Below are 144179 nucleotides of genomic sequence, written 5' to 3'. Positions count from 1 at the left end.
TTGAAAAGCCACGTATTCCCTGTGAGGTGATTGAGGCACCAGACCCAAGTAATTGGTCAAAGAATTTAGAGTTGAATATCTGTATATGTAATCTGGTGTTATTTTACCTTGGTATCTTGTCAAGGTAGTTCCTTTGCAAAATAGGATGGCTTGAACCATCTCTGTATTGGCTGTAAAGGCTAACTGTGAAGTGCCCTTCCATTTTATGGTGCCTGATATAGTTTTGCTTCTATATCTGTAATTTCTCCTTCTGCGTTATGGAAGCAGTCAGTAAGGAAGCAGGATCACGTCCCATAGCTGTCTCTTCTGAGATGCCTTTTACTCCTATGGACTTTATAGCTAACATTAATTTGAGTGGGAGCAAAACTCACAGTCAAGTTGCCAAAATTAGGACGGGGCCTAAAAGAAAAGGGAAGAGATCTTGTGATGCTTGGGTAATGCTTGTCTTCCAACTGTAATGCCTTGATAGGACAAGAGGAAATGGTTTTAAATTAAAGGAGGGGGAGATTTAGATTAGATATCAGGGGGAAGTTTTTCACAGAGAGTATGGTGAGATGCTGGCAGGGTAGATGGGACTGCAGGTATGAGTCTGTAATTGTTGGCACCAAGTAAAGCAGTCTTTGACTGTTTTTTAACAGGGATATGAGTGCGCTGAAAACATGTAATATGAACAGTCTGAGGGATTACAGCTGCTTAAGTCTATGTGTGTTTTTTTGGGATCCTGAAAAATAGAAAATAAGGTAAGATCACTGGCTGAGGTGGCTCCGTGGTTCAGGCTGGATTTGCTCAGCTTGGAAGGCAGCGAGGAGGGACTAGTTCCCCCGTCATATTTCTTCCTGAGCTGCCTGGCCTTAGCAGAAAGACGTTAATGCCAGTGATCATTTCAAGGTTTTATCCTCCACGTATCCCAGAGTATTTTAGCCTTGTAGTTGAATTGAATTGAATAAACAAATTCTCTGCATGAGCACGAACCAAACCTTCTGCTTGAGATGCGTCTGCATGTCTAGATGCATGAAGAGTTTGTAACCAGGGAGCATTATTCATTCAACACAGCCAACATACATAACATGCACAACTCTCCTTTTTCCTCTTGCCACAGGAAGCTCAGTTTTCCCAACCGCTGTTTTGAAATGCAGCTTACACGGATTAACTTAGAATTGACTTTTCTTTTGGGCTGGAGAAGTGTGAGATCAGTCCCTGTGCCAAACTGGGGATATTGTCAGTAGACTAAAAAGAAAGGCAAGTTTATAGACTAATATAAATTCAAATCATAGAAAATATAAACAGAAGAGGTTTGGAATTCCCATTCTATATTAGAACATGAAGCTGTATAATTCCTCTGAAGAAATTTTTGAAACATAGTGGAATACAGTTGATACATGGCCACCAACACTCAACACTAGTATTTCTTACTGATTTCTAAAATTTGGAGCTGTCATCTTTCATGGTTCTGTGTCACTGCCAGCATAAATCCTTCCAGCTTTGGAAGGTGGAGGGAGAGGTACGGCAAGCTGCCCTTGTATCTGATTTCAGGCTTTAATTCTGTGTCTGCCATCAGCTCAGCTGGGTGCTTTGGACAGCAGGATCAAGAAAAAGCAAGTCAGCTTGCTGGTTCAGACACAATTTCTGCAGCTTTTCAGCGTTTTGAAGAAGCATAACTGGAAGTTTATCTGTGTTTAAAAGCACAGTTCCGGGTCAAACTAAAATGTTTTCATGATTTGTTAAAGAAACCTAAAAAGTGATGTATAGAACTTTGTACCCTGCAAGTGTTTTAACATTTTATGAACTTTATATGCTTGTTTAAGCCACTGTCACTTGTCTGTAATTTGGCTCCTAGCAGTCTTATCTGCAGTAATGGCTGTATTGCTCCAGGGCTGAACATGGCAATCCACAGAGTCCAGCAAATTCCCTCTGAAAAGAAGGGGTTTAGGCTCCTAGTCACAGCAGCCGTAATATAGCTGTGTAGCCTGCTTTATTTATGGCATTATTTGGTAACACTGAAGACATGATCTGCTTTTCCTGTTTGATTTTATTCAAATACAGTTTAGGAATCCACTAAACATGGCAGTGTCTTTCATTTTGTCTTGGAACAGGTGTTAACTCTTTTCAAGTCTACATGGCCTACAAGGATCTCTACCAAATGTCTGACAGCCAGGTACTGCTCTGAATGTTTTTCATTGCTGTGATCTGTCCTTTCTTCTGTGATCTCTCTGCCAGCAGCTGAGGAGTTGTTAAGTTGAATCCTAGATCAACATTCCCACTGATCTGAGTGGCACTGGGGGGGGTTTGCACCTGAGGGCTATTTTTGTCTGAAGGATCAGTGCTGTTAACATCTGCGTGTGTTCTTCGGACTGTATGGCATTCAACTTCTGCAGGGATCATCTAATGTCCCCAATGATGCAGCTGTTCAGCACTGCTTAGGAGTTTGCCCTCCGCTTTACTTTGCTGTTGCCATTCAAGAACTCTGTGTAAGAAAAGGAGAAAATGATGAAGCACATGAGGCAGTGACAGTTTTGAGATTTGAAGAGTTCCTGTGTTGCTGCAAAAGGTTTAATAGTGTTGCTGACGGAGTAGGTGGCCTTTTCTCATTAGGGCTGGAGATAACAATGAGCTTGTTTGTCCAGTGCTCATTACAGATTCCACACTCTTCAGCTTTCCCATTCATGAGTATCAGGTCATTGTAAATGGACAATGACATCTGTGAGTAATGATAATGTGTGCTTATTCAGTTGAGAAAATGTTTTATTTGTACTTATTCCCAGAGCTGTAGCTCTCAGTCTCTTAAATAACTGTTGCTACACCTCCAGTACATGTGGTTTTAATTGCAATTTTAGACAAAATAACATGCCTTCTCTTGGAAGCAGTGCATGCCAAATTCAACTCACTGTTGAAATTATCAGAAGTAATACAGCAAAATATTAAATGTAGCTGAACTAATGCCTTTACTCTGTTTAAGGCAAAAGTAGGCAGTGAAGAAACCATATCTTCAGGATTTGATCTGTAGTTGAAAAATGGATTCCCATGCTGCTGAAGTCTGGCTTATAAAAGGATCGTATTAGCTCAATAACTGTTAGAAAGAGAACTAGAATTTCACTAGTGTGGTAATTCAGTTATCTCAGAAATCCTCACTTAAATACAGTAGGATCAACAATTTTCATTTTGTGAGGATGGGTTTATAATCTTAGCAATAAACAAAAGAATGCTCTAGAGAAAATACGGGTTCTTTTAATTGTAGTACAGAAGGTACTGGTGAAAACTTGACACCATTTGCTCTAAAGGGTGATGCAAACTGCCTGCACTTCAGAAGGTATGTGTTTTGGCTGTACTAGGGGTATCTGTAGTCTACTGATTATTCCCATTCCATCTGAGTGCATCTTATTGGATCCTTTTTTTTTTTTTTTTTTTTTGTTTAGGTAGGCAGGAGACCTTTGTTATTTATCTACTGTGTTTGATAAAACTTGGGAAAAGAGATTATTCACAATGTGGAAGGCATGGGGAATAGAAGGAGCTTGTGGAACCACCATGTCTGAGGGAGATGTGGCATCACTTGGGACTTGACCCTGTATTAGTGCAGAAAGGCACAGGCTTGTCCTGGGCAGGCATGGTGTATGAGAGGTGGGCCAGGTGATGCCTAGCAGTGTAACTCTGGGAATATGTCAAAAGTGGATTGTGGAAAAAGGAGATAATATGCCATTCACATAGAGAATTACCAACATAGAAGGAGCAGAATGGAGATGAACAGAGTTGCCTAAGTGTTAATATGTTTTCCTTATTAATCAGCATTTCCTTCTTTGTACTACCTGCAGCTTTATGAAGCCTTTACCTTTCTAAAAAGTCTTGGGGCTGTCATCCTGGTGCATGCTGAAAATGGAGACTTGATAGCTCAGGTGAGTGAACTGTGATTTTTGCTTCACTTTGTGAGATATCCCAAGAACTGTAATCAATAGCAAACCTTCCACTGATCTTTCCAAGGGAGGATTCACTTGTAGAACAGAATGGAGAGTTCTGAGTGGGTATTGTTATGATCACATATATCTGTGGCAGATGAGTATTTTAAGGCTGTTATAGGGGTATCTCAATCCTCAGATCCCTTGTCTGTGTGCAGAGCACATCAGAGGTCTGTGAGCCTCTGAGTGAGCTGATTGGTTTATTAGCTGGCTTACCTAAGGACTAAACTACAGAGCTGACAGGAAAATTACAGTAGCTAAGAACAAGCTGTCTTTGAGCTCTACATTAGGGAAGACATATTGTTGCATGCTTAAGTGAGATACAAAGATTTGAATTTTTGTGGAGTGTGTAAGCACTTTTGCCCTTAAGGGTTTATTTTGTTGTTTTTCCCTTAGTGGGATTTCTGTCCTTTCTCTAGCTGGTAAGAATTTACTGCCTTTGAGAGCCTTCTTTCCCTAGATCAAGTTTGACCAAGCAACCATTGATCTCAAAAGAGAGTAGTGAGGAGTCAGCAGGCACATGCAGCACAGTAGTGTCCTTCTCCCACTGAAACCAGGTGAAAACCATATGGAGAGATTCAGGAGAGGAAAAACTGCTGATTTTTCATGAAGATTAGAATGATTTAAAACTATCAGAATATATCATTCATAGTGTTAGCATGACACAAAACGTCCAGTAGAATGAAAATCAATACATAAGTCAATATTACTGTAGGAATGGCAAAATGAAACAAATCAAATGGCATCTGTGATGTTTTGATTTGTGTCCTATTAAAATCAGTGTACACTTGTGGAACTGCATTTTTGATAGAAATCTGTTTCAGTTACATTTTTCATTGCTCAGCTTTAATATACAACAATGGAATATGAGCATACAAGAAAGAATTATTAGAAAAAGAAGTAGTTGTAAAGAAATGTGAATTATGTTACACAGGAAAATATTTTCCCAGCATTGTCATGTTTTAGGAAATCAATCAGTTCCTTTTATTTAGAAGGATCATTTGAATGGCAAAAACAAAGCTGGATATTCAAATCCTCTTATGTTAGTAATTATATCACGTGATCTGATATTATGACTTCCTTCAGGATATAAATGTATCCTATCGTAAGTGTTGACATCCTGTGCTGTCTTGCTATTTTTTGATTTATGGATGCAACTGTTTATTTTTTTTATTGTATTTTAATTATCTGAAGTGTTTAACTTGCAGTGTTCAGAGCTGTTGCCGTAATGATTTAGAACATCCATTTCTAAGAGTACCTATGAAAAATTATGATTTTCTAACCCAAATAATCTTCATTACACAGTCAGATTAATGCATTACTATTAAATGGCTGTTCAGCCTTGACTTGCAGTGAAGGCAAAAGTATGTGTGGATGTTAACTTACTGAGATTTTGCTGGAGTAATTGGTAATGTATGAGCTTTGCACTCTGGGAGGCCTGGGATCAAATGTTTACTAGATGACATAGTAAAATGTGTTAAGTAACTCCATCCTGGTCTCTCAGGGACATTCTTCTGTATTGGAGACATTGCACTTGTTGAAGTCTGCTCCTTAGAGACCTGAGGACATGGCAGGCTGGGCTTTGAGGTGCATCAGCTGCTGTGTTCCCACTTTGGGCCCATTGGTAGACCAGTACCAAACTCGGGTTGGAAGTGGTTGAATTAGCAATTGCTATGACAAAGGAGCTTTATTCCAACACCATTGCTCGGTCTTACATTGAAAGTTCAGTGAAGCTTCTTTCCTATTTAAAAAAAATTGATCGCCTTGCTGTGAAGCTTGATAGCATAATTTTTTTGTGACAATTTTTTTGTGGTCCCTAGTAGGGCTTTTTGCTTCCATAAAAAGATAATGTTAGTTATTCACTCTAGGAAAAAAGCCATACAGAAATGTAATGCTGAAAGTTTAATGAACATAACAACACTTTGTAGGTTGTAGAAACAGAGTAAAGAAAGAATTGCAGGATGGGAATATCCATAATTACTACTTAAAATGTTGGTTGAAACCTGTTGTTCAGTCTGGTGTTTGGTCAAATAGGACTCCTAGGCCAGTGGAGACTTCAGCAGGCTTACAGAGCTACATTTGTACACGCAGGAATAGGGTGATCAGAAAACATGGCTGTTAATCTTCTGGGAAGTGGTTCGAGAATCTCATCCTGGAGTGGTTGTTGTATTTAGTTGTTGTATTTATCTGTTTTGTTCCAGGAACAAAAGCGCATCCTGGAGATGGGAATCACGGGACCGGAGGGACATGCCCTGAGCAGGCCTGAGGAGGTAAGAGGTTTTGCTCATCTTGTTCATGGAAAGACTTTGTCTAGCATGCAGTACTGCAGCTTGGCCTCTGTACATGCAGATGATAGATGGGTGCATGGAGGGAGGCAGCATCCTGTTTGTCCTATGGCCACTTCCAGAATTATTCTCTTTCTTTCTGTTTCTGAACCCTGTGCTCTGACTCCAGGATTTGATGATTGAGTAGCAGGCTGAGCACCAACAGTACTGCTTATGGGTTAGACTTTTAGGTTACCAGATTGATTAAAATGCCTTGGATTAAAACCTCCTGTTAGATACATCTGTATGTATATTCCATGCGTATATGTGTGCCAACTTATGAATCTGTATTTATGTCAGCAGAAATATTTGTAGTAGTACTGCAAACAGTAGAAATGCAAATATATGAGGATGGAAAGATGCTGCAAGGCAGCTCAATTTATGTGATTGTCCTGTAATAAAACTAGACATTGCAAGGATCATCTCAGGCATCTGGAAATGGTTTTCTTAATGAGAAGGAATGGATGGAGATGTGTCAGTGTCTCTTATTGTAGACAGTTCAGGCTGCTGATGGCATAACGGGGGTAGTGCTAAGTGACTGCTTTCCTTGAAGATTAAAGAGACAAGTCCCTGGAGATTTGAGGCTAAACTTGAAGAGATTGTTGTGGTTTGCAGATCTTTATATAACCTTTCCCCAAGACAAGAGGAGTAAACCTAATTGGTCACATTCTATTGAACTGTTTATGTATTTTTTTTTTCATTTTCCTGTTTAATTTCCACCTAAATTATTCTGAAATAATTGAGGCATTTCCTTTTAATGAGAGTAAGGGCCTAAGGAAAATCTGCATTTGCAATTCTGGAATTTCTGACTCTGCCATCTGATGGCCTCAGACTCAGTCAGTGGTGCACAGAGGTCCTGTGTTCCTTCCTTAGACTTCTGTGGGTGTCTTTGGGGATTTGAGAGCAAATGTTGCCATAAAAGTCATTTAAGAATCTGAAGTTATAGTCTGATTTTAAGAAAAAAAATATTTTACAAAACTGTGAAGAAGTAAGGAGTGTGGTTTTGGCAGGCTAAATTGTTCAGCTTTGTCTAGCACAGCTTTTGGAAAAAAATTACTGCACTGTTAAGTCAGTATGTTTAATTTCAACAGATTGTTAGGTACTAAAATGTTGATACTGTGAGTCTGTCTAGGAGATGTAAAACTGATGACTGGGTAGAGGAGCCTCAGAGTCACTGGCAAACAGTGCACCTCCACCTGGAGATGACTGCTTTGTGCCTGTGTCCCAAACAGCTCTATGGTAGGAGGTTGTGTTGATGCATACAGGGAGATGTTTCAAAGGCTTTTATGGATTATGGGCTAAATTCAGTCCATAATGCTGATGTTGCTGTTGGAGAATACTTTATTTTCACTGTCCTTTTATCCTTACAAAAAGATTGCAGAGAGTAAGCTGCCAGGGAGAGTTCTGAGCTGAGGCACTGTTCCTTGTTTTGTTCTCCTTCCAACTGCAGAGTACAGGGAGAGGTCTGAAGACTTGAGAGGGAGGTAAGGAGGAGCCCTGTTAGCCACCTGCATGTGATCTTTCCTCAGGAGCAGGGAGCTGTATTTGCACCAGACCAACCGTACCCTTTAACAAGTACAGCTAAATATAGTGGTTACTCCTAACAAGAGGTGTGTGATGCTGGGGGATCTCCTGCTTTCCTGCATATCCCGCTGTGAAAAAAACAATCAGTTCCTGAAGAGTTGTTGCTAAGCAATGAGAAATATGGCTCAGTCCTCCAGTTCATTTTTTTCTTGTCTGCTTTTTCAGTTAAATTCTTCTTCCTTTTCCCCTCAGCTTGAAGCAGAAGCAGTTTTCCGTGCCATCACCATTGCCAGTAGAATAAACTGCCCAGTGTACATCACCAAGGTGATGAGTAAGAGTGCAGCTGATATCATTGCACTGGCCAGAAAGAGAGGTAAGAGAGTTCCTTTTCTGCCCTCAGACTTGGATTTTGTGTTGTATAGAAGCTCGGTGGAAAAAAATGTTACTGGCAGACTGATCAGTACACTTTGACACCAGTCACAGACACTAAGTGTTTAGGACTGGTTAAACTGAAAAGAGATCCTTCTTAGATAATTTCTCCCCACGAACTCTTAAGCACCCCAATCCTCCTCAGGATTGCATTGTAACTCTTTGTTTTGGTTTAAAGGTGAAAGGAACTTACACCTTTAAATTTTCACCTTCTTACAAGACCTAGCACATTCCCTGTGTCTTTTATTTCAGGTTGTTACCTTGTGTGGGGTTAATTCTAGGTTGCAGTGGCTTGGGCAGTGGATGTGCTGTATGACGTGTCTGATCCTTGCTCTCATCCTTGCTGTTGGAGGCTGACCACCAGTAACATGCATTGGGGATGTCTGTGGTCAGCCTTGCTTGGTTGGCCATGTTAAAAAACACCCAAAAGGGACAGAAGAGGATGCAGCCTCTTCTGAGGCTGCCTTTGCTTGCTGGAACCTTGGCATCACAGAAACAGCACCTGAAGTGCTGCCATACTGGGACACTCAGGTCTTCTTTGAAGGCAGTGGGACAAGGTGTAGCTCAGCATGGGGACAGTGGGGAGGTTCACTCCCTTTTGTATTGAAAAGTTTTGTTCTTTCACAGTTAATCATTGTTCTGTAATCCTCATTTTCTGCTACAAATGGCACCATGTTAATGATTTCTCTTTTCTGCTGAATTGTCACTGTTTTTCCATGCTTTTCCTTCCTGTTCTTTTTGTTTTTCTTTTCTTGCTTGTTTTCCGGCTCTTCCATTTTTCAGACTATTTCTACAGTGCCTCTGTTCTTCCTCCTGCCCTTGTTTATAGAGGTGATGAGAACAAAGGTTAAACCAAGTAAGAGCAGACTCACACTTTTCCATCTTTTTCACAAAGTTACTTTTCCATTCATTTCACTTGAGAATGGAGAAGACAGGCAGGAGAATCAGCTCTGACAACGATCACAAAAAGAGAATAAGTGGAAGAGCTTACCCTTGGGTTGAGCTCACTAGAAGATACCAAAAGAGGGGATCTCCAGAAGAGATCCTTTCCCTCTGGTAGCCAGCTCTTAAATAGGTCCAGGAGGGGTGGAGCCTGGCTCCACCCCTTCCGGCAGCACAGGTGAATTGCCTTCACCTGTGCTCCTCTGGCTGACTCATGGCTCACCTCAGGTGATCAATCAGAGGTTCAGGCCGTGACTCAGCAGTTCCCATACAGGAAGCCAAAGAGCTAAACATTATCTTGATATTTATGTTCCTGGAGACTTGTAGTTTGCTGGCGGAACCATATGCTGTGATCTACTGGTGCCGTGCCTAACTTCAGAGTGATAGAAAGGCATCTGTCAGGAGCCCATCCTCCACCTACATTCACTCCAAAGCACAGCAACGGAGAGAACGTGGCTGTGATTAAAATAGTACAAATTAAAAGCAGGTCTGAACTGTCTCCTTCTGGATTAAAAAGAGAGCTTTGTAAATATCCTGATCAAAAGCATGTGTAGCTCAGAGAGCCTCCTGATTAATTTTTTATTGTGCAGACAAAGCCAAGGCTGCTTTATTTTCTGGGGGCTACACTGACCATGTAGCAATGCATAAATTATACATGGCAGCATGCAGCAAGATCTGCAATGTGCTGGAAAGAGAGTGGATTGTAATCAGTTCCTGTATATCCTTGCTTTCCCCAAGGTCCCCTTGTTTTTGGAGAGCCGATCACTGCCAGCTTGGGGACAGATGGGACACATTACTGGAGCAAAAACTGGGCCAAGGCTGCAGCTTTTGTGACCTCACCACCTCTGAGCCCTGATCCTACCACTCCAGATCACTTAAATTCACTTTTAGCATGGTAAGACCTTCATTTTTTTTAACTGACTGGTGCAAAAAATCAAATCAAATCAAGTGCAAATGCCACGTGGAATAAAGCATCCAGAGATCAACTCAGTTTCTTTAAAACCAGTGCCATGCATGACACAGCAGAGAAGGGAGGGTGGAAAACTATCTGTGAACGTGTGCTGGGGCTGTTGGACTGATAAACAGACCTGGACCCTCCAGTTTCTGGGTTGCATATTTGAGATAAGATGTCTGGTTATTCAGGAATTCTTTTTCTTTCTGCTTTTTAAGTGGTTCCTACTTGTACAGCTAAACAAACAGTATAGCATGCCTTATGTTTTTATAAATTCCAGAGTCCTGAGGCTGGAAGTTAAGTGATATGTATAGAGAATGTATGTCAGGCATGAGAAAGTGACCAGAATGGTTTACAAAGAAGACTGTTGGGGATTCAGGTGGAGACAGGCTAGTGACTGAAAGCATCACGAGACAACAGGGCTGTGGATTTGCTGTCTTCAGGTTGGCAAGGGGATAATTATCAGTAAGGAGGGGAAAGCAGTGTGGACAGTTTAGAGACAAGTGTCTTCTTCATGTAGAAGATATCAGGAACGTCTTGCCAGTAACACAGACTGTAAATCCATCCCTGAAAGTGCTGCCTGTAGCCAACTGTGGGTCTTCTTACATAAGGAAGTTCAGCTGTAGATCCCCCAGGGTGAATTGCTGGTGTTGCTGATATTAGGAGCTCAGCCACTGAAACCCTTATTTCCCATGGTGGAAGCACTTTGGTGGTGACACTTGTCTCACCTTTTGCCTCCCCTTTCTGAGAATCTCTCTGCTTTACACAGCACAGTACAATTTTAACCCTAAATGTGGCCTATTGGTCTTCAGAAAACATTTCCTCCTTAGATTAGTTTTCAACATGACTAACTGGCTGCATGGAGCAATGGCAATGGGGCCAGTGTTACAAAAGCCCTGTGGTGTGTAACTCAGGTTAAGCAGAGCTTTGCTTCGGGTGGAGGGAGGTTCCTTTCCTTGCATACATCTCTGCTTGCACATTGCAGGTCAGACTGTGTGCTCAACAAATCTAGATTTCAGCTACTATAATGGTGCTGCATTCACTGCACTGTTAATGAATGTGTATTTGAGCTCTGAGTTGCACGCATTTCTGGTAGGAATGTGCAAGCATTTGTTCTGCTCTGAAGGCCTTGTGGCCTAATTTTCCATTATTGAGTTTTCTGTTCCGTAAAATAAGGACAAGAAGGAAAAATGGCTTTTCTTGTCTGACTTGTCACTAACAGCAGTGTAAGGAATGAAGCTCATTGTGTGAGGGTAAAGCTCTTAGCAAGCATACATGTACATGTGTATCAGAATGCTTGGTCCTTTTTTCTGTCAGATGCAGCTGTACGTTTTCAGAAAAGAGAGTCCTCAAATAATATGTGGATCAAAACAGATCGGCTGAAATAGCAAGAGAATTTTTAGACCTGGAATCCAAATAATGACATTTACCCTAATATCAGAAAGACAAATGGAGGAGGGAGAGTTTTCATTATGCTCCAAGCATGCAAAATGCCTTTTTTTTTCTTACAGGCTTAGAGTCCTAGATCTTAAATGACAGCAGCTTAGCCTGCTTTTGGCTTTAATACTTTAAATCTATACTATGAAACTAAAAAAAGAGCTGTATGTATTATCCCTCTGCTCTGCATTTGTGGGGAATTTTATGCAAGGATGATGGTAATCATAACATTTCATGTTTCTATTTCACTGTTCATCAGGAGATAAATATTTTACATCCATTAAAGAATACTCAACAATATTCATATTCTGCAAGCATGCTGCTCATGCTGATTACCACAGAATCTGTTGACTTTTTACTAAAGAGTTGGAAGTACGAAAATTTAGGGTCTGTCTCATCGGGCTTGCAGATTTGGTTCTTTTTTCATATGTGGCCACATGCACCTCAGGTAGCTTTCATCTTCCATGGTGTACTACTGCATTATTGCTGCCTTGAGAGGCCCATCTCTTCTCAAGCTAGAGATGTGAGATCTCAGCACTACATTGAAGATGTCAATCTGCCCCCAAAACCTTGTTTACAGTGGAAAAAAAATGCCATGAGGTATGGTGTGGTGTTTAAAGAGGCACTGATGTTGGCTGTTAATTCCCACCACTTTTTTGAGATGTTTTCTGTGGTGATCCCTTCATCTCAGTTGTTCATCAGATGCTCGCCCCACACTTGGCAGTGGTGTACACCTAAGCAGTAGGAGTGTAACAAGAAAGAAGAAGTGGCATACAATCTTATGTCTTTATTGCTGTGTTAGAATAAATTAATGTTTTCCTGATGGATTTGGCTTAATCCTATGGATTATTACTCTTTAATACATTCCTACGGATTAGTATTCATTAATATACTCATTAATAATTCGAAATAGCTAACACATTGCTATTTCACCATGAAAAACATAGGTTTGGCTTATAACAGAAATGAATGGCTGGATCTGAGCATGGTGAAGAACCAGAACAGAGGCCAAAGAGTCTTCTCCAACTGTCAGCAATCATTAGGGTTGGCAGCCCAGAAAATTGCAGAAAGTTGCTGATGTGTGACTTTTTTCTTCTGTACTTGGTTGCATGTTAGCTTGCAGATACCTAAAGTAGTGGACCAGAATTGTTCAGATGTTTCAGAGCTGGAATTTGTCAATTAGAAAGAATGACAGGCTGCTAGGATGTCACCCTTCTGCAGTGACAGGAGAAATTGCAGTTTGTTTCAACTTGCTTGACTACTGTAAGCGTTCCTGCAGATACTGAAGAGCCTATTTTTTTTTCCTATATTTGCAAAATACTATATATTAATTACACTTTTCCTTCTTATTCCCCAAAATAGTAGTGTTCCAGTTTTGATCTTTGCAACAATTTTTTTCTAAGGTGAAAAAATATATTCAAATACAATCATTTTTTTGGTAGCTCTTTCTGTGTTTCACTCCCTGCGTTTCCCTGTGTAAGGCCTATAAGTTAGGTAAATCCAGAGTACATTTCACTTGCATTATCCCCTTTTTTGTTTAATTAAAAGACAGTGTGGTGAAAAATATTCCTCCTTTTTATTTTCATTGTCCTGTATTGGAAGGCCTGTTTGGAAGGTCAAGGAACACTTGTGTAAAAATTGCAATAGAGTGTATGTGCTGGGGAGAAATGCAGGAAACAAGCTTTTGTGCTGCAAAACATGCTGTTATTTCTGAACGTGGTTATGAATTTGAGTACGGCAGACATTTCATGGAAGCTCCTGATCATTTCCTTAATCTTAACAATAATCCTTTGTCTGGGTTTGTGTTTGTGCCTGATCTCTGTTAATAGCAGCCCTAGACCCAAGGAGGCTGGAATCTATGGGAACTCGGGGTGTTTCAGGGAGATGTGGAGATGTCAAAACTGCTGTTGGCTCTTCAGTGATCTGTAGCCAACATGGAAAGGCTGCTGATGTGACTTAGAGCCTGTACCTCCAGTGGGTCGGCTTGAAAAGTCCATTTGAGCTAGTCTGAGACAAAGGTAGCCTTGGTGACTGGTCTAAACCTTCTGTGTGTTAACTCCACAGTGGGGACCTGCAGGTGACGGGAAGTGGACATTGCCCTTACAGCACTGCCCAGAAAGCCATTGGAAAGGACAACTTCACTATGATTCCTGAAGGGGTCAATGGAATTGAGGAGAGAATGACTGTTGTCTGGGACAAGGCTGTAGTAAGTAATTACTTTTATGACAAGAAATTGACTGTTGGCTGAATTTTGCAAGGCAGGAGACTCCTCATCAGTATTTCAGTGACTTTTTAATATATTAGTGAGAATTCCCAGAGGGAGCAACTATGAGATGAATTGTTTGTTTCAGAAATCTGCTCCAGTTTTATAAACTCAGGTCTGTGTATCACTTCTGACATGCAGTGCCAGTGTTTTACTCGACCTGAGGCTTCACAGACTGCAGTGTGTAATTTCTTCAGTTGTGTCAGAGTGGATGCTTCTCATAGATGTACGATCACATGGCGTGTAGAACAGTTCAATGATTGTGAAGTAGACCTCATGTAAATGAAATGAATGGATTGTTTGAATTTGGGAAGTGTCTCATTGCTTTTCAGAAATTACAACTGGATGGCAGCAGAGCCTGAGGCTAAACCATAAAGTGCTCTGAAGGAGAACGTTGCATGTAATTCATGCTGGCATATTTTGCTGTGGAGTGCCGGTGTATGTTAGCATTTTTTTGATGGTTCCGTGGATCCTAATAAGTAATGATATTCTCCCTCCATTGTCTGTCTTCACTTCCACACCCATACACATACTTATAATACACAGTATTATACAATAATACACAGGCTTATTACTTTGCCCTGCACTGCACTCAGATGTGTATTACAGACTGTAAACTGCTGGTATTTACGATACTTTTGTGAGCATTTCACCCAGATGATATTTCATAACCACTGTCTGCAGGGACCACTTTTGTGACTGCAAGCACAGAAGCAGCTTCAGATATCTTCATATATTAAAAAAACAAGCAAAATGCAACCAGACAGTGATATTTTCATTTTGTTACTCCTACAGTAGGAAAGAGCTGCCACAGGGGTTGCGAGATGACGCTTACAGGTGGCAATATTCATTTCTGGACTACTAAGTAGCTTATACATCTCATGATTTATCAGGCAGTAAATACATGTTTATTTGTTTGTTGCCAGGGAAGACCTCAAAATACTCTACTGCAAACTCAAAAGAAACTGCAGCGTGCAGCTGCTACTAAGCCATCACTAACAGTATAAAAGGTTCAATGGGTGGTGACATGTCTCCAGGCAAGAGCTTTGTAATTGCAGTTGTATTGCTTTGATTTGCAGATTTGAGAATACATACAGGAGAATAGAGTTAATTTGCAAAAAGTATTTCTAAAGGAATCTGATCATATTTTATACTTGATCTTTTAGTTACTCTTGTAATACCTACATGTATGTATCTCAGTTCTACATTCACTAAAATGCTTAATTGGAAATTACTAGGACTTGTGAAAAAGCACACAGGCATCGGTGCTTAGGGAAAGGGATCTCAGATAGCTGAGAAACTGGATGGTATCCACGGCATCAGAATGTTGTTGGTTTTTCTTTTTTTTCCATTCAGCACTCTGAATACTCAGTCTCTATCTTATAAATGCTTTGCTGATGTCACGTTGTTTTTAGGCCACAGGTAAGATGGATGAAAGCCAATTTGTAGCTGTCACCAGCACCAATGCTGCCAAAATCTTCAACCTGTATCCAAGAAAAGGCCGGATTGCTGTTGGATCAGATGCTGATGTTGTTATTTGGGACCCTGATAAGGTGAAGACTATAACAGCCAAAAGCCATAAATCGGTAAGCTGAGAAAGACAGCAAACAACAAAAAAGAAATGTCTCTGTCACTTTTCAAATGTTGATCCCATTTCATGTGAGGAAACACGTGAAATGTAGAGGAGTGGGGCAGCTGCCTACTCCCTATCTGAAATGTGTAGTTCTGAAAATGAAGGTAATGAATCTTGCATTGGAAGCGCTGGGATCAGGAAGGATTTATTTTCTCTCTGAATATACAGTTGCACTATTTTTTCGTACTTGATCTTGTAAATCAGCGTGAAGTAGCAGGTCTGCAGCTGAGCTTAATAAAGCTGTGATTATGTTTGAAACCAGCTCACTTTTTTTTGCTTACATGAAAAGCAGCCGGTGTTGTGAAATGCACGTTTAAATCAACAATACCTTCTTGTATTATAGATGATGAAATACTAACAGTTTCATGGCTCACTTAATTGCAAAGCTTTGATATGTACTTTGCTGTCCTTAGCACAGAGTACAACAGTAACTCACCTTCACTTCACAGCAGATCTTCTGTGTTTATCTCAAATTTGTATCATCAGTGCTGTGGTCTTTTGTACTGGGAAATCCTTATATAAATTTAACTGTAAATGCAGTGAGGTGGTTTATATATAAAAAAGCATAAACCTTTGAAAACCTTTAAAAAGTAAATGCAGGTGATTCTGTTTTTATTTCTTTCTCTCTCAATATTTTTGAAAAAATAATGATCACCTGCCCTTCGGCAGTCATTCCTGTTTAGCTTCAAGCTTTCCTGGTCCTTTCTGGGCTTTTTCAGACAGAAATACACGTGCTGGCTCTGAAATCTCAGTTCTTTCTGCAAGTCTGAAGCTTTCTGTGCTGGGCATCTGAAATTGCCTTACATAGTCATAGCACGTACATGGTGGGACCACGTCTTGTGGGTATCTGACAGCTGAGCCAGAATTTTCCTTCTTAGTGAGGTTATTGCATTTCTAGAGGTTCTAGATAAACAGGGAAAGTCCTCAAAAAATAGCAGATAAAGTCCTGATGGAAAGTAAGCAACATATCCAGGAGAGGTGGATCGGATACATGCTTTTAAATTATTTAATTCAGAAATGCATTGCTTTTCCTTAAAGCAGCATTTTTATATGCCTGTTAACGGCAGTTGCTTAAAAATATGACTACAAATGTGGTTTATTAGTTACTGAGTGAAGGAGGTGTTTTACCAAACTTGCAGTGAATGTACTGTTCATCCTCAGGCTGTTGAGTACAACATCTTTGAAGGAATGGAGTGCCATGGTGCCCCGCTAGTGGTCATAAGCCAAGGGAAGATAGTGTATGAAGATGGGAACCTGCACGTAAATAAAGGAATGGGCCGTTTCATCCCTCGCAAACCCTTCCCTGAATATCTTTACCAGCGCATCAAAATCAGGAATAAGGTAATGTCGGATATTATTTAATCTTCTTCCAAGCCACATCCTCTTGGAATCACATATTATATTGTTCTAGTATGAGCCCATATTAGATGGAGTGTGTATGACTTGTTCAAAACATGACCAAAAAGCTGGCTCCTTTGCAACTGATACCACTTAACACTGTGCTCTTCACTGAGTAGAGCGTGTAAAGGCCTATTGGAGTAACTGTCTTATGCCCAGCTGTGCCATCTTCTGAAGGGAACAGTGATACAAGTTACTTCTAGATGGATGTCAGCAAAGAGATAATGATTCTTTGGGAGAAGAGTTAGCCAGAAGAAAATTAAGAATTTAAAATTGATATTAATCTTTGCATAATGTACAGCCACGTTGCAGAGAAGAAAAGTCAGACATCCTCTTTATGTTTGGCATCTGTAAACTGCTGTTGATGCATTTGCTGAACTGAGTTTTAGCAGCATTTACAGCTCAGAAAGCTTTTCTCTCGTGTTTAAATAAAAGCTTGGGAAATAACTAAGATTAAGACTAGGGCTTGGCCTGTCTTGGCAACATTTAGGGATTCTTTGGAATTTGATGCCAAATTTTGCCAGTGGGTGATAAAATTACTTTGAGAGAACAGGTAACAAGACAAAAATTACTAAAAGATTTATTTTCTTCAACTAAATGTGTGCCATTCCCTGCAAGGATAACCACTGCTGAAATTAAACCTACAAGCTGGTTGATGAATCTTCCAGCATTTTTATGCAAATTGTGTCAAGCTATGAAAGACAGAAAGTCTGCTCTTCTAAGGAGAAAACACACCGTAAAAATAAAATGTATTTACATAAGAGTTTTGCAAAATACCAAGTGGTAAATTTTCTTTTTTACATTATTGAGTTAGATGATGTGGGCCTTTTCTTCACATTTGCCTTTCAAGGGTTTAGCAGATGGGAGTGCACTGCAGAGTGACGATGTTGTTTTATTTAAATAGTGAAAACTACACTTCCAAAACAAGTATAGTGTTTCATAGCAGAGATTTGCACAAAAGTAACTGGGCGAAGTGGCTTGCATCTAGCAATGGGACTGGATTTGGGAAAGACATTTGATTATAGATACGTTGGGAAGGGTATGCGGAGGAACCAAGTGAGGCACTGACATTTTTGCACTTCCAGCTCCCTCTGCTGCCTGTGGAGAGGAAGTGAGAGCAATCCCATATCGGTGTTTCTTTTCTCACTATCAAATTTTATTAATTGAAAACATTTTGAAAAACTCAGTGATGGTCGTATCAGCCACCATTAGCTTCTGTAGCTATATCACTGCACAAGAGAAGATAGATGAACACATCACAGAAGGGCCTGCAGAGCTCTAACTGGCACAGGGAAGACCTCCTGGAATAGGGATAGCAGTACAAATCCCTGCCTTTGTGGAGCCCTGGAAAGTAGATTCACTGCTGTGAGCAGCTGCTTCCTTCTGGGCATTAATGTTGGCTCAGCTTGCAAGGTTCTTCTGAGCCTGATGCTGAATTCCCCAAAACAAGGAAAAAGCATTGCTTTCTGTAAGAGCTAGAACAGACTCCTGTGAGCAGTGTGGCTTTCCTACATGGCATTTAAATTCCACTTTTAAACCACTGGGAAAATGATTCTGAAACAATGATCATATAAGCCTTAGATTTCTAATCCTTCAGATGAACTTTGCATTCTGAAATCCAGTGGCTAGAGACTCTTCCTGAAAATTGGAGCTGTTTTCTTAAACATACATTTCCTAGATTTCTGTCTTTGTAAGGCCAGTGAAACTCTTATGATTCTCTTTTCTCATATTCCTCATAAGAACCATAGGCCAAGATGCAGAGACCCCACTGTGCCCAGTGGCCTCTGTGTGTCAGTACGGGTGTCATTAGGGAGCATTATCAGAGCATTCAGTGTCTGGTTTTATTCTGCTCCTGCTTTAGGTGGGAGGACTGCAAGGAGTCTCCAGAGGAATGTATGATGGGCCTGTGTATGAAATCCCTGCTACGCCAAAATATGCAACTCCTGCACCCTCAACTAAATCCTCCCCTGCCAAAAACCAGCCCCCACCAATCAGAAACCTCCATCAGTCTAATTTTAGCTTATCAGGTAAGTCAACCCAACTCATTAGAAATGCCTTTAAAGCCTTGAGTATGGATTATTGGTGATTAATTTCAATTACAATAATTACCTCTTTAATCCAGTATGAAAAAAAATACATATATGTAACAGGAACATATATAAAATGTTCATATGCATTCTTTCCTTAGGAATATTTAACAAATTACCAAATATTCAGAATGTTTGTAATTTAAAATACTTTTCTGCTGCAGCCTGTATTATTTACCTGACACCATGCAGAGGTCTGTGGTTGATGTGAGTGTGGCCCATTGGTGGTCAGTGGCATGTGGGCCTGGTGTGATTCACATGGCTCAGACACCTCCGATGTCCTTCTTAGAGTACTGACAGAAGCTGTTAGATGTGGGAATCTCAGTTGTCCTTGCCCACGGTCTCCAAACCATGTGCAGTATCTGTTAATATGCAGATTATACTTTTCCATGTCTCTTCACTCTTGGTGCCCAAAATATTTTCCATGGTGCATAAGAAATAGACTGGAAAATCATCCTTTGGGGTTGTTGGAAATAATTCTTGTCATTTGAAGATAATTACAGGCGTGTCAAATTGCTATCCTTCAAAAGTCTGCAGCCCAATTGGTAAATAAGTGGCTCTTTATGATGTTGTTAGGAAAGACACAGGATTTTCTCCCCCACTGGGAGAGATGGTGGCATTTTCATTCCTGACAAATCCTCTTTTTAGAAATTAAAACTTGTAGAAGAAAGCCTAAGGAGAGTAAGTATTTTAAAAGCCCTTCCAGTGAGTTGGAATGTATTTTTCCCTGTACACTTGGGCCCATGTTGAGCATACAGAAATATGTATATCTATATAAAGAAAAAAAAAAAAAAGCAAGCTTAAAAGTTTGACCTGTAACAATAAAAAGTAACGAGAGGATTTTGAAAAGCATGTGAAGCTGTGGTTTCTGAGTCTGCTGCTGGACCTGTGTATTATCATGGCACCTAGTGGAGCAAGTTTGATTCCAGTCAGGCACCTCACGTGTGACTGAGCCAGAGACTATAATAGCATTTAAAATGATCTGACAATTTTTTAGTAATCTTATTTTGCCTTTAAGAAGCTGAGTGTGTTCACACAGTATTTAGCATAGCAGAAAGCTTGCTGTCACAAACTTAATCGTCCAGCATTTTAAAATGCAGTTTGCAGTGGGAATGAGTTTACATCAGATCAGTGCTCCCTTTCATGTGCACTAACATCAGATTTACTGTGCTGTTAACCCATGGACCCTGCAGGGACAGGCATTTGAAACGAGTGAGGCAGGTTTCAAAAGGCCATTCTGCACATTCATGATTTTCTTTCCTAATAAAAGAGCAATATTTTCTGTCAGGATCTGATCTGGTGAAGGGAATCCAGGTGGTCATCACTGCCTGGATTCTTTCTCAGATCAGCAGAAGACAATTTCCAATGTAGGATGAGCATCTATGCTCAGTCTGATCCCAAACATTTATGCCTGCATTTCTTATTGAAGATGATTGAAGCTGGGCACGGGCACCTTTGAAGGTCTCTTTAGCACTTCAGGCAGGGGCCTGGCTCAGGAGAAACCAGCTGATGGTGATGTGAGGGAAGCACAGCTGGTATGTCATGTAAAACATCACTGCTGATGATTTGATTTTGCCCTTCTCATAGCCTTGTTTTCTGTGTTCCTCTTGTTGCAGGAGCTCAGATAGATGACAACAACCCCCGCCGCACTGGACATCGCATCGTGGCACCTCCTGGTGGTCGTTCTAATATTACCAGTCTTGGCTGAAAAATGGTGATGGACAAAAACACGAGGAGGAAGGATCATGTATCTGTGTTACTGAACCCACAGTTTTACTTGGTACTAATGGAAATAAAAAACGAAATGTCTTTTTTTGGGTTTTTATTTTTTGTTTTGTTTTTGTTTTGTTTTTGTTTTTTTTTTTGTTTTTTGTTTTTTTTTTGTAATTTGTATAGAAAGAGGTGATAATAGTGTGGTGTGTTTGCTTGGAACTACTTGACTCACAATTGTGCTTTCATGCCATAGTCACCTTAAAGCATGGTGCTTCCATTGCCCCTTTAGTGACCACAGGCTTTAGCTTTGTCTCGTAACTGAATGATGGTTCCTTTGCACCCTTTTGCTGTATTAGAATAGTTAATGCATGTTACTGAGTTATTTATGCAAGTTGCATTCTGTGAGTGAGTCCCTATAGAACACGTTGCCAACAATTGACTAGACGCAATGCCAAGATTAATGTCTGTATTTGATAACCACCACTAAAAACACTTATGAAGAAAACGGCCATCTTGAAAGTATGCAGTAGAGTAGTATAGGCAGCTTCTGTTTTATCTTTAATTTATTATAAACCCAAGAAGCACTTCTCTCAGACACAGAAAATCATCAGGACAAATGACAAATGGTCTCCGTAGCACCTGTCTGTACCCACTCAGTACGTTCCAAGTCTGTGTCTTCATTGTTTCCATTTTAGACCGCGCCATACTTTATACAAACCAATGCCATTGCCACCCCTGCAGGGATTTCTCCTCCTGGGCAGTAGTGCTCTCCTTCTGCATGAGTTTTTTGGTACTTACAGATAATTCAAGTTGCCGTCGGATTTTTAAAGTTTTTTGTACAAAGTTTTTCCTTTGTAATCACATGCATTTTTACTTACTCTACCGTATCAAGATCTACTAGTCGTGGTTCTATTTCTGAATTCAAAGCTTGTGAAATAAAGGAAATTAATTGATGGATAAGCGTCTTCCTCTGCTTTCTGGTACTGTTGCTCAATGATGAAAAATTTTGGGTGGAGAAACTCATGAGAAATTGTCTTTTAGGTTGGCATCATGTGAAAGAAGGAAACACCTTAGATAACAAGGGACATATAAGTATAAATTTCTGCGTATGCATACCATAGCATAGCATGATCTAATCTTTCTTAATTAAATCTGTCTTAATTAAATAAGAGTTTGCTGTAAAAAAATATACTTTACCATTTATCTTGCAGCTGTCTCAATTTTGGCCAAGGGAGACTTAAATTAGCTTTCTCCCAATATCTTTAGTAGTTGATTGCCATCATCTTTATCTGTAGTAGAAAACCAATAAGAAACGCTCCAGTTTCACCTAAGTTGCATATGGCTTGGCATTGATTTTCTTGGTATGCTCTGTGCTGATCTGAGCTTGGACAGGGCTTAGGCTTGCCACGAACAAGACGTGATCCAGAAAAGGTGAGAAAAATGGATTTACGTTTCCTCTTTCTATGAGAGCTATGGAAATGCCCTGTTTTTCTGGTTCTCTCACAGACTCTGTAGAAGAAACATTTTTTGTCACTTTTTAGTTGTCTGATTGTGTTGCAGATGTGGGAAGTGTGAGCTACAGTGGAAGATGGGTGCTATGAAAGTGAGCAGGTTGGCAAAGCACCACCCATTGGCTTTTCTGTCCACTTTGCCCTTTCCTACATTACCTAACAGCAACAGGAAAAGTACACTGGCAGCACAGTGCCACTGGAATGATTTTATCTAGTTGTGATACTTGACCACTTATTTCTGGTGTATCCTTTCCATGCAGCAACAAGCTGTTGGCACTGGGTGTGTGGTGCGTGTCAGGTGCATGTGGGACATGAAAGTTTTGGAGTATAGCCTACCTGAAGCCTGTCATTGTATCCTGAAGCCAGCATGCTGTCACCTCCAGTATTGCCAGAGAACAAATCGTTACCCTACAAAACTTTATTTCGGTCAGCTTGGTCTGAAGCCTGGCATCAGGGCTGGTCTGAATAGCCAGCTATTCTTTTTGCTTTGGCTTTAATCTGAACCTGTGAAGAAACACCACAATTCAGCCTAAGGTGATCTGAATTGATTCTGTTTCCAAAATAAAAGAAAAAAAGAAAAAGCCTTTCATCAACAGCAAATATAAATATTGTGCTTGTAACAAATACTTGACTCTCCATGCCAAGGGTTCAAATTCATGTTTCCTATTGCCTGGAGAATACTCTTTTTGCTGTGCTTGTGTGTTTGCTTGGTGGTCCATATATTTTATATAAAGTGATGTCACCAGAGAAGCCTGAGGATAAACTGCTCTCAAATAGCCTACAGCCGAGCAGGTCAGCCATCTTGTCTAGCAATCTTGAAACACAGGTCTCCACCTCCACTGTCTTCTTTCATGCAGTTTTCTCTAAGCATTGATAGTGCCAGCAGTGGGTCTGGTAGACTATTCCTGAAAACAGGAGGAAAGTCAGCTTATGAAACTATTGTCTGTTCAATTTTGGAAGCGCTGGTTACAATTTCTGTAGTGATTTTGTTCTGCGTGTGTTTGTGCCAGTAGCAATGATTGCTCAGCTTCCAGCAAAAGTATTCAGTCTACAAGGCTTTTCTTGTTAAAGGTGATAGAAGGAATCTGTGTAAGAAATGCTGTGTAACTAGTACTGACAGATTCCACTTTTCTACATGCAAAACATAGTCCTAAACCAAAGAACACTTTGTGTATAAGGGTCAAACTCCACTGTTGTTAACATGCATTTGTTTCTTCTTGTTAAAGTATCTGTGAATAAATATACCTACGGGTGTTTGAAGCACTTCATGGATCAGTGGTTCTATGTGAACAACACTGTGCTCGTCAGGCCAGTGTAATTCTGGGATTTCTCTGAGGAGAAATGTGCTAGCATGTCCATCACAGTCAGAAACTCCCACAGCCTGGCCACACTCCAGTGCTGCTGTTTGGGGACAGCCTGCACTGAGCCCGTGTGGTGCCTGGGTCTCTCCAACCTGGATAAGCACTGCTTCCTAGATGTAATTTAAAGATATCTTCTTTATTTCTGAGCACAGGGAATTTGCTGCATGGTCCCCATCCTGGTGAGGTGACGGACGCTGTAGTTACTGCAAAACACCAATCAGAGAGCTAGCTACACGTGGTGTTCTTCTGCAAGCTTTAGACAAGGTGAGTGGTGCATCTTTTACCATCCCAAGACCTATTCCACAGCAGTGCCCCATCCCGTGTGTTGCTAACCCATCCTTGAAAAAAATAAAACTGTAGCAAATAGAAATGAATTCATTTCTGATCCTAAATATGACTGCAGAACAGGAACCTATACTGGTATGTGCTCCCTTGTAGAAGCACTGAGCTGGGCGATGTTCAGTGTCTGAGCAGTTATCTCCTTGCTTTATTCTTGTAGTTTGAAGTTGCTTTCATGCTTTGTGAATTGTCAAACTGCTAAAAATTTGTAGCAGGGCTGTAACTTGTCTTAAAACTATGAATGAGGCTGAGCTGTTTTAATAGCTGTTAGCAGTGATGTTAGGAAGAAAAAAAGGCGTGCTTTTTCCTTACATTTTTGGCAGCACTTTTGTGTGTATCTAAAAGCATGATCAAAGCTCCTTATGAGCCTTTTCTAAACTAAAAGAGCTGTACTACAAGGCAGGTGTTTTGAGCTGTATTTCCATTTTCCCCTGTATGACACCATTATGCTGGAGACTGCTCTCAGCTGGCAGAACTGCTCATGTAGAGAAACTGAGATTCATGTAGCTGGAGGTCAGCTAGTCCAGCCTATTCCAAGCAGGGCTAACTTCCAAGTCAAAATTGGTTGCTTAGGACATTGTCTAGCTGAGTGCTGAATCTCTTCAAGGATGGATATAACAGAATCACAGACTTGTAGAGACCTATGGAGATCATCTATATCCAACCCCCTGCTAATGCTGTTCCTTAAGTAGGTCACATAGGAAAGCATCCAGGTGGCTTCTGACTGTCTCCAGAGAAGGAGACTCCACAAGCTCTCTGGGCAGCGTGTTTCAGTGTAGTCACCCTCAAAGTAAAGAAGTTTTTCTGCATCCTCTTTGAATAACCTGTTCGTGGCAAGGATATTTTCCTGCTGACCAGTAATAGCTTTAAGTTGCACCTGGAGAGGTTCAGGTTGGATATTAGGTAAAATTTATTCTGAAAGAGTGGTGAGGCATAGGAACAGGCTGCTAAGGAAGGTAGAGGAGTCACTTTCCTTGGAGGTGTCCAAAAAACATGTAGATATGGCACTGAGGAATATGCTTTAGTGGATATGGTAGTGATGGGTTGATGGTTGGACTAGATGATCTTAATGCTCTTTTCCAACTTCCTTGATTCTATGATTCTATGATCTTCAGCATCTAGAGACAGCTCAAGACTGTTAATAACGGTTAAGTTGAAAAATATAATATACGGAGCTTAAATGAACTGTTGTGAGCTCAACTTGGTGTTGTTACACTTGTTTCTCAGCCAAATGAAATTCTCTGTCACAAACTGTGAGACCTGCTTAGATCTGGGAGTCAGACTCGATGATCCTTATGAGTTCCTTCCAACTTAGGATATCCTATGATTCTATGATACTCTTTCTTGTTCAATACCTGCATCACTTATGGAGAACTATCGTGAATGCCATGCCATGCATGAAATCTGTACAGGACTTTTACCAAGGCAATGGATCAGGGGTGTAATGCAAAATGACTGAAGTTAGTAACACTTGATTTTTATTTGTCATGAAGCAAAGGTGATTTGGTGAGAGAGTAGGAAAAAGGGCAGTCTGCAGAAAGCCGAGGACAGAAAGCAGGCAGAGACACAGCCCTGGCTGGCTGGGTCTCACCTGCAGGGACTGAGAGGAGGTGGGGGCTCTCCTGGGCAAGCAACTGCTGCCCTCCAACAGCAAGGGAAAGAGACCCACGGGCTGCCCGCGAGAGGGCACTGCTGCCCTGCTTTTGGGATACGACAGGGATAAAGCCACACAAGCCCTGCCTAGCGGAATGGATGACACAGTGCATCCTGGTAGACTGCTGCATTCTGCCTGTGACTGGAGCCTCTGCTACACTGCATGGTTTAAATCGGTATCTTCACAACATTATCAACTCTATTATTAAAAGCTTCCTTCTTGCTATGTGTATAGAGTACACAGAAGAATTATGGTATTCAAACAGAAGGAAACAGGCTGCATCCATTTGAAGATAAATCACATCAAATAGGCAATTAAAATGTCTCCATTGGTAAGTCAGAGGGACCATGGAAAATGATTGCTGAAACAGCAGAATCTAATGCTTGAAGTAGTATAATGTAGGGAAAAAGATTTTGATAATGATTGAAGTGAAAATTAACAATTTAACAATTGTGTGTAACGTGCCCAGTAAAGTCATTTGTGTGGCGGCGCTTTCATCCGAGGTGAACTGCTTTGCTGATGTAGTATTTTACATCAAGTGCCAAAGGACAGCCCTTTAGTTAGGAAAATATATGTTAATTTTAAGAAGACAGGAAAGTTAAGAAGACACAAAAGCTGTAAGACCACTTAAGTAGGGCAATTTATTACAAGATACAGGTGCTCTGTGCAGCCAGGGAGAAAGAGCTGCTTTGCATGACAAGAAAAATTCCCATATGGGATGTAATGAGAATAACAAAGTGCACTGAAAACAAAGGAGTTTACTTAAGGAATTAGAATATAAAATGAAATATAAGAAAATGAAATAGTAGGTGAGATTTGTCTCAGTCTTTTTAAAAAATAATAATCAGAAATCTGAGATAAGCAAAGGCAAAGAGATTTACAAAAATCTTTGTACAAATTTTAAAGCATAACTTACCTTGGAAGCATTAAAATATAACAAGGGAAAAACAAATTTAATCTTTCAATTTCCAATAGAACCTGAAGTCTCTTCATGTAGTCTTTAAATTTCTGTCTATTTCTGCTAGTCCAAAGCAGTGACCACAAATACTGAGACCAAATCTGGCACATTTCAGGCTCAGAACATCAACATTACAATGAAACCTTACTGCGGTGTCCTGACCTCAGCATTCTAGGGTGGATTGGTTCTGCATTTTCCTCAGGTATATTCCTCATTTAAAACTATCTCCCCTTCATGTTTCCCACACCGTCTGGAAGAGCTTAAAGAATTCTTTGTTTCCCCTTGCCAAGGCTAAGTGAGAATGTTGGGATTGATTCTCACTCTGTAGCTAAAGAAGATTTCTCGGTTATTATTGATGTTCTTCATTGTTCCTCAGTAAACCAGCTCAGTGAGTATTTATAGCTGCTGAGAGCTCCCAGAAGAATGCTTTGGTACTCTGTGTTCAGACAGCTCACATAAATACTTTGACTACCTGTTGCCTCTTTTTTTTAGCATCTTTGTGATTTTCCTTGGTTCAGTCTCCCCTTCGTGTGGCCTCTCTGACCTCTCTCTGAAAGAAATAAATGAGAGAAATAAAACAAAATTGTAGACCAGGTTTTTCAAAGGCTACTCTCTCTTAAACTAAATTCATTTTGAGAGCACTTGCTCTATGATTATAACTGCTGCACTAGCTGGTTTCAGCTGCCTCTCTTGAGGCTGCCGAAACAAAGTTGCATAAAGATAAACGTTCCTTTGTAGTGTCCCTGTTCCCTACACGCGTATCCCTTGTTGGCTGTGGGAAAGGAGTGTGTGAAAAGAGTTGATGCCATTGGGGAAAGGAGCCATCTCCTGAACTCAATCCCAGGCTGAGGTCACTCAGGGGATAAATACTTTTCCCCAAAGGCCTGTGGCTCCTGAGAACTAAATGTTTGCTTTGCCTGTCAACAGGATTTTCTCTGCTCAATATATCAAGCCCCAGCGACCAGCTGGCTGGTTTGATCTGCCCGTAGCAATCAGCTGGCATCTTTCAGGTTTGTAGCCGTTTCTTCTCCTCTAGTTAGCACCCCAGCATAAGCCAACTGAGACATCTATCAAGAAAATCATTGTTAGAACTGCTACCCTCATCAGCCAAAGACTGGCGCTTGCCTTTGTTGAAGAAATAAAGTGGTAGTTGAAAGCTTAAATACCACAGACCATATTTTGGTTGCTACAAGTCAACTTAGTTCCATTGGGTTCAATTGTTTGTGCTGATTTATGCTGTCTGTGACTCGGGTTTTTAAAAGACTACTTAAAGGAAATTTGGAAAGAGTATTTCTCCTTTATCTGCTTAAAATCAAAGTTATTGATAAGATCTGTAACAGCACAGACAAGCAAACTCTGACGATTTTCCTAATTTAGAGAAGGATAAAAGAAAAACAATGGTCAAGTACATGTGAGAAATAAGTGTTAAAGATTTGCTAGTGTAGGTGTCATATTTTGGTTTTATTGGCATACCTGCCTACAAAGTAGATGTACTATTTTGTGTAACTAGTTTTTTCACAATGCATTTTTTTTAGCCTCTACTGTACCTGCACAAGCTGGAATTCAGTCTGAGGGGCTCCTGAATATGTTCAAAAGAATCATCTTTATCTTCAGATTCTGGAGACTTTAAAGTACCTCTTTTTGAGTTTGTGTTTCTTTTTTCCCCTGGATTACCAAAGACATCACAGATATTAGAGCTGTTTTTAGATTATTCTCAAGCAAAAAACCCCCAAACAAACAAACAAAACCAAAAAAAACAAAAAAACTAAAAGCAAAGCGAAACAAACAAACAAAAATCTGCTCCAGTAATTTCTAACATAGTAACACTTCACACAGATAAATTATTATGGCAAAACAATCGCCCCATTTTATGTGGGCCTGTTTTATTGTAAATGCTCACAGAGAGGACTTCAGCTTTCAAATTTGCTGCACACTGGTTTAAGTTTGTATGAGGGGCAATCACTGAAAGCATCTCTTGAATAACAGATGCGTCTAATCTCCTAAAAGTGCAGTAGATTCATATAAGTATTTCAAGTTTCCCAATTAAATAGGATTTTACTTTTGAGTATTTGTGTGGGAAGGCTGATTCTTCCATTCAACCAAGTGAACGAAAGCTGAGCGATTTAGCCATGCTTTCGTCCCAGAAATGTAGCAAACAAGGTGAACACAGTCCTTTTTTAAAGTACATCATAAAGATGTGAAAAAAAACTGAGTTTGTGCAAGGTAAAGCCTTACCTCATGGTACCCATTGGTTAAAGGGCAGCTTTGGAGTGGGAACGGACACATTTATTTGTAATTCAGCCACCAGCAAGCTGGAAGACTGTGGAAATTCACTGTACTTTTTTTCTATATCCCAATTACCTCATCTGATGAAAAAAAATCTTTCCCCAAAACTCTGTTGTGACCTATTGCACCATACTGAACAGAGTAAGTGCAACTATGTGTTTTTTAAGACTCCTGGATTGTACCAACCTGCTGGCTTGCTTCTTTTGGACAGCTGCTTCTTCACAGTGACAGGAACTCGAGCCAGTGCAGCCAACTCAGTAATGAAGTCCCATTCTGCTTCCTGCACAAAAGGATAAAGCAGCAGTCAGTTAACACAAAATGGTTTGATTCTGGGTAATGTTATTCTACACATAGTGTGACAAAAACATTCATGTTATTGCAGATGCATGGGAAACAATATGGTATGGCTTCCCTTTAACAGCACTTGACACAAACATGCTGAGAGCATCTGATAAGAGCAGGAGATGTGCTGTGAAGCCTGACTAGTCACATATACGTGGTATTTGGGCTTGACCTGCCTTGTCTTGGCTGTGAACTCAAGCACACTGATGTACTAGTAAGGAGATTGAATAGACTCCATTTGATTAGACAGAGATGTTCAAGTAACCAAAAAATAAGCCTGAACTTGCAGTGGACATGATGCAGAACTGCCAACAAGTAGGATAAAGAATATAACATGTCCCTCATTTCCCAGGTTTTCTTTGTAGGAAATGGTCTCAGGCTGTTAAATGCTTGCCTGTGTTACTGGTTCCTGAGCTTCAATGGTGAATCTCTGCACTAATCTCAAATGGGGCAGCAAAAAGACCTGTCAACCAATGAGTGGAACAACAGATGCTTTGTCTCTGACTGATTCAGGTTGGTGAGTCATGTTATCCTGATTTACCTTCAGCTGATTCTCCATCTCACTTTCTAGGTGATGCAATCCCAGCAGCTTCTGTTTCAGAAACTCCAGACGAATTTGTTGGTGCAATTCAAACTGAGTCAGAACCTTCTTTTGCTGCAGCACCATTCTGGTAGAGGGAAATTTGAAAGTATCCATGTTGTTCAGGATCACAAAATCATAGGGGTTGGAAAAGACCTCTGGAGATCATCTAGTCCAACCCCTGCTAAAGGAATGCAATGCTAGTGAAGTGCAATCAGAAGATTTTGTAGAAAGGCTCATTAGCAGTATCAGTTATCAATATCATCCAGTTTCTGGTGTGAGAAATAATTTTGCTGTAGATTTTTTAATTAGTTTTCCTTATTTTAACAACCTGCCTTGGGTCACCACAGTACACAAGCTCCTTTCTAAGGCTGGAACTGCAGCATTTCAGTTTGTCCATGCCTGGAGATCAGATCTAATTTTGAAGTCTTTTTTCAAAACCATTCTATGCTTTCTGCAATGAGTCAAGTTAGTTTCACTCTCTGCATGCCAAAGAGACAAGCTGTTAGAGGATCAGGTGTGAGGATAAGGGATTAAGAATTAGCTATTTCATTCAGAGCTTTTTAGTATCAGGTTGACACTGAGCCAGAAACATGATAATTAGAAACCTGGTGTTGGGAGCATTGACAGCTATGTTCTTCGCTTGTTTTATTTTGCTGGTAAAAGATTAATATTAATATAGTATAATCTGAATGGCTGCAACTTTGCTAAATCTGTAAGTCTCCTGCTCTCTTGCCTGGCCTACCTTGAAGCAAAACTGTCAATCACTCATTGCATTCCTTGGGGAAGGAGATAACACAAATTGTTTCTGACATCTCCACACAATGCAGTTTCTGCTGTAACGGTCAACACTTACAGAAGGTTAGCTTACAAAATTTGCTCTTTGAAATCACACACACAACCTTCCAAGGGCAAAAGCAAATAAAAATTTCCACTGAGTTTAAAAGGAATTAGATAATGGAAATTCTGTCATTGATTTAACATCCTGAAAGAATTTGGGATTTCCTAAAAAAAAAAATCATAATGGAAACATGAAACTGAGTTTTGACTGGTAGTTAGGAGATCAACTTAGATGCAAAATAGTTGCATCTTTAATGCCCTATTTTCTAACTGAATGCAGTCCAATTTAATTGTATTTTATTTTGAACTAGTAGAATAGATTAGGGATGAAAAAATTGAAACAGCTAAAAGGGAATTTACATATCAGAATAAACGATGGGCTTGATAATGAACATCTAAAATATTTTCTGAAGCTCTTTCCTAGATGAATTTATTTCTATATTAATTCAAACAAGAACGAAAAACAGAAAGTAGCAGAATGTTTAAAAATGAATTAACCACTTTACAATGTCAAAATTGCATATGCAGTGTTACTTTGGATAATAATGAAGAATAAATAAATTAATTACAAAATATATATTATGTGCATATCATTTTGCAAGACCTGCAAACTTATACCTTTATAATATAGATTTGTATGACAATTAATTCTTTGGATTTACAGTGCTTTTTGTCCAGTCTAAATTCCATAAAATCAATAATATATTAAAAATGACCTTTTTATCTAATTAACATCTGAGGTGTTGAAGCCTAAATTTTGTGCAAACAATGTCAATCATCAAAGGCATTCAATGAAATCCTCTAGCCACTTTGAATATTACTCATTCTTCAAAAATGTTATCTTCATTATGGTATATATTTACTCAACAGCAAATTAATATGTACTTTTTATATTTAAAGCAGAAAAGATGGAATATAATGAATTGGAGAACAGCAATTCCCATTCCAGATTTACACTGAATTTCTTTCAAAATCTGGTGTATGTTTTGGCATTGCTTTTCATTCTGTATTTCCAAACTGTCTCTATATAGTTCTTCGGTCTGTAATTAATGAGTACCAAAAGTTCTATTTAACAAGAAAGCAATTCTTTTGAGATCAATGGGTAGAAAAATTTGGCAACAGATGCTTCTTTTCCATCGAGGACAAAATATTAAACGTAAATATAAAACATTTATTCAACTAGACGTTGATATAAATATGCTAAAGTCAAAACATTTAAACAGCCAGCAGTGCTTCTGCTTGCTCTTACCTTTGGTGGACTGTGGATGATACATTCAGGATGTCTTTGGTCTGTTTTTCTTTCAGTGCTTGTTCATTCTCTTCTTTCTTCCTAAGTCTGTACCTTTCACTTCTTTCTACTGAAATAACATTTTTGTTAAATCTTCTGCTCACAATTACAGACTCTACTTTGAGGTCTGGCATCCAGACGATCCATGTTTTGCATCAGTACAAATTAATCCCTGTTCTAGGTAGTCTTTCCAAAGTCATTGCTCCTTAAAGATCTCAAGCACTTATTACACATGCTTGCTCTGCCACTGTGATCTGTTGTACCATCAGACACGAGGTTGTGCATTGTTTAGCTGAGATGGTAACATCAGTGAATTCCCATTCTTATCTGCTTCTCCTGCTACGCTAAGTGATTCACACAGAATTTGAAGGAGAAATTTTATGAAAACATTGCCAGATAAAAAAACTTTCAATTACTCCGAGGCCTGAGAGTGCTTAACACTGCACTTCCCTTCATTTGAAGGTGAAGTAATTTCAGTACTTCTGCTGATGCTCACACTCTGTAAGCAATCTCTTTATCTGTTGAGTGGGATCTTGAGCCTTGCCTTCAAAGTCCTACCTGGAAGCAATTTGCTGGATATGCTTTCCTCATACCCACTGTTGTGGACCACTGCATTTTTTCTAAAACAAGGAGAGAAATGGATGGGTATACATAACAAATTAAGCTACTTAACATTCATCTGGGGAGCATATGACTTGTTCTGAATGCTGGGAGAGGATGGCAGGCACCTCTGAGGCTGACAGTGTATTTGGTGAGGGGAACCACTCTTTCCCTGCGTAGCAATCATGCTGGGAAATCACCTCACAGAACAGGCCCTTCTAAAAGTAAAGAAACATTTATGTCCTGTCTCCTGGCTGGCTGACAAGGCTTAGCCCAGGGGCAGAGCTTCCAGCTGTTAAGAATCACAGTGGAAAATTTCAGTGCTTCTGGGGGCAATACAACAGCTGAAGAGGGTAGGTATGGGGCCTGCACCACAAATTTTGACTTAGGTAAAAAAAGGGCTTATATCTACTAGAGCATCAAAGGCTCTTATTAAACCTATTTCTCTCTCCTAATACATGAAGTACCAACAAAGCAGTAGTAGTTTACTTGCTGTTACTGAAAAACAGGGCCACGTTAGACCATGCACATGTATCACTGCAATATTTTTCACTGTATTAGTTCATTTAAGCTTTCAGTTTCAGCTTAGTTTCTCTCAGGCCACAAAATCTCAAACACTCCTGTGTTTATTACCAACATAAATACTCTCATCTTCTTTCATGCCTGCAGGCTTACACTGCAGGAGAGATAAATTTATTTTTCCTCAGTTGAAAAGAAAATGTGCTCTTTCAGTAGCTGCTTACACACGTAATTTTCTTTCTCATAGTTCACAGAATGCCAATTCATTGAAACGATATATCCACACAAACACTAGGAGAAAAAATGATACAAAGAGTGGTGATCAGAAGACTCTCTTTGTCTCTGCTGATTGGTATTCCAGGTCTTTCAGACTATTTGGGAGACTAGTTGAGAGCAATATGGAAACACCAATGAACAAAAACCAGTCGTGTATGTAATGACAGTGGCATCTCAGCTCGCTCAGATCAGAGAAGTGCTTAGCAGAGGGCTTTGGTTTTAATTCCTGCTTATCACAGAATGGCTTAGGTTGGAGGGGACCTTGAAGATCATCTAGTTCCAACCTCCCTGCCATGGGCTGGTTACCAAAGACTAGATAAGGCTGCCCAGGGCCCCATCCAACCTTGCCTTGAATGCTTCCAGAGATGGGGCATCCACAACCTCTCTGGGCAGCCTGTTCCAGCATCTTACTGCCCTCTGAATAAAAAATTTCTTCCTAACATATAACCAAACTCTATCCTTTTCAGTTTAAAGCACTTTTTCCCTTGTCCTATTGATATCAGACCGTGTAAAAAGTTGGTCCCTCTCCTGCTTGTAAGCTCCTTGAAGTACTGCAAGGCCACATAGAGGTCTCACCAAAGCCTTCTCTGGCGAGTAGAACCAAGTTAAACTAGCCCAACTCCCTTAGTCTTTCCTCATAGGAGAGGTGCAACCAACTCCAATCAAAGGAATTTTAGACTGCTTGTAGTCAGCTAAATCAAGACCAAAGAGGTCTTTAGAGAGACTTAGTGAGAACACAAATAACTGACTGCCTTGCTGGCTGCCAGTGTCTAAAACACAGGCCATCAAACATCCCTGCACAGATTTTGCCTGTTACTTCAACTTCCAATTTTAAGGCTTCAAGGTCCATGACAGGTCACTGCAGAACAGATTGAACTTCCTATAACCAGTGAGCTATTAACAGGAGCTCACAAATCCTTCCTACCAAAGTATGTGGATAGGTTTGTTCCTCTTCAGAAATCCTCTGCTTTGGTTAAATACTCAATCCTACTTAAATTGTTAACTTAGGTTTTAGAAAACAGCTTTAATTCATCCGCACCGTGTCTCAAATACTTAGAAGCTTCTGTCATTCTACTAACTGACTAACTTCATTTAATACCAACAGTCTTCATCCAGAGGAGAGAGCTTGCAGAAGAAAACAATAATCACAGCTTGCTTTCTTTCCTGTCCTGAAGGGACTGAACAATTAGAAATAATTCCAGGAAAAAGTGTCTGTATATCTGTGGAATCCAGGAGTTCATAAACCTCACCAGCAGTTGCACAGACTGTGAAAGTGTTACGGCTGATAGCAAGAAACAATGCAGTAGCTCATATTCAGGATGGGAATGATTGGCTTTTTCCTGTATCCTCCCATGAATCTTCTCTATTTCAGAGAGAATAGCATTTTATTGAGTCATAAAAGGAATGAATATAAGAACCTCCTTCTTAAAATTGAAGGCAAACATCTCAGAGAAACCAGACTGTCTGCCAGGAACTGCAAACACAGATCTCACCCCTTCTAAAAGGAAGATCTACTTTGCAGGCTCCAGTCATACACTCTTTTCACTCCCTCTATCAGTATTTGTTAAAAAAATCCAACACAACAATGTTTTATAGCTGTCAATATCATACATACCTTGTAAGGATTTCAGTTGCTGAAGTTTTTTCCCTTCATAGTCTTCCGTGATTTTTCCAACTCGCTGATAGTAGTTTTCTACCAGTCTATTGATATTATTGCTGGTCCCATATACACTTTCTACAGCAGCTTCTACCAGTTTCTCCTGTATTACACATTAGAAAATAACAATTAATTTTCTAAGTAAAAAACTAGGTGTTTTGTTCTGTCTAAATCTGAAGACCAAAATTAATATTGTATGCGCATACAAGATTGTAGATTTTGTGCTTTAAAAATGTGACAAACTGATATGTTGGAACATGAAGAATTACAGTACAATCTTTCTAATAACAGAATTTCAGGGGTTTGAAGGAACCTCAAGAGACATTAAGTCCAACCCACCTTCTAAAGCAGGTTCCCTACAACAGCTTCCACAGGCAGGTCCAGAATAAGTCACCCAGACAAGTCTGGAGTTTCTCCATAGAAGACTCCACAACCTCTCTGGGCAAAGTGTTCCAGAGGTCCATTACCCATACCATACTGAAGTTCTTCTGCATGTTTGTATGAAACTTCCTTTGTTCAAATTTTAGACCATCACTCCTTGTCCTATAACTAGACACCACTGAGAAGAGCCTGGCCTCACCCTAATGTGCGAATCAAGCTGTTAAGCTGCATGGTATTATTAACTCTAAAATCTTTGTCAATAGATTGTCATCTTAATTTCTTTCTCATTTTTGTGATTTTCTGTCATCAAAAACCTCAGTGTTTTAATGTTCTGGGGTTTGGTTTAGTAAAAACTCTTTTGACAGCTATAGTGAGTCACTAGAAAATATTGCACTTTGACATAGGTGTTAAGTCTTTAAATAGTTTGCAAGTCGTCTTCAGTTTTAAAACAGATTGTAATGCTGTCCTGTTGATCTTTTAGACATTGGTTAATGCTTATTTGGAGTTGCCCTCCAATTTATCCAAGCAGAACTCAATTTTTAAAGAAAGCTGCTACTGAGCACTTCCATACCTTGAACTCCTGTTCATCATCTGAATTCTCTTTTATAGCTTCCTGTCTGGCATGCTGCAGCAGCGTCCGCCCAATCACTTTCTCCATGTGTTGCTGAAGAAACTGAAGAGCTTCTTGGATTTCTGTTACTAACTGCTGGTGAAATTCTAAATGGTTTTGCTGGGTTTCTTCCTCAAGTTTCTCTTCCTCTTCCAGAATGTGAGACTCCTGGTAATTAGACAAGATAATAGCAAGCACTGCCATTCAAGCGTACTCACAACTTTAGTCAGCATCACTGTAAAAGAAAGTCCTACAGACATTCAGAATATCACTGTTTTAATCCTTAATCTAATTTCCAGCATAATTTTATATTCAGTTACTTAATGTATTTGTTTTGGCACCAAGGTTATTGGCTCTGTCATCATAAGTACAATAACAGCAGTATCCTGTCCCAGCAGTCATATCCAAATGATGAATTCCAGTTTTGATATTCGTACTTTTATATTTGGTCTTACTTCTATGCAAAAACAGTCAAGCTCAAATACCCTGACTGCAGGAAGGGACACTTGTGGATACCTTGATAAATAGCACAGGAGCAAGGCAAGCACACAGTTATGCTTCTCATACAATTTTGAGAAAAAGTAGGTATTCGTGCTAAGTACTTAATAGCAAGAAGAGACCATTGGCAGTCTTAGCACCTGTAGCATCCTCATGATGAATTCTGCAGCCTAGCAACATATTCTTTCATTTTGAAAAAATCAAGTGGCTTTCAAGTAGGAATCTAGTAGCTTTGCTTGGTGTTCTCTTGTTCTTTCATCAGAAAAAAAGGCATAAAAACAACTGTATGCCAGTTTTAATACCAATTACACTCACATTTCTTCTAGGCTGAAGAGTTCTAGTCTCTTAACCTCTTTCAACTATCCTTGCCACTATTTTCTATGCTACTTTTGAAATCCACTTTCCCTCCAAGCTCTGTTCAGCACACAAGAGGACGCTCACCAGCACAACCTGTTCCTTCTTTCCCATGCGTATTACTGTCTTTCACAAACTGCCTTCTATTGAGTTGCAGATTTCCCTCTTATACTAATATTCTCATTTAAAACTAAATAAAATTAAATTATTCTGAGGAATTTAAAAGTTCCTATTTGATTCCCTCTTGTAAATAAAAACTGCAAGCAGGAAAAAAACCTGCTCTGCCCACATTCATCTGTGGAAAGTAATGATGTCCCTATTGATGCTGGTTATTTTGATGTCTTTATTTAGAGCTCAGGCAAGTTTTTGACATTTCTAAGTCAGTCATAAAGTCTTTAAACAGTTTTTGTTTTTTAAAAAAGACCAAAATGTCATGTTATGAAATAAATAGACTAACATAATACTCTCACATTAATTTCAGCATAAGATTAAATTAAATTTACTTAAAATAACACAGTATGTCTATAACTCTGGTTGAGTGTCTGCAAACTAACCTCTTCCTTAACTCCTTATATATCAGTTTTAGTTTTGGAGGCTCTTCCTAACATTTGTTTTCTCTCTGACAGTTCCATATTATAGACTCTGCTCCTTCGGCAGCAAGGATATTATATGCATATATTTAAGCATTTCCTTGTGAGACTGGTCTTAGCTGGCCTTGGAAAGAGGCTGTAATGGATACAGTCCAAAAGAGCAGTAGTATCTGGGGGCATTTCATTTTTGCTAGGGAACACAGTGATTGCATCAATTCTTGTCCCTGTGGGACCTAAGTGAATTGGAACAGTGGAAAGAACATAAACACAGAAACAAGAGGAATGATGTCATATGCATTTGTATTTCACTGTATTTTACTTCTTCTAAAGGTTAATGATATTTTGAGATTTTCACACTTAGCAAGGACAGAATTTCCTTAATCCTCTCAAACCGGAGAATTATGGCTCGTGTCAAGACAATTTGAACTAGATGCATGCAGAATATTCTCTCTGTGCTGATTGCACAGTGATGACATGGAGCACAGAGACACAAAGTATTGGATGGGTTCAATCCAGACTGGCAGCAACAGTGAATTGAGTAGGGGTTAATACTGATGCCTGCTAGGAAGGCTCCTCTGATGTTGACTTCAGCAACATGGTGTTGTTCTAGTTAAGTACCCACTGTAGGTAAGTGAATAGCCAACAAGATCTAGTATTAACCAGAAAGATTAAGAATGAAAAATGACAACAGTACATAAAAACTTGCTAGGTCTGTTGAAGGAAATAGATAATTTCTTCCGACATTCAAGAAAAGAATTTTCAAGCACATATTATGATCTCTAGAAGAGTTAGTAGGAGTTTCTCTTACCATAAAGCAGTAACTTGTGTAGAGTCAATTATACACTGTGCATGAAGTATTAGAGAATTTTAAATGTCTGCCCAAACTAGAAAGGAATACTTAAGTGCCTCCTATGTCAAGAGGGGTGCATTTTTGACAGGATTTTTTCTCTCTATTTGGAACATGAATGTTTTTATATTTGAAATCTATGGCTGCTTCTAATGTCAGACAATGGCACTTAAGAACTCAGGACAAAGCCCTCCAGAATACTGTACCTACCACTGCCTTCTGTAGCTGCCACTGATCTTCATCTTGACAGGCTGAGGAGTCCTTCTGTAGCATATGTTGCTCTCTCAGCTCCTGGAGCAAGCTCTTTTTTCTGGACATCCTCATGCGGGTCAAAGCTGCCATTCCAATGCTTCGAAGAGTTGATCTTCTCCATACTGAACACAGAAAGAGCCGCTGTTTTTGAAATATGTAGTTAACAGACCTGCAAAAAAGACCATTAAAAATCACTAGGCTAGGCTGCTTGCTGATTTTGCACACCTGTGGTCAGGAAAGTCATTGCTCAAAGATGGCAGTTACTGTTCACTCCCACAAAGCATGCATTAGAATGTTTCTCAGATATAGAGAATGGATATTGCTATGATAAACCTCTAATTCTATTATGCTGAAATTAAATTATAATAAAAATAGGAAGAAAAAAGATAAATATTCAATTATAATTACTCTTTTTTTTTCATAGGAGACCTGAAGTAAGATGAAAAGAGAATGTAATCAGAACTGCAGGGAAGTTCAAACTGAAGAAAATGCAGGAGAACATGCCTTGGATTAGCAAGGAATCACACTCTGAAGAGATGCTGAAGAAGCTAGTGTTAGCTGGCAGCACAGGCAGGGCTAGAACAAGTGAATACACTTTCAAGAAGACTGAACAAAGCAAGTGGAATCTACTCTGTGTGCACTTGGGATGATACTCTTCAGAGCAGATTTGTGTCTGTATCTAACTTGTGTAATTGTCAGGCACTGTGAGATGTCCAGATACCACACTGTGGGAAATGTCAAAGTTGGAGAATATGAAAACAAGGTTGAATTGAAAAGTACAGTCAAAATAAAGGAGCGTGGTGGCAGTAATACTAATATTCCAGATAGCCAAGTGTTTAAATGCATTGATCTATGGTGATGTGGATACCATGGTGAATGAAGTCATTTGGCATCTTAATCAAAACAAGGCAGATAACACAGAATTTCTTTTGAGAAGGTGTCTCTTAAGAAGACTTTTAGCCGATAAAACTGGAAGTTTCATTAGTGAGTACAGACAGAGAATGAAAGAGAGGAGTCACTTCCACGGTGTTCTAATAGTAGAAGGCAAAGATAGAGCTGAATGGTGCCAGACTGAACATTTTATGCTGAAGGATGTTACTCCAATGTGACATACAGAGAGCAAAGTGAATCTAGTTCAAGATTAGGAATTACTCACAAACATAGCAATAGATACTCAGAATGCGTATCAATTGACTAATCAGAGAAGACTTCAGACTTATAAAGAGTCTGTGATCTTTATTCTTTTTAAAAATTTTTTTACTAATGAAGATTAAAACATACAGTAACTGTCTCTCTGTTTGAGGATGCTTAGAATCCCTCAGCACTGCTTTCTGCAACATAACATACACGGTTGTTTATCTGCATTTGCAGCACTGCAGATTTACCACACTGCTTACTGATAAAATCATACTTACTCATCACTGAGGCAGCCCAGTCTGCTCATGACACCTTGCATTATCTTTTCTTGTTTCTCAGACAGGTGCTTTTGCATCACAGAAGTGAGAGCGTATTCATTTATCCATACCTAAAAGCAGGAGAAAAAAATCGCAATCTTAAGATACTCTCATTTTCATCACTTTGATCCCCATATGATGAATCAGGGGTTTATTTTTATTTTTGTTAAAAATAGTAATCCCCTCTTTCCCTTTCTCCTACAGATTTTCCCCAATATTTTCCTCAAAGATTTTCATCAACAGAGGAACAATGAAAAAAGAACAATGTGGCACAACATTTTGCATCAGCTCTTATCAGCAAGTTGCAGTGGGCTTTCTGTTTGACTTTTTTCACTAGTACAGACGTCATTTTTACTTTAACCCAACAAAATAATCATCCTCCACCACACTTTCATGTGTATTACACAGTGAAAAAAGAAATAGAGATTTTGTGATTAGGTTTTTGACTGTACATTTACAGCTCCTTCAAGATGATATTTAATCAAAGAATCTTGAAATGTTTTGATGGACTTTTCATTGGACTAAACTTTTGGAGATATAGACTTAGATTTTGTTTATTGTATTGAGAGAATTTAATGAATAATAGGCTGTAAGATGAAATGACTGTAAGGTCCAAACTCCATTACTGTGTGATGAAGAGTGTATTTCAGGCTAAGCTGGCAGCTGAGTGTAAGCAGGTAACTTGCAGACATACACAGAGCCCTAAATTAAATACAATACTCAAGCTCTCTGATAGCTTCACTTCATGTCCCAGCCTCATACACAACATGAGGGAGTAAATTTTGTATTATCATAGACAGCAAGATTTCACCAGATCAATATGTGTAGCAAAAGACTAGGTGTGTAATTGCAGCCCCTCTTAGTGCAAGGAATTAGGAATGGGTACTGGGCCTTCATATTGGGTTAGATAGTCTTTTTCTTGGGAAGCACCAATATGTGCAGGAGAGGCTTTATGTGTGAACACAGAATTAACTCCCCAGGGGAGTGCAGAACATCAGAAACCAGATATTCTCTGACTTTAAAAGAAAAATGTATTTCTTTCCTGGATAGTGCATTTTCTGCACCATACTCAGCAGTACATATGACTGAACCCTCTCCATGTAGAAAACCTTACCAGAGCACATTGTCCTGTGCAAGATGCCTGAGAAGGATGGCTGGCAGTCTGTGTCACAGATGGAAAGACCATTAGAGACACACCACAGAAGCCTGAACAGAAGTGCAGAGTACTCCTGGTTGCTCTCACAAGCAGCTGCAAGATGTGCACGGGAAGTGAGACCTCAGCTAATTTGAGCCAGGCTCATTCTTAAAATCAAAGAGCCCAATCAAGCACAATGTCATCTCTGATTGCATACTACAAATAACACATTGAGGTCTACCATGTCTCCAGGTATCATAATCACAGACATAAAATATTTCCTCAAAATAATAGCTGTTTTAGTATTTCCCTTTAGCAGCTCTGTGGATATAGTTTCCTAGTGTTTCAACCTCTCTGCAGATGTCCATAAAAGTTTTGGCTAACCAGCCTGAATCAGCACACTATGTGTTTTATTGTCTCTTTCAGCAGTTAAAAGAGGGCTGAAAAAGACTTCTTAACTTTCTTAACTCTCCTAACTTAACTAGGAGTGTATTCAATAAGAGACTGCCTATGGCTCAGATGTGGCTTCCCATTGTTTTTAGAGACTTGTTTATTCATACAGCTGTTGTTCTTGAGGGCCTGTCCTCCCAGCTGCCCTCCAACAGTGTACAGAGGCAGGTTCCCAAGTAATGTAAGACAGGAGACATTTTCAAGATTTGTAAATGATACAATATTACAGTCAAGAAACAAAAATGTAACACCTCTGCTGCTGGTGGTATATCCTATCCAAAAAAGGCACACAGAATGATAGATAACAAAGACAGGGACTATAATAGGAATTGCAAAAGAAATAGAATAGTTCTGCAATGGAGAATGTAGACTTTCTTATAAAGGGAAAGAATGAGTCACCTTCTAACTGAGACTGCATCTAACATAGGCTGTATGCAAAAATTACCTCTTCACTCTGAGATCAATAGAAATCCTAGAATCCAAGAAAACAGTATCCCCTATGCACAATTATTGAACTTAAAAAGAGAAGTGCATTAACTACTAAGTAGTCTGAGAACAGTTATTACACATTTAAGTAGAGATAGTAAATAAGGAAGATTTGAGATCTGAACCAAATACTAAATCGGTGTTTTGCCTCTAAAGGTCACTAGGAAATTGTTCACCATGAGCCAGCAGTGTGCCCTATATCTAATGGGCAAGAGTCAAGTGAATGAGGTTGAATTTCTTTCAGTGCTGTCCAGTGACAGAACAAAGGAGTAGGGGCACAAACCAGAATGCAGGAAGTGCCATCTGAACATGAGAAAGAACTTCACTGTGCAGGTGACAGAGCACAGGTTGCTCAGAGAGGCGGGGAGTCCCATTCTCAGGAGGTATTGAAAGCCCACATGGACACCCACCTGTGTGAGCTACTCTAGGGAACCTACTTTAGCAGGGATTTGGACTAGGTGATCTCCAGAGGTCCATTCCAACCCTTACAATTTTGTGATTCTGTGACTAACCGGGAGCAGGAAGAGAACAGTATATTCTTTATTGCAAGTAACACTTCAGCTGCTCAACGGGATGGACCTAGAGGGCTAGGTATTTTCTATCCCCAAAACTGCAAAAAAAATCAGACATGCATGCACACACACTATACTGAAGATCCCCTGGGAATCTTAATTTGAGGCTGTTGGCTTCTGACTTAAAAGTAGCAAAACAGAGACAACTATTTCATCAAGCAAGAATAAAAGATGATGCCCCATCCCTAGAGGTGTTCAAGGTCAGGTTGGATGGGGCCCTGGGCAGCCTGGTCTAGTATTGAATGGGGAGGTTGGTGACCCTGCCTGTGGCAGGGGGGTTGGAGATTCATGATCCTTGAGGTCCCTTCCAACCCTGGCCATTCTGTGATTCTGTAAAAAGGTGAGCACTGCACTGCTCTTCCAACACCAGGATAAGTTGCCAGCAGCCTTTCAAAGCTTTCTTTATATGGCTGTGAGATCCAGCACTTTTAGACAGGATTCCTGTACCTCAGTTGGGTTTTTTCCTCTACATCTCTATGTCTTGGTGTTGTCAGCACTGACTGGGGAATCAAAATGGCCCCTAGAAAGTCAGCCTGGGCCTAGGCTGACTGTGGCAGAAGGCAGCTCTCAGCTCCCCCGACCTGGCATCCCCCACCACTTTCCTTCCCATCCCAGCAATTGTCCACTACAATGTGATTCTAAAATACTGTTAAAGAATAATAGATTAGTAAAGAATGGAGAAAACGATCATGCTGCACAGTCAGTGTCTGGAGAACAGCTGGGGTCTCCGATTCCTAAGCTGCAGTAAGACCGAGGCCAAAATCATGTTAAACGGGGAAGCAAAGCTCCACAGAATGTTTGGCTATTTGAAAAGATAAGCCATTCCTATCACTATGAAATAAATTAGTATCAGAAAAACAAAGAGAAAGCAATAAAAAGCACCACATGTCAAAGCTAATAAGCAGCTGCTGATTGGCCTCTATCGGTGCCAAGCAATGATGTGGGAATGGATGAAAAACTCTTCACCCCATTTTGTCTCTGTAAGTTTCTCAGTGTTTTGTCTCCTGGCAACAAGTCCATTATAAGACCTTCTGGAGCAGAGCTAACATTAAGCATTATTCTTTGGCAATAAATACGTGGAATATGCCTTTGGTAGGTAATGAAACCCATAAAATACTTTGAGTTAGATCTCAGATACAACAGTAAATTAGATCCAAGTAAGCTCACTTTCTTGTGAAGCTCTCTGACATTTTTAGCACAGATTCTTCAGGAAAGCGAAGTAAAGCAATTTCTTTCTAACAGCCTGTAGATGGTGTGTGATGCATACTGAATGCCAAGCAAGTACCTACCCTAGTGCAGCAGCCTGCTCTGAGTAACAGATGGCAGTGCTCTTCCAGGGAAATCATGAGGCAGGAGATACATGGGAAAATGTTCACGATTTATTTTCATTACTCAATTATTTCTGTTTGCCTTGCTCATATTCTGAAGCTTATAAGGTAAAAGTTAAATATGAAACCGAATTTTAATTTTCATGCATTAAAGAGATTCTTTTTCCCCAAAGGTCGTCATATTCCAGGTATGTATAAATGCAAAAAGATAATCTCAAACAAATATAGTTCAGGTAAATGGGAAAAATCTCTTTTTGGGCCACCTTGGAAAGCTTAAATAATCTGGTGAAAACCCTTCTGGTGCTAGGCTTCCTAAGTCTGTAAAGACTAAGCAATTCTTTATTGTAGTATATTTGTCAAAAGGCAAATGAGAGACATATTTCTTGCTGGAAAATGCCTGATAAATTAAAAGGCCTATTAATATAAATATTGATTTATGGACCTTTAGTCATCAGCACTGCAACATCTGTGGAATCTCCCAAATGTCATAATCACCCCTCACAAGTAATTGGTCCCTCCTTTTATAAAGGTGGAAATCAAGTGCTTTTTTCAGTAGGATATGGGTGTCAGCTCACTATTTAAATGTACATGTAGCTGTGTTAATACTAGGAAAGAGTCAAGAAATGAATTTTGCATTTAAATGTAATATAGTTAATTCTGTGACACACTGGCTTACACAGGAAAATATGCCAGCCTAGCCTTGATGGAGTAGCTGTTTCCCTACAAACTCTCTTTAGAGATAGAACAGTCTTTCTTCCAGTTTAGTTCAAACTACTTCAAAAACCACGTGTAAGTGAAAAAGAACTACCTATTTAAACGTTTATTCTTGAAGAGTCACATATTTTCCCAGTAGGAGGAACTCTCTCCTAGAAATTCATTGCACAGAATCACTTATCCTTAGGAAAGCCCTACCTGTTGATCACGCAATTTTTATGTTGAAGAATGCCCAGCTACACTGCTGGTGACCCAGAGACCAATGAAGGCTATATAGTTATTTAGATGAATTCCTTTATAGCTCAGTAATTACTGTTAATGATGTTGGTAAAGTCTCTTTTTTTTTTCTTTTTTTCTCTCTCTTTTTTTTTTTTTTTTTTGCCCAGCTAGGAAACCATTTGCTTTATATTATGAATGCTACAGTACACTTAAAATATAGAAAATCAGCCTTTAAATCTAACTATCCTATGCTTGGCCATTACTGGAACATCTGAATTCAAATATAATGCATTAATCATACAGTGCTGTCTAAGGAACCATTCTCCTCAGCCGGCTGCTGGAGCTGAACTAATCCTTTTAATCCCTTGAGAAACAATCCTAGGGTCTTAGCTCCTCCACTCAATCTTTGTACATACCGTGTCCAATGATAGTACTGAAGAAATGCATACAGAACCTTTGGAATAAGCTCTACACTTGTGATCTACATCCTCTACAGTTAAACTACATCCATCTACTAGTTAAACTACGTCCTCTCCGACCTTGAGCAATGTCTGACATTCAATGGGTTTGCAGAAGGATCAGAGCAGAGGAGCCCTAACACTGATTTATTTCTGTTGCTTTTCTCTTGTCTCATTGCCCTCTATGTGCTGGGCACAAACAGAATGAAAAATATGGACATGTGTTTCTTTACCTTATGAAGAGCATTTTATGTAGAATATTTATCATATGTTTCTAGTAATTACAGTATTAATACATAGAAATGATTAAGAAGTATGTACGTAAGAATCATGTAATGCTTCCTTTTCTGTAAAATGATGAATATATTTTTTTTGAACTGTTTCTGTAGATGTTCAAGAGTTGAGGACACTGTGGAATCAGACAGAAGACTTGCCAAAAAATGTTTATGTACTGACAAAGCTGTCAAACACTGTGGACAGATGTTCAGTAATTACTCTCTGACTCTTCTGTGAGAGTCTACACACACAGCATATATATTCACTCCTTACAGCATCTCAAACTGCCCATTCTGAGTCTGGTTCTGGTCTGTGTATTCATATACATGTTATTTCTTTCCATATCCCATTTTTAGACCCTAATGTCCCAGGTTCCTACCTTTTTTTCTTGCAGTAGCTGTTCCTGGAACAGCTTCCAGCGTTTCTGGCGGTGGCTGTCCCACTTCTCCAACTGAGGGACAACATTCTCCTGCCAGTCCTCTTTCAGAAGTTCACATTCTCTTACAGAGAGGCCGGTCACAGCAGGCAGTGTTTGAAGAAACAGCTCATTCACCAGCTCTACTAAAGCATGGGAAGCTTTAGAATACAGCTCCTACCAGGGGGACAAAAAGGGACAAAGTGAGATAGGTGAAAGCAAATCTCATGGCCCTTTGCAGCTACTTCACTGCACGCTGTGTGATACCAGTGAGGGAATGATGCTTCAGCCAATGTACAGGACTAGTGACACCTAGTGATAAAATCCAATGCCAGTAATGCTTGAGTTGGAGCAGATTCTGTAAATGGAGCCTGTAACAACACAGATGTTTTGGTTTAAAGTGCACAAGACTATTTAAAATGCCATAGTGGCATTAGCATGAGATTCTGAATCCTAACTGTTGTCCACCTGCAACTGCAAAGCAAATAATACCATGTTCTACTGGCTGTAGTAACAGGTGGTAAAATTCACTTATTTTGCCTGTTTGAGTGGAAAGAACCTTGTGTAGCATGACAAATTTTAGGCATATTTTTAAAGGTGCTGACATGAATGAAGGCAAGAAGTAAGGACAAGTTAAAAGGAACAGTACAGCATTTAGATAGACGAAGTTGACACTGATCACATTAATAGTTATTGCTCCAAAATATGACTCTCCTTAATGCCTTCTGGAAGGACAGAATTATTCAAATCCATCCTGATGCAGAACAGCTTCAAGCTTAGGAAAACAAACATCTGTTGGTGGTTCTATTAAAACTAGTCTTATGTGAGTGGTTTTCAATTGCCGAGGCTGCGTCACTCACAAGAAGAGTTTGGGCGATTTAGTCAGATGGTATTCAAGCTACTAAACCTTTACAAAACCTGCAATTTCAATGTCAAATACACAGTGACATGACACAAGCTGTGTTTGCAAACTTGCTAGAAATTTGAGGTAAGCCCTGAGGAGAATGACTGAGTGTAAGTAGCTTTCCTTAGAGGAAGAGACAAAACAAAGACATGGAAAGGTCACACAGACACTGCAGCACGCCAGCAAGATGAAGAGCTGGTTTTGTGTGACTTCAACATTGTCATAGCAATCAAAAAAGCTTTACAGTCTGTGTGGTTTTGCTTTCATTGTAAATCACTCAGCCCTCTTGAAAATACAAAGATTTATTCATTTCTTTTAAAATACAGCTAATATTTTTAAAACTCTTTGCAGCATTTCTGTTGCAAAAACAAGTACTTCAAGTCTTCTGGCTGTTGTCTTTCTTTGAATATGGTTTTAATCACAACCTCTTAAGTGATCAAAATCCAGAATCTCTCAATCACAGCACAACAGAGACACAAGCACAGACGTTTTTATCTAAATGTCAAAAACACTTGTCTGCACCTTATATACATAAAAATGTCAAGTGAACTTATCTGGTTTTGGGGGGCACACTGATATAACACGCTATTCTATAAGAACTTCCCAACTCTTAGATGTGGTATCATAAAAACAAAATTAGAAAAAAAAAAAGAAGAAGAAAAAAAAGAGATGATAAATTTGCACAGTCAAGTACTCAGAAATAAAAAATAAACACAATTTATGTTGCAAGTAAAATCTGGCTCTGTGCATATGCCCCCATTCTGATAAATTTTAGGCTCCCATACCGTTTTCACAAGATTTTTATATGTTCAGTGTTTAGGCTTATCAGTACTCATCAAGTGGGCACATTTTAACAAGAAAATATTTTGTATTTCTCATTTAACGTAAAGTTTGCAAGATGTGCACTGAATACAAAATTATTATTTTCCTCCTGTGATGTAGAATGCTAATCACCATATTAATGAGCTGTTTCACAAACAATAAATAGCTTAGCTCTACAGCTTCCTGCAGCAAACTCCTCTTATGGATAAAGTCAAGACACAACATTATCAAAAGTGCTCATAACACCTTCAAGATCTGCTGTCTTGATTTCTTCCATTCTCTTACCTGTTAAAAGCAAACACACGCAGTGTTTTCAGAATCCAGCTCCCACTAACTCTGTTTAACCTCAAAGCGTTCAGAATTCTTTCACATTGGGCTACTTGTTCCAGAAACTGGATCTTGTACAGAACTGACAATGTGAAGACACTGTAGACAACCAGTTGGATATCTCATTTCTGGTAACACTTGTCTCACTTCTGCTCACAACGTGGACGTGACCATTAGGTATCATTAGGGCAACATCTGAACAGTAATTTATTTCTTCACACAGAGCCTTTTCTTACTAGGAAACGATCTGGTTGGCAGGGCTATAGTGTGGCCAAGACTGTGCAACTTGACCTCAAGGTGTTTCTGGCAGCACAGGAACAGGGCAGCGGAGAGTCAATGTTAAGTGACCATTCTTCTATAAACTAAAAGTGGTTTTACAAGAAATTGCATTCCAAAGAATTCTGGATAGCTGCCAGCAAATGCTTACTGTGTAGGTAGCTATGTCTGCTCTGCTAAAACTTCCCAGATTAAATAACTAAACTAGGCATTGGGAAACATTGAGAAGTGCATTCTAAATTACTGGTTTAAATGTGCTTCATTAGAAGGGAAATGCCATAGGCATGTACACATCACTGCAGAGACAATCTGCTGCACAGGTAAATCCTGTCTCAAAGGAAGGATCTCTCTTCCTTAATTACTATAGTTACTAGTTCCTGTTATAATAAAAAGTAGGATTTATATTGTCTTAATGAACTGTTTTGTAGTGGACGCGGCTTATCTTGTCAACACTAATGCTAAATGGTTTGAGTTCTCACTGCTGCTATTTCTTGATTTTAGAATTCAAGCCTCTAAATCCTGGGATTTGAAGTAAACTCAGATTCCATGTTTCTAACCTCTGTATCCTATGTCACATTTAAAAAACTCTGTCACTGTAAACTGTCTCTTCTCTGAGCTTTTCTAGCCTTTCCACACAAGCTAATTCTTCTTCCTTTACTGGATGCTCTGGATAGAAGAAATTCTCCTGTGTCTTCAACAGTTCAGAGTCTAGAGGATTCCGTGGCATTTCTACTACAATCTCAAAAGATCTGAGGCAAAGTCTTAAGGAACTTTATTCTTAAGCAAACAAAGTTCTGCCTATGGCAACTAATCATTTTACAACATACTTTGCTTCAGAACGGATAGTATTTGCTTGGCATGCTGACAACCCTGTATTATTATTTACTAGGAAATCTTCTGCACAGAACCTAAAGAAGGTACTTTGTTATTTGTTGTTATGCTATTTTGTTTAACAATAAATTGAACAGCATCCTGGTTGCACTCCCCACAGATTCAAATTATTTTGTATATTTATCATTGGTGCTACTGAAGCGGGTACATAGTTACCCAGAAAAAATGTGATTATGTTTCAGTCACAGGTGCTTAATCATTTGCAAAATACTTTGCAGCCCTCTGTTGAAATTGATGTGAAAAGACAAGAAAGTAGGACTAAAAATCCAGGAATCAACAGTGCCTTTAGAAATGTTGGACGAAAATATGGAAGATGAACAGGACTGAGTGTATTATTTTTCATCTCCTAGATGCTGCAAACAGGCAAAGCGATAGGAGACCTGTTCAAGTGCTGTTAGGCCCTGAAAGAGCGACTGTCAACAGTAGAGAACACTTCAACTACTACTACAAATTCTGCTCTGTGCAGGCCAGAAATCCTGCACATTTAATGGTCTCAGCTGCAGCCCAGGATCACAACATAAACCACCATCAGTGCTAACTATCATAACACTAACTTCTTCTCATCTGGTCACTGGGTTCTTTAACCCAAACACATAATACTAAGAATATAACAGTCCATGAAGTCAGTGCAACACCAACAGTACAGTGTGCTCTGCATGGAAAACATACACATACAATGTGATGGCTATGCTGTTTAACACTGCACTTGCAGAAACAGAGTGGAATAGCCTTGTAAAGTTTGTTAGAAAAAATGAGAAGTCTACATTTAGGAAAAAATGCAAGTGTAACCAAATTCTACCATGTGACTCAAGAATCATAGAATCACAGAATGGCTTGGGTTGGAAGGGACTTAAAAGCCCATCCACCAGTTCCAATCCCTTGTTGTAGATAGGGTTGGCATCTACTAGTCAAGCTGCTCAGGAAAGAAAATAGTTCAAGCTAAGAAAATTGTACAAAATTATTTGTACTCTAAGGAAAGTACTCAATATGAAACAGCAGTAAGTCTGTCCATAATCAAGGACAGCACGATACATATTATTAAGTCTATCTTCTACAGAAAAATAATGAAACCGTTAAGAAATCCTATTGCTACCAACATCTTATTTCTACAGAATAGTTTCTGTGAACTTACTGATATGTCATCTCTTGCTTGTAGAACTTTTACTTAATGAAATTTATTCAAATTGATTCCATTAATAGAATAGCTGATTGCAACAGTGAATGAACCTGTTTGTAGTACCTGGCAGTCAATCTGAAAGCTTTTCAAAAAATCTCCAGAGAAATTCATCAAGCATAAAGAAATACCACAGAGTGTATGCAGAAATAAAATGGTCTCACATTAAAATGCTGAATGCATATGAATTTCAAACAAGGCAGTAAATATAGAATTTTGTCAAAAATCAAGGGAAATACACAGTTTATCAGATTTCACTGTAGATCCAAAGAACAATATTAACGCTTTCCCTCAAACTCAAATGATTAAGCAGTTTTTACATGCAGATGAGAATAAAGTGAATAATGACATTTTGAAGCAGGAAAATATATTTTGAAAGGCTGGTTGCACTGTATTTTAAATGCCAGCCACTCCATTACATATTATCTCCAAGAAGCAATGGCACAGTTAGTTGTTAACTTGTAACAGTTAGTTGTTAACTTTGGATACAGTAGCATTTCATTGCAAGAATTAAAACTTCTAGTCAAGCCCTAGAGCACTTCATCATCACCGGAAGCCCAAAGGCTTGCTAAGGGGGCATATTAAGGAAAGAATTTCAGAAGATCATACATTCTTCTATAATTTCAATGTTCTTAGGCACTACTGGTATCTAGAAGATACTTCACGTCATAAACTCAGGACAGATGGGGAAAAGTTGATCTACACCATATCTCATGCTAATGAAATTACATAAGGAAAGAAATGAAAGAGTTAAATCTCTAGGAACCTGAACTTAAAATTTTGACAAAGATAGTTTTCTCCCTGTTATTAACTGAGGAAAAAAAATATTTTGCTTCACCTCACATTCATGTTTACTCATTCATAAAATGTTTATTGCTTTGCCTGTTGATAGTGCTCAATACTTAATAGCTTTTAATCTAAATTCTTACGCTTTTCTATGTTCTGTCAAGTAAAATCAAATAACATTTTAGTGAACTGCTATCACCAGAAAAGAATTATAAATGACAGTAAATTGTGCTTTTTTTTTTTACGCTTTTGATGTTAAAGCTGAGGAAAAATAATTATCTTATCAGGGACTATGTAATTCTTGGCTGTTAATCGATTTCATTTTGCGTAATCTGCATGTCTGTTTTCTTAATAATAAGCTGTTAACCATTAATCTCTTTTCACTTCTTTCCCTGCTGAAATAAGCAGGTAGTTCACACACACACACAAAAATAACAACAAAACAAACAAACAACCAAAACAATAACCCAGAGAAAGGATTAAAGGTTGGTCAGTATCTGATAGGCTAAATTTGAGACAGACTTGCAAGGAGCTAGCCATTTATCTTACCAAGACATCGGAAGAAACAGAATAACACATACATGGGGTTGGGGGATCACAGAATCACAGAATCACAGAATCACCCGGGTTGGAAGGGACCCCAAGGATCATGTAGTTCCAACCCCCCTGCCTAGCAGGGCCACCAAACATACACATTCAGATCAGGTTGCCCAGGACCCCGTCCAACCTGGCCTTAAACACGTCCAAGGACGGGGCATCCACAACCTCCCTGGGCAGCCCGTTCCAGGGCCTAACCACTCTCCTAGTAAAGAACTTCCCCCTAACATCCAACCTAAATCTTCCCTCCTTCAACTTAAAACCATTTCCCCTAGTCCTGCTGTTATCAGCCCTTCTGAACAGTTTACTCCCCTCCTGGGTGTAGGTTCCCTTCAGGTATTGATAGGCTGCAATGAGGTCACCCCGCAGCCTTCTCTTCTCCAGGCTGAACAAGCCCAACTCCCTCAGCCTGTCCTCATAGGGGAGGTGCTCCAGCCCCCTGATCATCTTAGTCTCCCTCCTCTGGACCCTTTCCAAAATCTCTATGTCTTTCTTGTACTGAAGGGGGATGTGGAGGCTTTCATTGTCATGTGAAAGAAAATTCCAGTTTAAATCTTGCAATTCAATATCTATACAAACCAATACAAACTGTTACTGCAACAGAGTATCCCCTGCGTATGGGATAATTTCAAGGGCTACCTTTACCTTTCAAATATTAGGCCGAGCCTTTCAGTTAGCGTTGACACAATTCTTTCTTCAATTACAACACTGCGTGAATTAAAATCACTCATCAACAGTGCTCAGTTTGGACTGTACAATTTGTTACTGCCTACTCACTACAAGACTACTCACCCACAGTGTACTATTTTAATTAACTAGCATCGCTGAAAAGTCCTATGTAATCTTTTAAATACAACATCTTCATTCACTTCAGGCATCAATGGATTCCACTGACCTCAGTTAAATCATTTTAATTGATGTATTCATGTGTTGACAAAACAAACCTACTCAACTATTCTCTGCAAACAGAGTCAGCTTCCAGATCGCTGCTTTTTTATATATTTAATCACCAATTTGAACAATTCCTTGATGTTCTTTAACACTAAAGGCTACATTATGCTAGAAGGCCATATAAATCTCCGTGAATTCACATTTAAAAGGCAAAAAAAGCTAAAAGAAATGGCGGAGAGTTTTGAGCAGGGTTTAGAAGAACATTGTGAGAACATGATAAGGATATTCTCCCACAAAGGAATGGCAAATACAGTGAAGTGACATATTTTCTTCTATCTCTAGGATATTCAGTGGTTCTCTAGTTTGTTATATGCTGACCTTTTCCCTATATTCTAATATCACCTCTCGCATGGAGGTTATTTTTCTACTTATTCAAGCAACTAAGTCTGTCACATTTGCTTCCCTGCTCATTTAAACTAGGACAAATCAAGCTAACTGCTGAAATAAGTCATACTAGTGCACAAGTGAAGAAAAAAAGAGCCTAAGCTAAGGGCTATTTAACTTGGAGAGGCAGGAAGCAGAACAACTTTGTGCAGCTTTGCAAGGCTAAGTTTTATGTTCCACAAAATAAAAACTAGGAATAACTAAATATTTAACTACCTCCAGTTCTATGTATGAATGAATCTTTCTGAAATTGTCTTGCAGTCTTTGGATGCCCTGTGGACAATAGGCTAAGGAATATTTATATATGTAAGTGAGGAGCATGATAAGTGTGTCTCGTTGGTCTAGATATAGAGAGTACCACCCAGTTTCTCAGTAATATTACTAGGCTTCAGTTTCTACTGGAGTGATAAAAAGCAACTGAAAAGAGCTTCTGCTAGGCAAATGACTACTGGTTAAACTACAAGTCTTTTGGAACTAAAATAATAAGCTCTGCAGCGCTAGTAGGTGTGCCCAAATCAGCTGGCACTACAAACAAGCTGATTCAATCCCAACTGGGATACAGGGCTTGCAGCATAGGGCTGAATATCACCTTGGGAGAGAAGTTGGTAGCCAGTTAATCTAATAATTGTTTGCTCAGGTCTACTAGACCTGCAGTCACACCTCTACACTGGAAATTTGAGTACCTCAAATTTCTCTTGCCTTCACCACTGGAAGCAGTAACTTCTCCCTCCAGAAAGCTGGAAAAACTATGGAAAGATGTGAAGCCCTGTTGCCCAGGGAAAGGCCTGTCCAAGGAATAGTTCTGGTTTGAAAGTGCACTGAAACAGATGAAGACTGAAAAGCACTGTGATTGTGAGATGCAATTCCTTCCCTCAAAATCAAATGTTTGCTTTTTTGTCCTGACAAAATGTTTAACTACTGCAGTTCCCTCAGCTGTAGAAGTCAGAACAATTCAATTTATATACGGTAGGGTTATGCTAATTTGTACTTTCTCTTCTTTCCAGTCTATGCTGTTTATAAGATGTACTGAGAAGTCTGTAGAATCTGCATTTAGGGCTAAGGGGGTGCAGTTGTTCATTACATAAAACATGACAATAAAGAAGTTTTATTGTAAATGTTTTATTGGAAATTCAGATTTATGGACTCTCATCCAATGGATGCCAGCTGGATTACTTTACTTATTGTAGTTTTTCATGTCTGGTAGCGTTGTTTGTGTCTAAGAATGAGAGCAGCCATAATGTGGAATATAATGGCTTTGAGCTGAGTGAATTGGCAGAGTTCAAGTTCGTGCAGCTCTCCTGGCTAACTGGCAATTCCAGAAACACTTAATTCACCTAGATCAATTTTTCTTTAATGGAAAAGAAAATTTACCTAGCACGCTGTTGAAAGAAGTAGGATTTTCAGTCCGATTTCAATGTCACTGAAGCAGAATACACAACAAAAGAAAGCAACATAATTTCACAAATGAAGAGAAACTATGCAGGGGAAAAAATGTTTGGTCTCCAGAGACTTCATGTGAAATGAAAAAGGGGCTTGAGAAGAAGTCATTAACTTTGGAGAATTGAGCATGCACAGTAACTTCAGCAGACATGCTGACCTTCCTTAAGCAGTATTGTACAATTACTTTATTCTGATTTGTGGCCATAGCCCTGCAAGTAAATTTTACCTTTCTCCAAAGCAGTAGTTTTTCTCAAGCATCCTGCTGCTTGCTTGCAGAATAACATAAAACTCGAGTAAAAACTGTTTATTTATTCCTAATACAAAGACTTTGTTTTCAGCTGAATTTTAAAAAGTGCATGTGGACCAGCACTAATTAAGATTGCGTGGGTATCTTATCTTGACGTGCTGGAGAGAACAAGTTTCCAAAACACCCTGATCTGGTCATAATTAATCATGACAAGGATCCTGCAGAGCTAAAAGTGATTAGTTTCAGCCTAATTAAAGGTCACTGCCATCTACGCTTTTGGTCTTCATCAGATAGATCAAGTTATCTTATTTTTCAGTGCAGACAGAAAATAATTAAAGATGACGTAAAGGCATGATGCATCCACACTTCTCCAAATCAGTAAGATTAAGAAGTGTAAAAATATTACTTATACCACAGACCTGAACACATTTCAGAGAACTAACTATAAGATATTCTTATATATATAAGAAAAATAATTTCTTTGAGAGGAAAAGAGATGAGAAAACTAGTTTGGGACATGTAGAGAAGTTAACTAAGAATAGAATCATCATACCATGGTGTGCAGGAGATAATTATGGTACATAAATGAAGTCTCCCTCCTAGCAGTAATGCCAGATTTTGTATACTCTAAACATTATCACAACTTTGTCAGCCATCCATACACATCTTGGAAGATCATGTAGATATTTTCTGATAAACTTGAGTTTAAAAAACATACTGTGTTGAGAAGAAAACGGAAAAGGCAAGTTAATGTGGAAAACTGTCAATCTGTTTTGCCAGCCCAGCTTCCTGGGACAGCCATGATCTTTGATGCAAATCCCCACACTAAGGCCTCACATTTGTGTCATGGAGTTGGAGAATGTTCAGAATTGCTTTAGTGAATAACATATATCACTAAAAGCGGTACCTTGTAGAGCTCCACCACAGCCTCTGTGCTTTCACAGTCATCTTCCTCTTCCAGCTGCCACTGTGCCTGCCAGTGTTTCTCTAACAGATCATGGTAAGCCTGAAAGAAACATAACAGACATATTTAATAGCTGAAATGCTGTTTAGATGGCTTCTTGTGACCCTCCACCTACCCTTCCCTAGACCTCAGAGGGTAGTGAGACACTGGAACATGTTGCCCAGTGAGTATGTGAATGTCTCCTCCCTGGAAGCATACAAGGCCAGGCCGGATGGGGCTGTGAGCAATGTTGTCTAGAGGGAGATATTCCTGCCTGTAGCAGGGGGATTGGAACTACATGATCTTAAGAATCCCTTTCAACCCAAACCATTCTATGATTCGATGATTCTATATGAATTTTTCTTCCTCTCCAAAGAGCCTATGGGCTCAAGGCCCTCTGTGTTAGGACAAAAGGGTCTCTACTGAGGCAGTAGAAAGTCTTACATTTCTGTCCTTTGTTATTTGCACTGAGGTATTTCCTAGCATTAAGAACTACGTTCTCTTCTGCAGCATAAAGAACGAGTTGTCACCTCTGCCCATTTCCTCTCAGCCTGTCATAAGCAGCTCATTACTCTATATTTTATCCAAGAGTAATTGTTGGTTTTCTAAGGCATGCAAAGTAGAGCATTTTCCAGACCAAAGCACTGTGGCTGTAATTTTCTAGGGGAGAGATCTTGACACAATTTCTAAGCTTTGTTTAACAAAGTTGGGAAGCGTTGGGGAATTATGTACGCTTAGAAAATACATTCAATAGCTACAAAAATGTGTGGTAGAATTATTAGTCCCAAGTTATGAAAAGACAATGAAGTAAAATGTGCTTTAGCATTCTAGAGTGACTCAAACCTTTTGTTTGCTCAGATGTGAAAGCAGTTTTGAAGAGAGCTATGCCAGACAGGTGTGGCATACAAGAACAGTAACAGAATTATCTAATTCACACAATATAATTAAAGAAGTTGGCCTGCAGTACAAGATTGCATTGTTGAGATTAACAAAGTTTGACAGTTTGCTACAGTTGGAATCTGAGTCTTCTCCAATAGCAATTTATCTAAGTTATTAGATTGCATCGAAAGTTTAATGCTTCTGGAAATAACCACTTCAACCTTAAATAATTTCTCTTCATGAAAATTGAGAATTGATTTTTTTTTTCTTCTTAATTACTTGGCTTTGTGGTTTTCAGCAGTTATAGGAGTTTTGCAGCTGTCAGCATTTTACAACTGAGAATTCTGATTTTATGTACATTCTGAACAATAACAATTGAGGTGGAAAATGCAGCCAAGAAAACATTACATTAGCCACCACATACCATATTAAATTATCTATTGCAACCTCTTATAAGGTATCCTGCCAGTGTTCAAATCAGTTTTCCCTCTGTTTATGTGAAATTTAACAGTCTTTAGAGCCTCTGTAATTTTACTCATAGAAAGGTTCAATTAAACCAGTGCAGCCTGCTTTAATCTATAAGATAGGCCAGATACTTTTACCCAGAGATTTCCTATACTGAACCAAACACAGAGTATCTAAGTAAATGTTTTGGATGAAACATGCAGTCTAGCAGTAACCTACCTTAGCACTTACTTCCAATGTGAAAATTCCAACACTGAAAGAAAACCCAAGGCAAGCTTAGACACAAGTATGTCTGACCCTTTCTTACCTGTGCTGATGATTCATAGCAGAACCTAAAAATTCTGATTTTATGGAATTGAGAGAAATCTGAAGCATGTTTTGTCTTGAAAAATCACAGAATCATGTAATCCTTAGACTTAGAAGGGACCTCTGAAAGCTATCTAGTCCAACTCCCCTGCAATGAACAGGGACACCACAGCTAGATCAGGTTGCCCAGGGCCTTATCCAGCCTCTCCTTGAAAGTCTCCAGGGACAGGGCATCAACCACATCACTGGGCAATCTGTTCTAGTGCTTCACTACCCTCACTGTAAAAGATAAAGGAAACGTTTCTATGTACACACCTTAAGAAAATCATTTAAATCTCCAATATTAAAAGCTTTAGTAAGGAGAATCCCTTGTTCAGTTTTCTGTCTGTGTTTGAAGTCTTCTTTCTTTTTTGCACGGCACTCCAGTCGTTTCAGGATGAGGTCTTTACTTTGCTGGATGCATTCTGGAACATGAAATACAAATGATTAGATACTGTAATTCCACAGGGAGAAAGTAGCATCTGCTACTGTCACACAACATAAGCTCGCAGAAATCTGTGAAATTTAGTGAACAAAATAGGAAGAAACTACTACACAGAATTTCAAAGCCGTTTCTTCAACCTTTTCAGATGCAAACTTTTGGGCACTTAAATCTATCTGCCTGGATGACTGCGAAGATGACCTGCGGGTGTTGATGGATGCTCGTCTGAACATGAGCCAGCAGTGTGCCCAGGTGGTCAAGAGGGCCAATGGCATCTTGGCCTGCATTAGAAATAGTGTGGCCAGCAGGAGCAGGGAGGTGATCATCCCCCTCTACTCAGCTCTGGTGAGGCCGCACCTCGAGTACTGTGTTCAGTTTTGGGCCCCTCACTACAAAAAAAACATTGAGGCTCTGGAATGCCTACAGAGAAGGGCAGCTTCTCCGCTGTTGTTTAGTCTGGAGAAGAGGAGGCTCAGAGGAGACATTATTGCACTCTACATCTTCCAGAAGGTAGGTTGTGATGAGGAGGGGTTTTGGCCTCTTCTCCTAGGCAACAAACAGGACCTGAGGAAACGGCCGAAGTTGTACCACAGGAGGTTTAGATTAGACATAATGAAGAACTTTTTCTCTCAGAGTGGTCAGGCACTGGAATGGCTGCCCAAGGAGGTGGTGGAGTCACCACCCCTGGCAATGTTCAAGAGGCGCCTGGATGAAGAGCTACAAGATATGGTTTAGTGCTTGTGGTAGCAGTGGTAATGGAAGGACGGTTGAACTACATGATCCTGAAGGTCATATGCAACCTTGTGATTCTATGATTCTATGACTCTATCTTTTCTTTTTTGGATCACTACTGTCCTGCACTCTCACCTTCACTGGTACTGCTTTTGCATCGATGATGAGTTCAATACAAGAAACAGATTCCTATTGGCAGCACACCAGCCAAACCTCCCCCTCCTGCTTTAGGAAGGTCCAGAAGTGGCTCATTACCTAATTGCAGATAAGCAAATATTACTTCAAGAACAAGGGCAACAACAAATGGTGGGGAAAACAGGTCCAGAGGAACTTCAGTTCCTATTAGTTTGAACTCAGATGTCAGGTGTGACTATTTCAAGAACCTGCAAAAGTCGTCAAGGTTCATCCAGTTTTGCATGAATACTGTGAAATATTTGGGACACAGTACTTGCTTCTTTCATCCTTCCTCTTGCTCTAAGTGATTTACAAATTCATAAGTCAATCTGAACCCCATCCTACAGAGTAGAACTGATGCTTATGATGTTTTCTCAATATTTCATATCACATTGCTTGTCCACCTAAGAATCTTCATTTCCTCTATACACTCTGTCCCTGATCAGTAATTCATTCTGGACATATGTAGATAAATGGGAATTCAAAAGAAGAGTCAGATGGAGTTGATTTAACGAGGAGGAATTATTTTGAGGAGAATTACAGATTCATAGAATCGCTGAGATAGAAAAAGACCCTTAAGATCACCAAGTCTAACTACCATTCAACATCACAAGCCAACCACTAAACCATGACCCATCCACATGTCTCATAAATACCTCCAGGGATGGCAATTCCACCACCTTCCTTTGGACAGTTTGTTTCAATGCCTAACCACTCTTTCTGTGACTAAATTCTTCTTGATATCTGATCTAATCCTTTGATCTGAGGAAAGAAATGGACATCCACCTCACTAAAACCTCATTTCACATAGTTGTAAAGAGCAGCAAGGTCTCCCCTCAGCCTCCTTTTCTCAAGACTAAACATCCACAGTTCCCACACCTGCTCCTCACTGTGCATGCTACTTTCTCCATGTTCCTTTCTCATATATGATAAAGGATTGATGACTCACCGACAAAACATGTGAAAGTGCACAGAAAACACAGGAAAGCCTCCAATTAAAATTTCCCCTGAACAAACGTAGCAATCATTATCTTTAAGCACTACTTGATTCTTTCAACTTTCTTGTTTGTTTCCTAGGAGCAAAGCCTCTTGCTGGCTCTGTGCTCCACTTGTTAATTATAGGTACAGTATAACTGATGTATTAAGGAGCTCATAACCTATGTCAACTCTCCAGAGTGTTTTTTCTCAAGCATATTTAACTTGAATGCGAAATTAGGATGTTGCTATCTAATGCCCTTCTGCATATTTAAAACTATGGCTATAAACACTGACTTTACATAAAATCAAGGCCTTGACAGAGTATTCTGCTTTAGAACAAGAGAAACAATGCTAAATGGAAGGAAAAAAAGGCACAGGTTTTAGCTGATTTTTAAGGGAAATCAGTGCCTGAACATATGCAAAGACTATGAACTAGGCATGCTAGTTCTAGAAGTAAATGTCCATGAAATAATGTGTGATGATACACAGACTGAAAGATGAGGATCTTCAGCCTGGAGAAGAGAAGGCTCTGATGAGACCAAAGAGTGGCCTTTCAAGTATCTGAAGGAGGGCTATAAGAAGGACCCTTTAGCAGGGTCTGTTGTGATAGGACAAAGGGAAATGATTTCAAAGTGAAAGAGGAGAGATTTAGATTGGATGTCAGGGTGAAGTTTTTTTGCTGAGATAGTGGTGGGATGCTGGAAGAGGTTACCCAGAGAGGCTGAGAATGCCTCATCACTGGAGCTGGTCAACATGAGACTGAATGGGGCCCTGGGCAATGTGAACTAGTACTTAATCTAGTGCTTGGCGACCCTGTCTGTGACAGGAGGATTAGAACTTGATCCTTGAAGATTCATAGATTCATGGATCTATGAATCTTCAAAGATCCTTCCAACCCAAGCCATTCTATGATTCTATGATGAATTTTTTTACTAAAAGGGCTGTGAGGCACTGGAACTGGTTGCCCAGAGAGGCTGTAGATGTCCCATCCTTGTAGACATTTAAGCTAAGGCTGGACCAGGCTCTGAGCAACCTGATCTACCTGTAGATGTCTCTGTTCATTGCAGGGCACCGTTTCACATACAGGCTTAATAAAAATGATCAGCAGTTAAGTACTTCTCTCTATAATTTTTTTTCACTGAACACATACTAAAATTTCCCATGACTGGAAACTCTAAGCCCTTCATTCAGCACCTGCTAGAGAAGTTAGGGGCAGATTTCTAAAGAAGGTGGATGTTAGGTGTATGGGAATTGTTAGATCACAGCCTAAACCAGTGATTGAGCATCTGGTGAAGAGACGTGGCTACCCTGAGAGCACAGGTGCAAGCAATTCACCTGTTCAATCAGAAAGGGTGGACCCAGGATCCTCCCAAACCTCATTTAAGGTCTGGCAGTCAGAAAGGAAGGATTTCTAGTTGGAGGTTGCTTCTTGTGGGAATTCTCAGCAAGCCTTCACCTTCAGAACATGGTAAGCTATTTTTTTTCTTGTCACTGGCTTATGACTAATACCTTTCACAGGTCATCCTAAATCTGGTTAGATGCAATTCCTTGCCTATATAAATCTGTAGTGAAACAAGGGAAAAACCTTAAGTCAGTTAGCTTAGACTTCACTAATATTGTATAATTTACAGCTAGGCGGTCTGAAAAGGTGCATGGAGAAAAGACGTTCTTCTAATTTTCTAAATATCTTAAGTATGAAAAGAGAAGAATTGCTGAATGTTGTAAATGTTAATGTTACCTTTTCCCAAGAGTGCCAACACTGCTATATTTTTGGGCGCCTTTTCCCTATGCTAGTAGTTGATCATAAGACAATACTTTCCACATATACAGTTGGTATTACTCCTAATGTTAGCCAGTATCACCAACAATGTCAAGTACATAAAGAGTAACTGGTGAAATCCTAAAACTGTTAGCAGCATATTTGACTCTACTTCAAATCAATGAAATAAGGTACAGATTATATGAACTATAGAATAAGTTTGAAGTAATGCTAGGAACAAGATCTAGGAGGCTTAAAGCCAAAGTTCTCATTTTAAGTGTCCAGCTTCCACTAGGATTGTGTTTTTGGCTGATTCATCAAGACACTTTTAAAACAGAGGCATACAGGACTAAAGCCATAATTTTTGTATTAATTAATACAAATAAGAGAAATCATACTTAAACGGTGGCCTCTTGTCTAACTACTCACCATTAGTGAAATGTGCCAGTTGCTCCCAGAAGGCCTTGTGAAGGTCTGTTAAAAGTTCTTCTTTTTGTCGAACAGAGAGCTTATTCTTTACAGTTAAATGGTCCAGAATATTTGATAACATATTCAATCTACACCTGCACTCCTCTGGTATACAGGACTTCAGTGAATCAACTACTTTCACCATAAGCTCCCAGTTAAATAACCTTTCCTGAATGCCCTAAAACAAACAAAATATCCTGCTTAGAAACTAAGAATCTTTGGTCACACATGCTTTAATTGAACTATTCAATTCCAGACAATACAGAGAACTCAGGAGGCTTCTCAAGGTAATATGGATAGTAGCTTTGAGGTACTTAAGTAGTTCCAAAGCTCCTAACCTATTTAGGATTGCAGCAGGTTTTACTTCATGCTCACTTGAAAGAGCAAATAGAAAATTCGTGTTCTCACTAACTGCAGCTATCAAGATGACAATAGCAGAAAAAAATGAAACTTGTGAAACAAACTCAAATACTTGAGGGGCAATGATAGACAAAGGTGCAACATAGGAGTCCTGGATATCTCTTGAAGATACTGCATAGCACACCACTATGTGCCTTCATAAGTGGAGGGCACATCTCATTTTGATACTGCTAGGATTTCATCAAGAGTGTGGTAAGCCGGAGTTTAGTAAATACATTTAAAAAAAAAAAATAAATTACCTAATAGTTTCCATTACACTGTTAAAGAAGAAACCAGGATTACTGTAGGGAACGAGATTTCTTGAGCGAAGCTGGAATTGCTTTAGACAATGATGAAAGGTTAGAAAAAACGTGACAACTATTCTAGTTATTGGAGATGCACAGGCTGTGACTTTTGCACGTAAATGCAAGTATGATGGTAGTTATTTCAGGTATTGTTTTCTCTATCATGTATCCAAACACCTCGTTTGAAGACTGTCCATTCAAAGCAACTTTTCAATGCTATAGTAGTACAGTGTGGGTCAAATGTGATCAGTTGCCAAAACTGCCTTCAAACGTGATCAGATTGGTTTCCTTAGCAAAATAAAGCTAGTGATCCATTTATCCTTCAAATTACTAAAAAAAAAAAAAAAAAGCAGATTCTGATTGTACTGTTAATCTATAAATTCCAAGCAACTGTTTCATTCTCTTGTGTGAAGTAAACCACATCTGACAGAGATCTGTTACATTTAAAAGCACAGCACTGATGTACTTTTAAGCTTATTTTTCCTTCTTAAGACCACATCCCTATGAAATAGTAAGGGTTTTCAAGTACAGTTAAAGTCATTAGACACACAGAATCACTCCCAAATGACAATCTTCATCTAAATTAGGATTTCTTAAAGGGGAATAAGTATTTTGAAAGAAACAAGTGTTAATGTCCAGGGTAATGATTCTCCCTCATCACAGAGTTCTTGTTCTTTGCTCATTGGCTGCATTTATATCATGTACGTCACTTTTTTTCTTAACACGACTGCCTAAACTGTATTTTGAGATCAAGAACGTAAGTGAATTAGCGTTCATTCTCTAGTGTGCTGTATGGCAGGAACTGAGCTCTTAGCATGAAGCTGAAAGACATACAGTTGGAGTAAGCAGTTTTCAGCATTCTTAATATAGGATGGACAGACTTGTACACTTGCATTGTGCTTTGTGTTCAGACTTACTAAATATCTTTTGACTTTTACTTCTTTTTGTACTTTACCATTGCCTGCAAATCCTGAGATTCATTTAATAAGCCTTCCACTGCAATCATCCTCTCAGTCAGGTCCATCGTTATCTTTGCTGCTTCGGCACTTGAGCATTTTGACTGGTCCAAAAAATCCTGCTGGGCTTTATCAGTCTGCTTCCAGAAAGATTCCATCTGTTGAATATTAATCAAATAACAATCCATTTTCCCTCATTAATAATCTGGTATTACGTTACACTGAGAGAGACAGGAGTCTACTGTGAGATACAAGTCACTGAAATACAGACTGCTTTCAGTACTAATCACAGCATAAAGCTGTATTTTGAGACCACTTATTATGATTTGTGTTGATGGCACACAACCAATATATGGTATGTTTGGACAATCTTGACTTTTTGCAATAGGAGTCATTCTGTGCAATTCTCAGAAAGTTTAGTTCCTCATCTACTGAAGCCCACTATGCTGTTAATGAGAAAAGTAGCAAGGATAAACTTTTGTGAAGTTTCTTTATCTGTTGCAGTAGGCATTCCAGTCAAATATCACTTCTGCTGAAAAAGGAAAACTAAAAATATTGTTTTTCATCAAAGCCCTTCATAGCCACACACCACATAACCACTCTATTAACTATGCTGGAATTAAGCACTTCATGCAGTATTGGCACAGTGCATGTGCCCATTCTAATATATTATCCCTAAGGGTAATATCTAGCTTTAGGCTCTGATCTCACAACCACTTCTGACTGTGCACAGCTGTGGATATTCTGTGGGCTCCAATGGGATTAATAGTATGCATTAAAGATTTACATTAAAGATCTGTGAGTTCTGCAGTTATGGCCACGAAAACCTTTCTACTCCTGGGCAAAGAGTGGATTAGTTCAGAGTCCTGATCTGCATAGAGGAAATAATTTTAAAAATGGATGAAAAGCTTCTGCCAGCACAAAAGTGGCAGACCCACTGAAGGATGGCTGCCATCAGTGAATAACTGCCTCATGTTGCTTGGCACAGCTTTCATAGAGCTATCACGTGACTGACTCTCAATTCTAAACAACAAACTTCTTAAGGAATAAAATTAAATTGCACAAAAGAAACTTCACATGGGTCTACCATTGTTAAAAGGACTTCCACTATAAATCAAAACTGGGAAAAATACTAGTGAAGCGCTTAACCAACAGCACTAAAAAAATATTAACTCCTCTACAAGACTGAGATAATGAGCTGTTTAGTTCAGGGCTGATATGCTGTGGTCAGTCAGTGCAGGCAGCCTGCAGAGTCATCAGTCTGACTTGTCATTCTTTCATTTTTATGAAGAGTATATTTGTTAAGCCTCAGAAATGGGATCAGGAAATAGCCTACCTTTCAGAATATCCAATTTCTTGGAAATGAATATACTGAATGCTTTTAACCCCCAGCTTTTTTGAAAGTAAGCTAGCTTGGATGCAGTGGCACTACTGAAGATAATTAGTACCTATAATCGGGTAATATTTTCTACATAAAACATAGGTTTATCATAACATGCAAAACTACTGGAGTAAAATGCTCTGCTGTAGCAAATATGCAAAACATGCTGAAAGATTGTATTGCAGTTATTTTCTTAGCAATTATTTCTGCTGAAAAGAGTATTCTTCTTAGTCTTTTAGTTATGTGGCATTGAAGAAAAAGGGTACTATGATAAAATTCCTGAAAGTCAGGCTATACCTAGGCTTGAGATATGCCTCACCATCTGACAAGTAATAGGTGTTTCTCATATCTAAAACAGTGTGATGCAACTGTGTGTATAAAAACATTGGCTATCAAAAGTAGTTAGAAATACTCCACTGGAGCAATATAAAAATGCTTTCATGTACCTTTTAAGTACTATGACTATTCAACACAACAGTTAATTAAAAAAGCATTCCTCATCAGGAGAATAATATTTAAAGAGACAAAAATTAAAAAGTTACATTATCTATTATGTGCTCAGAATATTCCCTTTCTTTCCTTTCTAAGTCTTCTACAGTCTGGTATTCTGAATTATGGGCTCCTGACATCTCAGTATTCTGGAGTCTGGAATCCAGTTGCTTCTGTAATTCTTCAAAATCCTGGGAAGAAAAAGTGATTTGTTAATCACAAAAGTACATTATTTTTAATTTCAAGGGTGAATTGGTGTCAGTCCTTGTACATGAAACCGAAAAAGTGTTTGAAAAGCCGTTTCTCGGTAATGTGCTGTGACGAAAAAGTATCTGGCACTTAGTACAAATATTACAACCCTATTAGCACATGAGTACTGCTGTCTATCTCTGCTAAACCCAAGTTCTGGTAGATAGTAGTCCATGAGCTTTTTTACTGTGTCTAACCACAAATGTTTTTTAACATGTGCCCAACTTAAATAGCAGCTGTGAGCATACAAGGTCTGTTTTGAGTACAGATATGTATCCAGATACAGTGTTTCCTTCAGAGTGGTAACACACAGGGATGAACACACCTGTAATGTACATAAAGAACAAATTACAACCCATGCAATTATCTGGGTTTTCCAATTCTTCACTCTATGGAAACCAGGATGAATTTTTCCAATAGCTAACAATATTAACAAGTACTAATTCTCTGCCCTTACTTAGTAGCTTGATAATACAATGGACAGTCCTCCAGTTGCTTAAATATGCCTTATGTGAACAAGCTTTTTTTTTTTTTTTTTACATCACATGATTTTAGGTGTGAACGCATTACCTCAACACCTTTATGCTTTAAAGAAATCTAACCAGGTTTTGACAAGGTTCACAAACAACTTCACTAAAAAAATTACAAATTTTTCTTATGATGGAAATAGAGAAAAATCCTGTCTAAAATCAATGATAATATCCTTGATAGCCAGCCTTTTTCTTCTTGAGTTATTTCAGCCTGAAATGTGCCATATTTCCATGACCTCTTTCTCCAGAATACAGGGCACAGAAATCCCATATTGACACTTAAACAATTAGGCTACTCCAGTGATTACTGTAACTAATAAACAAAATTTAGTCACTGTCTTGTTGCAGCTCAGCTACCTACATGAAAACACCCAAGCTGTCAAGCATAATCCAAGGTTTAGCTATGCTGGGAAACGCTATCTTTTTTTTTATATTTGTTTATAATTTGAAGTCATTAATTGAAGTCCATTAGAGGTATTTACACACCAAATCTCACTTACTATTTAGTAACTGCAATTAACTAATAATATCAAACGTAAGGATTTAAGAAAGACAAGCGATTTTAAGGCAAAAGACATTCTGCTGTAATTGACATAAACATTCTGTTCATTGGGAAAAACTGTGGAGATTTCTGTCATTGATTCACAAACTATGGGACTGCGGAAACAAAATATTGACAACTAGCTGTCAGCTAGCAAGCTGACAGACTTGACTTTAATGCCTAAATGTGAAGTTTCATGAGTATATAAGAAAAAAAGAGTAACAATTACTGTAAGAACAAACGAATACTGGACTAGGCTGCCTAGAGAAGTGGTGGTCTTCCATGGGAAATATTGAAGACTTGGCTTGACAGGACATTGGAGGCCCTGCTTCCTACAGAAGATTGGACCAGATTATCTTCACAGATGCTTTCCAATACAGACTTCCTGTGATGCTGATGTGGAAAACAGAATGGGGAAGCAGTAGCTCTCCTATCTTTTTTTTTTTTTTTTTTTTGTACAGCCTTCTAGTAATAGTAAAAAAAAAAAAAGTGAATCCATCTGAAATGTACATTGACTGCAAAAGTATGTCTTTTAGTTCACAAGTGAAAATGGATTTTGATGAAGGACAAAGAGGAAAGTAATTGCATTTTCCCCTGATAGGAACACTGAGTTTTCTTCTAATACTTATTCCCTACTGCTCTATCACTCGTAATGATATATGGAACCTGACAAAGACTTGATAATTAGAAATTAGTAAATTTGAGAGAATAAGGTTCAGAATGTTCTCTTTACTTGAGTGGGTTCAACTACAAAATATTCTTAACAGATTAAGAACATCTGTTTTGATCTCTTCAGATAACAACTAAGAGGAAATCAGAACAATGTAATACAGAAAACCAAGTAGCAAGACAGTTTTACGCATTTCTTATTAAATGGATTACAAAGGTCATTGCTGTTTAAAAATATAGGGGAGATAGCCTGCCATGGAAGCCCCCATGAATTGGTGGAATTAACTCCTGAATTCCATTGTCTGAAATACCAACCAACACTTACATTTTTGAGAATTAAAAATGTCTTCTTGAACAAATCATCAGTAATCTTCTTCTTATGATTGAAGTCTGTGAGGTATATTTTGAGAATCTGAATGAATATCTATTTAAAAGGAAAGAAAATTGCAAGTATTGAATAAAACCAACAATTTATCACAAAGTCTGTATTAAAATTAATCAGTAAAAACTACATTGAAGCATAAGCAAAACAGTAGAGACATCATCAGCAATTCCCCAGAATTCCCATTATGGAAAATTTGTCTTCAGAATATCGGATGATGGATTTACATTCAAATGAGGGCAAGGACACGCTTGAAACTACCCTTTATTGGAAAGTACCTAGACCACTTAAAAACAGAAAGATCTAAGCTAAAGGATATTAGCATATTCATTATAATGATTTCAATTGTATTATGCCACATTTTTATATGAAACCTCATATATAACTCAAAATAACCATCTCAAATTCTAACTACCTTTTTTTACAAAAAATACAACTATGTTCTAGTTCTGTTTCCTAAGTTTGAAATACTACTTGCTTCAAATGGACATTTTGAACCCTGGATAATTTGAATAATCAAATGCCTTGTCTCTTTCAAAATGTTATTTTTAGAGACAATTCAAGAAGACAATTCAATCTTTGTCTTCATCTTGAAAGATGTTACATAAGTGCTAAAAAACAGATGATGAAGTTGCTTGTTTTTAAACATTTATATGCTTTATGTTTCTAAATTAAATATTATAAACAGCAAAATCTGGAAAATATTATTGCCCAGCAGAAAATAATTAAATGACCACGTTTTGGATCTCACTTGCCAATGTTTTAGACATAGTTTTGTGAAGTTTTGAACACAAAACACCAACACATCACATACTGTTTAAAAAAAACAAAACACACACACACAAAAAAAAAAAACAAAAAAACAAAACAATAAAAGGCATGGGGAAAGAAAAGATTCAAGAAAACACTTAAGAAGAGTTGTTTTCCTAGACTGACTCTAAAATCAACTTTGAGTGAGAGAAACAAGTGGAAAATGAAGGAATTATTCCCTGTAATCATAGCATTTTTTTTTTTTTTCCTCCCTGGTTCCCTGCTAGCAAAAATACAGAGCTATTAAAAGCTCCAGGTAAAAGTCAAAGTCACCACCCTCTTGAGGTCATTTCTCATGGGCCACAAAGTCAGTCAAATTTTCCCAGTGTTTCTGTAGCTACATCACCATGTTGTTAGTTTACCTTCTTTTACAAATTTATGACTAACTTTAAGATCAAGTTTAACATTTCGTGGCTAAACTAAACTTCAGTCTGGAAGCTAATCTCAAGTTCCCTTTCTCATCTGCTTACAGGGGAATCAAATCCATCCAGAGAGAAATTGCTAGGGAGGAACTTGCCCAGAAAAATCTCGCTCCTTGAAATATTCCTAGTGCATTTACCAAATTGTATCACAAATGACAAGTCTATTCAAACTTAAGAGATTGGGAAGGAAGGTGAGAAGAAAGCTATCCAATTTATGTCCAGATTTACATTACCTCTGCTAAAACTCAGTAATGGAAATGATTCCATACTTGATCTCAACCATGCACTGTTAAATAATTGTCTGAACCAGGTATTCAGTGGCTTTGTGTAAATTTCTTTTTTTTTTTTTTTTTTTTTGGCTTGTCAGCTTTGAATGCTGTGCCTTGATAGAGGTAGTCATCTTTGGTTGAAATGGGTGTCTTAATTCCTTTGTCCTACAAAATCAGGATGTTCTACTTAGCACAAAAGTACTCACTCGGCTGAACTGAATTTTCAGTTTTATTCAAATAGCTTACAGTCCCTGGAGTTGCAATGCCCAAGAATTTCCTTAAAACATTATCTTATCTATTAAACATACATTTTTTTCTCTTCTTATAAACTCCAACTGCTATGTTTTATTCCCTGGAGTAAGATTTAAAATTGTTATGTTATTCAGTATGACTTCTGTATTTCACAGCCCAATAGATTTCATTGTATTTTATTCTTTTTGTGAAGATAATATACATGCAGAACAGAGAGAAAAAAAATAAAAAGAATACTGCAAAGGTATAATTCTGCTACACTACTCATCTAGTTCATGTTGATTATTTCCTAATCTAATATTCAGTTAATGGCTTCAAATCCAGTAACTCTAAATGAGACATGAGTACCTACCACATGTTCTTCTTTTCTAAGCTCAGTATCAAGAAGCATGAGATCTTTTAAGAGAAGACTGCAAAGGCAGAGCTTAACATCGAAACTAAAAGAAAGATGAAAAGAAGTTTTAAAACCAATCTAAACAGAGGTCACACAAAAAAGCAGCATTGTACAACAGTTTCATTTAATCACTAAATTCTCCATTGCCCCTAGAAAAGGAGTAAGATCATTTCTACAGTGCCTCGTAACGCAGATAAAAAGAAGTAAGCAAATCAAAATAGTCCTTATCAAAAGGCATGGTAAATATGGGGATGAATGGCTACAAGAAAGGGGGAAAAAAGCTTCTAATTAAAACTGTTAAAATGTGTGGATATTTAGAAAATATTTTTCATTGTATCTTCCTCAAACCTCACAGTGACATACACCTAATTTTCTTTATTTTTGCAAATGAGAATACAGACATTTTTTCATTTAGGAATACCTCACTTGCATGGTGTAGCTAAAAGAAAAAGAGCTGATAGTCCATTTGGATTAGCTCTACTTGCTAATCCCTTGTGCATCTGATAAATGTACAGTTTTCCTTGAACATAACGTGAACTGTTCCCATTAAATCAAGGAGAATGACCACTGTCGTCTGCTGTTCTCAAGATACCAGCTGTATTACTTGATGATGTGCAGTGCAGAAGGCTCCATTAGCTTAGAAATAGTCTACTGCATGAGTGAAGAGTATACAAGGCAAAAGGGGTCTCCTTATATTAATGGTGATAATACCTTTCACGAGAAGAGAAGTTCTGATTCCCAGAATTTCATAAACAAGAAAGTGACTTTCAGGGTATGAAGCATTTTTCTAGTCTCTCAAACCACCATTTTTAGGGTTATAAGCCTATAACTCTGTCCTGTGGTGAATGTATGCATTCAAGCCCAGTCTTTCATTTATGCCAGACCTTTAATGGTTGTTTTGAAAATTGCCAGAGCATACCAAGAAACAATCAGACAAGGGCTGGTTTACTGCTTACCTCTCACATGTGAGCACTTCAGGGAAGCAGGTTACCTTGAAGAAGGCTCGATCCTGAAATCTGTCATCACTTGTTGTTGAATGTATTGTTGTGGAGGAACTACAGTCCTCTTTGTCTCCCTGGCTAAGGGATTCCAGGCTGCCTGACGTAGATGCTTCCGTTACCTGATTAGGCAAAACTGCCTGCTTCGGATTCTCATGCAAAGATGGATTGGATGAGCCATCTGCCAAAGGCTACAGTCAAAAAAAAATTTTACAAGGTTAATTAATACAATTCAATCTTGAGATAAACATCTCATTAATTTGCAGCATTTGCTTCCAAGCAAAAAATTAAACAACATACACAGCAAAAGTGTTTCCATGTAAATTAATGTTTATTATCCCAACAGGTTTCTGCATTGCCTGGAAAAGTACTCATCTGATGAGGTTATCTGCTCTGAGTCATTTTTTTTTTTTTTACTGAAGTGCAGATCTTTGTGTGCTTTTTTCTTACATCTCCTTGGGCAGATATAACCTCCATTAATGTTAATGGGAAGAAAAGGTTGCATGACTGCAGTGAAAATTGACTGGACACAATGTAAAAGCACTGCAAGTTTCAGAGGGAGATGAAAGCAGCTGATGCCTTACAAAACAATTCCTGAGTCAATGGCCTATAAACAAACAAAGATCCCTTTGAAACAGATTTGGCATTAAATTTTCTTACAGTACTTGACTGCAATTTACTTTGACTTAGAACTACTGCCATTAATATTTACAAGTCTAAAACCGTACCCTAAATTTCTGATTGATGGGATAGATGACTTTTGCCTTCAACGCAAATGCTGTAACGTTACTGTTCAGAGGAGACTCATTTTCCTGTGTGCAAAAGAAGATAAAACAATTAAGATTAGAGAATAACAGTGGACCTGACAGTTGTTCACTGTAAATATTCCATGCCCCCTTTTGATTATATAACTTAGACATTCCAATTGATAACTGTTTATTGACTATTTCAACTTAGGTGTGAAAATTCTTCTCCTAGTACTCATTCAGGCCAAGGTATGAAACCCAGAGAAGAAAACTGCCATCACCACTGCTCCAAAATATTTTATGCCCGTAAGGGAAAATGGGCAATAGTTGGTATTCACAAGATATTTTCATTTCCCTTCTTTGCTCTTTTAGCAGTATCTACAGATTTTGCATAACAGACTGAAATAATCTTGATAATAGAAAATACTGAGGGATAAGCTCCACACATCATGGATGTAAATTCTGTCTTCCAATTTAAATAAAGAAACAATAGATCAACAGATTAAATAAAACTAGTCTTTTTTTTTTTCAGAAAGAACTTTTGTAGTGCAATCCTTTGCCTTTAATCTAGAGGAAAATAGCAATGTTCTTCCAGGGAACTTTTTATAGAAAATGTGTTCTTTTCATAATACCTGCTATCTCATGTTGCTTGACTTTCTGCTCCTCCTCTTTCTTATCCACTGCCCAGAACAATGGGATAATCAGCTCTGTTTCGTGATATTATGCAAGTCCAATTAAAAGGTCAGATTTATGCAACAGACAAAATAGTTAGGAGATTTCCTGTTCTAGCCATTTTAGTGTTGGGGATTTTTGTTGGTTTTTATTTTTCATATGAAATTAAAGAATCTGACTTGTTAAAACAATTTTCCTTACATAGATTTTTTTAGAACATATCAAAGCATTACTAAAATCCAAAAATAGAGATAAGAAGAGAGGAGTAAACTACGCCATTTGTTAGACTCTTATCACTGCACCTTTTTATCTCCATTTCATTTATTTGCAGAAGGCATTTTTGGATTTACCGATAGAGTAAAAAGCAAGGGGCTCAGTATGTAAAACATTTTCTCATGCTGAGTAGCCCCAGTGCTATAGCATACATTCAGGAATAGAAGCTGACAGATTCATTGCTCTGAAATGGCTGGAGGCAACGCAGCTTCAGTCCACAGCCATAAAGCTGTATCACAGTGTGCTGGAGCTAATGCATTCTGCTTCTCAGCAGGCATGAGTAATATAGAATTATTATTAATACGGTAATTATGGTATTATTGCAGCGTGGAAGGTCTCAGAATGAAAATATCTGTTTTTCTGAAGGCTTTAACCTCACTAAAAACATTTCGCCATCTAAGCTTCTCCCTGAACTGTCAATTTGATAGTAGTAAAAGCCAAAGCCTCAGGGAATTGGAACAATCAAATAGAAAAAACATATATAACTTAGAAGTTTGGCAAATAAATGGCAGAAAGCCCTTTCAAATAACAAGGCTACTTCTTAACGTGTCACAGATGAGCAGCCTTGCCTGGGATATACACATAGTTATGAAGGATCACCTTTTAAAGGCTGTGATGCATTTTCAAAAAGAATGATAATATGCATAATTTTATACCACTGACAAGTTCTCTCACAGGATTTGCACTCCAAAAGAGAATCTAATCAATCCTCAATTGTTATGCTGTGCTTTAACTCACAAAAAATGACCAACAATGGTTTGCAACAGTTTTTTGATCACAAAACTGAAATGAAGAGCAATTGTCTGCCAGAATTTAAACCAAGGCTAAAATGTTTACAATAATGTTTTTTCTTTGTCCTGGAACCATTCCTCACTGAAAGCTAAGCACCAGGCTCGCTGGCTTTAACTGACACTCTCTGCATGTATTTAATTTATGTATAATAGTGTTATCTGAACTGCACATTTGTTAAATATTGCTATCCACAACTTTTAACTTAAAAAGTGCAGTCAAATCAGCATTGGGTGAAAAGCAAACAGCTACAACATCGGAATCATTCTCATGTTTACTTTGAGATTACCACAAACAAAAGTGAGTGATTAGAAGTTCTCACTGAGGGTTCATTTAATTTATACCTTCTCCCACTCTCTTTCCAAATTACTTTTCTATTTGTCCATGAATCCCAGGGTACCACAGTGCTGTTCAACTACTTGTGGTCATTTGACTTCTGCACTGTGTCTTCAACTGATGGGAGAGTTCCCTATATGAGAAAGACATTGAAGATACTGTTTTTTAATGTACTCAGTTTGGTTTATTTATTCTATTTCCTTCCACTGATCTACGCAATCCAACTCAGGTCTATATCCATACATTAAGGAGGCACTAGAAAAAATTGCTTGTTCCAGATGAGACCTGATGAGGAAACTTTATCACTGTCAAATTTTCTGTAATAAGACTTCTCAAGGAAAAAAATCCATTATGAACCATTAGGACTGATTTCAGTACTTAAGTACTTCTTCCTTTTTCAGTAGTGCGAACATTTTCCACCAGGCAAAACTAAGGAAGCCAGTGACCAAAGAGATCTCAGTATCTTGATGGAAATGTACAAGGACAGTTGCCCAAATTAAATGGAATTCACAAGGGAAATGAATGCCTGAAATGACTGCTTTCATAAGAAGCTATCACCACTCATTCTCCTTCCCACAATTTCTTTGAATGCTTTTTAAGGGCTCAATTGCAAGTCCACTACAATCAAGACCGTCTGGACATGGCCCTTAATGTGCTGATTAATATGTTCAGCAAAATGGACATACACTCCAAAGAACCCAGCTTTACCTCCAAAACCATCTCCTCCTTTGATTTATAGGGTTCTGCTTCACTTTTGGTGAGAGGATTCTCTTTTCCATTGCAGTTGAAACTTTCCAGAAGTCTCTGGGAATCATCTTTCTGAAATTCCGAGATAAAACAGATAAAATATAACTCTGAGATCACACGGAATCATCCGAGGATATTCAGGCTACTCTCAAAGACTATTCATGTCTCCATTCTGAAAATGATTCCAGTATCAGCTGGAAATTATAATTTCGGAAAAATACAAACTAAAAACAAACAATAATTTTATATACGCAGGATGCATTCTTTTAAACTACTGAACATTATGAATTTGATTTTTCATTGTAGAAGTAAAACTTTAACCCAAAAAGATAATGTAAACGTGTCAAATTAATCCATCTCAACACTATACTACTATGGTGACAAGCTCACAGTCTTTGTTCAAATTCTTAGTTAAAAAAAGTTAATTAAAATAGTTTGCAATTGCTTGCAATGAGTAGAATGTACAGTATTTTTTGCATTACCTGTCATGAGAAATACCTCCTAAATGAAGTTTTATGTCCAAGAAAGTTCCTGTTGAATGAATAACCATCATAAAGCATTCGCCATCTTCCTTCTCGAAAAGCAACACATATAATTGGTCTTCTCTTTCTTAACAAACACATCCTCTGGTCTGGATGCAGACTACAAAGGCATGAAGTGCTCTGCTGCACACATGCTTCCCTGCAAACTAGCATAGACTAAAGTAATAATGAGGTCAATCAGTGCATCCAAAAATAGCACTGCAAGGAATTTCCAGTGAAGGAGAAGATGGCAGCCACCCTACCCTGACTACTTCTTTCTTTTACTTTTCAGCTTTTTATTCCACTGATTGCTTTTTCATGTAGTCTAATGATATGGCTTTCGCCACTATGCATGTAGCTCTAATGGGAAATTTCTCCTTGAATTATTTGGTCAGTTGGTGTATAAAGTAGTCAGTTTTCTCAGTATATACAGAACTGCTTAGGGTTTGAATAGATTTAATTCCTTATGACTTGCCTCTATCACCTTTCTGGAACACAGATGCTCAGGAATACAGATCATGTTCTTGGGTTAGTCTCCAAGATATGGTGAACTGAAGACACTGTTTCCCAAGAACCTACTATATCACACAAGAACAGCTACAAGTTCACTTCAGCAATCTTAGCACTATTTGTCCCAAACCATTCATAAAACTTTGTCTAAGTGACTGGGAGCTGTGGAATTAGCCAAGCTGGATTCACTGCTGTATATCTTATCACTGCCATTCCAAACTAAGAATTTGCTTTCCTCAACTTAATTCTTTAACTACTCACTCTCACCCACTATTCATTTCCACTCCTTTATATACCCATTGTGTAACTGGAACAGTATTTGCAATTTTCCAGGATTCATTTCTTTTCTGCCAACACTTCTAATCTCATCTCCTTCCTCTTTATTTCTGCCCTCTTTTGCACATTTGCAACTCCTCCCAAACAGTATCTACAAAAACAACGGAAGTGATACTGACCTTCCCTTTTGTGTCATTAAGAAGCTGAATAAAACTAAGTTTAACTGTAATTACTGTAATACTGCATTAAACTAATCTAATATCATGAGACAAACTCCAATCCAAAGAGCCTCTAGTAATGATGTTTAGTATAATAGGAGAGTTTAATCGATAGAAATGCATACTAGAGAAGTTCACCACAGCGTCTGAAGCTATCATTGAAAAAGTTCTATAAAACTTTCCTTGTATGCACAGATCCTCAGATCAATAAGGCACTGCATACATTCAAGTATCACATAAAGAAGTGATTAACTGGGGTTGTGTGACAAACACTGGTAGCTTACTGCGGTTCTCCAGGCACTGTTCCTTCTGCAAGCTTAACTCACGTGCTTGGGATATGCTATCCCTGCTTTTATTCTGGATACAGAAGGCTGTAAAATTATAATTATACAGAAGCTCCAGTATAGTAGTTCCTTTATTATAGTAGTAACAATAACACAGGAAGAATGCTACCAAATTAAAGCAACTATATAGTAAGAATACTGCATCCAGGAGGCTGTACCACAGCATAGCTGAGGCAGACAGTGCGTGAAAGTGAATGGTATAGTCTAAGGTTGCCCTGTTTGTTTTTTGGAAATCAGACCCCAGGGCACAATCTGACTGCCCTGCAGTGTGCTCTGTATGTGGCAGCTTTCAGAAATAAACAACTTTTTTACAGCAACAGCATTGATTTTAATAGCATTTAAGCACCTCAATGCATTTGAAGACCTGGGCCAGAAAGAACTGATAGCTTCTATTCCCTATTGACGTAAGTGACAAAAAGGATAAAATTGTACAAGGCTATGTTTGAGTTGGTAGTGATGGTACAATAAAGATACCATCTATTAAGACAGGAAACATGAGAAACTGAATCAGAGAAGCTTGCACTCGCGCCGGTTGCATTGATCCACTATTTGAAGCGAACCCATTGTTAGGGTAAAGTATGGCTTCAAACAGAGCTTCAAATCTTCCACTTAAAAGCAGTCGGGAGGATTCAGTGGTGCTCAGCCCAAGCAGACAGATCCATGCAGCAGAGCAGGTACGGCTGGAAAACGTGCAGACATGAAACAAGGACAAGCAGACACCTCACACACGCACTTTGGTGCGGATTTACTGCTGTGAGGGAACATTAACACTTCTGTGCTCTACATTTTCCTTCTTTGGACTGTTCCTCCTGTTGTAGGGTGGAAATGCGTGTTTGTTTCCAAGCACCTCACAAACACAGCTCACCTCCCCGTGACAGATAAAGCCGCGGGCAGCTAAAAACAAGTCCCAGGATATAGACCAGGGTTTGGAACACATCCACACCTAAAGCAGTGTCTTTTTGGAGCCGTTTATAACGATTTCTACATTAGCAAAGCACTCAAAATGCTTTGAGCAGGCGGGTGTCACGAATAACACGGCTCTCCAGCCACCACTGAGTTCACACAGTCAATCCGGGGTCACTCCGGCCTCGCATCCGGGCAACCCCAGCGCAGCGGAGATCTGCCTTCCTCACGCCGCTCGGCGCACGGCCCGGCCCAGCAGCGCCCCAGGGCCGCTCACAAAATCGCTTTCGCTACTCTATGTCCGCGCATTCCGGGCTGAGCCCGCTCCCCGCCCGGCGGCCCCGTACCTCTCTCCGCCGGCGCGGCCGCAGCAGCGCGCAGCGGCAGAGCAGGGCGGCGGCGACGGCCCCCAGCAGCAGCCCCAGCAGCACGGCGGGGGCCAGCAAGGCGGGCAGCACCCGCAGCGAGCGCGCCGAGAACTGCAGCCCCACCGCCCGCAGGCACTCCGGGACCGCCGCCATCGTGTTCGGCCCGACCCGGGCCGTTTCGGCCAAAGAGGAGGTCCCCGCCGCCCGTCCCCCCGCCCTTCTCCGTGGTGGGAGGAGACGGATGGCGGATGGATGCGAAGGCTGAGGCCCGGCCTGGATCGGGGCTGCGCTCGGAAGGGCTGCGCGGTGTTCCGCGGGCCGGCCGGGCGCCGCGCGGAGCTGGGCAGCTGCTGGCCGGGCTGCTCGTGGTACTGTTGCCCTCCGCGCCCGCTCAGCCCCTCGGGGCGGCAGCCCGACGTCCCGCGCGGGAACACGGGGTGCCGGGCCCGCCCCGGGGGCACTGCGGGAGAACGGCGGCTGGGGTAAGGAGGTGTGCCCGCTCCCGGGGCTGGCGGGGGGGTGCTCGCAGCAGGCCCCGCACAGACAGCTGCGGGCGGCGAGCTTCCGGGGCCCGATGTGCCGAGAGGTTTGGCACGGTGGAGTAAGGCGTTCATACGGTCATCCCCTCTGCCTCAAGCTAGGAAGGCTCAGGGGACCGTGTGCTGCTGGGGCTCTGTCACTGGGCGACCACCCGCCTTCCTGCTGTGATGAACACAGACTGCACTTGGAAGGCTCGCAGGCCCACCACTGCTGGCTTACATGCAGCCAGAACCCTGATAGTCACAAGGAGGCCCTGTGCTGGTCCCACGGGCAGGGATAGCTCCCAGGGATTGCATGGTAGGGCACTGCAAATCCCACACTGACACCAGCTGCGTTTATCTGTTCTTGAGTGGATGCATTTGATTTTTATATCGAATAACAGTGCTCTTGCCCACTGGTGTCAGCCTGCCATTAGGAATGCCATTAGTGGTTTAAGATAAGGCTTTAATTTTTTTCTCTCTAGGTAGTTGTTTAGCTGTCTGAAACTACACCTGTGTAGTTCTGTGTGGTGAATACTAGTGAATGTGTAGTGGGGGTTGGAGGGAGTCATAAACTGTTATCTACAGGCTGCCCTGGGAGGTGGTGGAGTACTGTTTGTGGGGGAGTTCAGGAAGAGGGTATATGTCACACTGTATGACATGGGCTACAGCAGTCACAGCATGGGTCAATGGCTGGACTAGATGATTTTCACGATTCTATGATTCTGCCTTGTCTTTTGGCTATAAAAACTTCATAGGCGGGAAACAGTAGTGCTTGAAAATGAAGAAAGCAAATCCAACACTTATTTTTCCACCAGAAAAAAAAAACAAAAAAACAAAAAAATGTAAAATGTAGGGGAATGCATGCTGGCAATTTGGCTGCATTCAGTTAATTGTGAAGCATCATGGTTGCACTGTCCCATTGGGTTGGTGCTGGGTCCAGCTTGCTGATGTGAAGCTCCTCATGGTGCCCTCTGGTATCATGGGAGTTTTCTGGAATTGACTGGAAGAAAAATGAATATTCAGATTCAGTTTTCTGGAGTAGAGTATTGAGGAGAGCAGAATAAGACAGAAAGAAAAACAAGGAGCAAGGAGTGTTGTGGTGTCATTCCTACTTGATGCAAATGGGCACAAAAATATTGTAGATTTTGTGCATGAACTGTTGTAAAACCACAGATGAATGAATGCCTGGAGTCTCTAGAAGTCCTGAGTCATTTCTACACTAATTGCCTAGGCAGCAGGCTTGGCTAATAAGCTGCCTTCACTGCACTCATTTATGCACGCTTAGACTGCTGTTTGTCTGCTTTTGTTACAGGCTTGTTTACAAAGAAACTGTTGACATTTAATGTTCACCCCATATATTGCAGAAGAATCATATTTAGGATTTGTATTTATGAACAGGATTTATGTTAACACTTAAGCCATTCTCCTACGTTCTTGTATTTCATCAGTGATGAAAATAGTGTCATTACAGTCATTTACTGCACTGGTACACATTTTGTCAGTGCACACAGACTGTTCTAGAAATATCTGGCAAAGATTAGTACTCTTTTAATGTTATTTCTACTGCTGTATATATGCATATATGGCAAATTCATGTGTGTATTCATATGCATAAATCATCACCAGGAAAAAAATCGTTTAAGATTTCTAATGGAGTTTTGTGTTGTTTTGGTGCTCGTGAGCAATCAAAATTCAGGGTCATCTAGATTGTTCAGCTAATGAGAAGAAATTAATGCTGGAGTGAGAGATGCAGTAATTTAGTTATGCAGGAGGACCTGTGCAACTGAGTGGTTGGAGATATGTAAATAGTGCCCAACAAAGAGCTCAGTGCCTGATGTGTCCCAGAGCTGCATCCCAGGGCTCAGAGAGCTGCATGTGCTTATTTTCTGCTTAAAAATGCTGGGATGTCTTGCACTTCCTGTAATGTTGAGGGAAGGTGCCCTATCTTAAGTGAGAATTGTTTTCACACAAGGTTAACAGATGCTGCAGCTGTAGCAGTAATCAAGATGATGAATTTCTCAAGCAGGTAAAGAGTAAAATTGCCCCTTACTTGCTCTACTGTAATAATGGTGTTGTTGTATGTCGGGACTAACACTGTTTGTACACAGTGCTTGGGAGCATACAGGAACAGCAAGTGCAGGTCACACTGGTGAACTTGGAAGATAGCTGCTAATCAGCTGGCTCTCATAACTGTATTTTCTCTCCCTGGGAACCATTTTTGTTGAACGAGAGCTTGTTTATGTGACTGCTCCATCATGTTCAAAACACTGGAAATTATAAAGTACTAGTTTCCTTTATTGAAGTTTTAGAGCTGTGATTTTTCTAACAATCTCCATGGTCTGGACACAGGCAGGAGTCTCATAAGCTACAGTTCTTAACCCGTGGTCTCTTTGGATCTGCTTAGGCTTGTTTATTCAATATGAACTGATTCCTGCTGCTCCTAGCAATGGGATTTGCCTGTGTCCTCGGTTCTACATTTTAAAAGAATTATTGTTTAAGAACAGACTCATACTTAATATCAAACACTTCTGCTCTACTGTTGTGCAGTCTCAGTCTCGTAATACCAAATACAAATAGAACCAGAGAACCAAGTGTGCATACTCTTATGACAGTGCAGCAGCACTCATACTGCTTATACTGCTTGACAAGTCAGTGTTGTATCTCTTGTGTGAGTTGATTTTGGAAACTCAAGGCTTGGTGGAATAGGATTCTAACTGTAAAGCATAAATTCTTCTTAAGAATTTAATTAATATTAAATGATTAAGAAAACAATTGTTTTTTATAATTGCTTTCTTCTGTTTTAACTTCAGGTTATTACAGATGATCCGTGGCTTCAAAAAGAGACAAAATGTCTGGGGATGACAGGTATGTAGCTGTTTTCTTGTCAGCCTGTGGGAATCTCAGCACTCCAAGGAGATGGGTGTGCAATTGGGCAGGGGACTGAGGTTGTTCCTAGTTTTTTACGTGCACTCTAAGTTGGGAGGAAGGGAAGAGAGAAGAAACGATGCAGTCTAGTTCTAAATCCATCAGGATTTTTACCAGAGATTCTGGCCCAACAAACCAAATCTGAGTGGTTCCCAGAGTACTGTTGTGCCTTACTCCATAATTCAGTTTGCTGGAGGAGCATGACCATCTGTACTTGTCTATAAATATGTGCTGTCAGCATTTCTGTCCTGACGTACAGCCCTACAGAGGTAGAAGCACTCATGGTGTCCTATTTCTGTACCTGTCAGTGGGACATCTTCATCCTGGACCATTGGGGAAATTTCTCTTGGAAATTAGGCTCCCCAAGCAGTTCATATAGAAAGGAGCCTCTATGAGATGACCTTCCTTCCTTGCCCCAGATCATTTTCAGGAGGAGTTCTCTTTCCCTTTTAGTGATAAGGATGTGTAGGAAGCACACCAATTCCCTGTGTTGCAGAAAAACCATGTTACTTGAATCTGGTCGACAGCTTGTTGCTTTTCAGAAGCTATCATTACCACTACATGTTTGCTAACACTTCCAGTAGCTTTGCTAACACTTTCAGTAGCTACTGAAACTATCTTTGAACTATCTTTATACTTGAAGGAATCACTTGCAGCTTAAAGGAGCTGCATCTGAAGATTGCTGCCACAGACACTTTGAGTAGATCTGAACAAATTTTGTAGTTTCTCTGAGTCTCTGGTCTTTATTTTCTTTATCAGAGATAATAAATAACATGCTGCTTCACAGAAGTGTTGTGGAGATAAGTTATTAAGGATTATTGCATTATGAAGGAGGTAATGTCTGTAACAGACCCTTCCTCCATGGCAGAGGATGCCATTCCCCAAAGGATGATTCCATAACATGCATTTGCCAAGAAATTACACACACTGAAGCAGTCATCTAGTGAGATGTCTCTAATTTCTTTGCCCAGTGCCGTGGCTAATTCAAAATGAGTTTATTAATTTAAATAAGAAAGCAAATAATTCAGATTTTCTCAGGTTTCCTGTTTGTTTTTCCTCCCCGCTGTATTTATATGATATAAGCTTTTCTGCTCACATCTTCCTTTCTTATGAGTTACAAATTAATAACATATAATCCACTGAGAAGGGAATTGCATGTGGTTTTATAGTTCAGAAGAACCTTATGGCACTAGACAAAGTGAAGTAATTGGAAGATTTTAATGACTTTTTGTGTGTGTGTATTATTTGCTGATTGTCTTCCATTCCCACTAAGTAGGTAATTACACATGTTAAAGGAAAGGCTGCTACAAGTGCTGGATCATATGCCTGATTTTATATCTGAGAATTGTCCCATACTAGTAAGAATATATTTTTAACACATTTAAAGCTAAGTTCTAAGAGGTTTGCTTGATCAAGATAGTAGAATGTTTATTTCTTACTGAAGAAGTTCTCAGTGAAAGCAGCGAGATTGGAACTTCTGCATAGAACATTTGCCACTGAAAATGGCAGCATATTGAATTGAAACTCTTTGTGGCAGCACACAGATTTCACAGTTCCTGGTTGAAGTTTTTTTCAAGTTTTTTCTGAGTAAGACTAGAAAAAGCAGACCCAAAATACCTCTGTGATAGGGGAGCACAATGGATTTGTAGAATTATGTTATAGCCTGGCTTAATTTAGCAAAACAAGCATGAAAAATAGATTTGTTTTGTCTGGTTGGTGCCTGTAATTTCTTTGACTTTGTAACAAGGAAAGCTAATGGCAGCATTCAAAACTGCAATACAGTAAATTACTACCTTTGCTTGTTCATTGTTGTGTGTAATTGAAAAGACTTTAAATTGGATCTGGTATCCTGGATGGTTTTTAGGACAAGGAATAATTGAGAACAGCAAAAAAAAATAATATAGTAAACAGGTATATTTAACTCTTTCCTTTCCCTACTGAAATAAAGCCAAGTAATTCAAAGCTTTACTGATAAATTCAGAGGAAAAGCAAATCGGACTGTGATTTGGGACTTGAAATATGCAACCTGTGAGAGCTAAGAATTAGAATGACTGTTTTTAAATGAATTAATTTTTAAAAGTGAACTTGACATTTCACAAACTTGTCACAGCCTTCACCGTCCTACATATAGTATCAGTTTAGGGTTTATTGTAAAGGTATGGGAGCCTTAAGGACATGCTGAAATCTTTGCTGGAAATCTATTACAAGACTATTTAATTTAATGTCATCCTATTTAATTGCTGTGCCTTTATCTTAACTGCTATCAAGTACTTACAAGGCACTGGAGGTTGTAGAAGTTGTACCTACCACGAATACTAATCTACACCCTTGGTGTGGTCAGGATGCAGCCTTTTTAGTCCCGTGGCTCAGGCTTGTAGTTCAGTATTGAAGGTCCCCACACTAACGTCGTAGCCAAGGACAATAGGCTGATCGCAAACAGAGGACAGTTTCTTTTCTTAGATAGCCATTCTTCCATCTCCAGCTCACGTGAACACAAACCTATCATCATGACAGACTTCACATGGTAGGGTAGGTGCATTTTGTACCACACTGGGTCCTCTGTGTTTGACAGAAAGCAGTTGTAATGAGAGGTGATGGTGGGAGACCTCTCCTCTCTATTTGTTTTGTATGTGCCTTGACTGTGGCTGCTAAAATTCCGAGAGCGTAAGGTCACCACCCAAAGCAGTAGTGCACAAAACAGATGAGTTGTCAAATGACTGTGCAGGGGGAATAGCAAAGGAAATTGAACTCGGTTGCTGCTTGTTCTGGTCTGATTATGCATTTGAGACTGTTACAATTACTTGGGCACGTTTCAAATTTTATTATTGAGGCTATGTGTGAGGGACTGAGTGAGTGCTGTAGGAACATGTGTTAAAATAGAATGCCAGTCTTCCAGCTGTTTCTGTTCAATTAATATTTATTTTCATGTTTTCATTTGGCAATTCAATACAAAGTCAAACTGCCAGCACTAGTAATTAACTAGGAATATGCAATTTTAGGCAGGGTTCTGGTATATAGGTTTGTATATTTGGTTATGTAGGATTAAATAATTGGAAAATATTTAAATAACATGCTGATGAAGTAAGTTCAAATATTTATCGACTTGATTATAGACTGTAAATATGTGGAATGTTTAACATACATCACTGAGGAAGAGAAAGAAAATTTCATCTTGGAGATTATTTTATTCTCTCCCATCTCAGAAGAAAGTAAAACTACTGCCTTTCTTTGATGAATGTTTCATTTGGTGTCTTTGGGGATGTTTGCAGTAAAGCCCCAGATGAAGCCTCATGCTCTGTGGTGATGCTCACTGGAGGATGTTTTGGCCTCAGGCTTGACATGTGGGGAGCTCCTGGCTGGGGGGTGCTGTGGCTGAGCAGCTTGGCAGCGTGTGGCTGGAACTGCTCTTCAGCTAGCAAAGTTTGTGTTTCAAAAAGGACTGACAATAGCTTCTGTTTAGAACCAATGGAAGTGAACACTGTGCAGCTCAAATAATGGCTTTTTTGAAAGCAGCCGGAAAAATGACAAAGATTAGAACTGTAAGAGAGTGGAAGGAATAGAGTACAGAGTTGGTGTAACAATTGAGATGCACCTCTGAAGAGGCACTGACAATCGTGTGCTCTCATTTTTGATCTGCAGGGTATCAAAAAGAAATCTCGATGCTTGTTAGTGAAAGGCCGCAGAAGTCAAGCAACAGTATTTTCTAACCTCAGACGAATCTACTTGTAAAAAAGCAATTTCAGAACAGAAATCTAGGATAGATTTGGAAACCTCAGAGCATCTTATGCCTGTAATATCCTTTCTGAGGTGTTCAGTATTTGGCTTTTCAAACAGTGTTCAGCTATCTACAATCCATGTAGGACCTCATCTGAGAAGAAGCAGTATGTGAATTGATAAATACAAATATGTTGTCATGAGGTTAAAGTATTCAATGAATTCTGTAGAAAAGCAGTTACATTCTTGCAGGTCAACTGGACTGAGTCACAGTTAAATATTTGTGGATCAAGAAAAGCATATTTTGTTTAACTGACATTTGACACTACAGAAAGTAATGAGATATAAAAGTGTTGCTTTACTGGCAAGGGAAACCAGGTTATTAGCAAACAGCCTGTGCTGTTAAACATAAAGAATGAGAAAAAAATGGACATGCATCACACTGATTGTATCTATTTGAGCAAAGCCTTCCCCTAAATACTAGGGAGATGCAAGTGAATTTGCAGAAGTATCCTTGTAATTGTCATCAACATCAAGACTGCTTGATGTAACATGAAGAACCTGCCAAATCCCTGGCCTTTCATTACCAGTGATGGAGAAGCCAAATAACATCTCTGGAGCCTTATGCTGGGTGCTGTCCACGTTGCTGAGGATGTAAGTGATTACAAAGCACAACTTGAAAGCAGTCATCTGTGTAATTAATAATCCAGATCTCTATTTGGAGGCAAAGAAAATGATCCATTGATTAAATCTGTTATTATGGACTTGGTACCATCCAGAGGGAAGTATCAGAGTTCTCTGTCACATGAAAAGGGCAGTTGTAGTTGGATATGCTGATGGAGAGCTCTCATGGTATAGGGCACAAAGAACAAAAGGTATTTAATGAATCAGTTACTCCTCTTCTTGTCTGACTGCCTTCATCCAAGATGCAGAAGGAAGTTATGTGCTAGAAAAGAAACACTATAGGGGCAATAGTTGCTCAGCAAAGCCCATACATATTTGCATGTTGACTTCTGAATCTTGTAAAGCTCTAAGAAGAAACTCCATATCTTCAATTAGGACTTCTTTTTCTATAAGGGAAAATGCTTCTCCTGTAGTCTGTCAAGAACACGAAAGTTGGTGCTCCACCTCCGTAGGTGTGAGGTGGCAATTGCATCAACATCTAAAAGGCACAGCAAGTATGAAAAGAATCCTTTCAGTGTTTCAATATATATAAGAAGAGGCATGATTCTGTTGTCAGAACATAGACTTGGATCTGTTGTAGGCAAGATATAATATGCTGCTTGATCTTTTGGGGAATGCTGTGGCCAGGTGGGACCAGGCTGGCAGCCAGCACGTCAGTTCAGCACTGGCAGCATTCCAGGTGATTTGGGCTGTTGCTTCATCTTGAAACTGAAATGCAGCATGCATGAATGCCCTGAAAAATACCAGCCCAAAAAGTATGCAGACATTTGGTATTATAACTAAGTGTTGCTGTTCTCCTAACCAAATTTTTCTTACTATTTTTATGGTCCCTAAATTGGTCTGCGTCTGTTGCACTGTGAACAGTTTAAGTATGCAAGTGAAATTTAGGGAAATGAATTAAAACTAGCTGTAAAATCTAAACAAGTAATTTTTCCTGGCCTGTATAAGCACAGTTTTATCCAGTATAAACCACTCTCACAAATAAAAAAAAAACATAAAAAAAGCATGAAGCTCCCTAAGGTGCAGCTGTCCATCTGGGTTCTGTAAGCAGCAGGAATGAATCTCGTTCCTTATATTAACAAAAGCCTTTTCAGTGATCTGTGTGCATTCATAGACACATAATAAGACCTTCATCTGAACATCGAGTTATAATTGTGCTGTGAACTCCTTTTCTATTTACAGCTGATATTATTTCTCTGTACTGGTTTTACAACGCAAAACTGTCTTTTGTAAAACAGGAGGCTTCTCGTAATTGTGAGGTTGTCAGTATGTTCCGTATTTTCAGTATGTTCAGCTTTTTATATTTCATTAACATTTAATAGTTGAAAAAAATAAAAATTTACAAAAACAGTCATTTGCCAAAAAGCCTTTGCTCTTCAGTGAGAGCTTTTGTTCCCATGCGTATGTATTGCTAATGATTAAAACACAGGGTTTAGAAATAGGTAATAAGTGAAAACTGTTATGCAGAGAGTGACAAAATGTATCTTTCAACATAGAAAGCCAACTATCATTTTGAAATTTTCGTTTCCATTTTTTTGCCATTCAACAGCTTTATTTTTTATAGCTAGGAGATTGCTGAATTTTAGTATAATCTCCTATTGTCATGTGTGCATTTCTTAGATGAAACTAATTATCACGTAATTTTAAAGCTCTTGTAATTTCATGTAGTATCATGGCATAAACTTTACTAAAAATGTGAGAGTTGGTGAATAGGATAGAACTGATATTTGTAGTTACTAAATTGAAATGTTTGATTCAGTAGTACTCCAAATCAGCTGAAAAGTAATTGACAGCTGTAGTCAACCAAGAAGTATCTTTGTTCTGAATATGTGCTGAAAAATGTAATGGTTAATTGGCAGACTGTTGCAGAAGCACGCCGCTCTTAATAGTGAGGCCACTCACATTGTAGAGTGCTTCAATTATTTATGCTTTGAAAAGATTCTTTGTGTTGAAAATATTAATAGTTGATTTATTGCTGAAACTTTTTAATTCATGCGTTAGGTGATTTAATGTGGAGTATATGTGAGCTCCCTTGGTAGGATACAGTTCTAATTCTTGCTGGCTTTTCTTGGGCAAGTGCCGTCTCTGTTTCCTACCTACCCCCAATCTCTGTTTTCCTACCTACCCTCCATTGCCTGTTTAGATTTTAAGTGCTCTAGGGTAACGTGTGCTGGTCCCCATGTGTGTGCAGAGTGTGGGGTACCACGATCCCATCCCAGGCATGACATGCACCAAAGCAGCTGCTGCACAAGAGCCGCCTTTAATTCTAATACAGAGTCTTGCCCTGGTTTCAGCACTGCAGTTGCCTCTGATGGTTCAAGCAAATGAAGTCCCTGATCTGATCTTGACTTCTGCAGCCTTGGATGATCAGTGGAGCCATTCGATATTTGCTCTGATACCCTCATGGACAAGGAAGATTTTGTTCAAACGAGATTCTTCTGTTAACCACCAGCTGGTCAGTAAAAAGATGGCTTGCTGATTCCAGTGTTTATAAGCATCACAGCAATTATATCAAAAGTGGGTGTTGGTGGAAAATTGCTATTCAGTTAGTGCATTTTTAATTATGTCCTAGGTGATTATATTCAGTTTAGATGGCTTCAGCAATACCAAATGGTTGGGAGACTTCTAAATAATTATTGTAGCAGATACAGCTATGTGATTGCTTTTTAAATTCTGGCACATAGTAATGAATTGCATCTGTATAGACTGCTGAACTTTATACACAGCATATTTTTGTTAGGGAAGCTTGATAGCCAGGAGATGAGTATGTCAGTTAATACACTGGTAGTTAAGAGTGGGAGTCTATACAAATATATACATATTTTTTTCTAATTTCCTTATTTACACTATTTAACTTGTGCTGCAGTTTGTGAATTGTTTCTTTTATTATGTCATCTTTTCACCTTTCATCACAGTCTGAAGATGTGTCCAAGTTGTCAGCATCCTCTGGCTTTGGAATAACCCTTCAGAAATGTGCTGTGGTAAGGTTTGTTTACATTTATCTAGTTAATTTGATAGAAAATTTGTACTCAAATGTCCTTTAAAAACAGTTGACAGAATGGTATCCATTCTGAATGTGGGCACATTTTTATGTTGGGATGATTGTTCTCTATACAAGATGAGTAATTTTGCATTGATGATTCATAACTGAATGAAGTCAGTGAAATCTTTTCCCAGACTTCAGAGGATTTTGATTATGTCCATTGTAAAGTACCTCTGTGTGAATCTGTGAAAATAGAAATGTGAGAAAGCAAGTGAACGAGACTGAGTAATGACAGAAACTTCTTTAGAGAATGTGATAAGCCTTCTGAGATACATTGGCTTAACTGTGTGTGCCTTACCAGTGTCAAGTATGGACTCCTTTTGAAGCACGGGCGACTGAGCTCTGTGATGCCTACTCTGTCCTTGAACATCCTGTCACAAAGCCGTGGAAGAGTCCAAGAGTTACAGTCAGCATACTGAATAGAACCTAGCTAAGAGCAGAGTTTTTTTAATGAAAAAAAAAAAATAATAATCATTTGACTTGCATTAAATGCTTATGAGGAGCAAAGGCCTCGCTGATTGAAAGAATTTTCAAGTTTTGCATTTTACATTCATTTTACGTTTTCAGCTGGCATACATTGGTAGATCTACTTAGACTGTTATTTCTTCTTTCATTTTTTTTCCTCCTGTTTTTTGTTTTGTTTTTTCCCCATGTTGGTTGAATCATGTATGAATTTTGTCGTTGGAGACAGTTCACAGTGCTTGCCCCTTGGAAAAGGAAAGTGCATCCAACTTTAAGGCAAATCTGAATTCAAATATCGACATGCTACATTTGAGGATAGAGAATTTAGTACCCAGTACAGAAGAGGTGACATTATGACCTGCACCAGATCATCTGCACAGAAAGAGAATGAATATTCATTGCACTCATGGCACTCTTTAGCTATAATGTCATTATTGAAACGGCTGCATGTCATAATTAATGAGGCTGAATAGTGAGCATTTCAGGAGTAAGAAACAGTAACACAGAATATTCTGAATATTTTTGGACTGTGGATTTCCAGTTTTTATATTGGAGCTTTTCAAAATGAGAGTTTGAGAATGTTACATGCAGTTGTTTTCTGCTATTCATAGCACAGCCTCATGCTTACTAATTAAAAGTTGTGAAATCCTGCTGTACAAGATTAAAGTTAGTCTGCTGTAATGCTAGGATTATTAAAAAATAATTCTGCAATGCTACCCATTGTAAATTACTGAAAACTGCGCGATTGTATGTGAATTGTCCTCCATCTTCAAATGTATTTTGTGTTTTGTTTCTCTTTGTTTACCTTGTCATCTACTTCAATCTTAATTCATTTCAACAGATGCTTTCCTACTAAGAGGCAGACTGGCCATATGGTTGTCTTTAACTGTTTTAAATGGGAAGAAAAAAAAAGTGAATCTGCACATTTCCCAACCACTAGCCATGACTGACTGCTCAGAGCATGGAGATGACATACGTTTCCTTCTTCAAGACAGTGTTTTTCCAACACTTAATCATAGAAATACATTGACTGTAATTAGGGTGTTCAGATTTCAGTTGCGCTTTGAGTGCCCAGTTCTTCTTTCTTACCAGAAATGTGCTCCTTTAGGACCTTCATTGTGCAGTATCACATGAGCATTTAGTAGTGCTTCATAATGACAAAATCTTCAGCAGAGCTGAAATCTTTAAATTTGTCTGTTTGGCTTTTAAAAACTTACCTGTCTCATTTTGGACTCCTAAGCATTCTCATGTCTTAGATCACCTTTCTTCAAAGTTGGTTTCAAATATCCTCCATTCCTTTCACTTCCATGGCAATTCCTCCTGAAACGTTCTTTCATTTGCTGTGGTTCTTTTCATTCCACTCACCCATGTACTTGGAGTGAGATCTGTTGTAGGGGATGATAACACACTTCAGTGGCAGAGGGAAAATGAAATAAGCACTTGTCACCGTCATCAGTGGCTGCCACCGAGTTCTGTTCCGGTTGGCAGCTTAATGATGTGCTCCAAAAGTGAGAAAAAATATCTTGAGGCAAATTAGAGTTGCAACTTAAAGGAGATACCAGCAGCCGGTGATCTCAATGGCAGCAGCATATGGAGAACATTGTGTCTAGGAGAGATGAAACCCAACAGTTTCCCTGCTTCTTGGTTCTCATCTGCTGTTTTATTCACTCATATCAAAAAAACAAGTTTTCCCCACTGCCATTTAGCGTAAAACTCATTGCTGATCAGAAATAAGCAAAGTCTGACAAGTATTTAAAGTTATTGACAAATGCAGCATGACCTTTTGGCTGCCTGATGAAAATTGCAGCAACAATTCTACTACAATTGCAGTAGAAAATAGGCAACAGATTTGTGATCTCTCTGACGGGTTGCTTTGTTTAATCACTGAATTAAGAATTTTATTAAATTAAATGAAAAGGAAATGCAATTTTAGTTGGGCAAAGATAATACATACGATATGTGTAAGTGTGCATTAAAACTCTGGACTAGCGGAAGGAAAGGACTAATGCTTCCATTCCCTCACCTACTTATGAATATACACAACCTACTTCTTTTGGCTATTCTGTTGTAGGAATTTGCCTCAGTTACTGTCTGGTTAAAAGCATGGGATAAGACCACTAAATCTGAATTTTTGCCTTCATCTCACAGAAGAGCAAGAGAAAGGTGTAGGAAAACAAATGAACGAATGAAAAGTCTTAGTTTTCCCTTCTTTTCCAGCTCCTTTATACTTTTTTTTTAATGTGTGTAAGCCCATCCACACTTACAATGGAACATAACGTAGTAGGTACGACTTGTGTAACATAGTATTTACAGCTTGTGTGGCTTCAACCTGAATTCTTTCAAGATGTATTTTCTTGATTCATTGATTAGGTCAAGTTTTAGTTTATAAAGGAAAGCAATTTGGGATGTGAGAAGTATGCTCGAAGTGATTTCATTTAGTTACATTAACATTTTCATTAGTTAACAAATGCTTAATTGAATAAATAGAAAAAATCACCTAACTGCATTGCTAGAGCTTGCTTATTAATTCATGAACTTTGCCACTGTATGGAAGCACAGCTCTGAACCCCAAGTGGTTCAATCAGCCCTTAAGTCAAAAGAGCAAATAAGTGGCAGCTGGCACTCTTGGGAGGGTTGCTTGAAAAAAAGAATGGGAATAAAAGAATAAAGAAGAGTGAAGAGAATGAACTGTCATTGTTGTTATATGGTTTTGCTTATCGAAGGGATGTTCAAATTCTGGTTTTCAGTTACTTCTGGCTCAGCAGGAGAGCTGGGTTTTTAACTACTGCTTTTCTGTCTCTTTGTCTCTAAGCAACGGCATAGCATACCGAAAATTAAAGTCTCCTTGAGATTTTGAGATCAAACCAAGTATAATGTTGCTTGTAGATCACTGAGAATGCCTTCAAAACTGAATTACTTGTATAGTGAACCTTTGCTATTAATCAGGATGACAAATTTTGCTGATTAAATGCATGTACAGCTATTTTGTACTGTTAATATTTCTCTTTTCAGGTGGATGTGGAACATGACCCTCAAATTGCATACATTAGACTTCTGATTAATAACACCAACTCACTGCTCTCGAGAAACATCACTGATCTTATCCTTCTGGACAATATCACTGGTCTACATGTTCAAAAAGACAGTGGTAATGAGACAAGAGATGGGATGCAAATTTACAGGAAAAGATTCTTGCAAGGTAACAAACTGTGCAAAGATGTAGCCCTGATTACACAGGAGGAAGAACATCTGTTCAAATCAGTATATTTATTTATTTTTGATGGTGTAAACTCTCCAATTATCAATTATTACAGGTGAAATATTCTCTATCAGGTTTTGTGCTGCAGTTTAAAATTCTTTTAACTCACATTTTGGCTCCTGACTTTAAACTTCCTCTAATCTCCAAGGCACACAGTGAGCTCTTGAAATCTATAAAAGTCACTGCCGTCAAAATGAAGCAGAATCTTTCATTATGGTATTTGTTCATTTTGGATATATTTAAAAGGTGCTACGCAAGCAATTTTAGTCATATTTGACAAATATTTCTTATTTATCCAAGCTAAAAAATTGGAAAGTAAGTGAACACGTTACTTTAAAACCATGGCATATTGGTGTGCTTGGATAGATTGGAATTACAAAAGATCATGCAAGTCAGCAAGATGATTAATCTGAAAGAAGGCAGCTCTGCTCTCCCTAGACTGGAGCAAATTATAAAATTGAAGCAATGGAACAAAAAAGACATTCCAGTCTGGATGTTAGCAAGTTCCCTGAGTAGAAGTTGGATCGTTGCACATTCATAAAAATTTGTCCTTTCTTTCCTAAGTACATGTGCAAGAATTGGAAGATGTGCATAGAAAATTAACTGCTTGCTTTTTAGGATTAGGATATTCCTCCTGCAACTTCAGAAGTCTTGAATAATACCTGATTCTAGTGGAAGTTTTATCTAGGTTTTTTTTGTTGCATTTTATGAGTGGAAAAATTTCCAAAAAGGAAAGGAAAATCAGTAGACCAAGGTTGTTTTCTGATTAAAAGTGGATTGCTAGGCTCCATTTCTAAAAAAAAACCACAAGTGATTATGTGGCGAGGAGTTGCTGGCTGTCATTCTATGATTCTGTGATTTTTAAGAACAGGTGATCCTAAAAAAGAATAATTTCTGAGAAAAGAAGAGAAAACGGACTTGCAGAGCTGTTGCAGTAAAATGTGTTGCTGCAGTTATTGAAGCTACTGAATCAGGAAATGAATCTAACTGAATTAGAACATAAAGGTTTTGCTATGTAAGTCCGGCATGCTGTATTAGCATGACATACTGTCATGCTGCATGTTAACTAGAATGATTTTCCTGTGGTCCAGTGCATCGCGAATAAAAACGAAGCTGAAATCTCAGTCAGACTCTTCTGTTTCAGTGAGAACAGAACCAACTGGTTAGTGGCTATAGTGCAGAGTATTCATCTGATTAAAAATAATAATTAAAAAAAAAAGTTTAGTTTTAGTTGTCCAAACACGATGTTTTTCAGTAGCTTTAAGCATTATTTAAAGCAGTTTCCAGATCCTGTGCAAAATTTGCTTGAGTTAGTAGATGCAGTGTGTAGAAGGGATGTTGCCAGGCCCATGTTTGCCAAGAACTGGCTACTCTGGATGTGGGGGATTGGAGGTATTGGAAAGGAAAAGCTACAGTGCTTTCCAAGACCTTCCCTGGGGATGTTTGAGAAATTTTCCTGAGATAGAGCAAATTTATCCACATTCTTCTTCTCTACTATGCTGATAGGCTCAGGATGCATTCCCCTTTTGAGGGGTTTTGTGAGCTTACTACAGCTAGGCTCCTAAGAGGGTACCTTTGCTGGTGAGGAAGCACAGTCTATAAGGGGAACCTAAACTCCAGAATGTTTTATTCATGTTAAACTTGCTTTCCATATTTTGCAAACATCTATAACTGCAGCTGAGCTCAGCAGGGTGCTCAGTTCTTCAGAGAATCACGCACAGTATTGCATATAAAGAAAATATGCAACTCTGCTAGGTTATTTTTAAGTCAACATAGCTACTGTTTGAAAATTCAGACACTATTACTGAGAGGCCAGTATTTTACTGTTAGATGTATCTCATGTATTTAATCTACACGTGCTTTTTTTTCCTCTCTCTTTTAACAGTTGGGGAATATTTTGCAATCAACTATACTGCACTTCTTGATGCAAAGAAAACATGGAATGGTAGGGTCTTGACACTGCCTGCACAGCTGACTTTCAGGAGTTTGTCACAGGTATTTGCTGTACAATTTTATTTTCCTCTTCTTAATTTCTGTAAAGAAACACTTAGAAAGCAATACTTGTCTGCGTAAGCAGTGAGACCTGTGGTGAGGCCAGTATGTATGGAAATGAGGTTGTGAGGCTCCTCGGTTCTGTACCGTACATTTTTAAATACACAAATTATCTGTCATAGCTTTATGTAAAGGATGCTTTTGATGTGTTGTCCTGTAGCATTTCTCACTATTTTTTGTATTTCTTTCTATTTGACCTATGTGTCTTGAAAATGTGTTGCACCTCCTTATGAGCTTTTTCCTGGAGTCTGTGAGGGATTGAAAGTTTTGCCATGTTTTTATCAGAAAATAATTTCTTTTTACCAAAACCACTGTCTAAGTTTGAGAGGTTTGAGACCTCTGAACAGATTTGAGAGGAGCTCAGGATTTTTCAGCCTCGGTGATTTTTGGTGCAACTCAGTTGCACCAGGCTCTGAAACGAGTGACCTTATACAGGAGTTAACCTGAGTAGGAAGCAGGACTAATGACACAGGAGAAATGGTTTCTTACAAAGTAACCATTTCTCATTCTTAAACATGGCTTGTTTAGTTCCCTGTGGTTTATATAAATGCATGTAGTCAGAACCTCTGGATATATTTTCATTTGCAGCTGCTGTATCTCCCATGTTTTAGAGGGAAAAAATGATGGTTGCGCAGGATTGTGTACTAGAGTGGCAAAGAGTAAGACTCATGAATCAGGGAAGCATAAAAGTAAAGGACATTTAGCAGAACTGATGGATATTTAGCAGATCTGATTATGTGAGTTGCTAACCTTGATCCCCAGAATACGTATGCAGTGGCTTAGAATCCTGTTCTTTGCACTTTCTGTCAGTTCAGATTTTATATGTACAGAAAAATGTAATTCTGTGAGCACTGGAGTAAGCCTATGCATGGTTAGAAGGAGAATGGATTGCACAGAGCATTGTTACCATTACACTCTCATATCAGATTTATTTCAGCTTTATGCTTAATGAGAAGTATAGCTTTTTTTTTTTCTAATGAGAGGCTTTTGTAGAGACTCTAGACTGTTTGAAAGTGTTATCTATTGGATTCTGCTCATTTTTAATACTTGTAATATTCTTCTCAGAATCAAACAGATCTTGTATCATTGACCACATTGTTCACAATAACTGAAGAAGAAAAGACTGAGGTAAATGCTATGATTTTACATTACACAGACTCCTCTTCTTAAACTTGGGTAATCTAAACTAAATCCTAGGGGGCTAACAATATACTTATGTACTTAAGTCTCATTACTCTTAGCAACTGGTTATTAATTATAGACAGGTTCTACCTTCTCTGGTTTTAAGAGGAAGAAAACAGTGAAGCTTTGTTGTCTTAAAGCATCAATATTTAGTATGGAAAATCGACAAAGTTCCTTCATATTCCTAGCCTTTTTTTTTTTTCATTTGAAGCATTGTCCATCTACAGAGAACTGTAATGAGGAATTTGTTCACCTGCTCTTGGGCATAGCCACCATGAGAAAGCTTTTGCCTTTTCCAAAGCTGTCCTCCACCTGATGACAAAATGTAACCATTGTATTGTGGTGAAAAAGGTGAAATGTATTGTAATTTGCCCATAGCTTCAACTGTTGTAAATGCTCCCGCATTCAGATTTTATTTATTTAAAATTATGTGGTGAAACCAATACATGTATGTGACCAAGTAAATATTAAAAGTTGACTTTGAAGCTAGAATAATGAACTACTTGCACAGTCGTGGTAGTGCCATGCTAAGTCTGTCAGCTTTCATGTGGTTTAATTGCATGTTTGTTGTGCTGTTCTTGAAAGCTTTACAAACCCTGTGAATTCTTCCTTCTGCATTGCAGAATGGAAGTGCTTGGTTGCCTGTGTAATGTGGGAATGTGGGCTAGGAAGACACATGAGCATTGCTTATCTGTGTGTTCTTGCCAGATGTCTCCCACATTGCTTCAGGGGCTGTGAGTACTGCATGGCTCTGTCCTTAGCTGAATGTTTTTGGCACTGAATAGGAAGATGTAGAGAAATGGTTCTTGCTCTTTTCACCTATCTGACTACATTGCATGGAATGTGTGTGATAGAGATTACTTTGAGCTGATTTTTGTCAGGCTTTTTTCTCTCAAATCAATGGGAGTGCAGTACCTTTTCAAAGAAAACCAAGCCTCTAATGTCTGTTCACTTCACTTAAGAAATAAGCTTTGCATGTGGGTTTGAAAGTCAGCCTTCAGTGCTGACACTGGTCCTCTTCCGTGGCTTATAGGGGGGTCTCTGGTTTCCCCTGCTGCAGCATCTGCTGCAGTGCTTTAGGCATTATAGCCTGTTATGGCTCTGCCATATCCAAAGAAGTAGACTATCCATCTAATACTCCTTTTACTCAAGCGTATATCCAAGGAAATTGACTGTCCATCTAATACAGCTTAAGTGTACAAGCACAGGTAATTCTCTATCCAGTGACTTTTCCACAAGAGCTTAACCTCTTAACAGAACTGTCTGCCCTGATAACAGACTGTCACACTATGGATCTCAGCCTTTACTTACAAAGCACAGAGCAATTCCTTAGCCAGTATTTTTTCACTGCCAAATCTTAAACAAGCTTCTTTTCAGCTTCGCCAGATTCCTGCTTTTTGTAAAAGCCTGGATAGGTATCTAAATTTCAGAGTGCTTGGAAATTAGATAAACACAAGTGGTTTAAGGCAAAGCGATAGTGGTTCCTAAGCAGCTTTTTTTTTTTTTCCCTAAGTACTACATATGGCATCCCTTGTTCCTTGAAAGTAGAACTTCAGGCAGAGCCTTGATGTTGCATAGTTCGATAAGAACCATTGTGGGATGTCCTCTTTGGCCATGCAACACAACTGGAGAAGCTGAGGAATAGTTAAGAACTGTAGTCTTCTCAAGTCACACACAGATGTTAGCGACGTTCAAGAGATATGGGCTAGAGAGGCGAAACCTTTTAAATCTATGGAGGGAATAAACAGCAGCTTAGAGAAGGACTTAATAGTTAAATCTTTCAAATAAATTTAAAGATGAAGATATTTTGTTGCCAAGTGATTTGGCATGACGCTGGCTCCCCTTCCTTAACTTTTTGCTCTTCAAAGTTTTTGTGAAGTGTTAACTGAACTTCTGACAAAGAACTGAGAGGCAGCATGGAGTTAGAGGAGGAGTGAGCTGTTAATAACACTGCTGTGGATGTGCTGAATGTTCTTCCTGGTCATCCTTAGTGATACAGGGGTGCTTCTGGGGATTCATTATTTTATATTGTTTTATTTTTCAAAATAAATAAAAACTGAGTGAGTGCTGAGTATCTCCAGCATCTTTGTGGAGCTGAGCCAAACAACGTCTGACATAAGGGAGTTCATTTAATTTATTTCAGTGATCAAAAACATGTATCAGAGACAGAATAAGCAGGCAAAAAAAGACAAAATTCTGCTGTTGAAGTGGAATACATTGTTTTTAAGCTGCAGACCACATTTGATTGTTACCTCCTATGCAGAAATCTATTGACTGCATGGAATGCTCTCAGCTTTTTACTTTAAAAGATGACAAGCATTGCTTGTAAGAGGCATGTTAATTATTTACACTACCCTCAGCAAAGTGATTATTTTGTGGTGAAATATTATACTGGTAGCTATGCTGTTTTTCATCCAAACATCTCAAAGAACTAAACAATGAATTAGCTTTTGCTACGTGAAGCATGAAGTAAAACTTAATTTTTAATGTGCTTCCATTTAAAGATTAAATTAAGGCCTAAAGTGGAAGGCCTACAATAGTATTAGCTGACTTATATTTCCAGTGCTTCTGCTATTATTTCTAAGTCTGGCTTACGCAGAAACTGTAAGGATGTGCACGCATCAGGTGGTTTTGTTAGTTGTCATTTACTTATTCGTTCTGAATTCGTACAGTGTTTTATCCCTGCATTTTTATTGAATCAAGAAATGACTGTTATTTTTTGGTAGCTGACATTAGACTGATTTTTCTAAGGCATTGAGCATCATCAAATGTCACTAATTTCAGTGAGACCTGGGAGATTCTGGCAATGCTATTAAACAGGCTTTAGGTAAGTCTGCCCAGAAGTTGAAGCACTTATAATTCAATCTGTTAGTTGGGATTACAGAGGCATTTGAGCTAGTTGGACGTATGTATGGCATGTAGGCTTCAAAATCTATGGAAAGCAGGCACTACTAATGTTGATAAAATTAATATTAATAAAAATTAGTACTTGTAATGCTGAGTAACTCTGATATTGCACGAAGCCATCTAAAAGTAATTTACTATGTTGCATAGAGCTGTAATCTTTGACTATTATCTTTGTATGTATGTAACATGGTATTTTCATTTCAGGTCTCCTACAGCCATGCTATCCATGCTTCAGGATTCTTCATTGCTTTTTTTGTTTCCCTGGTATTGACATGTGCTGTTTTCTTCATTCTTTACCGAACCCAATTATTAAGATGGAGTTTCTATAGTAAAAACCAGGTGAGTTATACATTCTTTAACAGTGTCTTATATAATTTTATTATTGATCAAATCTTGTGATACAAGGACTACAGATTACCTGAAGAGTTTTTGAAGATAAATAAAACGGTACCAAGTGCTGGATTGGATTCACAGCTTGTGTAATGTCTTCAACCCCTAATCTTTAGCACAGTCAGATTTTGAGGGGATTTAATAATGATCTGATCAGAAGAACTGCTGGCAATTCCTGGATGTTAAGCTTCAGAACTGAGCAGTATTAGCCTTGCATTTGTTTTCATCTTTCTCCTTATTTTCATCATTCGCTTTTCTCCCATAATGAAAGGCAGAAAGTCTCTGGAGTAGACCGTTCACCCTGAATGCAGCAGATTTGAATCCAAATAGTATTTATGATTATCAGGAACAGACAGGGGCTTTAATCTGGATCTCTTAGTTCTTTGGATTTGCGTTAGTCTCTTGAGTGGTTGGGTTTGAGGAAAGAGCATTTACAGTATTCTTTATTTAGGCCGTGCCAGTTTGTAGAAAGTATTCCAGTACATATTGGGCCAGATATAGAAAATGCAGAGTTTGATGAATATTCATCAGATTGGCCCAAGTTTCATTCACTCATTTTATTAATTATTTAGATATTTATGTGAAATGGTACAACTTCAGTGGGAAGGAGCTAGAGAACTCAGTCACTATTGTGGTGATGAGAGCAGTCCTGTAAGAGAAGGAATGCTTAGAGATTTGAATCCATCCTCTGTTCATTTGGTGGTGGGTCTCCTGGTGGGCTACTGGGTCAAGTGGGCAGCGTCCCTCTGTCTTTTGCTGTTTCAGCTTGGGCTTGGTCTAAATATGGTGGGTTAGGATGGGAGTAATGATACAGGTAAGAGAATACCAGTCATTTGAGAATCCCCCTGGGGCTGTTGGGCAGTATAAAGTGTGTTGGCTGGTGCTGTCAAATTCGGATAATACAGACAGGGAAATTTTAACTGGTAGCTATGTTGTTAACTCTGTGTTTGAATTTCAGTTTGATTATTTTTTTTTCTTTAGTAATCTCACTTTTCAAACACCCAGAAAGCTTCAATTTGTAATCCATAATGAAGGTGTCTGTTAAAGGTTTTTAAAAAAATTCCATGATAAATGTAAAGATTTGGTTGAAATACAGCTGTGAGCACATTTATGTGTGCTCTGGTGAGTGGTTTTAAGATTTTATTCTTCCTATGCCATTTAACTTCGAACCTCAGAAACCCTTTATATGCAATTTTTGGGATACTGCTGTGATGTGGCACGTGTGGAGGCAGTCCAGGGAGAGCAGGGGGAAGCACTGCAGTTGGGCATTTCAGAGTGTGCTTTAGAGGCTAGAGTAGTCTCGCTGGAAATAATTTATTTTGGGACTAAGTGCATGGAGTTTGCTTTATTCAACTGTATCAGATTCAAATAATCATAGAATGGCTTACGTTGGAAGGAACCTCAAACATCATGTAGTTCCAACCCCATGCTGTGGCCAGAGCTGCCACCTACTAAATCAGGCTGCCCAGAGCCCCATCCAGCCTGGCCTTGAACACCTCCAGGGATGGGCTTCCACAACTTCTCTGGGCAGCCTTTTCCAGCATTTCACCATTCTTTGAGTAAACAATTTCTTCATAACATCTAACTGAAACTTCCTCTCTTTTACCTTAAAGCCATTCTCCTTTGTCCTATCACTATATCAGATCATGGTAAAAGCTAATCGCCCTCCTGCTTATAAGCTCCCTTCAAGTACTAGAAGGCCGCAGTGAGGTTTCCCCACATTTTCTTTGTAGTTTAAATTCTGTGGACAGTTTACTTTGTCATTATTTTCAGTAAGTGGGAAAATAAGGTGAATTACATTTCTTACAGATTTGCAGTAATAGTTCTGTCTGATACTATGCAGAGGGGATCTCATATCAGGCTGGTGGATGAACCAGATGATCTCACAAATCACTTCCAGCCTCTCTATGGTTGAAAATTACTGTTAATACATTAATGTTTTTTATTTTTCGTAGGCCTGAAGTAATAATCCCTTTAAATAAAAAAGGTCTTGTTTTGTTTCATTTTTACAGAAAAACCTCTCATAACATTTTTTTATTAAAAAGGGGCAATTTGTTCTTAGCATCAGATAGCTGCAGCATTTTGTTGTGTATTATTAGACCTCAGTCTCAAGGGTGTCTCACTGATCTGTGAACTATCTGACTCACTTCTATCATTCATAGGATTAATGTTTCATTTTGTTCACCTTATAGTAGTGTAATCTTACCATACCTTGGTAGTTTGTTAAAAATTGTCGTAGAAAAGTTTATAGCAGAAAATAATCTCCTAGAGGGCTCTTGTAAGCCTACTGAAGTCTGCTGTCCTTTTTTGCATTGATTTCTTCATTTGTATTCTTGATCTGTAAGTACATATATTTTACATCTGATATATAAAAAGTTCAGCCTGAAACAAAGGTGATATATTTGATCCTAGATATGTATTTGAACTACACTTATACCCTTGCTAGCTGTCCAACATGATGATAAGTTGGAGTCTTTCCAGTAACTCAGGGTTACCTGTAATAAGATTAGATCAGACTCTCACTGTAACTTTTTAAATAATCTGAAGCTTACTTTTTTTCTTTCTTCTTTTTTAGGACATACAACATGAACTCAGTCAAAATCACAAACTGGAGCATTCTCACTTCAATTCAGGTGACCTGTTCAGTGAAGATGTAATTATGAATGACCAAATCATTGATATACTGACCTTTGAAGAATCAGGGAATATGCTTCAGGCTTTAGAAGAGTAAGAATTCCTGTTGTTACATCATGTTTATCACATTTATTATAAGCTAATCCTTTGAGCATGATTTGACTATCTGCCTTTTAATTGTTTTTGTAGCGTCTGTTCATGCATATGACTGTATGACAGTCCAAAAACCTTAAGTAGCCATCTGTGGAAATTGAAAATTACTGTAATTCACATTGCTTTACTTACAAAGTCGTGTATTTATCTAGGCCTTAGGCATGCAAGTTTTCCTATTCAGATTGAACATTCTGTTTTGCTTCTTTGTGGTTCATTATGGGAAGGGTGACTTCTGTGTTCAAGAAGATGTTAAAAGGTACATTCTGCTATTGCTGAATGTAGTGCTGTTTTATAGCTTTCGTCCCAGCTCACTCCTTCTGGGTGCTAGCACTTCTGTGTAGCAGCATATTTTGGAAATGTCTGACTCATTAAGGAGTGATCAGGGTTGTTTGGCAGAAGTGTGCAGCTATTAAGGGGCATCTCTTTTTCAGCAGAATTGGAAAAGATGTCTGCTGTGAGGACAGAGCAAGTTTTGTTAATTTAGTCTCATGGTTAACTCTGGCAAGTCAGGTTACAGTCAGTATTATGCAACTATAAAATCTGTAGAAGTTGAAAAGTTAAGAGACTCTGGAAGTAGTTTTCTTTGTTAAAGGGTAACTAGCAGCATTATTATTTCCTGCATTTTCTTGATAATTTGGATGCCTAGTTTGCTTTTATAACTATATAACTGCAGATTTTGAGAGGACTTAAACTGAAAATTCACAGGTGAACGTTGAAAGGGTCAAATAATTTTTTTAACTCATTTTACTTTTTTTTTTTTAATCAAAGATATTTTGAATATTTTCCTATTGTAAGCCAAAATACTTTTTTATTCAGCAAGCATGTGTTAGTTTGATAATTCACATGTTGATACAGCTACATGTCATTTTCTCTGTGTGTTTTATACATATACTTGCCAACATAGTTGATATATTCTTTCTGAATTACACTGGAATAGTAAACATGGTTGGAATCATTCTGGTGTTTTGCTCTGTTGTCCAGACACAAATGAGAAAACTACTTAGAAAAGTGTGAGCCACAGAATTTATTTTGTCCTCTTTGCAGTATGAAGCTGTGTTAATAATTAATGTATTTTACAAAGTAACAGAGCCAAATTGTTTAGCAAATACATTAAGAACATGTGTTCAATATTTATGGACAGGGACCTCTTTGGAGTACAGGCAGTTTGTGATGTCAAGAGGATTGGCCAGAGAACAAAACATACTTTCAATATTTCATAAGGAAGATTCTTATTTGTTTTGTGAGTTTAGTCTTAATAAGTCATTTCCTTGCTGCGCATTATGCAGCAAAATAGTTTGGTTTTTGTTCTCAGTAGGTTCCTTGCTCTGTATATTTCTTAATATTGACCCACTGGCAATGAATGCTAATGAAAGGAAGCTATATGTCTGTATATAGGATTATGTGAGTGCTAGAAAATCACGGTCCAAAATGCTGTAGGTCTCTTCTATTGTACCTCTGGAGAAGAGCATAAAAATAGCGGAGCAATTTGGTTTTGTGTCCAACATGATGAAGTCTGACCATGCTTATAATCTCAGCTATTTTAAAGGCAACTTTATTTCTTTAAAATGACTTTCAATTACTGCAGCTTTTCTTTTTCATCTTGATTTCATACTATGCTATGCCTGCTTGAGTTTGGCAGCATTCTAGCTGAATATCTAGTTGAACTTGAATTTGACTGCTGATACACAGTGTATACTGACAATTATTTTGACAGATCACTAAGTAATATGTATGCATTGAAGCTTTTTTTTTTCTGATGATAGAGGGCACTGAGGCCAATGTACTAGAGAACAGGATCAAAATGTTTCCAGGGAGTCTTGATGGAAAAGCCAAATACAATTTAGTATTGTATTAGAAATTCACCTTTTCTTTCTAAATGTAATTTCTTTAAAACCTAAACTCAAATAAAAAGTAAGAATCATGTTGTCATAGTAGCTAGACCTGAATATCCCTACATAGAAAATTGTGACAAATAATTAGATTGTTAGTACAACAAAATGAAGGAGCTAGATCTCTGTACTTCTAACTTTCAAAACGTGTGATAGAAATTTTAGAGTATGTAGGGGGAGATAATAATGCTCTATGTTTGTGTAGTGTGTGTGATGCAGGACTAGAGCAATAACAATTACAGAAGCAATAAGATCATAGAATCATAAGCCTGGGTTGAAAAGGACCTTGGGGATCATCTAGGTTCCACCCCTCTGCTGTGGGCAGGGTAAAAGATAAAGTACATATAGATGGAAGGAACCCTAAACTTTTTACTTGTAGTTCTCTGTTCTGAATGCTGCTACGAATTTGACAAATGCATAAACTGAGATAAATGCAGAAACCCTCAGAGAAACACAAACTCTTGATGGGTAATAGAAAGTAGCTCATAAGACAGAGGAAGTGAAGAAATAATTGAATTGATCAATTAAAGAACCTGTACACTTTATATTGCTATGGCCATTTAAATGTTTGATGATGGAAAGTGGTACCAAATTTAGTGCTTTGACTTTTCCTGAATCAATTTTTTTCTGAAGAACCAATGATCTCTCAGCTCAATTTATCTTTTTTTCTTTAATTATTTTTTTTTGCCTGTGCATCAGGAGAATCCTGTTTTTGTTCTGTCAGCATCTAGGCATTTTCTGGAAATCTAAACTTAATCTGTGATTCATCCATGCAAAAGCACCCTTGATTAATCATTGCTTCCCTTTCTCAGCAATTTGATTTATTTACAAGGTATTCTGTATTTTCTGTAGGCTCCTATTTCAGCTGTGCTAAATTCATGCTTAGCTGTGTGGTGATGGTCACAGGACCGATGATGACCTCCTTCAGTTCAGGCCAGTACAGCTACCTGTGGTTCAGAGCATCTTCTGATGCACGTGGGCCAGGCAATGCACCCTGCTCCAGCTGAAGAGGGCTGAAGCTTGGGGTGCTCTGTAGCTGTTGGCGGCCTTTCAGGCCTCTTGTCATTGTGTCTACACACCATTACAGTGCAGCCTGGGTAAATGCCTACCAAGTGAAATGACTGTTCAGATTCTTTTATGTAACTCAACACAGCTGGAGAGTGTGAGATGCAGAGGGAGAGGCTGAAGGGAGCAAATAATGTCACCACAAATGGGTCACAGCAATTACATGTTTACAGAAATGAATGAAATAATAGTGTCAGTAGTTGATCTGTTGTTGTTACGCAATTTCCTGTGCCATTTCAAGTACAAGAGGGTCATTAGGGGATGATTCTTTTTTCTTCTCTTTTCCTCTCTTTCTAGTTCTAAAGCCAGGATTCCGGGAAATACAAGCACTGCTGTGTTTCATAGTCTAACTCTGGGGGATGGAAATCTCCTGTACTGTCAAGATTTTTTTTTAATAAAAGCATTCCCCTGTTCAATTTACATTAAAAAAAAAAAAGAGGGAAAAAAGAAGGAAAAAAAATCACACCTACATGTGTTAATGTTGTATTACTAATCACTCAATAAATGCATGATTTTATAGATGATTTAGGAAGCAAACCACATCTGTAGCTGAGTACCTTTGATGCCTGTTACACTTGAGTTGGTTTTCTTTGCTTGCCAGCACAGGAAGGTAGTGTTTTGAGTCACAGTCCTATGATTCCTTTTATCTCACATGTAGGATTTCCCTCTGTCCTTCTTCACTACTCTGAAGCATAACAGGACACCATGGATGGTAATACTTCTTTCTTGTCCTCCTTTTCCCTTCCTTGCTACCACCCCACTGCCTAGGGGCTGCAGTCTCCTCTGGATGCTGTAGCAGTGTGCATGCTACTAACTGGATACCTTTTGCAGATGATAGATGAGGGGCTTTTTTTGTTTTGGTGAAAAAATATCACCAAAGGGAAGTTCACTTGATGATTCTCTCCCCTTTAGAATTAAAAAATTGTATCACAGTAATTTCTTATCTTTATGTTCATGTTAAAAATGTATCTAAAAGCCATTAGTTCATTTTAGGGCTGTTACATTCAGAAGCTATTAATTCTCCTGTTGTAAAATTTCCTCTGTGACCTCTAATTTGAATAATAAAACTTAATGACACAATTATTTTATAGTTAATTAGAGGTTTCCTATGTGCGTATTTGTTTTGTTCTAATTAACTATGCTTGTTTCTTCCCTGGCACTAGTTTCTTTCCTGTATTCTGTTATTAGGTCCGTGGAAGACATTGGACTCTCTCTCTGTTTCTCTGTGTTTGGCATATGGGATTTTCACCTTCCAGATATTTCTGACAGATCTTTAAACCTTCTTCCTCTTCAAGTGAGTTAAAAATCTTTACACTCGCTGTTTGCAGCTTCATTTTATGTCTGTTCACTTTTCCTTTCCACTCCCCTTTGTACACCTATCTTCTGTCCTATCCTTACTCTTTCTCTGCATACTTTGCCCAGAAGAAGCTTTGATCTTTTTCATCAATGGGCCGACATCTGCTAACTCTGCTTCACTGACTTTCATGTTTCTATTGTGTTGAATATGCTCAGGAAGAGATGCAAGACCTTTTAAGCATCAATTGCTTGAAGAGTGCAGAGTGTTTAAAGTAACTTATTAAATCTATTTTGGTCTAAGAATGCAAACTGTCAGGTTATGATTTTTTTTCTCCTGAGTAACACAAAGCATTGCTCATTTAATCTGGTTGATTGTAAGCATTGTTCTCCTTGGGGACTTATGTCTGAAAGCATTTGTTGTATTCTACGTAGTAGATTCTTTTTTTTTGTGCTGACTGCTTGTGTCAAAGACTTTCAGAAGTAGGTTAATGCCAAGAACTGCCTATTGATGTCTACGATGCAGCTTGCTAAGGGTCAGGGTACCTTCAAACCTAGATGCACCTCTCATTGGTGTGAGAACTTGAGGCAAGGTGCATGTGGTTGGCTTGATTTGCTCCTGCAGCCTGCTTGGAGGACACTGATCAGAAGCAGAGCACATCATATAAGGTATAAGGCACATTTCAGATTTTTGTAGACAAAATCTTTCTTCAGCTGTCACTAAAAAGTGACTGCTGCACACCAGGATGTGACCTATGAGAGCTGTGGCTTACAATTACTTTTTATTCTTGTTATTACCCCTAAATTGGTGGAACAACTCATGTGCTTCTTCTGCTCCATTGTATTCTTAATAAATATGCTGTCAGGAAAGTAGAAGGTGAGACTTGCAGGTAATCATGATCTTAAAAGCCTTGCTTATCATCAAGTGGGTGATAAGGTAAACTATATCTCCTGCTTTTGGCACTAGGATCTTGAGGAGCAGAGTTAATCAGGTACCGTAGTTCTTCCTGTTAAGCAGATGAAAATCTTACTCAGAATGCAGTCAGGTGTAGTCTGGAATGACTTGCAGTAAAAAGAAATAAATGCTGTGGGAAAATTAAGGGAAAGATAACCGTAAGATAACTGAAAGTTTTTTGGTGGTGTTTGGTTTTGGTTTCGTTCTTGGATCACTGATGAAGAAGACTATAAAACCACTAAGGAGGTAGATTAGGAGTAGCTTAACCTTTGTTCCAAGCTTTGGTGGAAGAAAGTCTGCATTTGTTGTTAAGAGGTTAATGTTGTGTTACAAGCTGTCTATCAAAGTGGGAAACTGTGAGGCATTGCCTTTTAGTGACAGAGTTAAGGAATTGACGTCTTTCACGTTTCAATGAGAAAAGGTTGTGACATGCTGTGAGCACCATTTGGCTGCAGAACAAATAAAAACAATAATTCAGCTTAACTGCAAAAAAAAAAAAAAAAAAAAGGATGGATGGCTTTTGGTTTTCAAAAGTGTATTTTGTAGATTTTGTAGATTTTTTTTTAAAAGGTTCTTAATCTACATGGAAGCATACAGAGCTGTATTTTCATCTAAATTGGCATGCGAGGGCAAAAAATACCTGCTTATTTGAATTGGTAAAGCTACAGAAATTGCCATAGATAAGTCCTATATGAAATGAGAGTAATTGTCATTCCAGTTTAATTAACACTAAAGATAATTGAGACTGTATTCATATGTAACATAGCATTTATGGCATTTTGTTTCACAAAAATTAAACTGTCTTTTCCAGAACTTTATTACTCTTATTGAAAGAGATACATCAGCTTTTTCAACTTTTTTTTTTTACATCAGCACATAATCAAACCTTTCCCTATACCCTGCAGAGAATACAAAAGAGTAATGCATTAATATGGATGGCAATTTATAGTCTATTCAGTTGCTCACTTCATCTACATTGTGTGCTTACTGGCACAGTTTTGTTGTTGTTCTCAGTTTTGTTTTTGCGGAATGTTTTGGTGTTTTTTTTTTTCTTTTAAAATGAGGGAATGTTTTGCATTGCAAAGAAAATGGTTGCCTTTTCTTCCTCTAAAACAGAAGTGTATGAATATACATCTTTCATTGAAGTTAATGTAGTAGAAGTCAGTTCACTCTACTTTTAAATGATTACTGTCATGATCGGTAAACTCATATGGTGATGTATTCCTGCACTTCTCTCACTACCATTTTCATTTACACAGCATTCAATGAATTTAGATATCCTTGTTTTATGATAGCAATTTCATGAGATGTGAAACAGTCCTGATGGTTTCTCTACAGCTTGGAAGTTGCCAGTCTGACTCGGGCAGATACTGATTTGGAGGCATATCGAATGCAGATCTGCAAAGAAGTGATTGATATGATGATGAAGAACATGGTGTTAAGTCACAGCCTCATTCCACACGTGGAGAAGAGGATGAGTTCAGTTTTCAAAAAGCAGTTCCTTACAATGGAGAGAGAGTTTCAGGAAGAGCACGAAAGGAAGGTTGTGGCTTTAACAGCTGAGTGTAATCTGGAAACAAGGAAGAAGATGGAGACTCAACGCCAGAAGGAGAGAGCTGCAAATGAAGAGGCTGAAGAGTTAATGAAAAAAGTGAATGAAATGGTAAGTCTTGTATAGAGTGGAGAAACTTTGCATGATGTAGTTTTATGTAAATGGTTTCTCTTTTGCAGTAGGATGGCTGAGTTGTTCTCTTAGAGGACTGTGCAAATTAAATGTTTTCAAAAGATCAGATTTAATGAGAGTGGGTACTAGCAAGAAACTGTTTTGCTTTACTGGGAAAATGAAATCATCTTGAGAATCTGTGACACCTGAAAACAAAAGGCCACCACTATCTTGCTTTATTTTTTGCTTGCATAGTTGCTCACCCTTGCAAAGTAGTTCATTATTTATTATTTTGTACTGCAGCAGTTCTAGGAAAGAAATTCTAGGAAAGAAAGTATTTTACACATTCAGAGTAGAATCATAAGCCTTATCTGCATCATAAAACCTACAGTACAGATAAAATTTCTCCAATATTCTTATTTTGAAGAGAATGAAAATACATTAGCCATCTCCACCAAGGACTGTTTTCTTCTAAACCAAACGAAGGCAACCAGAGCAGTCCATATTTAAAGCAGAGCAGGAAGTGAAATTTTCTTGAAAATAGCCTCTCAGTAACAGTGAGATAAATCATGTTAAGATGAATATGATTCTTTACAAGTTTAGGGTTCTCTGTAAGTAAAATCTTACTGCTTATGCCTGTTACTTTTGATCAGAGATTTCTGACTGAATGGGTATTAATGCCTAGGATTTCATAGGTGGTCATTTCAGGAAGTAGAGCTGAAGTCATCTGACCTCCATTTCAGTGTCCCTGATACAAAATCATCCTCAGTTCCTCTACATCTTCTTTCAAATATTTTACAATAAAACTGATATATTTTTTTTCCTTTTTAACTCACATGTCTGGAGAGAATTCTGGTAATTTCTGAGTGTTTCACCTCTGTAACCTTAAAATTCTAAAATATTCAAGTTTAATATTTCATGCTTGTCTAAGTTCATAACTCAAGTTGAAGAGGATGACTTGGTGGGAAGAAATAGCGCAGTTTGTGATTTACCAGTGGTGCTTTGGTTCTGGAGCACATGTGGGTGTGTGGGTATTGGATGTGGCACTTCTGAGTTTCCAGCTGTCTTTGGATAAGTTGTTTCTAGTAATAGATTCTCTTAGACCTTTATACATGCCTGTGTCTGCTGTCATTATAGACATTTCCTAAGTTTTTGGCATTCTGTAAAAACACTTGTTTTTTTTTTTCCTGTTTGCATACCATATACCTGTAATTGTGAAGGACTTCAATAGCAATTTGTGATAACAAATTAGAGAAAAGTGTTTTGCTGAGGGTTTTTTTGCTGGTGAAGTACCCTCAGCATGCTGAGGCTCTGGAAGAACTTTGATTTCAGATTATTCAGAGTTCAGTGTTCAAATTTTTACTAAACGTGCATTCAACCAGTAGATCTTATTTGCACAAAATACATTGCTGCTCTTTCAGTCTTGTTTATATTAGAAATCCCAAACAGTAGCTGTCATTAAAAAAATTAAGACCAATTGTCCTTATGCATTTATGATCTACTTATGTTCTGTTACCCAACTTTCAGTCCCCTAAGATCCTGACAGTAGTTATGCTTTTTGGAAGAGAACGGTAAAACCCAGCAGAATGTATGAAAGAATGTGGTTGGTTTTTTTTTTTACTTGCGGTGGAACTTGGTCCAAGAGGATATGCTGGAGAATTAGGGATGTCTCACACTTGAACTCCTGCCAGTGGGTGACGTCAGAGAGACAGCGGTGACAAGCAGCTGCAGCAAAAGCTTCTTCATCCTTTTTGGTCAAAACAAAGAATGGATATTCCTTGCCTTTTTGATCAATTGTTCATTGCCTACAGTGCATCGCTTGGGAATGAGGGGTGAGCTTAGGGAGGCTCAGTGCAGAGGACAGTTTTGTCAGTATGAATAGTATGAAATTCTGAACAAGACTCACATAACACTTTGATAGCTCTGCTAACATAAGAAGTATCCTTTGCTCTTTGGGACATGCATGTTTTGATTTGAAAATGAGTTCATGCCATCTGTGATTAAAACTGCGAATACGTAAATCTTACTGGAGAGCTATGAGAAAGTATTTCTTGCAAAGAAGCTTTTAAATTAATTGCCATTTAATTCTGCTCCATTGTTGTAACTCTAAAATGGCTCTATTGGATTAATTTGTAGAAACCGATAGATAAAGTAGGTCACTGATAATCAAAACTTCCAAAGATTTGCAATGTAATAGTTTTTTTTCTAATCTGTATGTTTTTAGATATCTGTGTTTTCTGACTTATGTAAGTCTACTCAATTTTAATATGATTTCAACATTGCTGAATGTAAGAAATTAATTTCATATATATATATATGAATATAAATATATATATATATATATATATATGTTGAATCTCATGAAGTTGGTTTACCTTCAGAAATGCTTCTCAGTTCTAATAATGCCTTGGAAGCATCATTTGGGTTATTAACTGAGTATTGTACAATCCATCATTCCAGCAGATAAACATGGAAAGTGTGCACAGATTCAGTATTAGCCTTCTTCAAACCTGAAATGATAGCGACCAGAGCGTGCATAAAATACATACGAGCTACTAACTTCAATGCTTTAAAATATTTTGAATGCTGAATTTATTCAGAGTTATTTATTATTCTCTTCTCTGCAGCCTGCTGTAGAATACAGAAGTCTTCTGGATAGACTTCACAGTCTGGAGCGGGACCATCTGAAGAGGTTCCTTCTGGTAAAGCAGGAGGAGTATTTTGCAAAGGCTTATAGACAGCTGACTGTTTCCCAGAGAAAGGAGCTCCATAGCATCTTCTTTACACAGATAATAAATGCTACTTTCAAGGGAGAGCTGAAACTGGAAATAGCAAAATCATTAGTGGAAGATTACTCTAAAATACAGGTAATGGGACAACTGTTCTCTTCTTAAGCTGATGACAGAATACAAACCCATAGTAACTTTTGTAAAATATTTCAGGAAGCGTATGCACTTGTGCCTAAAATGTATTACCAATATATTATCCATATATATATATTATATACCAATAAATTTATCCATATATTCATATATATCCATATATATATATCCATATATATATATCCATATATACATATATCCAAATTATCCATATATATTATATACCAATATTATATTATTATATTATATTATATTATTAATTATAGCTAATTTTCATAGGAATAACATTTAAAAGTATATTACCATTGTTATGTATGTTTAGATATCTGTACAACTGTATATGAATGCATTTGCACAGCCTTTTTCTGCAACAGTGAATTAGATGTATTTGCTACAATATTATTTGCTAGTACTTGACTTCTGTTTTCCTTGGTAATATTTTCAAAGTGCCCAAGGTTTTAAAGCTAGTCTTTACTACTTAAGGAAAATAAGACTAAGAGGTCACCTATGTCATGCAGAAGAAATGAGGCTGAAAACTTACCTACACTATGCATGGGGAGATTGTGATATACAAATCTGAAGTTTTGCAGTGAGTATTTTGTGTCTGTGCATAGCTCCTGAAAGCTGACTTAGTAGAGTTCTGTCCTTGAGCCCTTTTCCACAGTGTGGACTGTAAGCAGATTTGTGTTCGTGCAGCAAACTTCTGGTTCCAAGTCTGCCCTAGGTGATGTTAATGGGGCCCTTAGCTTCTGACAGAAATGTCAGGGTGCATTGCAACAGCATAGTGTGTGTCCTTGAAGGACTTTTTACTCTGTTTGTGTTGGAAGTTAGTGTTATGGATTCTAAAAACTCTGGGAATTGTTCTTCTGCCTGTTTCTTGACGAATGAGTGTCGGGATCCTAGACATTGAGGTTTTGGAGGTTACAAAGCAGTATCTGAAAAGTAAGTGTTAAAACATAAGGTCCACTTGTAAAACTAGGTGCATTGTCAATGCTTTGTACAAAAAAAGCCTCACATGGGTCACTAAAAGACATACATGCTATAAAAACTTCTCCAAAAGGTAGCTAAGCAACCATAAATGATAGGGCAAAGAAAGAAATCCTGAAGATGTTTGTTTTGCTACTTGAACATGGGTGACCTAAGTATTAGAACTTGTCTTAGATACCTGAATGTGTGCTAGAAACCATCCTGTACACACATTTGGTGTCTAATGCAGCCACTTGTAGACTTAAACCTTTCCTATTCCAAACTGTTGAAAGCAGAAACTTCTGAGCCAGCCTGCGTACAGCTAGTGTGGATTTTCCCATGCCGTGCTGGACACATGTAGGAGATGTATCCTTGTCTTTGAAGTCAATTTAGGAGAGTACACATAAAATAGAGGTATTCATACCAAAGGCTCTTTGTGTTATTTTCTTTTGATGAAATAATGTTAATAATTCAACATGATCTCCAGACTTAAGTTTGTATGAGCTCACTGTTTTTTTCACTTGTAAAAACTTTTTAACTTCTCTCTGTTTAGAAGCAAGTCTGACCTGATACCCTTAGGTGTTAGTTGAAATTACAATTATATCTAATTAGATATGTTTGTTCACGTTCTTTCCTGTAGGGAGACATTGAAGAGCTAATGGATTTTTTGCAAGCTAGCAAGAAGTATCATCTGAACAGAAGATTTGCTTACAGAGAGTATCTTATAAGAAAGATACAGTTAAGGGATTCTCAGGCCTCTGCTCTTATAAATGCAGCAGCAACTCAGATATTGAATCTCATTAATAAGATGGAAAGGTAAATGCCTCAGTTGTTTTTTTTGGTATCCATCTTGGTGTTTATGTTTCCTAGCAAGAAAGATGAATAAAAATATGTGTGGGGGTTGAGTTTATTCTAATATTTTGTAACTGACACCAGTGTCAATTGGCTGAAAAACAATCCAGCACTGCTGCTACAGGTCCTGTGTACGCATCTTAATTTGTGTGTTTCAGATGTCTGTATTGGTGTTATTCACTGGCATCGTATGGGGCATGCATTCAGAGAGCAAGTTTAACATAGGTAATGCAACACCAGCCTTTTGGCATCAGTGGCAAGAGTCAGCACTGGAGAGATATATCAGACTTTACCTTGTGTATTTTCTTTCATGATGTTGATTTACATTAAAAGTAATTTAATATTAGAAAGCAGGAAGTCTGTCCAAAACCAAAAGATTGCATCCGTTGAGATGGTACATTAACTTATTTAATTCATGTAGCCTTTGCTTACTCTTCTTGTTTACTGACATGCTGAGTTCAGCCTCAAGATTTGTTGATCAGAGAGTGGTTCTTCCCATATGCTTAGACTGCTTTGCCTGTTTTGCTAAAATCTGCAGCTGTGTGGCTCTAAGACAGAAATAAATCTCTTGGCATAGGAAATAGAACTCAGGCACATCTTCCACAGAAAGTTCCTTTCCATCAGTTTGTGCCTCTTTTCAGAAACGTATTATGCAAGAAATGTTCTGAGATGTTTTCACAGATGTCATTATGTGAAAGGCCTTAATGAGAAACTCATCTGTATAACCACTGCGTCCTTGGATCAAATCATTGCAATAACAACTGGAATTTCTCAAGTCGAAAAATAGGTTCCACTCAGTGTTCAATGCTTGTTACTGCGCTTAATAGTCAGAAAACAGATCAACAACAGAATGAAGAGAAGACATGTAGTATTAGTAAGGCCTAGTGGATTTCATCTCCAGAAATATAATAGGAGGGATGATTGTACAGGCATACAAAAAAAAATACCCTTCCTCCAAAAAGCCAACAGCTTCTTCCCTCTTAAAGCATAATTTCCAAGATGAAAAATAATTCCGTAGTGCTCCCCTTCCAAACTTCTCAGACTGGCAGAAAAAGAAAATGTATCCATAGTTCTAGATGACATTTGTAGAGAATAAATCCCATCTCACTTTTTGAGTGTAGAACTAGTTATTTTCCTGTAACTTCCCATATCTGCTGGGTCACAAATTCCATTCAAGCAAATTTTGCCCAGATTCTTATTCAAATTCCATTCTGAAGAACAAATTACAGAATATAGTTATTTAAATTTTTTGCTAGTTATTTTTTTTTCCTACAAGCAAACTGAAATATATTGGTATAAACCCAGAGGAAGTTATAATCTGTGCTAGGCAGGCTTGAATTTCAGTTTTTACCTCTAAACTGATTTAAGGCATATTTACAAATTTGGGAGTTAAAATTTGAGCAAGAGTAGTTTGGAGCTGCTACTTTAAATTTGTGTCCATAATATCATCTTATTCCAGAAGTTGATTGAAAGTGAATATCTCCAGTAGTAATGCAACAGCACAGAGCTTTTTCATGATTTCTTGCAGCCTTTTCTGCATATAGCTCTTTTCTGTGTTAAGCTTTTACAGCCTTGAATTATTTACTTCAGTTATTATTGGTACTATGCCAGTTTGGCAGGTAAAATCCTAAAATAGCTGAAGTGCAGTAACCTGGACATCATCATGCAGGTTCTCTGCATACAGTCTGTTTTGAGACAGCCTCCATATACAGCTTTTCTGATTGATCTCTTCTGCTTCAGTGACTTTCTTCTCTAGCCTCCATAAAACATTTCTTTGCTGGGGTACAGCTTTCATTAGGCAGTTCTCCATTACATTTAATACAATCTACTACTTCTTATTTTTAGTGCTTTTACTATACATTTTTTCTGTAAACCTTTAGGCTTTCATTCTGTACAGAGAAGTCAAGGTTTTTCTCCAGTTGACCTATGATGTGTGCTTCTCATGAGCCCACACTGCATCTCTGTACCTTCCAAGACGCTCACTGCATTTGCATGAATCTTCCTGTAAACCTCTCTGTCATTACTGTAGTATTCTCCTTCATTAACATTCTCCTTGTACAAAAACATTAAACATATGCCTGCACATTTTTTCAATGTGTGGTATGCTGAGACCAAGCATATCATACAATCTTATACTATTTCACTGTCTTTCTCCTCTCCTTTTGTTTTGTATTTCAGTTCACAGTCCTTTGGTAACAGAGTGTCTTTCACTTCTAATACACCGACTGTTTTTACTCTGTATTTGTATGGAACTAGAAATGAAGTTCTCTTGGAATGACAGAGCCTCCTAGGAACTACCATAATACTGATTAATAGAAGTTACCGTTTAAACTCCTATAGGCCTCTGAAATGGCAGGAGTTCTGCCCACTATTTTATTATGTGGGATTTTTAAGTAGATTCCAAATAGATCATCAAATGCAGTTTGAGAAAAAGGCATATGGATCTCTAAATAATCAACAACCCTGAACTGAAATAATGTAGGCTCTTTTTTTTTTTTTTTTAATCCTAAGATAAATCATCTTCCAGTCATTCTGTGTTGCATGTCTGTTTGGAAATTTTTCATTTGCAGGATGATTCCAGCACATCTATCTTTTTCTATTGCAGATCTTTCCACTGCTCTGGACAGGGATTTTAATTGGGTGCAGTAAGACTGGGTTTATTTCTTCAATGTGAGACAGGCTGAAGGTGTTAAGAATAATACTTGGTTATTATCTTACCATAATAAATCTACCTTTGATGCAATAATCTTTTGCCTTGGGCTTGATCAGAAAGGAAGCATGAGATCTATCAAATACAGATACGAAACTTGGTGCTCTTGGGTCCATAATGATTTGCTTGGACATAACACTGAACTTTATTTACTTTCAAGGCAAAAATGACTTTGCCAAAATATATGAGAATAATGCTTGGTGAATTGCTCTCAAGTTGCTGAGAGGCATTTTAATCCTCCTTACAGAGGAGTAGAAAAATGCAGTAGACACTGGAAGAAACCTCTGTAAAAGGAGGCATTCTCTGGTTGACATAGCTGTGAGAATGCAGATCTGAGTTTCTCTCCAGCACAGTCAGTACATGGGGGTTATTTTGTGGCTTGCTCAGATATCTGCAGGTGCATGAGCTCTAGTTGGAGAGGTGAGAGTTGTGGAATTTGGACACCACATTTATAATGCAGTAACTGCAATCAAGTTAGAACTTTATATTCTCCTTCACTTATTTTAGCTTGTAGTTTGAAGTTTTTTCTTAGTTAGAATAAGGCTGCAACAGTATGAACAAATCCTAATAAAACAGAATTAGGCCCCATACATGGAGAAGGTTGTGGTGGTAGATTGCTGTGTTTAGCCATTACTGTAGCTTATTAATTCTGCTAGGTATCATGCTGGAACAGAGACCTGAAAGACCAACATATAAAGACCAACATACCAAATTTTTCAAAATTGTATTGAACCCATGCTTTGTATGTAATATTGATACGGGAAGAGGGGATTTGGAAATTAAACCAGGAAATTTTGGACAACATCCAGATTCAGCTTTGGAAGAGGTGCGTTCTGCTCAAAATTTCATTTGGCCTTTTCAGCACCACTTCAAAACTCCAGTGTGCTTAATATAAACTTAATATATATAAATAAACTTAATATAAAATATAAACGGCCCAGCAGACTGGCCTGACTTAAGATAGTCTGCGTTAAGATGCTCTTCCATTCTTCTGTTGTTTGAGAAAGATTTGGGAATTTTCTATTGTAAATAGTGTAAATAGGACAGCAGACAATTTTAGAAATTAAATTTGAGTGTATAGGAAGAGAATTTTTGTAACTATTAAACTATTATTTGTATTTTGCTTAATCTTTAATGTTAAATAGGATAGCAACTGCGGGTAGATCTAAACTTCAGTTTGAAATAACCATGTGCCTAAGACCGAGAGTTTGCTCTGTCATAGTATTATATTTCACTGTTTGAAATCTTTTTCTTATTTAAATGCAATAGGAAAGCTGAATCTAAGTGTTTTTATTTGATTAAATTACATCCTTAAAAGAGAAGATTGCTTTTAATGAGAAGGAAATATAAAAGACATCTAGAGTTGCATCCCAGTGGCATTAAATGAAAGATGTAAATATTATTCATAATATATAAGGTTTGAAATGTCTCATTTGAATATTACTTACATTACTAGATGATATGTAATTGGTTTTGCATTTGCCTTCCCTTTCTTCCTTCTTCCCATTCCTTCTTCATACTCTGCCCTCACAAACTGCCTTGATTCTGCGTTCATCTTTGAGATTAGGGCTATCCTTCTGTTATCTGCTTGTCTATTTAAGAATTATGTTACTGCTAAAAAAACAAAGATCTTTCTTTGTGGCTGCTTTGTGGAGCCTTATTACTGTACTAATTGCTTTAAATATCTTTTTGCTTGTAAGAATTGGGGGTAAGAGGTTTCAAACACCATTATTGTTACAGAGCGGGTCATCTACATGAAAGTCATTTGGAAATGCTGCTGGACCGAGCTGAGGCTGAAATTAATTCTGTTAAACAAAAATTCGATCATGATTTAAAACAAGAAAAGCAAAAGCTTCATCAGAAACTCATTACCAAGCGAAAGTGGAAAATGTTGCAAAAGGTAATTATTTTCAGTAGATTTATTTTTCCAGGGCTTAACGTGAAGGAAAAATTGAATGTACTGAAAAGTAAGGCATAGTTCTTAGGTTGGAGGTCAGCCAAAACAGAGATGAAAATAAATGTTCACTTTTATTTGCTGTGTATGATCATGTATTGTACTGTGTTTATTATTCAGTAATTAACAGCTTTTCATAAATAAATAAAAAAAAAAGAAAAAGCCTGCAAGAAATTAATGTAAGTGAAGAAACTTATGAAGCCCATTTGCTTAGTCTACTTGTGCATTGTTACAGTTTTATCTTTTTGGGATTGGTCAAACCACATGATCATACGTTTCTGTAAGTCATAGCCTTTCTCTCTAACAATAATTAAAATAATCTCAGATAATTAAAATAATCACCTCCCTCGACCTGCTTGATGCATATAAAACCATTATGTTGCCTACTAAGTAGATATCCATACACTGAAAAGCAGTTTTGAGAACACTGAAAAGCAGAATTTTATTTTTGCTATAATATGCGTATTTAACAAGCTTACATTTGAGATCTGTCTCTTCTCTTAATCTTGTTCCTCTTTTTGGCAAATGAATCTGCAGAAAGAGCAACGGAAGGAGCAGTTGTCCGTAGGGAACGCCTTTAAAACCTCAAGGGAGATCACTGACTACCTGAGCCACTGGAAAACTCTTCTGAGTGATCATGCCATTGAATTTGAAGAACTTACTGAAAAGCTGGATAATGAAGGCAGTGAAGAGCTGAGAGACCTTATATTTAATCTAACAGAGAAAACTGTTGAAGAACTTAAACTTGTTCAATATGGAGTATTTGTGCAAGAGCTGATAAAGCTCAGTGTGCCAAAGATGTTCCTGCTGGAAGTTGTGGAGGAGCATAAAAAAGAGATCATTGCTAAACGTGAACACCTTGAAAGGGAAAAACGTGAAAAGAGCACAGCTGCTGAAGAGTTGCTTCAGCTCACCAGGCAAAAACTAAGCCAAGAGCTGGAAAATAGTCTTTCACAACAAAGAAGATTAAGGAGCTGGGAACAATCAGTATTCATGCAAGTATCTCTCTCTTTTCTTCTGTTTTTCTAATTAGTAATAAACTAGTAGCTGACAGACCTGTGTGGTTGTAATTGTTAATGACCAGTTCTCTGTCATGCACCTGGGAACTGATTCTCACAAATGCTCAGCCCCTGCAGAGCCAGCAGCATGAGCTGACAGCCTCTACAGTCTAACTCTTCAGTGGAATTTCCAGGAAATAGTGTTTTCAAAACCAAAACAGTGCAGTACTATTTTTATACTTCAGTTTAGCCTGTGTCAGTTGTCACTTGTGTGTCTTTCATCGTTGTTCTCAGTCCCTTCTCAGAGATCCAGGTTACTTTGCAAATGTCATTTAGTCAGGCCTATTTATCCCTACAATCGATTTTTATGTATCCCTTCCAGCCACAAGTCAAGCTTTATCTATCATGTGCTCATTTATGCTCTACAACAGTAATTTTACTTATTTCATAAATGCCCAGCATAGTAGTGTACCCCTCCAGTTCTTGAGCTCCATCCGTCAGACTTGGTTAATTTGCCCTGATGACAAAATGCTGCTGGTACCGAGGTCCCAAGGCAGAGAGGCATCATGGCATGCAATGCAGGTGATGCTGCAGAGATTTGCTGACTTCAGGCACATCCTCTGGCCGTTGCTTTATGCTATGATGTGACCTTGTGGAGGTGGAAAGGTGGGGGGCCATGCTACCTCCCCTGGGAGACCTTAGGAAGGGAGGGACCATGACTGTAGCCAAGAGAAAGCAGGCACAGTGCTGTGCAGCAATTTCCTGGATAAGCTTGCAGTGTTGTTAAGCATTTGTCTTTCAAGTACTTTTTTGACTTAGTTGTTTTATTACTTGAACGTTTACAGTATTGCATTTCCTATACAATGTACTTAACAACAAACTTGGTTAGAGACATAGTAACAGAATTGTAGCTTTAGAGGAAACCACTGGAACAGGCGATGTGTGGAGCCTAAGGAACAAGCACACCAAATGTGAGAAATCATAAAGAAAAAATGCATCAGTTAAACTTTCTGCTTACTGCCTCTTCTATGAATAAAAGAGATTTGCTTGGTTGTTTTTGTCCAGGCAGCATGTCTCTTAAGTTTGTCTGCTGTACAGGCAAGACAGGGCAAGAAACCTTGTCCACTGCATGTTTGCTTTGTTAAAGAATAAAATCCATTTGCATCTTGGTTTGGTTCTGTTTTCAAGGCCCTTGCATTTTGTTCAGCATTTTAAATACTTTCTTGTAAGCCATTTTGGTGCATCTTCTAGCTTATCTTATTATCTCAGAATATATTACTGAGAACAGACCTGTATGAGCAGGAAAGGAGATTGTATGACCCAGCAGGTCTTTCCTAATTTTCGATTCCAAGGTAATTGTGTTCCAGTATACATCATTGCCTGTTACATTTGTTAGATGCTATCTTTATTTCCAGCAATAGTAAGCTGCCTGCTTTTTCTAGTAAAATATGGGCATATACATACAAAAACTTCAGCATTTATGCAACTGTTCTGTCAAAAGGCCCTTACAATCTATCGCTGTCTTTTTTCTAATCCAGTGGCTGTTGATTTTGGTTATTTCAGTCACAGATACCAGCTCTTACGTTTGCATGTTTATCTGCCATATAGTTTTCACAACTGTTTTGAGTGATAGCTTTTCCTTTTTATTGCTTGTTGGAGAGACAGTGAGTCAGTCCAAAGTTTGTGAAGGTCATTAATGCTGAAAGTTTTTTTAAGTACGGGCTTTACAAAATTGTGATTTACAGACTTTACACACTGTGGATTTTCTTCTGTTGAAGGTCTAAGACAGCAAGAGGAATAGAAAGAATACTATAAATGCTTATTTGGTGTAATATTGCCTTACTTATTTTTAAGTGAGCAATACTCATATTGAAAATGTTTTAATATAGAGTTTAAATGTACTTTGATGAATCAGTAAACAGGAATGGAATCTGCATTTCAAAACCCAGAAATATTTCAGTTGAACTATGAGTTTCTGTAAGCCTGTGTTACATTGATTAAAAGCATCAGGCTTAATGGGGCTCACAGGACAATAACATTTTAAAAAGAAAAATTATTTAAATATATATATATAATATATATACTCTTCATATTTTAAATGCAAATGCATTTTTGGGAAATAGAAAAAATTAAAAAGTTAATCTACTTTTATCAAATATTCAAATAATATTTTAGTCACAGAATAAGAATATGATTGTAGTTTAAGGTCACTCAAATCTGGAAGATGAATTTAAGTTCTGGCTTTTTTTTTTTTTTTTTTTTTTTTTTAATGTCAACTTCACCTTGACCTGAGGAGCAGTTCCCCAGACTTCTGTGTTGGAAACCTTTCTTCTACAAAAAATGAATTTTGAGTGATTCACATTGTTAAAATGTAATCTGTGTTGTTCAGACTGCTGAAAGCTTTTTTACGAAGAACAAGTCAAACCACTTAGTGATGGGACAGGTGACATATATGAGTTTATTATAAAGAGATACTTTTTTTCCACTCAGTGGCTGTGACAGCTAAGTGCTGGGAAAAAGCACAGAGAAACTTTACAAGAATTACAGCCTTAACTTCAGAGTCTGTATTTTCTGAAGTGGTAGTGGAAGGATTCTATGCATAAGTGCTCAGAATTATATATATTTATTTTTTAATTCTGAATCTGTTTTATTTTGCAAATGATTTTTTACAATCTGAGAAGTTCTGTGTGAAGAAATTGAAGTATCTCCAAGGAAATTTTGAACATGTTGAGCATCTCAGTCCCAGGAGAAATAAATAACTCTCGTATGATAAGACAAAAAAAGAATGATCAAAGTCACATATTTTTCTGCACGCCTTAAAATTTTGTACAGAGTTGTTTGTATCACTGAACAGCAAATGGCTTTACTTTTTTTCTTTTTCCCCAACAGGCATCTTCTAACTTTGCCCCTTTCACTATCTGAAGAGAAGTTGCTCAAAATGAGGCAGGAGTTCCACTGCTGCTTTTCTCAGCTGGACAGCAGTTTGGCTCTGCCCAAGATAAGAGCAAGAGCTTTACTTCAGGCTTTTGAGCTGGAGTGGAGAGATGCACAGCTACTGAAAGTCAATCAGAATCTAGCAATGACCAATATGCAGGTGGGAACATTTGGAATCAATTTGGGAATGGGTGAGATGTTCATATAGGTCATCCACAGGTTGTTGGCCTCATGTGCAGATACAGGTCAAAAGCTTCTTCATAGGGGTGACTGTGAAGTACGCTCTTCCTCTGTGTGCAGATGGTGGACTAAAAGGTAACTGAGCATAGGGGAGTATGCTTGCTTCACACACACCTGCATATAGCTACTGCTTGCGTATCCTCCAGCCTCTCCAAGATGAAGGTGTAGGTAGAAGGAAGCAGTTGGGTGGCCAAAAGGAGGCACGTTTCTGAGGAGAGACACTGAAATGTCAAAACCTGGAGCAGTGCTAAGCTTCAGGAAGATCAGGCACAACCCAAATTGCAGTTTTACCTGCAACCCCCATGCTTCACTAAATTTGGCAATAAGGAGGAAGTAAGGGCGGATAAGGGAGTATTTTTAGAGGAATGTCCTACATTATCTTGTTTGCTTAAGAAAGTGAAATCCCTGAGGTAGCTGATCATTCTTGGCAAGAATATAGCTTGATATTTGATTCTTCTTTCCAAGAAAATTGTGCAGGTACTGAGGATTTTCTTCTTCTGTTTGGTTGTTTTAAATCTACATATTTATATGTTTAAGGTTGGAGAGACTTTCCCAACAACTTTCCCATCTATCAAATCTATCCCCTTTTTAAATTTTAAATAATTGTATGAAGGGTGTTTAATAATACCTTCAGTAAAATGTAAAACTTGTGGAGTCATAAATTGTTTTCTGTCCTTATTCAGCAGAAAGAGAATTGTTTCCTGTATGATTTGTTTGATGCCATCGTAAATGAAGGACTTTGCTTTGCTCTGTTTTGTTTCAGTTATGTTTTCTGAATGTGTAAGTGAACTTGGGATAATTGCAATAGAAAGTAGGCTAGATCAAAACCTTAATAATTTCTGAAGTACTTAAAAAAGAAAATGACTTTGCAAAGCCTTATAGTTGAGCAGATGTTATCATTTCCCTGAGAGTACATTATACTTAGTTGGTATTCTTGTAAAGAAATATAAAGGTCAAGAATAATTTGATTACATGGAACGGTGCTCCTTAATACTATCATGGTTCATTTGAGATTCATATAATGTGTCTGGAAAACAATGTAGCTCTTAAATTAATATTCTTTGTTCATTTTTAACCGTGCTGGGGAGATAATGTATCTGTTAAAATCTTGTTGTATTGTCACTGCTAAAGGTTGTTTAAAATAAAATTTATAACAGTTTCATGGGAAGGATGCATACATAATTCTACTTGAAAGAAATCTAAAAGGAAATTTCCAGCTTTGTCTGAATATCTGAAAGGAATCTTCCGAGTGAATAGCTAACACATGCATTTTAGAAATATTTTCTTAGTGAAAGTTGTCCTTGCCACATATTTAATTAATTATTGAATCTGCCAAATACAGTAAGTTGTAATCTTAATGTTAACATACCCATCTGTCTCTTACAAATAAAGCACTTTGCATTCATCTTTTTACAGCCACATTCTAAAACGAAAAAAACAGGATCCAAGAATAGAAATAAGATTGATATTTTGAAGAAATCTTTACAGGACAAAATTTTCATTTATGAAGACTCATTGAAAGTTGAAAATTTGACTAAGGTAAATGCAAGCATTTTCTGTACTGGGATCAGAGCCTAAATTTTAAGTAAACAAGATAAAAAATGAATGCTCTTTAATCTTTCTCTGCTTTGCTTTCTCACTTGTATGATATGAGTAACATAAATTTTCTATATCAGATGAATATTACAGTGACAACAGTTAGACAGAGGTAGTGGTCAGCTATTGTGAACTCTGTGCAGAACAAGTGTCATTGGAAGTTAAAATTGTAGATAAAAATCCTTCCACAAATGACTGCAGTGACACTTTTAGTATAAATTTGGATGCAGTTTTGTTCTTACACTTATTCCTTGTGCTTTATATACCTTTATTCTGAGGAATGTAAAATCATGGATCAGTGTGTTTATTCAGAAATAATTTTACTTTTACATGGGATGAGCACTTTGCTATTTTTTGTTGCAGATGGTAAAAGTGAAGGTTTATCCACCATCCAGTCTTTGAAAGTGAGAGAATATGTAAGAGTGAGACAAGCGGCCAAGTGTATTCTGCCACTCTCTGATAATTTAAGAGCTCCTATCCGAGTGTGCATCAAATCTGTTACTGGGGACATTTGAGCTTCAATACCTGTTGTCATAACCTCCAAAAAATTATTATTATTATTTTTTAACTGTAAAGTACAACTTAGTATGGGCCCAGCTCATAAGCATTCATTTTTATAACAACTTTGGTGCAAATACTGACTTGAATTTTTGTTAGAATTTTGTTTTAGAACTAGAAATTTACCTTCTCTCATCCTCAGTGTTTGTTTTGCACTGTTTTACATTCACCATCTGGTATGCCTTTTGTTGCTTTAATTTTCCCATGGGCAGGATCAGAATTGAAAGATCTTAAAGGTCCCTTCCAAGCCAAGCCATTCTGTGATTCTATGATACTAAGTTTGAAGCCTGGTCTTTATGTGAGAATATCATCACTGTCCTGTGAAAAACACTGAAAGCAGATTTTATCTACTTGTGTTTCATGGCTGTTTTTAGCTATTCTGCGTATTTGGAATGAAGATATTTCAGTTCTGATATAGCAGTTACCTATCTCAAAAGAAAGACAGTGGTAAAAATAAGTGACCTTAGTCTGTTTACCCTATGGGGCTGAAAAAAACTCTCAGTGGTAATAGACTTGCATGAGAAAAGTCTTAGGAACTGCATGTAATGAAGTATATTTTCAGATCATTTCCATTATTTGTAAAATTTAAGATGGAGACATCACTAATTAGCAATTAGTGAATAAAGTATTGAATTTGGAAGCCAGTGCTTTCAAGCGGAGGACTAACCATAGTGCATTTACAGAATTTGAATTATTTTTTTTAATTTACTTCAAGCATTTTAAGTGGTGTTAGCAGCAAAAGTTCAGACATAGGAGTTGATTCATCATAAACGATGTATTTTGATATTCTAATGTATTACACTGAATTGTACAGTGACAAGCAGTTTTTTACAGTCTTCTGCTTATATGGTAAAATCCTTCATGAGTGGCAAGGAAATACTACTGCTTTAGAAGAAGTTTATAATTTAGTTTGAAACCAGTATTTCATCTAGCTTTGACTGAAGTTATCACGTATATCATGCTGAAGTCAGATCTACTTGCAAACTTTTATTTTCCCAAATTCATTTCTGTTTGGAGAGCTGTGATTCCAGAACTAACAACAGGCAGAAAGAAACTCAGGTGGAGAGAGATAAATAATACTACCTGTCTGAGCAATGCAGTGACTTGTTTAAGAGCAGCTGATTTATTTTATGATGTTGAATAGAACCTGAATAACAAATCTGGAATATCCTTCTTATGTATTTGGGCACAGTTAGCATATGGTTTCATACTTAATAATACATAAATATTACCTTGTTTTGCAGTTTGAACTATAAATCTTATGGTTCATGGAATGTACTTAACGTCATGTGTAAATCTGTGTGATATTTGGAGTGGCTAACAAAGGAAGTATGTTTTTCTGTCATCAATGATATCTCTTTGGCGTTTTAATTCAGCTGCAATTAAAATATACATTCTTGTGTCTATATGAAATGTAAAACTGTATTTCAATCCTTATCCATTTAAATGAATAATGAATTCAAGCTTCCACGTGATCACTCATTTATTCATACATATTCATTCACCCATCCTCAGATTTCATATAATTCACTTAAAATCCTTGTATCTGAAATGGAACCTTCTGTGAGGAAAGAAGCAGATCTTAAATTCAGTTGTGTGCACACATCTCTCACAACATTTGTGTAGTTTTTTATCTGTATCTTTAAAGGCTTACAGCACATCTTTTTCCTAAACAACAAAAGCAGCCTTCAGATATTGCTGACTAATTTTGTGTCATATAAACCAAATCTTTCCACAAGAATATGTTTTCTGCTTTTTGAGATATTGTAAAAATTGTACGTGTTCTGGCAGATGGACAGTATTGTAGAGATGTAAATACAAGCTGGATGAGAAAGAGAACCAGTTCCTCAGAATGAATATATATATATAGGTATATGTATATTTCATAACACATTAAAGCTAATGAATGAGAGCTAAATAACTTAGATTATTTAATATATATTAATTAATTATCATTTATACTAGCTAGAAGTTGCCCTAGTATGTTGGATAGAGAGCATCACAAACAAAAGCATTTGAAAATGATCCTATTTGATTCTAGTCAGGTAGGTGCTGTTGAACTTTTTTCCCCGTTCCTTGAACAGGTGGTATTATATTGAATTATATCACTATCATAATATAAATCATTCTGTTGTGATTCCATTGTTCTCAGCACTCAACCATGACAAAATTTAAAACGTGATTTGTGGCACCAGTTGTCCAGCCTGGTTCATTTCTAGCACTGCCCTTTAAATTGTCATCGGTAGTGTTTTATTTCCGTCTGCAGGGAATGCCTTGGTAGACACCAGCTGCTGCTAGGAAAGTGTTAAGTCATCAAGTCAAATGTAACTTGAAGAAGTTTTTCTTGTGCACAAGTTTCCAAAGGAGGACTTTTAAAATATTTGCACTGGTGTCTGGAATAATCTTTTTTCCAGCCCATAATCTTGTATTGTTGCCTCATAAGAATATCTTGAAATAATGTTTTGGATTTTGAAAGCAAGTTTTCTTTGACAAGTTAGAAAAACAAAACAACAAACAAACCTTGAGCTGGATGGGATTGGCTGCCTCGTACAATCCAAACCAAAACTGTGATTTGTAGAATGCTTTACAGAAGTTTTACATGATTTCTATTTCATGTTACTAGAGTGTAATGTAGATGTCTGAATGCTTGTTTGTGAACTATTGGATTGTGAGGTTAGATAGGGCATGCTGAAGTTATCAGCTTTTCAGTCAAAAGCATGGCAGTGAAAATACCTCAAATTCATTTTATTTTTCTCGCCTACTTGCAAAGAATGTAAAAGATATACACACCAAAATAATATTAGTACAGAATATTGACTACTGAAAACTGGAACAAGAAATGGATATTTTTGGATGTAGCTTAAGATACAAATCATCTACTTTTGTTTATTTGTTTTTAAGAGCAGTTGGAAGCAGCTGGAGCACCAACTCCAGATTTTGGCCATTATTTTTGCTTTTCACTGAAGAGGTGTGACTCCACTGTTCAAGAGTGACAAGTTAGATTTTAGCATTTAGGTTTACTGTATTTCCAGTATGATCTCTGAGCTAAGTTCTGTTCTGAAATCAGATGTTTGCTAGCCATTTGCTTGCTTATTATTTAATGTTATACACATGTATTTTTCAAGATTAACTCTTTAGATTAGCAGTAATGTTGAAAGGCAGTGTCTGTCTTTTAAGATGGAAACTTGTTTCTACAATGTGCTTATAAGATGATTTCTTTACTTTTTTGTTGCAATTGTTTAGCTCATTACTTAGAGATATGTCCTGATGATAATTGTCTTTCCTTTGTGTTCAAGGATGTTCCAAATGATGTAATGGAAATTTGGAGAAAATCATATGAGCACGAACATACCATAAGCATTGTTTATTGCAAATCATATTTTGAATTTAGCTGTATCTGTGGGATAATAGAATTTGGGTGATACATGGTCACTCTTGAGAAATTTCTTACCAATTAAATATCCAGAGAAAAATCATGAGCATCATTCTTCTTTAAAGCAAACCACGAAATAAATTTAAAAAACAATGTAATTCTGATAAACATGAATGGAATAAAAACTAGCATGAATGGAAAGCTAATAAGGTTTTAATGACATGAGACGCAGAAAAACAGATGCAGGGGCAATTTCATTGGTCATGAATGTCAGTGGTAGAGAATGGAGGGCTCATCAATGACATTGCATTTGACTGTGTGCTTGTAAATGCAGAGTTTGCCTTTCACTCATGGATATATATATATTTTTTTGTTTAGGTCCCATTAGATGTATGGCAGCAACATAGTTACTGAGTCAGAGCATTGCAATATGATTTTCTTTGATGTTTAGTCGGTCTAGTTTTCATCCTGTCTGAAATCCATTACCAGCAGGCTCTTGATCTATAGTTTAACGTTTACAAAAGAGAATTTTTAGTTATTTACTTAAAGAATAGTAGGTTGAATTTTACTGGTCACTGTCAACTGACACATGCCAATTTGAAAACTAAATGTAGTCTTTCCATGCATTTTATTATTTTTGCTAAGTAAAAGGATATATTTTGTCTTATTATTTAGTCAATGACACAGGTAAGCAGAGAGTTATTTGTACTCTAATTTTTACTTTTGTTACGTTAAATATTAATGTAGACACTGTATTCCAGGTTAATATTTAATGTTAAAGTTATCTTTACATAAAATGAAGCCTTATCACATTGAAGTATCTCACCTAAATGCAGTTGGTTTTTTTTATCATTGTAAATAGAGTAAAAGCCTGAAATGTAATGCTATAAACACCTTTTAAGCTAATAACAGCTTTGATTTCTTTGCTGTTTTAATCCAGCTTGTTAATTTCAGAGTAGTAAAATCATGAGTGTGCATGTAATGTTTTAGGTTAATCTTGTTATCTTTTGTCTGTCATTATCTTTTAGGTAAATTATGAGTTGCTACTTGAGAAAGACTGTCAGATACATGATCTGGAAAATAAACTTGGGGAATATATTGCTTCTTTAGAGTTTCAAAAGAGTGTTAAAAAATGCAGAATGCTGGAGCTCTATGCAGCAATCATAAGTGTGCAAGCTTTCCTCTTGGAAAACCTGAGCATGTCAAAAACACTGTCAAAATCGGAATGTATTCAGATTTTAAAAGCTAATAATCCGGTAAGTAATAAAGTTGTGAAAAGGAAAGTTCCTGCTGGGAGACAGCAGCTGGCATGGTGGCTTATTGGATGCTAGTTTAACTGTGCTGGTTTGCATCTGTTGATGGTCTGCTCTTGAATTTCTGTGTTTATTTGCACTCTACTGCTCCAACTAAAACAAATAAAGCAAAGAAAAGTGTAAGAGCCAGAGATGATATATTATTTATTTTTACTATAGTGTTGTACCTAGACCTGCAGTCAGAAAGAGCAGTATTTTGATAACTAGTTAATGTTAAAATTTTGTTGTTCACGAGGAAGGCAATGGGGAAGTGATAGTGAATCATAACTCACTAGTGTGTAATCATTGTATAGTTTGTCAGGAACAAGTTAGAAAATTTTGCACATTGTAGTTGTAACCATACAATAAAATCCATAACTGCATGTTCTATTTAAATCATGGAGCTCTTAAAATGCCTGGGAAGGTTATGGAACAGATATTCTTAGGAGCCTTCATGGACCAATTAATGGTCAACCAGAGGATCAGGCTCAGTCAGCATGGGTTTACGAATGGTAGATCATGTCTGACAAACCTGATTTCATTCTATGACAAGGTGACCCACTTAGTAGATGAGGGTAAGGCTGTCGATGTGGTCTACCTGGACTTCATCAAAGCTTTTGACACTGTCCCCCACAATATTCTTGTGGAGAAGCTGGCTGCCCATGGTTTGGATGGGTGTACTCTCTGCTGTGTGAAACTCTGGCTGGATGGCTGGGCCCAAAGAGTTGTGGTCAATGGAGTTAAATCCAGTTGGCTGCTGGTCATGAGCAGTGTCCACCAGGGCTCAGTACTGGGGACGCTTCTATTGAACATCTTTATTAATGATCTTGATGAGTGGATTGGCTGCACCCTCAGTAAGTTTGTAGACAACACCAAGTTTGGAGGGACTGCTGATCTGCCTGAGGGGAGAAAGGACACTACAGAGGGACCTGGATGGACTGGATCGATGGGCCAACATTAACTGTATGAGTTTCAATAGGGCCAAGTGTCGGGTCCTGCATTTTGGTCACAGCAAACCCAGGCAACCCTATAGGCTTGGGGAGGAGTGGCTGGAAAGCTGCCTGATGGAATGGGACCTTAGTGTACTGTTGGATGGTCAGCTGAATATGAGTCTATAGTGTGGCCAAGAAGGCCAATGGCATCCTGGCTTGTATCAGAAATGGTGTGGTGAGCAGGACTAGGGAAGTAATCCTGTCCCTATACTCAGCATTGGTGAGGCCTCACCTTGAATACTCTGTTCAGTTTTGGGCACCTGAGTACAGAAAAGACATTGAGGTGCTGGAGCAGGTCCAAAGAAGGGCAACAAGGCTTGTGAAGAGCTCGGAGGATATGCCCTATGAGGAGAGACTGAAGGAACTGGGGCTGCTTAGTCTGGGTAAGAGGAAGCTGAGGGAAGACCTTATTGCTCTCTTCCAATATCTGAAGGGTGATTGCAGTGGGAGTGGGGTTGGTCTCTTCTCACTGGTGACAGAATGAGGGGAAATGGCCGCAATTTGCACCAGGGTAAGTTTAGGTTGGATATCAGGAAACACTTCTTTACAGAAAGGGTTGTTAAGCATTAATATCGGATCCCCAGGGAAGTTGTTGAATCACCATCCCTGGATGTGTTTAAAAACCATTTGGATGTGGTGCTCAGGGACATGATTTAGCAAAGGGTTGTTAGGATAGTACAGTTAGGTCATCGTTGGACTTGATGATCTACAAGGTCTTTTCCAAACGGAGTGATTATGTGATTTTATGTACCACCCATTTATCCTACTCTGAGCATGCTCACATGCCTTACGTATGTAGTAGAAACTTCAGACAGACTTTTTCCCTTCATTGTATTTGCCACGTAGTTAATATGTGACCATTTTTTAAATCTCTTTTTAATACTTCAGTGCTCAGTATTCATAAGGAATTTTTTTTTTTTTGTCTGCTATTTGCGACCATTCAAGTGAAGCTTGGGAGAGCACTGGAGTAGAACAAACAAAACATTTTTTTATGAGCAAAACCTTTTTGCTATAGGGCATCATAAGAAAGATATTGCTGTGAAAACTCCTGCTTAAATTTTAATGCTCTCATCTCTGTAGAGCTTCTCTTAAAACAGCAGTTAGAATATTTGTGTCATTCTAGACTTTTTTTTTTTATTTGTATTAAATCTGTAGGAAATAGGGAAAGTTCTATGTGGACAGAGTATTAAAATAATTTAATCTGGGATTACCTTTTATGTGTGTAAGAGGTCCCAGCGAAGAGACTGGATTTTGTCCTATTCTCTGCAAAGAGATTACCTTTAGCTTCTCTGTCCTTGAACAGATGTAGAAAAAACATTGAAGGAGAGACAGAAAAGAGATGTAGAATAGCAAAGGATTCTTTATCCAACATGCAAGAACTGAGCTAAAACATATATTAGTTGGGAAAAAAAATACTTTTGGCATTGACAATTTACAGAAATAATCTCCTGGTGATCAAACCTTTATATCTTGATATCTTGCTGTGCTTTATTTCTGCTCCTTTATCCCACCAGCTGGCAAGTTTTAACAACTGACATTTTAAAACAAGTATATCAGATTACACAGGATTCCCAAATACTTTGTTAATGGTCGTTTTGCCAATCAGTGAAACAGGCATGTTTGGCTATTTGTGAACATGCTTCATCCCCTCAGAGAGAGCGAGTTTTATTCATTTTTGCTGTTAGGAGTGTAAATCTGAGCTCTAAGCATCAAATCTTGCTGACTGAGGGACAGACACTTACTCTATACAGATGGCATACTCCAATGGATTTCTAATACAAATAGAGCTGATGAGGTCGGGGAGCAAATGGAAAAAGTACTGCATTTTTATCTAAGCTACAGGTTGGGCAATACGGTGCTGAGATATTTATTAAGCAGCTTGTTTGAGGTCAGACAAAAATGACCCTTGAAGACTGGAATATGAACCCTTCCTTTTGGAGTCAAGTTTGATTATGTGACCAAGGAAAGAGAGTTTGGCATGAGAGATCCAGTCCACTTAAAACTTAGGTTTTAGCAAAAGGTTTTAACCCTTCAATTTTTAGAGCATTGTATTTTAAGTCTAATTTTATTACTCTGAATATGAATTACTCTCTTTGAACTTTATTTCTCGTTAATGCTAGTGATTAATGCAATATAACTGAAATTAATCTTGTTCAATTTTGCACACTATTTCAGTAGCTTTATGCAGCTCATAAATTAATTATAATGGCACCATTCTTTTACTAGATCTCAGGTTTCTGTATTGTACTTTCTAGATGTCCTCTATAGTGGAAGGTTTCAGAGAGCATCAGCAACGGAAACTGACTTGTATCTCTAGCATTGCTCTGATATTCATAGTGTGCAAGTCATATTTACTGAAGACCCTGAAAAGTGCCTTGCAAAGTGTAATGACTGCATGTGGTTGAGTAGAATGATAAAATGAATAAACAAATAACACAAACTGATGTCATCTTTTTTCTTCACTCCAAATGGAATTTGTTCTTCCAAGATAAATCTCAACTTTTCATCACTATGTGTGTTCAACCTCTAGGAGATTGAAGAACTTGACAGAAAGCTGGAGTATGAAATGTTGCATAAGGAGTCAGCGCAGCAGCAGCAACATCTAATGAATAAGCAGAGGTGGACACCAGATGGAATGAGACCTTCAAATGAAACTGTAGAAACAAATGTAGACAGACAGGTGACATTTCTGTTAAGACAGGCCATGAATACACGTATGGAGTTTATAAACCTGCACCAGCAGAGGTGAGTGCTGTGGTCTCGGATAATGCAAACTCACTGCAGTCGTTATAGACTTTAAGATACCACACAGAAACAGCAAAGTGTTCTGCATTGTTGAGGAGGGGCTGTACATCTGTGTTTAAACAGTGTCTTTTTTGTGATGCAGCCCAGAGTATAACAAGGAAGTCTCAGGAACACTGAAATAAGAAACATGGAATAATAATTTGGTTGCATTTGGATTGTACTGTGTTATAAGACTATTTCTTGATGGGGCCAATGGAAACCTAGCAATAGCAGCAAGAGGGGAAAGAATTCTAATCCTGTTACTTCATTTCCCAAGGATATGGGCAGGGACTTCAATGAAACCTGCTTTGTTGGAATCAGAGGAAGTAGCCAAGAAAATAAAATTAAATTTCCATCTCACTGTCACACTGTTGACTGAATTCTCTATGACAGTCATCTTTGAGGTCATATATAAAGACTTCCTCCAAGATAGGCTTGTTTTCCCTGACCAGTTTTCAAGTAAAAATATCAGTGGAGAAAAAAATCCTGAACAGTCATGCCTCCTGGGAGATATTTAAAAATATCTGTCTTGTCATTGAGGTCATCCAGCAAAAAGATAATGTGTAGAATTATGAAATACTGTATTACCTTTATTAGGGTTTAGGGAGTTAGAAATAACATTTTTTGTATATTGTACAGTATTAAATGCCTACCAGCAGTTTTACATTAGAAAGAGGGGTTTCTCTTGTACCAGTTGATTTATTAAAAGGTTTTTGATAGACTTTGAGTAGAGCTGTTACTCTCTGCTCTTACTCTGAAAGGGTACCTGATGTAGATTAACAACTCTCCTATTGTAGACTTAATAGAAGAGAAAATAGGTACCTGGCTTGGGAATACCATGGGGTACAGGTAAGTTAGACATGCTTTCAAAGAAACAGTAACCAGTCTTTCCTATATACCTGTGAACATAATGGAAGAAGTGAATATTGTATTTTTCTCACATTGCATTGTAATTGTTTCATAATTTGTTCTAGAATGAAAAAATCATCAGTAATGAGAAAGCTAACAGCTTCTTGTTATTTCAGCACCAAAAAGATCCACAATGTATTGAAAAGTGTGGAGATGAAATTAGAGATGGTAGGGGGACAGATTGAATCACAGTCTTTTGGAGCGATTTCAGATTTATATTTTGTGCAAGACTCTGCTCTTATTTTGTGTTGTGACTCAGAGAAGGGAAGGGGAGAAGCTTGCTTATTTTAGATGTTATGCTGTTCAACCAGCGTAGCTGATAAGAGTCACGCTTCCTTCAGGATAACTTTCAGTTATTGTTTCCTGTAATACATTCATTGTTCCAGGGAAGATTTCTATGTTAATTCTATCTTTCACTTCAGCTTGAGAGATGAGCAATGGAATTGTATGGTGCTTGAAGATCTCTTGGAAAATATTGAAATGGATGCATTTTTGGCACTTTATAATCAGGTAAGCGTGAAATCGCATGAAGGCTCCAAGTTTAAATTACAGCTGTATCTGGAAACTTTTCTTCTTTTTTGGGAGTCATTGCAGATGTACTTGGACCCAGTTCTGTAATAGTCACTGCCAGTTCTGGTGTTTGCAGCTTACATTACAAATCAGTTCATTCTGACCTACTTTCAGCCTTTTTAATTTCAGCAAGTTGTAATACTTTTTGTTCACTTACAAATCCTTTCCAGCAGTTGTCCTGTTGCATTTTGTTCCACTAAACTAAAAAGAGAACTAAATTGCATGAGTTTATGTTTTACAGACAGGCCTGCAGTCTGATTTTCATGTGTTAAGACAAGGGTTTTGTTTAGATCTCAATATGTGAGAAATGATTTGCACTGATTGTGTTACAGAACTAAATTACAGAGGCACTGCTAGTTAAGTTTTCTAGCATCCTTACTCGTATTGTTTTCATAAAGAATATCACCTTTTCATTCAATATTATTTAATATCTATTGTCTGCCTGTCAGGTCTACACAGCGCATTAGAAATGAATCAGTTATCCCCAAGTTTTATCTGCAAGTCTTGGTTGAGATAAAAAGGTAGTATCAGAATACTGTAGGTGGTATAGCTTTTAGCCTCCAGGTTTCTTGGCACTCAAGGACACCTGCAGCCACACGTATAAGTGTGAATTTCAGATGTCAGCAAACTAAGGAGAAACAAACTAAGGCTGCTTAGACTAAGAGAGTGTCAGGTTTTACAGTGTCTCATATTTGTTTCTATAAAGGATTATGTACCCCTTATCCTTTCTTGAGTTGGATGGCTATTTGAGATCAGCTTAAAGTAAGGCTACTGTATATTACATATGCATCTCCTGTGTATTGCATCTGAAATTCACTGGGAAAGTAGCACCTGTTTTCTGATCTTTACTCTGATTTTTATTAGAAACTTGCGTCAAGGTCTCCTAAAACTCATAGGAGTGTGATAATTGCTTAGTTCTGTCTCTCATGGGGACATTTGGCCTCTGTTCAGAGCAGATTCATTGCATGAGCCTTGCTGGAAGAGATTTGAGTCACCTGGTTGCATGATGGCTACAGTGCTGTCCTGGAGTGGAGTGTCTCACTTGGTACTAAAGAACTAAATGAGAGAAAATGCAGGAATTCAGACCTCGTCTGATATTTTCCATGTTTCCTGTTCTCTAGACATAACAATAGAAGCACCAAAAGTTCGTTCTGACACATCTTGCAGGGGTTAGCATTTGAAAGTGTTTCAAAAAAGTTGTGACTGCCATTACTATTACTATTAGATATTATCATTTTCCTCTGATTTTTCTCTTGCAATCTTTCTTCTCTTCCTCTTCTCATTTAAGTATGTAACAGTGACATGGGCAGTGACAGCTATATATTCTGCATCCAGAAATACTGACCAGCATATAGGTTTTAAACAGCACAGACCGACTGTGCCAGAAAAGCACTACCAAGACCATTATCATAGCATAATTTCAATGTTTTTTAATCTGCTTTTCCCTTATGTTTTTTGATTAATGGCAGGAATGGATGGGACTTTGCACAGTGTTTGTTTAGATATTTCATGGTCTGGTAAAAACACTCATAAACATTACATGCAAACTCTTAAAAAGACAGTGTGAGTACTGCATTATTCACATGCTCTTGTCCTTAGTTTGCCATATTTGTAGGTATGGAAAGGTAGAAAAAGTTGCATACTGCAAGCCAGCTGCTTAGCAGAACATCTTGCAAAGGATATTATGAAATTTTTATCTACTGCTCTTGAGTATAGTTGTGCCTGATAGAGCTTCGGCATTTACCTCTCTTATGAAGTCTGGAGCACCTCCCCTATGAGGACAGGCTGAGGGAGCTGGGCTTGTTCAGCCTGGAGAAAAGAAGGCTGCGGGGTGACCTCATTGCAGCATTTCAATACGTAAAGGGAGCCTACAGAGGGGAGGGGAATCAACTCTTTGAAAGGGTTGATATGTGTAGGACGAGGGGAAATGGTTTTAAGTTGAGGGAGGGGAGATTTAGGTCGGACATCAGGGGGAAATTCTTTACCCAGAGAGTGGTGAGGTACTGGAACAGGCTGCCCAGAGAGGTTGTGGATGCCCTGTCCTTGGAGGTGTTCAAGGCCAGCTTGGAAGGGGCCCTGGGCAGCCTGGTTTAGTATTAAACATGGAGGTTGGTGGCCCTGCATGTGGCAGGGGGGTTGGAGATTCGTGATCCTTGAGGTCCCTTCCAACTCTGGCCATTCTGTGATTCTGTGAAGTCATTAATTCAGGATGTGTGGCATGTTAAGACCAGCTGAATGCTGAAGCAGCTGTGTATGACCTGGTGGAAGGAGTGGGAGACAAACCCAGTGGCCAAGTGCTACTGCTCCTGATGGTGAATCATTTCAAGAGAAATCCTTTCACAGCAGACCTTGGCTCTTTTATTAGCATTTAAATTCAAGTACTCCATCATATACGGAGAGCTCCTTCAGATATACAAGCAAAATTCTATTCTCAGCAATTACCATAATATAGTAACTCCAATATCCCAAACTGTAAAGAATTACACGCTCAGTAGGGTAGCAATTTATTAATTTATTAATTACATTGATAATAGGAATTGATTTAAAATCTCTTTCCTTGTCACGTTACAATTTATAGACACGTTATAATGGCAAATGTTAAGAAGATGTAGCTGTTGTACTTCTGTATCTTGCATTCATTCTTTTATTTATAGAGGATTTAGACTAGTTTCCATATCTGTGACGTATCCTTCTCTGGAAAACCAAATGTATTCTATTTTTCGATCTTTTGTCCTGCAGCTTATGTGCCAGTGGAGGTGGATCTGGGTCATTAAGAGATTCGCTTGAATGATAGTGAGTTCAGGATTGCAAGCCTCTGGCTGAGAAGTTACTTTTAAATAAGCTTGTAGCTGTAGCCCCAGGTACTGTAGTTTTGTCTCAAAGACAACAGGTGATGGAGGCAGACTGTTGCTGAAAACAGTGCAGTAAGCTTGAAACACAGCATAAGTCAAATTCATTGATTCTTGCATGTAGGGGTTGAAATACACATTGCTTACACATTGCAAGACCAAATACTTAATTCTGCTGTTTGTAAATTACATCTCTATTTTCTTTTGGCCAAATTCAGAGGATACAAATGAGGTTGTTGGTGGCGCAAGTAGCCATTAGTGTTACAAAAGATACAAAAGCCTGATCTTTACAGTACCTTTCCATATAATATGCCTGTAGATGGAAACTCATCCCACACTAGTTTGACCTTTCCTCTATTTGAATACACATCCAATTCTCCTTCCCACATAGGCAGGTTGATCTGGGTAGCTCAGAGATCAGTACTCCCTTTGCCAGACGTGTTGGGTAGACCTGGCTGGTGCTACTTGCAGTACTGTTGGCAGCACTGTAGCAGTTTGGAGGATGAATTAATCATGAATTGTGCTGTGTTAGAAGAGAACTATGTACTAGTACTAAGTACAGACCATTCTTGGTGAAGAAAAGTAATGGTCAGAGGGAAGGAAGGAATATTTTAAGGAGGAAACTATTATAGGGAAGAGCAGTAATGAAGTCATGATGGTTTGATCATCTGCATATAAATTACTGAGACCATTCAGCCTAAGGGAAGGGTGGGTCATAGAAATGTGTCATTCTTATGTTTTTGTAAAAACAACAATTTTAAAGACAGAAAAGATGTGTATAAGTTGACTTCAGAAATTAAATGTAGATGTCTGTATTAAGATTTAAGCTCTTTATATTTTCCCCATAGAGGCATCAAATCACTTCTTACTATAAGAAGTGTGAACTGCTATCTCTTTTACCTAACTACAGTGACTGTTTTGTTTTAGGATGAAAATATTGGGTATTTCAAATAGCCCATCAGTTTTACTAACCTATCATCAGTCTTAGCACTTTGTCTCATTCATTCTAATGTCTCAGTAATTTCCATGGAAAAAAATAAATCAATACTAAAGAGTCCGGGATACTGTGGGGAGGTGACTGGCTCTCCTATATTTTGAAGAGGAGTTCTCTGCTTGGCAAGGGGAAAAGGAGATTGATTGATTTTCGTTATTGTAAATGGCCTTTTAAAATTTGGATTAGTGATGCTTGGGGAGTTGTTTTTGCATGGATTTTGCAGAAAGAATTGTCTCTTACAGAGTATCCTTTTGGTGAAATAATTTGTTTCAAAAAAGATTGACATAATGCTCTGAGAGTTGTTCATGTGAAAAAAGAGCAGAGTTCACACATTTGCAGGGGGATTTGGGTTCCACTGTGCAGAAAAAAACTTGCTGCCTTCCTGCGTGGTGGGACCTTTTGGGTTTCTTACATAACCTGGGCTTTGTAGTCCTTTCCCTCTTTTGTGATAACAAGAGGGTTTGCTGAATGAAGGCTGCTCAACCATCTTGAGGGACAGAGGCAGTCATACAAGAGTTGTCTTTTAGCTTGGCACATTCTGCATGATTTCAGCTGCCTGAGATACATGTATATTCTGAACAGTGTTGTTCTGGCCGTTATATAATCTCCTTTCCCTTGAGCTTCCACTTCAAGCACATAACCTGAGAGGAACATTTTTTTTTTTGAAATTTCAAGTAACTGTGTCAGGAGTGAGATGGGCTACTTCAGTATATCTGTAGCCAATGTGAATGGAAGCAATGAACACGAGAGTTGAGATTGTGACCACTTGACACCAAAGCTGACAATGCAAAAATTATTTTCAGTAATATTTAGTTTCTGTGATGAACAATTCTTTAACGTTAGCAGTTAAAAATTACACTTTTTTTTTTTCCCTCTTTTTCTTTTTTTCTTTTTTTTCTAATTTCAATATTATATATCTCTCTTATTCACCCATTAATCTTCCAGGAGCTCCAACTGGCAGGTTATTTAGCCAGACTGACAAGGGTACCAATGGGGATGTTGCACAGGATTCTGAACTTGTTGCTGCCCTCCAGTACACAAAGTGAGGTTCTTTCTATCCTTGATTCCATCGGTGCCTATTTAGATGCTGCTGAAAGTGATAGTAATGCAGACGAGTCTGGCAGCTGTAAGAAAAGGTAAGTGGGATTTTTTTTTTGGTGGACCATTGCAAAAGATTATAGTTTTCTGTAAATATTGATTTTCTGTAGAAGCAAATAACAATAGAAAAATAGCAGGTGCATGAGTTTATTTTGTGAAATTCTTTTATGGGAAAAAAGTGTTTTGAAACTGGTTCATTATTTCATGAAACAAATTAATTGATGAGAAGTTCATATGTATTACAACTTATAAATAAAGCAGTGGTTTATAGATTTATAAACCTTGCTCTGATCATTTTCTTTCTGTTAAGTTTGTTAGAATAATAAAATCTTATCTCCCAGCTCTGTGCCTTGACACAGGAGAGAAGGAGATGTTGTGTTACTGGACCCCTCTAGTTTTTGGATGTATGCTGTCAAGGAACAACTAAGGGTCCTTGAGACAGTGCTCTGAGGTGTGATATTCTGTGATTTAAATCATTTTTGTAAAAATATAATTATATTCATGCTAGTAATGTCATGGATTTTGTGGTTAAAATAAGAAGAGGGAAGAAATTGTGTGTGTTTAGGGATTTGCTGCTGGGAATATTTCTTTTGTTCTCTTTCAGGAGGAACCAAGAATGGCAAGCACTAGAGTGCAAAGTAAGGGAAGATTTGATGAGCAAAAGTTTGGAAAGGATCCTTTCTCTAAACAGGAAAAAAGACAGGTAAAGGAAGAACAGAAGGAAATGTATGATTATTTCTTTCATCTCCAAAGATGCCTACTTTTATATCAGAAAACAAGTTCCTAAGTATGCATTTCCTGATGTTCTTCAACTGTTTGGTGCTTGTTTCCTACAGCATATTTACACATAAGGTGCAATTATAGCAGAAGTCTAAAAAGCTTTTTACACACTTTTCTGCAGAATTTACAGATTTTTCATGTACATTGCCCTCCTCCCTGTGTTACTTATTATAAGGTTAACTTTTCTTATGTGACTTTATATCTCATAAAATGATTTGTAAATTATAGTAGACTGGAATGGAAATTACACTTTGATCTGTCTGAAATACGATTATCTTAATTTTCAGTGGAAAGTCGCTACTGTGTTGTGCAGTGATAGAGAAAGTGATCCTATTTTTCTGCCAGGTTTTTATTTGTTTCTTTATTTCATTAATGTAGCTTGATAAAGAAGAAGCAACTTGCCCTCCTGGAAAGACCATCATTCATTCACCTTGAAAGTTTGCCTACGTGTCCTCCTGTGGAACAGCCCAGTCCACATGTTTCTTGTAACAGTGGGACAGCTGAAGCCATAGAGGTATTAGACACAGGGGAGAAGATATTTTTGTTTCGTGATCGGAGTGATCCAACACTTTCTTTTCGTAATTATCCAAGAAAAAAGAAAAAGAACTTTCTTAATTCCAAAAAGGCTGCTCATGCAAGTATGAATGAGGGAGAGTTCCAGTTGGAGAACCAACTTGTGAAGAGGGAGTTATTTAAAAATCAAAAAAATAATGGGAAATAATGAAGTATGCAGTTTGAATAGCCTTGGATTGTCTTAATAGCATTTTTCTGACATTGTAAAAGGCTGTAGTTTTATACTGGCATGCTTCACAGTGGGCATTATGCATTCTGTATTTCTTGACAGTGTAGGATGCAACAGGTGGAATATGTTGGGTGTTCTGTGATATGCATTCTGACAGACAGGACTCTGTGTTTCTTCAGTACAATTTGGTCATTTTTGCACTGATTTTACTGTAGCTCTATCTTCATAATTTATATCAATTTATTTATTATATAAAGCAGGTACTGATTTACTGTTCTTGTAGTTATATATTCTTGTAACAAGCTGTAGTTCAGTAGATGACATGCAGAGATAAAATTCACAAGTCTTCTGCTCTCTTTTTCTATTAGTCTGGCTAATTTACTCTACAATCTTGTGATGTTAATGAGCTGTGAATGTTAGTGCTACTCTCTGCGATCACTGGTTGATAGCTGGTGGTTTAGATTTTCAGCATACACTCTTAGTTTTATGTCCAGGAGTAGTTTTGCATTTCACTATTGTTTATAAGCTTAATTCAGTAGAGCAAAGAATGTTGCTTCAGTTGGATACATAAGGTTTAAATCTTAAAAATTTGTAACCTGTTGCAGTCATTTTCTTGGGGAAACAATACCGTGTATGTCAGTAGAAATGAGAAAATGGAAAACGCTGTATTAGCTTCACAAGCTTTTTTCTATTACAGTGCTGCCAGCTCTCACAATTTTAGGTAGCTATTTTTGAAGTTCTTATTCCCAAATTTCTCTAACCTGATGGCAGTATTACTTTACATTTCAGAAAAGAGTTAATTTTCAAACTTTTCTAGTTGGTAGAAAGTCTGTAAACATGAATCCTAAAAACAATAACAGGAAAAGGTAAATGAAAATAAATGCATATGTTTGTTAATATTTCATTATATTCTAGCCTGTTTTGTGCTCTTTTTTTTTTTTAAACTATGTAATGCTCTGATGGCACTGTGATTGTGTATTTTGCAGTTGTTCAAGTATGGAGTTTCTGTGTCTTTGTATTAATAGGATGCCAATTTAATTTTAAAAATAAAAATGTTACTTTGTATGCATGTCTGCAGTTGGCATGTATTCCCACTGGAAAAAAAAAAACCTTTTTTTCCCCACTTCCCTTAACGTGTTTAAATATTCATCCCACGATAAACAACAATTAGTGTTTCTTATTGCTACTAACATTAGAAAATGTTCTATGCAGTAATTAGGCTGATAATCCTAATTATTTTCTGATTGCATTCTTCAGTCTCTTCATAGAAGTTGTCACTTGCACAGAAAGAGGAGTGTCAGAGCTGCTGTGTTTTAGTGCATCTGATGCGTCCTCCACAGGGCATTGGTAGGTTAAGGTAGGGTCTGTCCTAACTTGAGACAGGTCAGAGCTGCTTCTGCAGGAGACTCAGGTGTTTCAAAAAGGAATTTGGAACAGCCATGTCTCAAGCAGCCCCTGTGCAAGAAAAAGCAATAGGAAAAACCGAGCTGTTCTCAGGGCTGCAAGGAGCCCTGAAAGCTGAAGTATCCTCTTTTGAATGAAAATCTCTTCCAAGATTTCTTCCCAAGCCTTGATTCTAGGCTATTATTATATGCAAAGAGAAAAAAGAAAGCTGGTCACAGATAAGAAGTTGTTACCATGCAAAATCTGACTATTGATTGCTATATTGATTTATTATCCTTAACAACTAATCTCTGTATCTGATAGCAGAAGGATAATTTGCAACTCCTACTCATCACAAATTTGAAGCAGCTTGGTGATTGGAACACCAGAGAAATGTCTGAAACAGTTCCATATCATGCTATATTCAAAGGAATGTGCAAACCTTAAAATCTCTCACACCCTATGAAGTGGGTACTACATGGCTACCAGCTAGCTTCAATAAAGATTGGATTATATTCAGTTTTGAGTCATTCAAAGGACAGAGGAGGGCCAGTTGGTGTGTGTGTGTGTGTGTGTGTGTTGTTCCAATGTATATACTGTAGGTATTAGAATCCTTATTCCATAGTAGACACCTTGCAAGAAATATTTGCTGGACAATCACAGAATGACAGAATGGCCCGGGTTGGAAGAGACCTCAAGGAGGCTTATTGGCTGTGCAGAATAGTCAGTCGTCAGGTATGGCAGACATAGGGACACTCTCAGCATCATCATTATCTCAGCTTTCTGTTAATAATGTGATCCCTCCTGAAAAAAACATGTGGTGCTTCTAAGTTAGAGGTTTGCATTGGTAGGAAACAAAATGTCCCAGGAAAGCTGTTAAGAGGAGCTCTTGCTGAGAGAGATTTGCTATGAAATACAATATACATGCTAAGCCTGATGAAGAATAATGAATGCCAAGAATGATATTCCGATACAAACTACCAACATTTTGTCAGAAGGTCAATCAATTGTTTAAAAAAAAAAAACAAAAAGTGAAAATGCATATACAGACCTGACATTTTTGCACTGAGGAAAATACAAACATGAAAGTAAAAAGATTAACATTTTTGTGGAAATAATGTTTGTACTTCTTAGGTAACTTTATCTTCATTTATTACTATCACAATTTTGTTGCCAGATTAAGTTTTAAAGTGACAACATGTCTTTAATGAGGTCAGTTCTGCAAAATGCTCATCTGTTTTATCTGAACCTGGGGAAATCATGCTGCTTCCTTACATTATCTTGTATTTATGTAGTTGCTATTTTAACACCTTCGTTTCTTCAGGGGAATGTAAAGTTTTTGTGCTGCTATCTTAACACAGTCCTGTGCCAGTAATTATATTGCCTTTTGTCAACCGTTCTTGCTTCCTTGGAGTCTGACAGCAAGATTTTTAAAGCACCAAGCACCATGTCCACTAATTCTGAGTTCCCACTCTGACCTGCCAGGACTGCCAGCACAGTTTTTCTACTGTGCTGATAGTGTGCCTACCAACTTGTGAAAGCTGGGTTGAGAGGCTGTTTTGTCACAGATCATTGGATGCTGAATGAGAACACGTGTACCAGCCAGGCAATACTGTGGAAAAGATAAATGTGATCCTTCTGGCAGAGCATTCCAGGTGGGATTCGGGTTAAATTCTCTTCTGCAAAATGGCTGGCAAAGGCCAGCAGCTCTTTCTATTTGTTTTCTTGTAGTTTACAGGGAGCAAGATAAGAAACTTGTGACTCAACACTTGTGAAAGACTCTGTAATGCTTTCACTGTTTGTGTTGGCAGACAAGCTGTAACACAAATGGGCCATTTAGTGCAAACTGATAATGTCCATCTGTATGTGGATGGTCTCTGCTTGCTTGTGTATATAGCCACTAGTCATTTTTTCTACCTCAGCTGTATCAAGAAGCTTGAAACCCAAACCAATTGAAAACAATTTGCTTTCCTTAAGGCTCAAAATTCATCTGGAGTTCAGGAGACAGTGATTTGGTTGGCTGTGCATGCTGGAAATAATTATATTTGGAGAAAGCCAGCTTCTTTGGAGCATGTTCTTTAATTAGGCCAGAGAAGAGGTTTTGTGCTTTCAACCACTTCTGTTAGAAGGAAGACAATAAGAAAATAAATTCTCAAAGTGGCAGATATCAGTCCCGGGTACGTATTCCAATATCTCAGAACCTGAGATCAGAACTTGGATAACTTTGAGCATCAGTATTAGGCTCTAGTCCTTGATTTTGTGCATATGAGAATGGAATCTCATTAGAAACTATACACGAT

The 144179-nt window shown here is 38.2% G+C and overlaps 3 protein-coding genes across 5 annotated transcripts in view; 2 read left to right on the top strand and 1 right to left on the bottom strand.

Annotated features, from left to right (window-relative positions):
- CRMP1 (collapsin response mediator protein 1) overlaps positions 1-21606 on the top strand; it is a 43271-nt gene extending 21665 nt beyond the window's left edge. For both annotated transcript variants that reach the window (XM_042870815.1, XM_042870817.1), the window contains exons 5-14: positions 2094-2155; positions 3807-3887; positions 6149-6217; positions 8048-8168; positions 9905-10061; positions 13620-13761; positions 15234-15404; positions 16613-16792; positions 18711-18876; positions 20553-21606. In XM_042870815.1, the coding sequence (XP_042726749.1) occupies positions 2094-2155; positions 3807-3887; positions 6149-6217; positions 8048-8168; positions 9905-10061; positions 13620-13761; positions 15234-15404; positions 16613-16792; positions 18711-18876; positions 20553-20644 (1241 nt within the window). In that variant the 3' untranslated portion in view covers positions 20645-21606. The remainder of the gene's footprint in view (positions 1-2093; positions 2156-3806; positions 3888-6148; positions 6218-8047; positions 8169-9904; positions 10062-13619; positions 13762-15233; positions 15405-16612; positions 16793-18710; positions 18877-20552) is intronic.
- Positions 21607-26112: 4506 nt separating this feature from the next.
- On the bottom strand, positions 26113-77785 carry EVC (EvC ciliary complex subunit 1). The gene is made up of 21 exons (XM_042870814.1): positions 77612-77785; positions 74454-74564; positions 71658-71741; positions 70888-71120; positions 69890-69974; positions 67728-67826; positions 65467-65604; positions 63543-63701; positions 61845-62061; positions 57607-57755; positions 55606-55704; positions 45864-46076; positions 39808-39917; positions 38351-38561; positions 35813-36019; positions 34819-34963; positions 31770-31878; positions 29642-29768; positions 28945-29038; positions 28020-28137; positions 26113-27022 (listed from the first exon to the last, which is right to left on the bottom strand). The coding sequence occupies exons 1-21, from the start codon at positions 77783-77785 to the stop codon at positions 26941-26943; spliced, it is 2964 nt and encodes a 987-aa protein (XP_042726748.1). The 3' UTR covers positions 26113-26940.
- Positions 77786-77880: 95 nt separating this feature from the next.
- EVC2 (EvC ciliary complex subunit 2) lies at positions 77881-141561 on the top strand. 2 transcript variants are annotated; one of them, XM_042871947.1, is made up of 22 exons: positions 77881-78114; positions 80964-81018; positions 87771-87931; positions 88392-88457; positions 91994-92180; positions 94126-94235; positions 95358-95420; positions 98586-98720; positions 101347-101498; positions 108099-108423; positions 111051-111290; positions 112912-113087; positions 117574-117733; positions 118325-118782; positions 121675-121879; positions 123376-123498; positions 128515-128742; positions 132301-132515; positions 133886-133973; positions 138822-139012; positions 139579-139677; positions 140133-141561. In XM_042871947.1, exons 1-22 carry the CDS (start codon positions 77881-77883, stop codon positions 140473-140475), a joined length of 4014 nt encoding a protein of 1337 aa, XP_042727881.1. In that variant the 3' UTR covers positions 140476-141561. The 2 variants fall into 2 exon arrangements, with proteins under 2 accessions (XP_042727881.1, XP_042727882.1); XM_042871948.1 differs by lacking the exons at positions 77881-78114; positions 80964-81018 and having other exon boundaries at positions 87917-87931; positions 88392-88462.
- Positions 141562-144179: the final 2618 nt, after the last annotated feature.

This window comes from Lagopus leucura, unplaced genomic scaffold (assembly GCF_019238085.1).
Source record: "Lagopus leucura isolate 7727_CA_CO unplaced genomic scaffold, USGS_WTPT01 Super-Scaffold_100004, whole genome shotgun sequence".
Taxonomy (NCBI): Eukaryota; Metazoa; Chordata; class Aves; order Galliformes; family Phasianidae; genus Lagopus; species Lagopus leucura.
This window is presented reverse-complemented; position numbering and strand designations above follow the sequence as displayed.

What these genes read in the sequence shown, in the direction of transcription:
- EVC (XM_042870814.1), bottom strand. Translation starts at nt 77,785, where the DNA reads ATGGCGGCGGTCCCGGAGTGCCTGCGGGCGGTGGGGCTGCAGTTCTCG. An exon ending in AGCTACTGCAAGAAAAAAAG is followed by an intron (nt 39,918 to 45,863) that starts GTAGGAACCTGG and finishes TCCTGCTTTTAG; the next exon opens with GTATGGATAAATGAATACGC. An exon ending in CTGGGCTGCCTCAGTGATGA is followed by an intron (nt 38,562 to 39,807) that starts GTAAGTATGATT and finishes TCTTTTTTGCAG; the next exon opens with GTCTGTTAACTACATATTTC.
- EVC2 (XM_042871947.1), top strand. Translation starts at nt 77,881, where the DNA reads ATGGATGCGAAGGCTGAGGCCCGGCCTGGATCGGGGCTGCGCTCGGAA. An exon ending in TGGGAACAATCAGTATTCAT is followed by an intron (nt 118,783 to 121,674) that starts GCAAGTATCTCT and finishes TTTCCCCAACAG; the next exon opens with GCATCTTCTAACTTTGCCCC. An exon ending in TTTTAAAAGCTAATAATCCG is followed by an intron (nt 128,743 to 132,300) that starts GTAAGTAATAAA and finishes TTCAACCTCTAG; the next exon opens with GAGATTGAAGAACTTGACAG.